Below are 123,097 nucleotides of genomic sequence, written 5' to 3'. Positions count from 1 at the left end.
TGATTTTATTATTTAATACGAGGGATAAAGGATAACTAATTTTAAAATTAATTTTATTCATGTTTACTTGGGATTAGTTATCTCAAAATTATAGTGTTATTTTCATCCCTAATTGAAGGCGGGATAACAATCCTAAGATAACTATTTAAGAGATAATTAATTTCGAGATATATTGTTCTCCAACCAAACAAGCTTTTTAGGATAAAATAATACTCTATCAAACTAAAAGTGTTTATAAGAAGCTTTGAAATTTACTTAACACATAGATAAGCTTAAAAATTATTAATAAGTCAATTTAATCAACTTATAAGCTCAAAACTCAATGAATTCTTTGACCAGAAACGACAAAACAACAACTATCATAAAAATGAATACCTAATAAATATTATTAATATTAATAAACTTTAAATAATATTAATTAATAATTTAAATTTCTACTCCACGAATAAATTATATACATTTATATGATCGTAAATCACCTTATTTTTTCCCCTCGAAAATCTAATGTAAGTGGAAGAGACAATCCACACATGCATAGAAACACGTGTACAGACATAGGAGAGCCATACATGAGTGTATAGAAACAAGTGTAGCATGAATTAGCAGGAAATATATATATATATATATATATATATTTATTTTTTTAAAAGATTTTTGTATTTCATAAAAAAAGGGGGGGTTCACCCATTATTTACAGTTCACTACTATTTTTATTTCTATTACATGCCAAGTACGTGGCTCCTTCATGTCCTCAGCACAAATGCCCAATCTAGTAGCACTGTATCTCATCTTCCTATCGTGTGTCTCTAGGTCTTCTTCCTTGTTCGTTTCCATTGTTTGTGAAAATGATGAAGAGGCCCAATTGATGATGGTTCCCTTCTGATTTGCTTCCGATTTGCCCAGCAAGTGTGTTTGTTGCCTTGTTTTTCATGTAAAAGATGTTCTTCTTCTTGTCGTCTCTGTTTCTCTTGTTTGTGAAGATGATGAAGAGGCCAAATTGATGATGGTTCCCTTCTAATTTTCTCCTGATCTAACTGTATTATGAGTTTTTTAGCCCTGCATGTGTGTTTTCTTCCTTGATTTTCATACGGTCCTTCTCCTTGACGAATTTCGTTTTTCTTTCTTTCAGTTGATTCTCTTTTATTGTGGTGTGAAGATGATGAAAGGACCAAATGATCTTTCTGATTCTCTTCTGTTGTAGTTTGTTTGTCGTCTAGAATCTGATTTGTTGTTGTTTAGGGGGATTTTTACCATGATGCTTGTGTTGTTTAGTCCTTTTGTGTAGCCCTGCAAAATGAACAAACAGTTATATAAGAAACCAACTTCATTTTTCTCCTCTTTTATTTGAAATTCTCTGTGTGTCCCTTTTTCTTTTTCCCCAACTCCTTCAGTGTTTCTTAATTCTTAAATAAGGGATTTGACTTTTATCACTGTTTAGGATTCTTCTCATGTGCACATCCAAATCCTTAAACAAGTAACACTGCATTGGTCCTTCATCTAAAGCATAATTGGCTAAAGCATCAGCCAATTTATTTGCTTCTCTTAGGGTATGCTTGAAAATGACATCTAAATTTCTCTTGTATTCCTCCACTTCTTCTATCCAGTCTGCTATATTCCATGGAGGTTTCCAATCTCCAGTTATAATTTTTTGGATAGTTTGGGAGTCTGTCTGAAAAATGATGTTGTTAAGCCCCTGCTGCTTACAGTATTTCAAGGCTTCCAGTAGAGCCACAATTTCTGCTTCTATATTGGTGGCATAACCAATTTCCTCGGCTTGAGCATATATTAAATTCCCTTGTGCATTTCTCACACAAAAACCATAGGCACTCCTCCCTGGGTTACCTCTAGAAGCTCCATCAGTGTTGCAAGCACACCAACCGTGTGGAGGGATATTCCATCTAACTTGCGTTACTTTCATTCTTGCTTTGCCTTCCTCCAGTAAATGCACCAAATTTTTCCACCCAGTAGGAATAGTTCTAATTGAGGGGTTTCTGTATAGAACTAGTCTTTGGATATAGATTAGGACTAGATAAATTATTGAGCTATTAACCTTCCTATGCCCATGTTTGATACCATTTCTTCTCTTCCACAATTCCCACAAAATAATTGATGGCACTGCAGCATATATCTGCTTCAATCTGCTAGTTACTGGTGCATTCCACCATTTCACAATTAATTGTTGTAGCTGTACTCCTTCCATGCTTATTCCTGCAGCCTTGCAAAAATAAGACCAAGTTCTTTTAGCAGTATCTGATGTTAGGAATAAATGGTGCATCGTCTCCTCTCTAGGATTTATACAACACCAACACTTAGACACCAAATTAAAGTTCATCTTTTTTAGGACATCATCAGAAGGAATTTTGTAATTCCAGCATCTCCACATAAAAAAAGAAATTTTAAAAGGCAGCCCCTTAATCCACATGAAACTGTATTTGCTCATTTGTGGTCCCCTTAACCTAATAAACTCCCAGGTTGATTTAATAGTAAAACCTCCACTTGTGTCTAGTATCCACCAAGGTCTATCACAATCTCTTTCTTCCCTGGGGGTGGTTATATTGTCAATGATGTGATCAACAATGTCTTCAGTGAGTACTTCCATCAGTTTTCTTCTATTCCATTCCCCTGTTCAGTCATTTCTTTGACATTTTGAATTCTTGTATCATAGGGTATTCCCTGGATTTACATAGTATAGAGCTCCCAATCCAGTCCAGTTATCAAATCAAAAAAGTGAATTCCCTTTCCTAGTTTGCCACCAAATTTGATGTTCTATTAGGTCCCTGGCTTCTAGCATTTTTTTCCAGGTCTGTGATCCCTGTTTCCATTGTACCACTATAGCATGATCCTTTCTACAATATTTGTTGGTCATATAATCACTCCACAAGGTAGATTTTGTCCTGAAGTTCCACCAAAGTTTACAAAACAGTGCCAATGAGACATCATGAAGTGATCTAAAACCTAGGCCTCCTTCTGTGGTTGGAATACATACCTTATTCCAAGCCACCCAATGTCTACTCTTCCCCCCAATAGTATTGCTCCAAAAAAACTGAGCAAACATCTTGTGTAGTTGTCTGATAATTCCAATAGGAGGGTTAATAGCTGATAATATATGTATTGACATGCTTTGCAACACATGTTTAATAAGAATTGCCCTTCCTCTAAAAGATAACATCTTTCCTTTCCATCCTTGAAGTCTATTCATGATTTTAAGGGTCAAAGTATTAAATAATTCCTTCTTTCTTCTACAGTGGTAGATAGGGCAGCCCAAATACATAAAAGGGAATTCTCTTCTATTGATACCAGTTACAATCTCAACTGTGATACTGATGTCACCTGATACTCTATTATGCATATAGACAGCACTCTTGTCCATGTTAATCTTTTGCCCAAAAGTCTGTTCATAGTTTCTCAAAATCTCCATTATTTTTTGCAAAGACACCACATCTGCTGAGGTAAAGATAATCATGTCATCTGCATATGCAAGATGATTGATTTTTGGACTCCGTTTAGGCATTCCAAAACCCTTAAACTGAGAATTTTGATGCAATGCATTTAAACTCCTTGATAGGACTTCTGCTCCTAGAATAAATAGGGCAGGGGAAAGAGGGTCCCCTTGCTTTACTCCTCTAGTAGATTTAAAGAATCCTTGTTGTTGGCCATTTATCAACACTGAGTACCAGTTATTGCTAACAATTCTATAGATCATGTCTATACTCTTTTCTGAAAATCCCATCTGTCGAAGTACTTTAGTTAAGAACATCCAAGATACCCTATCATAGGCTTTTGCCATATCCAACTTCATTATAACATTTGCATCTTTAGTTCTTAGCCTTATGTCAGAGACAATTTCTTGGGTCAGTAGGATATTCTCCACTATACTTCTGTTTTTAATAAAACCAGCTTGATTGAGAGATATATGATCAGTTATTTTGGGAACCAATCTCTCATGGATCAATCTAGAAAAGATTTTGTTCACAAAATTGCTCAAACTAATTGATCTCATATCAGAGAAAGTGTTAACCGTATCTTTCTTTGGTATTAAGATTAAGTTAGTATGGGTGACAAACCTGGGCAATTCTGCACCACAAAAGAAAGCTTTCATCATATTGGTGACATCCTCTTCAATGATTTCCCAGCAAGCTTGATAGAACACACTAGTAAATCCATCAGGTCCTCCTGTACTTTCACTATTTAATTGGAAGACCACTGCCTTAACCTCTTCTTTGGTAGGTTCTGCTTCAAAACACAGGTTGTCTTCCTCAGAGATCATTTTGGGTAAGTGGTTAAGGATTTTATAGTCTTTTGGATCTTCTTTCTTTATGAACTGATCAGTGTAAAAATTGATGGCTTCTGTAATTATTCCCTCTTCCTCTTCTATCCAGTTCCCATTTTCTCCTTGTATTCTTCTTATCTGCATTCTTTTCCTTCTCCCTTGTACATGTGCATGAAAGAATTTTATGTTTCTATCCCCATCATGAAACCACTGCATCCCAGCTTTCTGTTTCCAGAATTCTTCCTCTAGATGTAAGAATCTGTTTAAATCTGCTTGTACTTTGTGCAATTCCTGTCTGTTGGTAGGTGTTGGACTATTCTGAAAATGAGTTTCCTTCACTTTGATAATCTCTTCAAGGGTTTCAATTTCATGAAATATATTCCCAAAGGTTACTTTACTCCATTGTGACAAAGCTGCTTTCACCTTTTTTAGTTTATGATGAAAAAGTATGAAAGGGTTTGCCATAAACTCAGCTGTCCAATTTTGTCTAACTATCTCCATAAATCCTTTCTGTTTTACCCAAAAGTTTAAAAACTTGAAAGGTTTTTTGATGTTTCTATTGTCTCCTATGTAAGAAATTAACATAGGAGCATGATCTGAACCATTTCTAATCAAATGTTTGATATCAATACTAGAGTATTTTGTTTGTAGTAGTTGGTTACCCAAACATCTATCTAGTCTCTTGAATATACAGTCATCCTCATTTTGACCATTCCACCAAGTAAATTTGTTGCCACTAAACCCCAAATCTGCTACTCCACAATTCTGGATACATCCTCTAAAATCCATAATTTCATTAATGGTTACTGGTAGACCTCCAAGTTTCTCCTCTTCTGATGTTATTGTATTAAAATCACCCCCAATCATCCATGGAATGTTGATTGAGGTAGCTAAATCCTCCATAGAGTCCCATAACTCCATTCTTTCATTTTGAGTACATTTTGCATAAACCATTGTTACTAGTATCTCATCTTGACTTCCTCTGATCTTTAGCTTTATGGTTAAATATTGCTGATGATCCATTATTATGTGATAGTAAAAAATGTCTTCCACAAAAATCCAGATCTTACCTGATATATTGGCCATTGCATGTTCCATGCCTAGTCTTCTTCTATATTCTTCTATCTTGTCTGAGTCTTGAAATGGTTCCATTAAACCTATGAATCCAAAATGGTGTTTTTGATTAAGCTTTATCAACCTTGTAAAGGCTTCCATGGTATTGACTGACCTAATATTCCATATAAGAGCATTTATCATTATTTATTGAGTTTATTAATCTGTCTTCTTGTATGTACTCCATTCCCAGGTGGTACACTTGTTTCTCTTGATATTTTTTTTTCTTTCCTCCTTTTTGAAGATATTTTGGTGATATATCTCCTGCTCTTAAAGCTACTTCAAGATTGTGCTCTAAGGTATGTTCATCTAAGTCTCTGCTACTCCTTTCCATATTCATATTTGGTTTTGTTGATATTCCTTGTTTCTGCTGCTCCTTATTAAACTCTTGAAATTCCTTCCCCTGGTCTGTTTCTTCTACAATTCTTTGGCTGGCTTCCTCAGTTTCCATATTGTTTGTAATATTGATTCTTTGTTGCTGATTTTTCTTCTGTCTCTCTCCTTCCCACCAGTTATGAAATTTTTTGTTTTGATTTTCTTGTTCTATTTGATTTAGATCAGGGGTCTGAAATTTTACCATGTTTTCATGTGCCTCAGATGATTGCTCCCCTCTGCTTGTGGCTGTGGTCTTGCTGCTGTTCACACTGGACTGATTGGTACTTTTGTTGTTCTGTTTATTCTCCTTCTCTTGAAGATTTGATGTTGCATTTTCTGTTTGGAGAGTTCTTTTTGGTGTCTGTATTTGTGGTTCCCCAGGTAAGATATCCTCTACATTGTCATTTACTATTTGTTGATCAGTTGATGAATCTAAGTGATTGTTGTGGTTTTCATGACCATTTTTGATGCTGTCTTCTTGTGTTTGTTCTGTGTCATTAGTGATATTGTCTGTTTCCTTTGTTTGGTTTTTGTGGGTATAAAAACTCTTCTCAATCCATGTTCTAGTATCTTCTTGTGGTACTTGCTCTTTATTCATATTATCTTGGTTTTCTGGGATCTCTTCCAGTGCTGCAAATGAATTGGTATTTGTCATGGTTACCTCCTTAATTGGACTCATTTCCCCAATTATAATCCCTGATTTATCCTTTTTGTATTTGCTCCTTCTTTGCATCCATTCTTGTTTACCAGTAAAGTGCCCTCCTCTTTTTCCTTGAATGTCTTCTTTATTTTGTGTTGCTGTATCAATTCCTTGTGCATTTTCTTTTCGGAAATCTTCTTTAAACTGTTTTGCCAATTCTGGGTTAAGATTTCTACATTCCTTCTCCTCATGACCTTGAAGTTTACAGTGTTTGCAATATTTTGGTAGGTAATCATAGTTTATCCTTACCCATTTTGATTTTAGTATTCCTGATTCGTCCTCTTCCGCAATGTTAATCCTTTTTGGTAAAATTGCTAATAAGTCGACCTCAACTTTGATTTTTGCGCAGCTTGGTCTTGTCTTATTTGCTGTAGCCAGATCTACTGTTAGTGGTTTTCCAACTGCAGTTGCTATGGAGAAGACTGCCTCTTTAACAAAAAAATTTGGTGGTAGTTCAGGGAAGCTTATCCAAGCTACAGCCTTTGATGTCTCCTCCTTTGGGTTGAACCATGGATTCCATATAAAAGATCTCATTTGGCAATATCTATCATGCACCTTTAGGTAATATATAGGTGTCGACATCATTTTAACATAGTCTTCCAGAAAATTTAGTCGGATCAGAATATGTCTTTCATCAAGTAGTCCTATAATTGGTACTCCTTTAATTCCACATTGTATTGGAATTACCTTCCTTAGTTCTTTAATATCAATGTTGTCATATGAAAACTTACCAATTACTGCATACTGTAGTTTCTCCTTCTCTATCATCTGCTGAATCTCATTGGATTTCCAAGCAATAAATGGTTCCCCGTTGATGTATGAAATCTGCTTTGGTGGTATTTTGACACTATTTGTTTCTGAGCTTGTGGGTTTGAAAAGATTGGCATATGTTTGATTTTTATTGTTGTTCTTTGGCATTTTGGGATGTAGTATAGTAGGTTGTGTGATCAAAGTATTATTCTGCGTTACCAGAGGAGGTCGTCCTCCGATTGATTCGGCCATTCCGGCCAGTGACCGCCTGATTTTTGAAAGATCTCTAAGAGAGAAAAATTATGTGGCGGCTAGGGTTCCGACGAAGTTCCTTTTTTTGATATATATATATATATATATATATATATATATATATATATATATATATATATATATATCATCACCACTTTATATTTATTGAACTAGACAAATCATATACATATAATGTAATGCCCTTCATTCATCACTCTATATTTATTGGAACAGACAAAAGTCATATACATTTACTGAAATGTCCTTGGTCGTATTAAAGCATGTTCTGCTTCAGCCTCAACTCTCTCATATATATATAAAAAAAAAATTAAAAAAAAAGAAGTTGAGGGTGAAGAAGGCAAGTCTGCTTCAGCCTCAACTCTCTTTATATAATACAAGAGATTATTAAAATAAATAACTTGCTTTACACAAATCTTTCTTTAAAAAAAAACCCAGATCTCCTTGATCATGTGCAATTATTTTCCTAATAACTTAAAAACATATCTCAGATGACAAGTACTTAATTATTTTATTTAAAATATTCCATTTCTACCCAACCCCACATCCACATGTTCCTTATGTCAACCATCATAGTATATGCTTTTATGAAATGAATTAAATAATCAAAGCTATACATTTCGATCTATACGAACACAAATTAATTTTACTCTATCAACAACAAGAAGAAGAAACACAGAAATGGAAGGGGAGATTCACAATTTCATTGTTGTATGGACTATTGTCTTAGCAAGTTTATGTTATACTCACACCATAGCCAAGTTCTTTCCAAAAGGGAAATCAAGATTTGTGGTTATAATTCCAATAGTTTGTCTATTTTACATTCTTCCTCTTTATCTCACTTCCATTAATCTTTGTGGCACTACTTCTTTCTTCATTACAGGACTAGCCACTTTCAAGCTCATTCTGTTTTCTTTTGGTAAAGGCCCTTTGTCATCAACCCCGCCTCTAGCACTTTCAACATTCATTCCCTTGGCATGTTTGCCTATAAAGTTACAAAATTATTCAACTAGTGACAATGTTCATGAAACCAAAAAAAAGACCACAAATTCAATTTTCAATCTTGTTACCAAAATTGCATTTCTAGCCATTTTGATTAGGGTGTATAGCTATAAGGACTATTTGCATCCAAAAATCATTCTCTTCTTCTATTGCCTACACATTTACTTCATGTTAGAGATCATATTGAATATAGTTAGTGCCGCGGTTCGAGGGGTGAGTCGAGTCCAGCTCGAGTCACCCATGAACGATCCTCACCTAGCTAGCTCGCTCCAGGATTTCTGGAGCAAGAGGTGGAACCTTATGGTAACCAATATGCTTCGTTCGACTATCTACGACCCCGTTCGTTATATTGTTGGGGACTGGATTCCGAGGAAGTGGGCTCCAATTCCGGCTGTGCTCGCCACGTTTTTCGTCTCGGGGCTAATGCATGAGCTATTTTTCTACTACATTGGAAGATTAAAGCCTAGTGGTGAAGCCATGATGTTCTTTCTCATTCATGGAGTGGCTTTGAGTCTTGAAATTGTTATCAAGAAAATTTTAAATGGTAAATTTTTGGTTCCTAGGATTATTTCAGGTCCATTAGCACTTAGTTTTATAATTTTCACAAGTTTTTGGTTGTTTTTTCCTCCATTTTTGAGGGGTAATACAGAAATTAAAGTATGTACTGAATTTATTGCTTTCTTTAAATTTATTAGGTATGGTCAACTAATTAGTCCTACCAATATCACATGTCCACTTCTGTAAGAATATTTATTTGATGTGATATTTTGTTTGAATTAGTTTGAGTGCCATGTGATATTTCTTTTCTTACTACTTTTTAGGTTCTTTGGAAAAGACTAAAAAGTAGCTTAGCTTAATCCAAAATCCAATTAGGTTTAATAGAGGTTTTCACGACATTCAAAATATCGACAAATCTTAATAATAGTTCTAAGAGGATGATGTTGGATGTCTTCATTTTTATAACGAGCATGAAATTTTCTACCATTAAAACATCGTTTGTTAATCACAGCTTCTGTTGGGTTTAATTTAAATGAGCCAACTGGTGTTTGCCTTATTTTACATTCTTTCTATTTATTTATTTTTTGGTTTAAATTGTTAACAAATATTTTTCTTTTTCTTGATACACAAAATAATTAAACTAATTTGTTTGAATACTTTTTTTATAACAACTAAATGAGATCTAAACATCAAAGTCAATATACATATATAACAACCTCATTATAATAATAGCCATAGATAAATATTGCTACTATAACGTAGTTTAACTGTATAACTATTAATTTCATGTAAATATTCGGTGCGAGCATATATTTACATTCTATCAAAATTTACTTAACCCAATTTTTCACAAAACACTAGATTGCCTTGACCATGTGAAAATATAAAAATTAAAACTCTCCCTCCTCCCCCCACCAAAAAAAGATCTCATTGATCATGTGCAAATTAAATATCTTTCCTTAATTACTGAACATATCTTAGATGACAGCTACTTAATTATTTTATGTGACATATATATTCCACTTTTCACCAACCCCACTAACACATGTTCCCTAAGTCAACAATCATAAGGCATGATAATTCATATAATATGATTTTTTTTTTGTATTATATAGAAATAATAACGACATCTTTAAATTCCAACCATATTCCAAGAAGTAGAGGAAATTAACATAGAAATGGAAGGGGAGATCCACAATTTTATTGTTGTATGGGCTATTGTCTTAACAAGTTTATGTTACTCTCACACAATTTCCAAATTCATTCCAAAAGGCAAATCAAGATTTGTGGCTATAATTCCAATAGTTTGTCTATTTTTCATTCTTCATCTTTATCTCACCTCCATTATTCTTGGTGCCACTACTTTTTTCTTTATTGCAGGGCTAGCCACTTCTAAGCTCATTCTTTTTGCTTTTGGTAAAGGCCCTTTGTCATCAATCCCACCTCTACCACTTTCAACATTCATTCCCTTGGCTTGTTTGCCTATAGAGTTACAAAAATATTCAACTAGTGATAATGTTACAACCAAAAAAAAGACCACAAATTCAACTTTGAAACATGTTACCAAGATTGCACTTCTAGCCATTTTGGTTAGGGTGTATAGCTACAAGGACAATTTGCATCCAAAAATAATTCTCTTCCTCTATTGCCTACACATTTACATCACATTAGAGATCATATTGAATTTAGTTAGGGCCGTGGTAAGAAGGGTGAGTCGAGTCGACCTCAACCCACCCTTCGATGAGCCTTACATGGCTAGCTCGCTCCAGGATTTCTGGGGCAAGAGATGGAACCTTATGGTAACTAATATGCTCCGTCTGACTGTCTACGATCCTATCCGTTTGATTGTGGCGGACCGGATCCCGAGCATGTGGGCTCCAATTCCGGCCGTGCTCGCCACGTTTTTTGCCTCGGGGCTAGTGCATGAGCTGTTTTTCTACTACATTATTGGAAGATTGAAGCCCAGTGGTGAAGCCATGATGTTCTTTCTCATTCATGGAGTGGCTTTGAGTCTTGAAATTGTTATTAAGAAAATTTTCAATGGAAAATTTTTGGTTCCTAGGATTATTTCAGGTCCATTAGCACTTAGTTTTATAATTTTCACAAGTTTTTGGTTGTTTTTTCCTCCTTTATTAAGGGGTAATACAGAGCTTAAAGTATGTACCGAATTTATTGCTTTCTTTAAATTTATTAGGTATGGTCAATTAATTAGTCCTACCAATATCACATGTTAACTTTTGTAAGAATATTAATTCATGGTGGACTAAGGTTTGTATGTGTTATGCTAAAATTAATTTGAATGCCATGTGAAAGTTACTTTTTTTTTAATTCGTTAAAAGCAACGTTTCACTTAAATTATCGGGAGAAGAAATTACATATGCTTAAAGAATATTTTTAGATCTTTATTATGCTTGTGTCTTTCATTTGGCAGAAAAATGACACATTATATGACATTCATCAAACATTGACAATCTTTAATACAATAGTCTTAAATTAAGAAGATGGCATTGGATGTCATCATCCTTAATAAAAACCCTGAAATTTCTATCGTTAAAATGTTGTTTGTTAATCACAACGCGTTGTTAGTTTTAAATGAGTCTATTGGTGTTTTTTTTATTTTTTTATTATTATAAATTATAATCATGCGTACTCTTTTTATTTATTTTATTTAAATTGATTAACAAATATATTTCTTTTTCTTGGTATACAAAATTATTAGAGTAATTATTTTTTACATACTTTTGTTTATAACAGTTGAATGAAATCTAAACATTAAATTTCAAATGTCAGTATGTATATATATATATAACAACTTACTATAGTAGCCATAAAATTTTCAAACAACGATAACAAAATTGTATATATATTGATTTGAAATAAATATACGGTGCGAGTTGATATTTTTACCGTTATTATACTATCAAATTTACTTAACCCAACTCTTCACAAAACACTAGATTTCCTTGACCATGTGAAAAATATAAAAAAATCACTCTTTCCAAAAAGAAAGATCTCATTGATCATGTACAAATTAAATATCTTTCCTTAATTATAAACGTAAGATGACACAATTGCTTAATTATTATATGTGATTATATTCCACTTCTCCCCAACCCCACTTCCACCTGTTCCCTGAGTTAACAATCATATTGTATGATGATTTATATAATATGACTTCTTTTGTATTAGAAATAAAATAAAGACATCTTTAAATTCCATCCATCTTTCAAGAAGAAAGAGAGAAATGGAAGGGAAAATTCATAATTTCATTGTTGTATGGACTATCGTCTTAGCAAGTTTATATTACTCTCACACCATAGCCAAATTCATTTCCAATGGCAAATCAAGATTTGAGGCTATATTTCCAATAGTTTGTCTATCTTGCATTCTTCCTCTTTATATCACCTCCATTAATCTTGGTGGCACTACTTCTTTTTTCATTACATAGCTAGCCAATTTCAAACTCCTCTTTTTTGCTTATGGTAAAGGCCCTTTGTCATCAACCCCACCTATACCACTTTCAACATTCATTCCCTTGGCTTGTTTGCCTATAAAGCTTCAAAAAAATTCAACTAGTGATACCACAAAAAAGACCACAAAGTCAACTTTCAATCTTGTTACCAAGATTACACTTCTAGCCATTTTGATAAGGGTTTATAACTATAAAGACAATTTACATCCAAAATTCCTTCTCTTTTGTTATTGTCTCCACATTTACTTTTTCCTAGAAATCTTATTAACCATGGTTCGAGTTGAGAACCAAGTCGAGCTGGAGCAACCTTTTGATGAACCGTACAAGACTAGCTCGCTTCAGGATTTCTGAGTTAAGAAGTGGAACCTCATGGTGACTAATATACTCCGTCCGATCGTCTACGATCCCGTCTGATAGTTGGTGGCGGACCGGATCTCGAGGAAGTGGCCCCACTTCCGGCCTTGCTCTTAACATTTTTCGTCTCGGGCCTAATGCATGAGCTGATTTTCTACTACAATGGAAGATTAAAGCCTAATGGTGAAGTCGTGATGTTCTTCCTCATTCATGGAGTGGCTTTAAGTCTTGAAATTGTTATCAAGAAAATTTTCAATGGAAAATTTTTGGTTCCTAGGATTATTTCAGGTCCATTAGCACTTAGTTTTATAATTTTTCACAAGTTTTTGGTTATTTTTTCCACCTTTTTTGAGGGGTAATACAGATCTTAAAGCATGTACTGAATTTATTGCTTTCTTAGAATTTATTAGGTATGGCAAATTAATTAGTCCTACCAATATCACATGTCCACTTCTTTAAGAATACTTACTCATGGTGGGCTAAGGTTGTATGAGTTATGATAAAATTAGTTTGAATGTCATGTGAAATTTACTTTTTTTTGGTACTTCGGAAAAGATTAAAAAGGCTGCTTACAATCTTTCAAAAACAACTTCCCTTAAGTATATATGTAGAGCAATGAAACTTCATATTCTTGAGAGCATTTCCCGATATTGCTAGTGACTCCTCAATAGATTTAGTACATTCCTCTGCCTTTAATTGAAGATTCCGATTTTAAGTTTTGACAATGAAAAAAACCTATTAACTCCTCAATAGATTTATGACATTCCTCTACCTTTAATTGAAGATTCCGATTTTAAGTTTTGACAATGAAAAAAACCTATTAGAGAGCAGTTCCCCTTTAATTAGGTCATACACAGCGAATCTAAAGAAAAATTTACATAAATATATTATATTAACAAAATTTTTATCATTTATAGCAATAATAATTTAATATATTTATCATACTTATTAAGAAATAGATAATTTTTCCGAATCTAAATTAATCGGGCCAATAAATTTAGAATATCAAATAATTATACACAACAAAAAAGCTTTTTCTTGAAAAGAGAAAATTTCCAAATGAAAAGTTGTATAATTTGAGGTTGTTCTATTTCAATGTGAACAATTTATAACTAGTCTTACATGAATGGACAAGGGATATTGTCAGGACTAACTAGTTTACCATACCTAACAAATTCTAAAAAAGCAATAGATTCAGTACATGCTTTAACATCAGGCTTACCCCTCAATAATGGTGGAAAAAACAACCAAAAACTGGTCAAAATTATAAATCCTAATGCTAATGGACCAGAAATAAATCTAGGGACCAAAAATTTGCCATTTAACAATTTCTTCATAATAATTTCAAGACTCAAAGCCACACCATGGATAATAAAAAAACATGTGACTTCCCAACTAGGCTTCTCCCTTCCAATGTAGTAAAAAATCAGCTCATGCATTATTCCCGAGACGAAAAATGTGGCGAGCACCGCGGGAAGCGGGGCCCACTTCCTCTGAATTTGATCCACCATCAATGACCGGACAGGGTCGTAGACGGTAGGGCGAAGTATATTAGTTACCATGAGGTTCCATCTCTTGCCCCAGAAATCCTGAAGCGAGCTAGTCTTGTAAGGCTCATCAAAAGGCGGCTCAAGCTCGACTCGGCTCGCAACTCGAACCATAGTACTAACCATGGTTAATAAAATTTCCAGGAAAAAGTAAATGTGGAGGCAATAACAAAAGAGAAGGAATTTTGGATGTAAATTGTCTTTATAATTATACACCCTTATCAAAATGGCTAGAAGTGTAATCTTGGTAACAAGATTGAAAATTGGATTTGTGGTCTTTTTTGTGGTTTCAACATTATCACTAGTTGAATACTTTTGATATTTTATAGGCAAACAAGCCAAGGGAATGAACGTTGAAAGTGGTAGAGATGGAGTTGATGACAAAGGGCCTTTACCAAAGGCAAAAAGAAGAATCTTGAAATTGGCTAGCCATGCAATGAAGAAAGAAGTAGTGCCACCAAGATTAATGGAGGTAAGATAAAGAGGAAGAATGAAAAATAGACAAACAATTGGAAATATAGCCACAAATCTTGATTTGCCATTGGGAAAGAATTTGACAATTGTGTGAGAATAACATAAACTTATTAAGACAATAGCCCATACCACTATGAAGTTGTGGATCTCCCCTTCCATTTCTTCTTCTTCTTCTTGGAAAAAATGGCTTTAACTAAGAGATGATTTTAGTATCTTTCTGATAGAAAAAGAAGAAGTTGTAGTGATGACGGACCTAGGGGACATATGGGTGGTGGGTGGGAGTGGGGGTACACAATTAAATTGGTCTTCATCAGAGATATGTCCTTCACAAAATCAAGGAGATCTTGTATAATATAAAGAAGTCTATTCTATTAATAATAATAATTTAATATAATCCAATTATTAAAAATCCAATTATATATAAGTAATCTTCTATGGATTTAACTTTTATCACATCAACGGTCACTACACCAAATAAAGAATTTAATTAGCAGTGATAATATATATATGCGTATTTATAATTAACACTCTATATAAGTATTGTTAAAGACTCTAGTAACTTTAAATATAATACCAATATGAATTATGAGACAAAAATTGTTTCACCATTAAAGATATGGAAGTGATGATGAACCTAGGGGACATATGGAAGTGTAGTTAGAGTTGGGGGTTAGGGGCGGGAGTGGGGTACACGTAATTAAATTAGTATTTATCGAGATAGTCATGTCTCTTCTTTTTTTTCCACTTGGTGTCCCGAATCTGTTGAGCCCCGATTAAATTTAAATCTTACACTACAAGATATCTATTCAGATGTAGCGCTTTCAACAAAATATTTTCATACCTAAAACTCGAATTCGAAACATTAAAGGTGAAACAATTTCACGACTGTACCACAACTCATATTGATCAGAGATATGTCCTTCACATAATCAAGGAGATCTTGTATATTGTAAAGAAGTATATTCTTTTTATACTAATAATTTAATGTAATCAAATTATCTAAAAGCAATCACCTCAACGGTTACTACACCAATTACACCAAATAAAAAATTTAACGGTGATAATATATATGTATTTAAAATTATTACTCTATATAAATATCGTTAAAGACTTTAATAACTTTAAATACAATATAAATATTACTGCTAAAAGAAAAGTATATTACCACTAATATCTCTTTTATTATAATGAATATAATTTCTTTTACACTACTAATGTATTCCAACACATTGTAATAGCTATATATCCTTATTTCCAGGTTACTAATTTCAAAGTTTTATGAATGGTTACTACGACAATTATCATTTAAATAATTTGATAACATAATATTCTTTTATGCTATCAATGTTTAGAGGTAAAACTCATTTTTCTATATATTATAAGTGTAGATGAGTAAACTATAATGATTTATTATAACGAGCTAAACAAGTTAATCTATCTAAAAAAGTCAGTAACAATATTTTATTATAGCAGTCAAGTTTTTTTTTTAAAAAAATTAATTTCATATAATATTAAATTATATATTTTTTATAACAATGTTTTATTAAAAATATTCAAACAAACACACTATTGTGAAAGTAGCTTTACTTTTAACTTTCAACCTACTATGTTTTAAAACATTGAATTAAAAAATATTTTGATATATTTTACATATCTTTAATTTAAAATTATAAAATTAAATAATAATTTTCATAAATTTTTTTATTTTTAGTTTAAAATTGTAAAATTAAAAAAATAGTATATTTAAAAAATTTCATATCAAATTAAAATCAAAAAAATAATTTAAAACAAGAGTACTTTTTTTCTTGTCAGTACTTCCTCTATTTTATATTAACTGAATTTCTAGAGTTTTTTTCATTGTTTAAAATAATTAAATTGTTCAAAGTTAAAGAGAAAATTTTGAATCTTTTTTATTTTATCCTTTGCATTAATGAAGTTTGTAATTTTCTAGAAGCTAAACTACATTAATTATAAAGTTATACTACAATAAGAGATTATTTGTATTTATGATTTTATATTTAATTATATTTATGAAACTGATTAACTAAAAAAATAATAAAGAAAAATATGATTTAAACTTTATTTTAAAATACTTTTCTTAATACATATTCATTATCTTAAAAATTGAGTTAATATAAAATAAAAGAATAATTTCTAAACTTTTTTGTTGGGTCAAAATAGCAGCGTGTCATAAAAGCAATGTTAGTCAAATATGGGGTTCGCTGTCTTTCCTTGAAAATTGGTCCCCAAGTGTAACGTTCATCAATGCCTTTTAATTTATTTGTCCCGTTTTAATTTAATATAAAATTTAAATAAATAATTAAATTGAATTTTATAATTTTAAATTAAAAATATTTAAAAAATATTAAAATGTCATTTAATTTTGTAATATTTAACATATTGTGTGAAAAATTAAAATTAAAAAATAAATTAAATATTTTTTTTGAAACAAATTAAAAAAAAAAATAAAAAAAAATCAAAATAATATATATATATATATATTATATTATTCTTACACATTATATGTTTTTTTTTGTTTTCCATCTCAATACTTATATCATTGTCTACTAAAGTTATATTTGCATCGAAAAGCCTTATATTTAATTGATACAATGGTCCATACAACAATAAAATTGTGAATCTCCCCCTTCCATTTCTTTTTCTTGCAAGATGATTCCAATAAAAATTTAAGAACAACTTTGCTATTTATGATGGAGAATATTTTTGTTGTGTGGTGTTCTAGAAGACACGTGGAAGCCGGGTTGGAGAGAAGGTTTATCTCTAATCTGCATAGGGGTGTGGGCATTGTTTTGAGTGAAAGAGGAAAAAAAAGAATTTTTTAAAGCAATACGAATTTATTCTTAGATATCAAACTTAAAACTACTGACTCAAAAAGAAAATATATTTATCATTTCATTACTATCTTTGTAAGTTCACTTGCCTTATTTAATTAAAACTTGCTCCATTTTAATTTATTATTGTCCAATTGTTTGATACTGTTCCATTGTAATCTAAAATTTCGACTGTTTCCAAGAATTCGAAGTCAAATTTTAAACTTTCATTACATGCTCTCTACCAAAATAACTTTTCAAATATTAAGACCGGAACCATTAGTTTAAAACATCAAAATTAACTTTAAAAAGATTCAACATTTATTATATATATATTTAAAATAATTTTAATTAAATATAAATAATATAATTTTTAACCGAACCCTCTAAATCCAAATTGACTCCGCCTCTATTCAAAATTTGGGTTTTGCCAAAGTCTAGATTCGGCAGAGGGCAAGTTTAGATTCGAAAATCTGAAGAAGATAAGAAGAAGAGGAAGAAGAAACAACCCTAATGGGTTCAGTCTGAACTCTGAAGTTTGTCAAAATTGGCTAAATTTTAAATAATTTTTAAAACTCGAATATATAACAGGGGTGCTACGCACGACTATCTAGTGTCATTCCTTTCATTATCAAGTGTCCCAATTTAATAGTGAAAGCATGATTTTATTTTATTTTATTTGCAATAAATTGAACAATTATCCTTTCTATTTTATTTTCCAAGTCTTTAAAACTGGGATCTGATGTTATCGATAGAGCATGTACTTTTTAGATTCAAATGTTGACATTAAATTAACAAACATATGTTATATACATTATTTGATATATAGAAGATTATCTATAGTTGGATATTTTATTAATAATCTCATGATGACATGCTTGTTTGTGACGGGGTCATATAGATTATATAAAGGGTAATTAGTTGACTATTCTTTATCGAATGTATATAGAAAATTATATTGCTTATATAGGTTAAAATTATTTTTTATATAAATAATTTAAGTCTTGAACACCATTCGTCAAAATTTCTGGTGTCATCATTGATTGCTTTGATCTTGTGCAAACAGTCGGACCTCTTGGTAAATTTTTTTTTTAACTGACTTTTATGTTATGTTATATTATATATTTTCTGTAATAATATTTTGTTAAAGCAATAAAAAAATTCCGAACAAACGATGCCATTATAGAAAAATTTTATCGTATATATTTCCTAATTAATAATCATATGATGACTTGTCATATGTGACAACAAAATATTCCTGCCTCCTTAGGTCAACAATCATAACATATATTATTTTTTTCCAATTAGAAATAATGAAGGTATCTTTAAATTCCAACCATCTTCCAAGAAGCAGAAGAAATTAACAAAGAAATGGAAGGGGAAATTCACAATTTCATAGTGGTATGGGCTATTGTCTTAACAAGTTTATGTTATTGTCACACAATTGTCAAATTCTTTCCCAATGGCAAGTCAAGATTTGTGGCTATAATCCCAATTGTTTGTCTATTTTTCATTCTTCCTCTTTATCTTACCTCTATCAATCTTGGTGCCACTACTTCTTTTTTCATTGCATGGCTAGCCAATTTCAAGATTCTTCTTTTTGCTTTTGGTAAAGGCCCTTTGTCATCAACCCCACCTCTATCACTTTCAACATTCATTCCCTTGGCTTGTTTGCCTATAAAGTTTAAAACATCATCAACTAATACTACTCAAAAGAGTAAAAATTCAACTCTAAATCTTGTTACCAAGATTGCACTCCTAGCCATATTGATAAGAGTTTATTATAACTATAAAGCCCATTTGCATCCAAATATTGTTCTCTTTCTATATTGTTTCCACATTTATTTCTCCCTAGAAATAATCTTGACCATGGTTAGCACCATGATCCGAGTCGTAAGTCAAGTCGAGCTCGCGCCACCCTCTGATGAACCATACAAGACTAGCTCGCTTCAAGATTTTTGGGGTAAAAGGTGGAACCTCATGGTAACCAACATACTCCATCCGACCATTTATGTTCCAGTCCGGTCAATGATGGCGGACAAGATATCGAGGAAGTGGGCCCCACTTCCTGCCGTGCTCGCGACATTCGTCGTCTCGGGGCTAATGCATGAGCTGATTTTCTATAATTTTGGGAGACTAAAGCCTAGTGGAGAAGTCACATGTTTCTTTATCATTCATGGAGTGGCTTTGACAGTAGAAATTATGACCAAGAAATTGTTGAATGGCAAAGTTTTGGTTCCTAAAATTATCTCAGGGCCATTAACATTAGGATTTATAATTTTCACAAGTTTTTGGTTGTTTTTTCCACCTTTTTTGAGGGGTAAAGCAGAAGTTAAAGCATGTACTGAATTTATGGCTTTTTTAGAATTTGCTAAGTGTGGTAAGCTAGTTAGTCCTACCAATGTCACATGCCCACTACTATTAGACTACTACTAGTCTGTTTAATTGTTGGATTGTTAATACAAGTATTCTGATAAAAAGAATTCCAAAGATACTTTAGGAGTTGAAATCTTTTTATTTCATGACTCAACCATACACTATCTTTATATGAAAGTTTAGCACCGTGTACTTCATAGTACGTGCAAAAGAATGAGCTTATAAGGAGTGTCGGAGCAAGGATTTGCACTGAGAAAGTTTAAAATAAGATGAAATAAACATACGAAGAAGTAGAAGGGTTTTTTTTCGAACCACTAAACAGTGTCTTACACATAAAAAAAATAATTCTAACGATATATAAACGGTACAATTTTTTGTCCAATTTTTTTTTCCAAACCCTCTTGACCCTGCCTAGCTCCGTGGCCCAAATGCCACTACCAACCAGCTTAATAGAGCATTAACAAATGAACTGAAATCACATCCGTCGAATGCGTTTTACTTTGTTTTGTATTTTCCGAAAAAATTACACATTTTAGCAATTTTGTAGTACACCAAACACATTTTAAAATATAAAATCTTCTCTAACACATTCCCTTGGCTTGTTTTCCTATAAAGTTTCAAACATCATCAACTAAAACTACCAAAAGAGTACAAAATCAACTCTAAAATCTTGTTACCGATATTGCACTCCTAGAAATTTTGATAAAGAGTGTATAACTATCAAGACCATTTGCATCCCAAAAAATGATCTTTTTGTATTGTTTCCACATTTATTTCTCCCTAGAAATAATCTTGACCATGGTTAGCACCATGGTCTAAGTTGTAAGTCAAGTCGAGCTCGAGCCACCTGTTGATGCGAGCCTTACAAGATTAGCTCGCTTCATGATTTCTGGGGTAAAAGGTGAAACCATCTCATGGTAATCAGTCTACTCCATCCGACTTGTTTGAATCTTCGAAATTCAAAAGGTATCACATAAATGAGATCAAGTGGAGTATTATCTGATGTGAATTGTTATGTGTGTTGAGATTAATAAAAATCAATCAAATAATCCTTTAAGGGGGCGGGGGGGGGGGGTCATTTAATTTAAATACAAGTTATGCAGGATTGAATAGTTTAACGCGAAATTTATTAATAATACAGGAAATTATTTCACTTAATCAAAAACTCATGCTCTTTAAATATAAGAAAGTTACGTTTTACAACGTACTTTATGGTACATGTGTAAGAACCCATAGGGTGGAGAAATCATCTAGTACATAACCTATCCAACTCGTTCTCAATCCATTTTGGCCCGTCCAAATGTAATCCAGCACGCTCATTTGACACGCCTACTTGATGAATTATCTCGAAAATGTTGAATTCACAGCCCTTGTGACATCCTTAAAGAATGCACCAATTGCTTCATACTCTGCAAATGCTCTAACATCAGAATTACTCCGTAACAATTGTGGGAAAAATAGCCAGAAACCCGTGATCATAATGAATCCTACGGTCAAGATTGTCCCGATAATCCATGGCAGCTTAAACCTACCGTTAATCACCTTCTTAGCATAAATCTCAATGTTTAAACAGACCCCATGTAGCAAAAAGAACCAAGTGATCTCCCAAGTGGGCTTAGCCCGGCCCAAATAGTAAAATATCAGCTCATGCATTAGGCCCGAAACAATGAATGTAGCCATCACCGCGGGAATTGCTGCCCACTTTCGGCCCAAAATGTTTGCGGAGAGGCTTAGAACAGGCTTGTATACAGTGGGTCGGAGGATACGAGTGACAATAAGATTCCAACGCCGGCCCCAAAAATCTTGTAGTGAGGTTGATAAATATGGTTCATTGAACTGAGGTTCAAGTTGAAGCCCGAGAAGCCCGCGGGCCAAGCCCGAAACAATAGCAAGAATGATATCTAAGCTAAGGTAAATGTGGAAGCAATAGATGACCATAATGATATAGGGATGTATATGATCACTATATTCATAAACTCTAATAATTAAAGCGAAGAGAAGTGTCTTTATGCCATAATTTAGCCTTCGGCCTTTGTTGGACTTTGCAAAAGAGGGAATTGGACTTTCTTGAAAATGGCCATTTTGTGCAAAGTCCTTTCCTTTTTGCACACTAGAAACTTTTTCAGCTGATTTTGTAGATGGGGTGTCTTGAAAATGTGCATCTTGTAAAGGGTTGTTTTCAGTTTCATCCACTGAGCTTGTAAATGGGGTTTCTTGAAATTTGCCATTTTGTGCAAAATCCGTTCCACTTTGCACACTAGACACTTTTTCAGCTAATTTTTGAGATGCGGTTTCATAAAAATGTCCATTTTGAAAAGGGTTGTTTTCAATTTCATCAACTGAGCTTGGAAATGTAGTTTCTTGAAAATGGTCATTTTTTGCGAAATCCTTTTTTTCAGCTAAATTTATATAAAGATCAGATTTTTCTTGAGATTTTTGCTGAATCTTGATAGGAAGGCAAGCAAGAAATAGAAATTTAGTAATAGAAAGTGAAGAATCAGAAAGTGGACCTTGGTCAAAAGCAAGTAAAATAAGCTTAAAATTACAAAGCCAAGAAATAAAAAAACCAGTGTTACCACAAAGATGAACAGAATTAATTTTAAGAGGAACATAAAGGAAAAAAAATATCACAGGTAGAAAAGAAAAGAGCCTAACTGAACCTTTTGGAAGAATTTTGGATGATAAATAGCAATAGCAAAGTGTTGCATAAATTAATAACCATACCTTAATAAAACTTTCAATTTCTCCTTCTATCCAATATTTGATAACGTTCTTGATATTTCCCTCCATTTTACAACTTTGTATTATTTTTTCTTCCCTTTTATTGGTTCTGATTTGGGATGAACAAATGTGAAGAAGATAAAAAGATGGAGAACACAAAAAGTTGGACTATGAAGGAGACATATGACAAAATTCTGAATCTACTCCAACTTATTTTAATCACTAGTCCACAAAATTATACCGTATGTAGCCAATCGATTTTCGACACGTCATATAAAATTAAATAAACATCTTAATTACTATTATAATTAAGCGGAATTACCTTCATCGGAAGTAAAAAACAAATTAAACACTCTTGTGTATACTTATGAATTGAATAAAACAAAATAATATTTTCATAAAACTTTTGTAAATGACTACACGACAAAATCTCTCATTGAAAAGTTATAATAGTCAATAGGATAAAATAATTAATATCATATATATAAAATAGATGAATTAACCTAGATAACGGCCTATCAGGTAGCTTTCTTTTAGATAAAGTTTGAGTTTTTAAGCAGAAGAGATGTAAAAGTATGACTTACAAATGAAAATTTATTTTTGTAGTTATTGAGGGATTATTTTTCATAATGTACTAATGTATCCTCTGATGTTTCAACCAATTGAAACTTTTTCCCCTTAATTTTGTAATAAATCCTCAAGTCAACATTCAAATTTGGAATGCTTCTTTGAAAAGGTATTGTTTAAATCATTCAAATTAAACTAATATAAATAATTATCTGCACCAAACAAGAATTGTTAAAATGGAAATGTACAAGTTGATTAGTATTTTAAAATCTAGCATGATAAATACCCCTTCATTTTTATTGAAATTGTTGGGCTCAAAATAGAGGTGGTCATTCGGTTCTTCAATTCAGTTTTGCTAAAATTCTGTTCGGTTCTTTGATGTTCGATTTTAAAAAAGTGTGCATCATATTTCAAATCAAACTAAATCAATTCGGTTCAATTAGATTTATTTCGGTGTTTTTAACATGATTTTTTTGATGTAAAAAATTCTTTTGTTGATTTATTATTTTACAGTTTTCTTCTTGCATAATTTCTAAAAGAACCAACAGGGAAAAAAAGAAAGCGTTAAGCAAGAAATCAACATGGAAAAAAAGAAATCAAGAATTATCACCATAGCTGCAAAAAGAAATCAATACCTTAACTGCACTAGACTACTTATTAGTGACCGAAGAGCCACTATGTGTTATTAATTTTAGTACCAAGAATTACCAAGAAATCAACATGGGAAAAAAATAGAATTACGAATAAAATTTAAAATGTTTTGAGTCAAAAATATATAAGTAATATAATTTAAAATATTATTTCAAATTTATTTAATAAAACTTTGATTCTTCGGTGCACTATAGTTTCGTGACCCTTACACTGAACACCGAACGGAAGAATCGAAGTTTTCAAAAAAAGAATCGACACCAAATCGAAAAACCAAAGAACCAATACCCAAAAATCAAATTAGTTCGATTCGATTTGATTTATCAATTTCGATATTTATATCCATCCGTAATTCAAATTTTATTTACGAAATCATCAAAGTGACACCTCTCAACAAGAATTCAAATTCATGGGCACCAAAATAAATGGTGGGCGCTAACTTTTGATCCACAAATCTCACATGTCACTTCAAGTCAAAATTTGTGTATTACAAAATATAAAAGTCACCAAATTGCTTGATATTACAGCAAAGAATACTTTGTCAACGCCCGCCACCAATTCTTTTTTGGGGATTTTCAAAGGAATCTTCACGCGAAAAATAATTCAAATTTAATATTATTTTTTCTTATCTCTATATGTAAATTATACATTAATTATATATGATTATATAAATATATTACACATATAATATACATTTGCAGATTAAAACGACTATTTAGATTAATTTCTCATTCCTCTTTATCCTCTAATCAAAGAAAATTGTTGGACAAACGTTATGACTTTTGGTATTTCTTAATATCATAAATAAAAGGGCTTCTCAATTTTAGTTGGAGGTGGTCAACTATCAACTTCGAACTCTTCTTTTAGACCATTTTATTCTGCAACTCTTTTTTTTTCTTCAAATCTATGACGTACGCCTGATTCATACATAACATGTTGTGGTCTTTGACCCTTCTCCGCTATACAAGGCTTTTTATCTGCGACAAGGTTTAAACCTGTGAAGTGCATCTCTCTAACTCCTTTCTCTTGGTTTCCCCAAAAGTATTATGCCAAAAGACAGTGCAAACCTCGAAGGATAATGGTCCATCCTTCTGTGCTTCTCCACCTAAATATCAAACATTTTTATTTACAATAAGACTCGAACCCATGACGTGCGCATATACCACATATCATGTGCTACGCTAGCAAAGCCCTGGATGTGAAACTCTTAGGGGTCGTTTGGTACGTTGTAGGTAAAATTTGAAATTAACTTTATCTCATATTTGATTTAAGGTATTAACTAATCCTGAAATTGTTTTATCCTACCACTTGTACGAAAATGATGGGATTATTATCCCATATATATAGAAGGTGGGATAAGATATCCGCTTGAATATTCTTGCTTATCACGTCCCGCGTACCAACCGACCCCTTAGTCCACATTTTTTAAAGCATTGTCCCTCATCGCATGTATTTTTTAGATCTACCATATATTTACATGAGGCATAATCTCACCAAATGTAAAATACAAGAACTAGAAGGGCCTGGTTTAACTATACAAGTTTCAATCTTTTATAGGTTCTTCTTACCAAGAAAAATCATGAACAATCATGCCAATGCATGAATGTCAAGTTCAATTATGGAGAAAAATGAAGGTGGGAGAAGTGGTTGAGAAAGCCAAAAGAAACACTAACAAAGTAATTAAAGTCAAGGGAGAATGCACATTATCATTCTCAAAAAAAAGAAGGGGAGAATGCACATTATCATTCTCAAAAAAAAAAAAAGGGAAAAAAAAGGAAAATAATTTGATGAACAAAATATCTAGATTCTTGAAAAGATTTCTTCACAGTTTTACAACATTCAAAAATCACACTTATGCACATGAAACTTGATAGAGAGAGGCAAAAAAGAGAGCTTTTGATCATATAATCAATTGCAGCAGGTTGTTTGCTCTCTTTTCCCCTCTCCTTTTTCTCTTATGAAAAACTAGCAGGAAAAAATTTTAGAGATAATTACGAAGAACGAAAACAAGTATAGTATGGGGGCAACGATTCATGTCATGGCGTTGTCATTCATTTTCCCTGCCACTCTTTCTTGATTTCGAATGTATAGTTGATCTCCAAATAGCACTTGTTATCGTCATCAAGGAACTGCAAACAAGAAAAATGACTTAATTTGGTATGCTTAGAAACACCCTTTAGCTACGACTTATCTACTAGGACCAAATAAAAGAGCAACACTGTGCAGGAAGCATCCTGCATTCATGGAGGGTCTAGGAAGGGCGGCACCCCAAAAAAGTGTAATAGGCAGCCTAACCTAATGCAAGCATCATTGGGTGATTCTACGGCTCGAGTTGTGACATATATATATATAGGTCACACAGAGACAACTTTACCATTGCACTAAGGTTCCCCCCTTCGTCTTATCTACTAAGACCAAACAGATGTAAATATCAGCTATGGAGATTGCTTCAATGCAAATGTTGGGTATAAAACTCTAACCAATCTATTAGCTTGCTTCAGTTAGTATTATAATGTACTGGTCCTTCAATAGAAGACTTAAAACTAGTCGAAAAGAAAATCTAAAAGAAGAATGGAAGGAAACAAAAAGCGGTCCCGTTTAAAAGATAAAGGGACCATATGCAAATAACCGCAACCTCACTATCAGTCTATCAGATTGAAGACAATAAGATAAGCTTGCAGATTTCCCTTGTAACAATTCAGTTATTGGCATTTATAGGATATTAGTACTATTGTTGAATGGTAGACTAAGACTATGTTAAGAGACTTTAAGAGAGAGAAAAAATCACCTTTGTCCTTGCCGAGTAAGATCCTCTTGCGAAAATGCCAGAAGGGGTGGTGTCCTCTGGCATTTCGTGCGTATAAGGCTCCAGTTGAGGACTGAACGCCCCAATCATCTGTTTCGTGCTGTCAACTGAAATAACATTCGTGAAAAGGGAAAATGTTAACTTAAAACATCAAGAATAAACTACATAGGCCTAAAAATGACATTTTCATATAGAGGTGGAAATGTGAAGGGACGGCATTGTACCTTTGATACCGGTTTTCCAAACTGCGTTCGTGTATTTAAGACCTGTCACTATATTGTTGTTGACCTGGAATGTAAAATTTAGGCTGTATTTGCTCCCTTCTTTCAGGACAAACCATGGGCTCTTGGGATTTCCATCCTCGGGAATAGGGAGAACAATATCAGATCTACCAGGCGATTTAATTGCAAGGCTCAAGATCTTCACTTCCGGATCCAGGGATTCTACATTATTCAGCAGTCACGGAAAGTGTCAAGATTTATACCAGCACAGAAACAGAAATGCTTCTCGTATGTGTCTAAAGGCTTATTAAGATGTTACCAACCACAAAATCCTACTGAGAAGTTCCATAGTGTCAAAGAAAACAGAATAGACTACACTAATAGAGGAAATTCGAGTAAAGAAATTTTCGGAGTTCCTCACCATAACATATCTTGAAAATTAAAGTAACATGGAAGGAGCTGTTCACTCACCACCACAACACTGACCTCACCCTACCTCGTGGAGGTAGGGAGGTTATTTTCAAAAGACCCTCAACTCAAGTAATGAACATAAACAGAAGTAAAGAGGACATTGTACTCCTTCCGCCCCAAAATAATTGTGAAGTTTTGCTTCCCACTAGTCAGTTTGACTAACTTCATAGCTAAATTGAATTAAATTAATTCAATATTGTAAAATTAAAATTTAGATATTCGAAAAGTATTGTAAGTGGGACTGTGACTTTTGAGCTGAGGGTCTTTCGAAAACAGCTTCTCCATCTCCATGAGGTAGTGGTAAGGTCCGCGTACATCTTCTCCTCCCCAGACCTCACTTGTGGGATTTCACTGGGTATGTTGTTGTTGTTGTTGAAAAGTATTGTAAGTTGCAAGTTTTCTCATGTCAAAAAATTTCATCTTGAGATGTTGGTCAAAATTCATATAATTTGAATTTCTAGAACAAAAAGCGACAAGTATTTTGGTACGGAGGGAGTACATGCATATTACTGTTTCCTCAAAAAAGAAAGGGAAACATTGGAGCAACGATAAAGTGGTCTCCGTGTGACCTATTGGTAATGGGTTCGAATTGTCGAATAAGTCATAAGCTGTTTATATCACACCCCTAGGGATGCGATCCCCCCCCCCTTCCCACGGACTGCCACTTTTCATTCTTTCCTCAAAAACCAAAATCAGAAATTCAAGAAAGTTAAAGGAGCAAATCTTGAATCAAAACCAATATTTACCTCCAACAGCATTGATATCCACACTTCCAAGGAGCTGCTCCTTCCACCTTCTCAAACTCTCATCATCCTAAAAGCAAACATTGAATCAAATCAAATCAAAACAAACAACACATAATAAACATTAAAAAGGAATAAAGACAACATTTTTCTTTTCATCAAGAAAATTAAAAGGGAAGAATCAAAACAAACAGATCATTCAGAGAAACATTTAAGAAGGAACAAAGATGCAATTTTTTTTTATCTTTCAAGAAAACAAAAAAGGGAGGAAATCTTTTTCATCTAATGTCAGGTATCCACATTGGCCCCGACTAATCTAAATTCGCACCAAGAAGTCCCACGAGGGCCTAAAGCACCCCTAACTAAAATGACTCTAAAGATGCAATCTTTTTTATCTTTCAAGAAAACAAAAAGGGGGGAAATCTTTCTCATCTATGTCCGGTATCCGCATTAGGCCCCTACTAATCTAAATTCACACTAGGAAGTCCCACGGGAGCCTAAAGCGCTTCCTAACTAAAAAGACTCTAAAGATGCAATCTTTTTTATCTTTCAAGATAACAAAAAGGGGAAATTTTCTCATTCTATATTCGGTATTCACATTGAAGCCCAATTAAATCAAAATTCGCGCCATGGACTAAGGCCTCCCTAACTAAGACGTCTATGTAACCAACGTGGCTCAAACTCAAGAAATGTTAAAAAGGAGAAGAACACCACACACCTTATCCTTTTCAAATTGTTCTTTGAGGGTACATTGAGGACCCAACTCAATCTTGTTATTAGCTTCATCATCATCCTCTTCTTCTTGATCAGTAGTATAAATAGAACTTTCACTCATTTGTCTATTAACCCTATTCTCAACAGGTCCACCACCATTCTCAATCTCAGGGTCAGAATCAGCTACAATTCCCTTATTACCCTCTGAAATTGTTGCTGACCCTTTTTTACCTTCTACCTTATTATCATCAAAACCCATGTTCCTGCTGTTTTCAGCAACTCCAACAGCCAAGGACATTAACAAGAAAGCTAAGTGTTCTTGGCCAAACAAACACAAAAATGAATTTAAAAAAAAGGGCTTTTTACCAGTTTTGTTCTAACTTAAAGAACAGAACTAGAAACACCCAAAAAGAAAAAACAACAACATTGAAAAGAGGCTAAAAAGAATCTCCCTTTATAAAAAAACAAGAATTTTTTTGAATCATTGTTTTAAATTAAAAAAATGATTTTTTTTTAAATGGCCAAAAGGATTCCCAAGAAAAGAAATACCCTGAAAAAGTGTTGTTTACTACAATGGTAAGAAGAAAAAGACACCAAGAAAAAAAAGGAGAGAAATAAGGAGAAAGATTTGGTTTTTTTTGAGGTACAAAATGGAAATGGTCTTGTGGTGATCCAAATATTGTGAGAATTTAAATTGAAAAATATGATCAATAATATTTTTCTGTTTCATTTATTTGTCAGATTTTAACTTGACAAAATTTTTAAAAAAATAAAAATTACTTTTTATTTTATAATTTTAAACATGATTAAGGATTTGTCGGAAAAGGAATAAATCGTTTATCTTAAACAGACTAAAACATATTAGATAAATAAATTGAAAAGTATGAATAGTGATTATAGTGTTATATAATATATGATATAATAATAAGAGAAAAAGATGGTGAAGAGATCGTGAAGGTCACCTAGGAGACAGCTTAATATTGGGTGGAAGAGAGAGATTTTAACTATTTTTTGGACCTCTTCTTTCATTGGACAATTATTTCTTACTTGAGGACTACGTGCATCTCTTCTATTGCATAATGTTTTTCACTCATATCAATATTAAAATTTTGATTAATTTAAATTTATGTGACATAAAAGTTATTTGAAAGTGAAGTTAATTTGCATGTTACTGATTTGATCGAACTTAGTAGCTTTAAACTAAATTCGTAAAAAAAATTGACTTAGAATTGCAGTAACAGTAAATTATTGTCATCAGATTGAACAGTTTTAGTAAAATTTATGACCATGGCCATTATTTATTAATTTTCACGTGACTAAACATAAATGCTTCAGAGAATTTATTATTGACACTGACATATCCATAAAGGAGTTTTGAAGATTTTATCTAAAAACAACTTCTTCTTCTTATTATTATTATTGTTATTGTTGTTGTTGTTATTATTGTTGGTGCAGCATGACAATTGTATATACGTTTTTTGTGAGCAATTGAAAATGTGTATAAAAGCTTTTTCAATATTTGAGTAGAAAGTTCTAATAGGAACATTCAATCATTTGTTCAGGTACTCAATTAAAATAGGAAGCGATTCAAATATTTAAAATGAAATTTATCGATAAATTTAAGAGATTATTGATATATTCCACCTTTAATATTCGATAATATTAACTTATATACTTTGATGGATAATTCAGGTGAAATAATTTGTTGAGCAATTTATTTAACTATATTGTTGTTGCCCAAAAAAATCAATAATCTTGAGCTTGATATTGGATAAATATTGGAGAAAAGTATGATGAAATAATTAGTAGGGTAGATAATTTATTTTTTTAACTTACATCAATAATAATAATAATAATCTTGAGAATTAAGAAGATAAGGACAATGCATTATTATACGTGATTGAATTAATTAATGGGACCTTAGAATTTATTTCTATATGTGCTATCATGATTTTCTGGTATATTCTCATCAATTTATTTATAATTATTAATTAGAATGATTAGTTGAAGTCCTAGAGGAATATTAATTATGATTCATGATTTGTTAATCCTTTAGGAACGAATCACGCTAATATAATTAAAGAATATTGTGGAAACCTTTTTTTTTTCTATTTTACTTTTCTATTTCCTAGAAGAAATCTTGAAACATTTTTTTTCCATTCGATTTTTGATATTTGTATTGAACCGAGGTCTATCATCTTCTACACCTCACACAAAATAGGGGCAAAATTTATATACACTTGACTTCTTCAAATTTTACTTGTAAGATTATATTGATTATGGTGTTATTATTTAATATTTATTGAAATTTCGATTAATTTAAATTATGTCTCGTAAGACCCATTTAAAAGGGGATCATTCACTCCTAGGTCATTTTTTATACCAAAAACCTCGAACCCAACACTGCTAATTGAGGAGTCGCAGAGTTCTGTTTTGATTATAATTTCAAAATTTCTAATTAAGATGAAAAGATTTTATTCGTCTTGCTACGATTCTTGATAGTGAAAGTCTAGAAACTTTATTTTGCTTTTCATTATTACTAATGATGGTGAATTATGTTGTTGGTGGTCAAAGTACTTACTAGACATGACAAGTTTAAAATCATAATGTTGTCATTAATGATGACAATATTATTACAATGAACTAATTCAAATTATGGCTCTTCTTCATATCGCAAATACAAATAACGATAATTACGCCTTAATTCCAAATAAATTTTACCTTCATTTTCGCGTCATTATTTGAAGAGCACATTTATCTAAAGCCATCGTAGCTTCATCTCTTTAAGTGACGATGCGATGACTTTTAATAACATGAATTGGAAGGTCAACATATGAAAATATGACACAATTACTAGTAACTTAATGTATTACAAAATTTTTGTATATTTCCATTTCAAAATGTTAAGATCAAATCAACAAGAAGCTAATGAAACAATCTCCACCTAGTGCTCTTTCTATATTATGCCACAACCTAAAAGAGTGATGGTGAGTGGATTTCAGGTTCGATAGTCTCGAGAAGGTATTAGCCACCAATGACCATAATTTCGTAAAAGCACCATCGGGAGGCCTTTTCTCCCCACACTGAATGAAAAAGCAAGCTAACCAAAAGCACTAAAAATATCAGAACACAAGGAGAAGAAAAGTACTTGCTGGTGAACGAGTGATTAATCGCTTCCCCATTTTCTTGCTACGGTCTCTTTGGCAGAAACACGAGAAGGAACTTCTTCTGGAGATATGGTGCCAAAGCTGTCTTGGCTAGCAGGATATACCTTTCTCATAATCTGTGACGTTACAGAGGTAAACCCATTCCTTGCTCCACGTAGAGTGAACAGCAGAGGGTTGAATATCACAGCAAGTATCACATCTCCTTTTGTAACTATCAAGTACTGCAAATTTAAACACGATGTACTGATGAACAAGAGACGAGTAGAACTGCAGAGTAAAATTATTATTTGAAATGTTAAAGGTACAGAAGAAACTCCTACCCCTCTGTTTCATTTATGAAGATGTTTGACTGAGCACGGAGTTTCAGTAAAACGGAAAAACATTTGAAGTTTGTGGTCTCAGACATGCCATGATGTTTATGTAGTTATAAAATCATGCCATAAAGGATATAATTGAAATGTATCATTTTGTTTGGAAGAGACTATAAGAAGGAAAGAGTGTTAGGTAAAATAGGCTAGAGGGAGCACAAAGGAGCTTATGCAATTGCTCACCATGACAATAATACCCAAAATAGCAAGGGTTGCTTGTTGGGCTTCCTGCCAAAGATGACCATCGTCCGAGCCACCAAACCATCTACGCCAATTAAACCAACCGCCTCCACCTGAGTTGTCTCCTCCACCTGCTTCCTCCCTTCGTTTAATTTCTTTATCCCATTTCTCAAACTCACTTTTCTTTCCTCCCAAAGCACTTTCTAAAGCTTTTCTAGCTTCGTCCTGTTTATATGAAAGGGCACAACACGGATAGATAAATAGACCTGACAGAATTAGATGACGCATAAAATAGAAAAGGAAACTTCCATTTAATACGTTTCACGTAGAGTCACCTTAATTGAATTTTGCAAGCATGTGAAATTACTGCTAAATCTAGAAGCTTTGGCTTGTTCCCAAATATGGCCAAACTAGAATTCTATTTCCTCTGATTGCTAGAGACGTCAATTAGAAGAAAAATTCTGTGTAGCTCGTGTTTACACCAAGAAGATGCAAATTGGAATTACTAAGGTCATTATTTTCTGTTTGATAAGTCAAAAAGTTATTACCGAGGTACAGAATCCAAATGAGATAATGCCCGCGTCTGAAGGCACATGACCTAAAAATTGAGATGGGTACTTTCAGACTATAAGGTAAAGCATGGCTGAAGAAACCTCGTGAATATAATCATATGGAAAAGCACACAATCGAAGTTGCACACTCCTTATAAGGGGATTCACAAGCCCAGTGTCTGGTTCATTTCAAGTGAAATCTTCGGAGTGAAACTTAAGTACGCAAGTGTGCTAATGTGTAGCAATCTTCATGAAAGCTAAATCATATCGATCAAACAATTTGTCCTTCCCATTTATAGCACATTTATCAGAAAAAATTAGTGAAAATGAATTCTTAGTGGCATTTCTGAATGTTTTCATCTCTCTCTCTCGGAAGCCCCAAATCAAGCTAGAGAACTCCTACATTTTCTGGTTCTGGTGAACTAGATGAGGGACTGAGAATAGTGAGAATAACCGTCTCCAATCTTTCTCCTACTGTACAACTACCCATTCCAAAAACCACAAAAGCATACCTTTCTGAACCATTTCACAACCTATATGCGTGCTATATGGCCAGCAAAAATTTCGACACTTCCTCTGGCAATTATAGCTTAGCAAGTCTCACCCTTTCCTACACCAAAACCCGCCATCGCTGAATGGAAAAAAACGTATGAATAGCCACGGAGCAGATAGCTTAATATGGATCTAGCCACAATGTCTGCCCTCAGCCCCTCACTACTTCCACATAATTGTTTGTTCTAAAAGCTCCATCTTTTATTCAAATTTTATTTAATAAATTCATGTTTCCTGAACTATTGACACACGGAAAAAAAAGATTAAGGAATGTTCTAATTCCTCCTTTTTTTGATAAGAAAATAAACTTTTGTGGCTGCTAGGGGAGTGTTCTAAACTCCTCTTTACTAGTAGGACTAATAAGAATACTATATACAAAGGAGATCCAGTCCCAATATGCAGGAAATAGGGAAGGAATGGGAAACCAATTTTAGCCGGTAAAAAAAGCCAAAGAAACTAAAGAGGAACAATGGAATCAAAATCATAGAGCCAACATAGAAAGTGGTGGTAACTCTTCTTTGAGGATGATGGCAATAGCAGAAGCCATGCTAAAATGCCCGAGAACAGGCTCAGGAAAGACCAGAAGCATTTAGTTTTATTTTGCCTTTCTTTTATTTTTTATCCCTGACAAGAAGTGTGCTCTGGATGAGAGATACAAAGAGGGAGAAAGCAGACATTCATTGTCCTTTAATATATAAGGCACGAAATCAAGTGGAGACCTTGTTCCTCAAATTTTAATATTCATATACATTTAACTTGTTGTATACTCTTTTGGGTCAATCAAATCATTTAGGAGTTTCAGATTAGTATGCAATAGGAGAGAGACTCACTAGATAGGATGCAATACTCATGCCACTGAAACGTGCTAGAAGTTCTACCTACAGACTCCATGACACCATGGTATAAACTCAAGCAGAACATCATAATTTGGTTTTTTATGAATGTGGTGTCCGGGCCAGCTTTCGCGCACATCAACTAATTCCACGGGATACCTGTCACCTCCCACTAGTAACAGCTACCAGGTAACTCTGTCCACCAAGGGTAGGACCAATAGGAAGAATCACCTAGTATTTTTTTCCTCTGCTTGGGAAAACAACAAGAAATTGTTTACACACCCATACAATTCTCTTTCTAGCCAAAGCTCATACCAAGAACTAGTGAAAACAATTTGTTCAGTCACACAAGTGCAAACATTTTCTTCCTTATTCAGTTATTCCTTTGTTGGAGTTAGCAAAAACAATACCCAAGTTGATAACTTTATCACATCCTATACACAACCCACAAGTACAAACACTCTGATTAATCAGCAGGAATAATAACAAAATGCAAAACATAAAACCCCTTTACTAATTTAGTACCTTTTTTTTTCTTCACTAATACTATTTATTGTTCAGACATTTTCTTGATAACCCAAAAGACACCCACTTCATTTCTCTCCAAGGAATAGCGAAAAACCATCAAATTGGGTATTTTCGATTAAAACTTTGTACTACCTGTTTGCGATTATCAGAGAAGAGGCAAAAAAATCTGCCATTGCATTGGAGTTTGTGTTGTAAGGAACGGAAACTGCTTCCGGCGGTGGAGGAAGGAGCAGTTAGCAGTGCCGGCCGGGTCAAAGATGAGGTGGTGCGGTGGTGGTTGTGCGGTGGTGCTGGGGTTGAAACTCGTAGGCTCAGCACCTGTGCCATAGATTTTGGGTCTTTGCAAGCGACTTGTTGAATTGGGCAAATGGCCCGAATGAGTTGTCCTTTGTGTCACTTAAGTTAGGGGTAAACTCATTTTATGTTTTGCTCCGAAATAGAAGTGTACAGCAATATGAATAATTATACATTACGTATTTCTACTATATAAAAAAGACATGGGCTGAACGATCAAGGGCAGTTTAGTGATATTTTGCTAATGTGAGGGTAAATTTATATTAGCAATGCATAAGTTTTTCCTTTTTTGTTTTTCTGTAGTTTCTAGAATCCATTTCACTCTTCTCGGTATAGCTCTATTTTCTCTTTTCGTTCAATCCTAATCTTAGTTTTGCTCTCCTTCCTTTGCTTCTACATTTCACTTCAGCTTCTAATCTTCATTCATTTTTTGATGAGTTTAATATGTTTTCTTTCTGAGTTCTTTGTTTTTGTCACAGAAGAAGGATTGTATTTTTTGTAGTCTGGTAATTTTGACTTAGGATCTAAATTCCATAGATGCAAATTTGTGAGATGTTCTAATTTTTGTCACTATTTCCCTCCTTTAAATTCTGAAAGAACTAATATGAATATTTCTTATTCAGGATTTTAGAAATAACATGACAAATAAGCGGTGAAAGAATTTGAGTGTTATATTATGATGTTTGTGGTGTTAGTTCTTCAGCATCTGCACAGGAAGAGATACAAAGGGCCCATTGCTTCAAGGTATTGAATTTCTTTTTTTATTTTCTACTTCCTAAATTTGAATCTTCCAGTTTAGTTTATTATATTTGTAAGTTTAATTTGTTTGTAGTTGTAGAATTCGTTAAATGGTTCCAATTAAACACCTTTTGGGTTTTTTGTATTAGAAATTAGGTGTATCTAATCCCAAAAGATGGAGGAGTAGTTAGGTAGTTTTCTCTTCTTTCACCTCCTTAATTTTTTTCCTTAGATTTTCCCCTTTGCTCTATCTTTTTTGCTTTCTCATGCTAATTTTTTTCCCATTTATTATCGAATTCAAATATACAACAGTAGATAATTTTAGATTTGTTGTCCCGGATTTTTGGGTCTTTTCCTTTCTATTTCCAGTAGACAAATTGGATATTGTTCAATCGATGTCTCTCCATCGCCCTACGTGATTTAGTTCGTGAAAGCCACCCATTAGAAATGTATACTGAAAATTAGAAAGGTCAGCAAAACAACTGTGAACTCATGGTGCCACTTAGAATTTTGTTCTATTTATGTTCCCGTATCTTATTCGCAATTGATGGTTATATCTTCTCTCTTTTTCATATCCTAATAATATTTACACTCTTAAAATGAAATAACAAATAATCCGAAAATTGAAATCAATTATTATGCAACTGAACAACATCATGAATGCCTAAACCGACCTCTTAGTTTTCTTGGTTGAATGAGGGTGCTTGAAAAACACCATGTGCAATGATCTGTGAGTCATTATGAAAATTAGAGGTAATTTTTCTTGTTTTCTTTATTACGTGAGTTGTTTTAACATAAATGAGGATAACACAGTTTTGAGCACATTCTCTTATCTTCCTTTTCTTTTTGTTACATTTATGCACAACAGGTACATCATGATTGACCGGTGTTGGAGCTGGGGCAATTGCTAAATTCGAAGCAGGCGCCATTGCAGATATTCAATTTGACATTGTTGAATTTTCAGCAAGAATATAACGTTTGCAAACGACATTGTTTCAATTCAAATATGCTGATAAATACTCAATTTGACTCATGACAGGTACTAGACCTTCAAGGTTACTGTTCCCTGAAATGTTGAGGAAACGGAGAGTTCCTGGCTAGAACTTTCGTAGGGGGTATATCTGTTGTGCTTTTTTCGTTGCTTGTAATATTTTTCATAAGAAGGGAAAAGAATGATTTAAGTTTAACAATATATATAGTCCGTTGATCAAGAAAGCTGAGGACTTGGCTTTCTTAGAGAATGAAGATGGAGTGGCATCACTTGAAATGATTGGAAAAGATAGTTGTGGAGAAGTTTATAGAGCTGAGTTACTGGAAAGTAATAGAAAGATTATACAATCCCCAGTTGATGCTGCAGAGATCACTGAGGAAGACATCAAGGATTTGAACAAGAAAATGTGCCAAGTTAAATTAGAAATTCAAATTATAGGTCAAATCAGACACCGAAATTTGCTTCTATTACTAGCACATATGCCAAGGTCAGATTGCCATTAATTGGTCTATGAATATAAAAATGAAAGTTCACATGACAACCTCCGACAAGTCAAAGAAGGGACAAGGGAATTAGATTGGTTGGGCGACATCGAATTGCAGCAGGAATAACTGCTAGTCCTTAATTTTTTCATATAAACCATACTCAACGCATAATTCACAGAGATTTAAAGCCAACAAATATTCTTCTTGATAATGATATGTGTTGAAATGATCATAGAGGAAGGTTAATTCTCCATCTTTATTTTATATTTTTAATGCTAGTTTTTAGTTGTGAAATTAGGATCTAAGAAGATCAAGATGTCCACAACTTAAGCTAAATAAAGAGGAAATAAAGCACCCACAATTCTGTGAGAAAATAAAGAGAAAGAAGAGCATTCAAAGTAGATATTCTACCGTCGTAGTTTCATTATTATGAATCCTATTGTTATAAAATCCAGCAACCTCCTCTTTTTAAATATGATTTGAGAAAAGATCAATGATTAATTATCTTCTTATTTAAATTATATATTTATGATATTTAAATATAAATAAAAAATTATGCATATTCATATGTTGAAAAACAAAACAGTGTTAATCATTCAGTGTTCAGAACTAGAGATAAAATCTTAATCATTCTAATGTGCATTCAGATTAAGACGTTTTAATCTTAATGAAAGCAAATGAGACCTTAGTATAGCATTGGCTCCTATTTAAGCTTTCATGAGAATTTTCTTGTAACAAATTTATTAAAGGCATAATTCACAAATGGACACTCAAACTTAACTTCAATTGATAAATAAGTATTTCAATTACTTAAGTATGCATATTTAAACACTTCAATTCATTTTTATTGTGCCAGTTGAATATTCTAACCTACAAAATGATCATCTAATTAAACATCTATAAAATTTTATGTGCCACATTAGCGCTGGATATCCACGAGACAAGGTAAAAACGAGTTGGAAGGTTTAGTTGTCAGTTGAGATTAAGTTAAAACATTTAGATGTACACTGTTAAAATTAAAGTATTTACTTATCAGTTTAGATCGTGTTTGAATATCTATTTATATATTATGTTTTTATAAAAGGTAAATTGTAAGAAGAAACTATAGGATAGAATGAATTAAAAATGGTGCGTAGTTTTTTGTTTGTTGATTTCTCGTTTGATCTTTGATATTTATATTGAAATTTGAATTAATTCTGGCCTCACTAAAAGTTCATTTCGGAAAAAAAATATTTGTCAATTTTTTTCATATTAAGCTCGAATCCAAGACGTCGGAGAAAGGGTAAAGCTAATACTATCTGGTAAAACTAATACTATCTTATTTATGTATATGCAAAATCTTGTTTAGCATTCAAAGATTGTGAGCTTTCATCAAGTAGTTGACCAAACCCAATCTTAATCTGACGGCATGTAGCTGTGACACGGAAGCACTCATTATTTCCCAGAATAACCTCACTTTTCCATGTTATAATACCATGAACTCAAGGGTATTTAAGTAAACTTAACCAAAAAATAGTAAAAAAATTCAAAGTCTGTTGGGAAAAACAAGACAGTTCCAATTTTAGCCCAACCTCTTTTGGGCCCATCACTTTATCTTTATCCTCTCACATCCTTTGTGTTTTTTTCCTCCAAAAATCAAAGGTCCCCACTTTACATAATTACATTTATAACATTGCTTCTTCTTCATGCTATTAATTAACGTTCGTTTTATTTTAGGTGAAGGTGTTCGATTAAATGCTATAACAGTAACATATTGAATGTATTATAAATGAAGTTTAAAAATAATATATGTATATAAATTTTATTTTTATTTTATAAAAATAAAAAAATTATTTTTAATAAATTCTTGATTCAAATAAAATATGTCAAAAACTAAGTATATAAAAATAAACACCATAGTAAAGAAATCATGAAAAAAATAATGTGATAGACACTACGTTTAAATGATTTAGAAAGATTTTAATATGTATACTAATTTTATGTAATATATTAATTATCCTTTAAAGTAGTAAAATATGCGTAAATTGATTCGGACAAGAGATTATCCCTTAAAGCCAAAAAAAAGAAGGTAGTATATCATATAAAATGGGTCAGAAATGGGACCCATGGAGCATGGAAAAAGTAGTGAACAAACTTTTAAACTAAGTTAAGGGTATATTCGTCATTAAATTCTTATATTAGATAAGAGAGAGAGAGACAGCCATTACAGAGAGAGTGAGCTTGACGAGAGAGAAAGAAGAAGAACAGAGAGAGAGAGAGAGAGAGAGAGAGAGTTAACGCTGTTAAATTTGCCGTTACTATATGAAAGCAAAACTATGGTGTCAGACCAGGATATAGCTAGAGGTGTTGAGATTTTGCTCCGTCAATCAGACCCTAACGCCGTTACATCGTTAAACGGCGTCGTACAGCAGCTCGGAGCAAAACTTGGACAGGATCTTTCACATAAAGCGGAGTTCATCAGTGATCAGATCAGTCTTCTCCGATCACAGCCACCGCAGCTTATATCTCCTCCGTCGATGGTTAAAGACCATTTTGCCCTCTTGAACCACCCACAATTTGCTAACACACAAGCTCAACAGCAGTTTTATTCCCATTTTGTCCTTCAACAACAACATCATCACCAGCAGCAGCAGCAGCAACTCTACTTTCAGCACCATGTACCTCCACTGCTGTCTCCGCAGCAGCAGAACCAGCAGCACCGGCAACCACCGTCACTGCAGCATCAAGCTCCGCCGCCGGTGGTGGTGAGAACAGCTGCTGCTTCTGCTCCAGCTCAGCACGCGTCGTCAAATGTCGCTTCTGCCCCCAAGGAAAGGTATGGTGTATTTTGTAGTAGTATGATTTGGACGAGGATAAGTTTGTCCTTTTCTCTTTTCAATTTAAGATGAAAATTAGTTTTATTGAAAAATTAAATTAAATTAAGAATTTCTTTTGTATTTTGTTTTTTTGGTTATTCTAAAGTTGGTGCTGGTGGTTGGGCGAATATAGGTTGAGTAAAAAGGGGTAGTCCTTTTTTTAAAATAAAATAAACTTAATGGTATGCTCTTATTTCATTTGATTACGTTAATTAATCATTTTGTATGTTTACGTGTTCAAAGTTGGTAGCAATTTTGCACCAAAGTTGGCCTTGGACACCACGATTATCCCCCCAAAAAAGTTGTTGTTTTGATAAAAATGGATTAAAAATAAAGAGTAAATTCTATGTACTAATGGTTATCGACATAATCAGAAGCTATGGATGTTGTAAACGCACAAATGAAACACGAATGAGTATAGGTTTAGGGGATGTAATTTCTATCTAAACCTGGAAACCCGTATCTTTATATATGAAGTTACTTGTCCCTTTTTTCCTACGATTTCCGTTTGCAACCAACCAACCAAAGTACTCTATACTTCTTCACTACTCGTATATGATTGATAGAGTTAAGTTGTAGTGAGGGAATTTTTTTGTTTCAATCAATCAAGAATGCGGTCACATTTACCTTTCTTAAGTAGATAGTTGTAACCATTTTATATTGTTTTTCACCTTTTTCGTTTTCTAAAGTGAATTTGAACTTTGGGGAGTTACTTCTTTAATTTGAGTCTGAAATGTTCTTTTACTGAAGAATCAACCGTTTTGGGAAATTCTAAATTGGAAATGTCTTACATAGAACCTAATGATGCGGAGGAAAAACATTGCACGCTATATTGCAAGTGTCCTGTGCTTTTAGACCGATTTTGTTTCCTAATCGATGTCTGAAACTCGAAAATAAATGATAGTTGATTCAGTTAAGTAAACATCCCCTAGTTATAAGAGTTGAGCGAATCGTTTATGTGGTTTAACTATCCAAAGGCCACAGCTTCCTGTATTTGATCCGGTTTCTGTTTTGTCCAGTGCTACTTCTGGAACAAAAAGGAGAGGCGGACCAGGTGGTCTTAACAAAGTCTGTGGTGTTTCACCTGAACTTCAGGCCATTGTTGGTCAACCCGCAATGCCCAGGACAGAGGTATGATTGTCATATCAAAAGTTCCCGAGTTGTAGTTGTCTGTTGTTTATTACATAGATCATATATACATCTTTCTTTGCTTGATCAGATTGTGAAGCAGCTGTGGGTGTACATCAGGAAACACAACTTACAGGATCCTGGTAACAAGCGAAAGATTATCTGCAACGATGCTCTGCGAGCAGTCTTTGAAACAGATTGCACTGACATGTTCAAGATGAATAAGCTGCTGGCTAAACATATCACTGCCCTCGATCCTTCAAGTATGTCAAATAATAAATGATTCTTTCCTTTTGTAATATATACATAAGAAACGATGAAAAGGGAAAAATCGACAAATAACTACAGTTTGAAAGGTTTATAACTATTTCATTTAAGACGTTCTCCTCTCCAAACACTGCAGAACAAGCTGATCAAGCTAAAAGATTGAAGGTTGAAGGTGATTCCGTTGCTGCTAAGGTTGAAGAACCTGGCTCATCCACTGTTACGATATCTGATGCGCTCGCCAAATTTTTTGGAAGTGAAGAAAAGGAGATACTCCAACCAGATGCCTTGAAACGTATTTGGGAGTATATAAAGCTTAACCAACTTGAGGTAGATGTCTATAATCTACTTGTTTTGTTTTGGTTATACAGAGGGCATGCATTTGTTTTTTTCCTCCTCTTAGTTCCTTTCTCGTCTTCTACCTCACTACAAGTGTTTAATATCTCTTAACCAACATCATCACATATATCTGCATCTTGATCATGTATTTCTGCTTTTCTGCTTGCAGGATCCTGTGAATTCTATGGTGATCGTGTGTGATGCAAAGCTTCAGGAACTCCTACAATGTGAAAGTCTTTCTGCCACGGAACTACCCGAGATGCTGGCACGTCGTCATTTTGTCTAGCAATGACTATACGTCTACATAATTATGGTAGGTAAAAACCCGCGTTGTATCAACCCGTTCATATGCAGAAAGACTAGTTTACCATTTTGTCCAAGGGAGATTATGTCGAATCAAGAAATAATCCTAACAAGTAAATTAACTCTTGGACATCCCCAGAATTTCTTCTCGCTCAAATCTCAATATATGCGCTATGATAATAACGTGTTCTTAGTGACAACGACAAAATCATTGCACCTCAACTAATTTTCTAATATCTTATACAAGATTATCTTTGACTTGAATATATTCATGTGTTACTTTTCGATGCCCATAAGCATTTTTATTGGACTTCAAGCTGTGTTTTCTTGCAGGTATTTCAGGTCATAGCTGTCTAGTTGTTCAATGACTCACTAATGTTTCTGAAGATTTATCTTGGTTTTTAGGTAATTTTAGTTTGTTAACATAGTTAGAAATCTGGATTGATCTGCTCCCGGGCTTATGGCGGAAGGTTGTTTTTGTAATTATGCCATGGCCTTGATCTAGGTTCACTAGCCTCCTTTGTTCTTGTAAAATCCTGGCATTCTTAATATATGGATAGTAGGAACATTAACACGTTGGAAGTAAGATGTACATGTCAGGTCTACAATATACATTGGAGAGTATAGTTCTCTTTCGTCTTTGTTATAAAATTTCCAATTTCGTATTGCTCTTTTTGCCCGTGTTGAGGAAATGATCTCGTATGACTAGTTATATAATTCGAATAGAAGAAGATGACCAAAGGAGTGACATTTCAAATTCCTAGTTATGTCACTTTCTTACATATTGATTTTGAGTTGCTTATGTGAATAATAATCTTCATAGATGGCACCTAAAGTTGTTGCTTCTACTACTTTATAGTAATTGTCTTTTTGATAAAATTATATTGATCGAAGCAGCAATTTTTGCTGCCATCTATGAAGATTCATCACAGAAGAAGCAACTCAAATTCTACAAGTGGGATTTGAAAACTCAGAATCGCTACAACAACATATCTAGTATAATACCACACGTGGGGTCTAAAAATTTAGAATTGCTACAACATATTCAATGTAATCCCACAAGTGGGGTCTGGAAACTCAGATTGCTACAACTAACATATCCAGTATGATTCCACATGTGGAGTCTGAAAATTTAGAATCACTACAATAACATATACAGTTTAATCCCACAAGTGGAGTCTGAAAACTTAAAATCGCTACAAATCAATAAAGAAAATTACTATAATTTTGTTAGTGAATTACATGAAGTTCTTGATCAAATACAGCAGAGCTACAAATAGTAGAATCATAAACAAGATGTTCATAGCCTGTTTCTTCTTTCCCTTCAAAAGATCTGGGTTCATCTTTTGAATTGTTCTCAAAAGGAAGGATGTTATTTTCTGGTGAATTGAAAGAAAAATACAAGTAATATATATTAGTACTAGCTAAAATTGTAGACCATGTATCTATAATTTTCTTGTCATATATATTACTCCTAGTTTTTCGACATTTACACTTTTTAATTTTGACCGTACATTTGACATAGAATCTTTTAATTTTTTCAAAATAAATTTACATATTTAGAAATTATATATAAAAAAAGTACTAGAATTAACAAATAATCAATAATTCAAAATATTTGAAAAAATATATGAAAAGATTGTGATCAAAGAATAATTCGCTCGACTCTCGAACATCTCTGGAACTCACCAATCGAATTGGCTCAATCTGAAGGAGTGGCTCCATAAATATCTCCACATTCCTGTCATTCAAAAGGAAAATTGTCAGTTCGCCGCTGACAAATTCATTATTCATCGAATTTCATACTAATATATTTATTATTCATCGAGTTTTGTATCGTATCCCACTAACCTTATCATCATCTGGCCCTTGTAATAATGACAATAATAGAATCCAAAACCTTTTCCAATTGGAATATGAGTGTCACTGCATGCTGAAAAAGAAGTCAAATAAAGAATTCAAATTAGTCGGATCAGTAAATTTCGAATATATTTTAAAAGAATATAAGTATGGAATAATGGACTAACTTAGTTCCCAAGCAACCCCAACATGTGTTCCATCATGTATAGTGGGATGGACAATAAACTCAAAGTTATTAGCGCCAAATAGCTTTATCATTGAATTGAAGAAATCTATTACTTGCTGCAAAGAGAAAAATAAACAAAAAAATAGTAAGATTTTATAAGTAAATCACAAGAGATTCGTAAGCGGGCATAGAAGATCATTTCCTTAAAAATCATCTATTCTAAGATGTTTTTCTTTTCGCAACCTTTTAAAAGATTATAAACATATTTATCTTAAGTACCTTTCATCCCTCTCATGAACGTCTCACTTTATAACTAACACTCCACTTAAAAAATAAGAAGAAGTAATAACGACGTCTTGTTTTTTCTAAAACGTCTAATATTTTGAAACACCGTAAGTTTAGTTACATGACTAATATTTGAGATCGGAGAGAGGAATAAATAAAAGTTTAACATACCTCCTTGCCATAGAAAGTTTGTAAGGAGGATGCAACATTGCTAATGCATCTACATTCTTCCCCAATTATATCAGACAATTCATTAAGATTTTTCTTTTTAAGTGCATTATAAAGTTTTTGTACTGTTTCCACAGCTTTTTGGCCTTCTTCTGGATTATTTTCTGAATCATCTCTAGCATTACATTTCAAAGGGTATAATAGGTAATTTCTTTTGGATGAAACTTGGTTTAAAACATATTTTTGGTCATGAAGAAGTTGATTCTTTTTTGGATGGAGAGAAAATTGGGAATATTTTTCTTGGAAAATTATTGGGAATTTTTTATTAGAGATCAAGGTTGATGGGAAAGTTAGTGAACTCATTTCCAATAACATTGGATGTGTATGAATGTGAAATGATTTGGTTATATATTTATAAGAGGATTATGACACTTTTTCCATAAAATGAGTTCCACATATAAGAAGAGAATAAAGCATAACATGTTCATTAAGATTTCAGCCATTGCAAGATTGGAATATATGTGTATCATCGCCCAAGGAATAAATATAGCTATATAGAACAAGTAAAATATAAAGTTGAAAACTCACCTTTCCCAATGTTAATGAGGGTGGGAGAGCATCTGAAATCAGCGGCGGAGTCAGGAGTTTTACTAAGGAGAATCAAAATATAAAGAAGTAACAACTCAAGAAGTTTCAGCATATAGTATATATACATAAAAAGATACCTATTTATACAATGTAATTTTCTAGTAACAACTCGATTGACATCCCTTAGGCAAGGATGATTTCGCCATCATCTGAAACACGAAGTAATTAATTGATGACCGGAAAAGAAACAACATACCCCTGTAGTTCCACAAGTCGGGTTTTAAAAGGATGGTGTGTACACAACTAATTATTAACTAATTTGAATGAAACTTGACTTCTGAGTTCTTACGCCCCTTCGTAGTGGATCCATCTTGGACAACCTATTTATGACCAGTCAGTCTTCTAAGGAGGTTCGATGTTTACGAAGCCAAGAGCCACTCATCTGAGCCAGCGGATTCGAATTCTGCTATGCCGGTGCGCAAAGCAAGCACGCTGGTAGCTCTTAGGTTCTCTGTCAGTAGAGTGATTGCCAAAACCTAGGTATGTTTTCGATTTTTTCCCGATATTGTGAATTGAAGATAAAGAGATTGTTTCCGATAAATCCTCTACTGAATGCTTAGTCTTATGTGGAGATATATTATCGTTACATCCCAACCAAACACTATATAAGCTTATGTGCATTTTTATGTGGGTATATTAGCTCTTCTAAAACCCAAACCAAATGATTGGTTACTGTTTGCAAATTGTTTGGTGTTTATCCTTGACCAATTGGATGGATTTTACGTATCAAAAGGTGGAAGGGTTCAAACTGACGTTCTACTTTTGATTATGATTTAAAATTGGAAAACCTAACATACTCCATTACCATATATACTATTATTACTTATATTTTTAAAATGTTACGTATCTTCCCACTAATTAAGAGTTTTCTATCATATATTGAGGAAGATACATTTAGGTATATGTATTTTTGCTACTAGATACACTAAAATAGGGAGAGAGGCGGGTGAGATGGAGAGGGAGGCGAGCGGCATTCATTATGTATCCAGATACATGAGAATCACACTAGACATTTTATGTCGCTCCTAATTCTTTTCTTCTGCTATTCAGTGTTATTTTGAATTGAAAGTCACGTTTTTGTAATAGCTATGGATAATTTATTGTATATTTTGATCCTTTATTAGTAATAAAATCAATACTTATCGCAATTTTATATTTAAATACACACACAAAAACAAAATATAGATAAATTTTAATTACTACTTTAGAGTACGTGTTTAGCACATGTGTCTAACGTTAATCAATAAAATTATATACAAGACAAATAAAATAATTAAAAAATAATAATTGACATTAAAATAAATATTATATCTATACAAATTATAAGAATTTCATACATGAAGATTAAAAAGTTATTTTTAAAAATATGAACCTTTATCTTTAATATTTTTGGTTCTTTTATTTGTTTTGTTTACTACGTTATATTTTTATTACAACATTCCTCAAAAATCTATCTGAGTTATTAGATACTAGAAAATAAAATGTGGTCTTTTAATGCCAAATTTTCGGTCAAATTATGATGGCAAAATTCCTATTTTTCCTAATGTGATTTTATTTGGAAAAATTACTAGGAAAAATACTTTTTAATAAATAATTACTGATTTTAGCGATACTTTTTATTTATTACCATTTATAGCAATATATAGCAATATTATGATATATTTACTATGTATTAAAAGTGAATTATGCATGCATAATAAATGTATTATAAGTGTTTTAAAATATATTATACTTGTTTGGTAAGAAATTAACATAATGTATTATAAGTGTATTAAAGTATATGATAAATAAATTATCCATGAATAAAACTTGTATTATATGAGTTTTATAAATTATTCTCGCTAATATATATTAAAATTGTATTATAAGTGTTCAGTGAAAAAAATATTATTTCTATAAATGATAAATATTTTCTTAATGTAGTACATTTATGTAAATTTTCCATTTTATTTTGCTTTCTATCTTTTGTGATGCATCTTGTTTAAAATAGTTTACTCTTACCATGTATTTTGGACTTCTTAATTTTAAATATTATAAAGATAATTAAATAATAATTTGTGAAAAATAATAAATGCCAATTTTATATATTATATTTTTTTTTAATGAAAGACAAAAAGTTCAATCAATATTTCTAAGAATTATCATACTTTTAAAGTAGGCGGAATGACCTCAGAATCCCTGTACTTGACTCTGTTTTTCAGTTGAACCCTCCTACTTAGCAGTTTGCCAACTGAACTGTTAAACCCATTAGAACACAACATTTCAAATCTCTCTGACCATTGACCGACTTATGTGATGCTGAGTTGGATAAACGTGACAAAGCACGTGTTTTAAAGCGAGTACATACATAATTTTACATTAAAATTATTTTTAAAAATAATAATTGATTTTAATTTTTTTTTTTTAAAACCATCTTCTTCAAACACCCCACCCCCACTCCCACGGCCAACTTTCTTCTTCTTCAACTCAGCATCATCCGCATCGAATCCCCAAAATTCTTCTCCTCCAGCCCTTTTCTTCTTCGAATTCATCCATCATACCCATTCTCCTCCTCCTCTTCTTCTTCTTCCTCAACTCTTTTGCTACAAATCAACATTCCATCCCATTGCCCTTGTTGGCCACCCCCTTACCTCTCTCTAGTTTTTAAATTTCTAGATTTTAAAAATATTGGTATCATTGTTTGAAATGTTGTGTTCTAATGGGTTTAAGGGTTCAGTTGGCAAACTTATAAGTAGAAGGGTTCAATTTTTAGGGCTACCAAATTCCTCCCCAATTTTTATGGCTACCATTTTCGATGTCAAATTGGCCGCTTTCACTCATCTTTTTCTCAGTTTCTCTTCGATAGTGTAGGGGTTGCAAAATTGCTGAGATGATTTCTGCTATTCATAAATGCTAAACCCTAGTGAACTTTGTCCGTCTCAGAAGTTTGAGAGGAAGCAACAAGACTCGACATGCTTTCTCTCTTGCAACGGACGAAAGGTATCTTCTTTGGGGTTTTCTTTATCCACATATCTTTTCGATGAATTTATTTTATTTTCTTTCATTTATTTATTTATTTTTGTCGGGTTTTCATTTGTGTTAGAAATAATATTTAAATTTAATTGAATCTTTTAGAGTTGTATGTTGGTTGTTAGAATAGAGTGAGTGACTAGAAATGAAGGATGCTGAAAAGAATGGCAAGATGTTGAGAATATTGTGGTAGAGTCAAAAACTAAGATTTTCACTTAAAGTTTGAAACTTGAAGGGTCTGCTACTGATGACGAACAGTCTATCAAGTCACTATTTGTGCTTTTATGTCGTTCCTCAAAATATCGCTAATGTGCCACTCCTTTTACTCAATAATATATGCATTGTGGGTTTTAGAATTGCATAATATGGATCCTATATCTTAGAATAAAAATGTTCTTTTGTTAACTTCAACAATATAAAATTGTGGCTACTTGTTTCTGCTTGGTGTCTGTTTGTATTACTTGTTTCTGTCTACCCATTTTTCTAAGCAAGTTGACACAACATTTTAATATTTGAAAGTTATTAGATTCCATTTTATGCACATAGGAGACTTGATTTGGGGACTTGAGATTTGTTAGATTTAGAGGTTAAGATTTATCTAGCAAAGAGTCATTAAGAGTTAATTTTGCCTTTTGTCCCACTGTTTAGGAGAGCACGCATGCAGAACTTCTATTTTAGCATATTAAACTTGTATAGGACCAGTGTCTTCCATCTTAAGCTTCCAAGTGTTTGAAACAGTTGTATGTTTTCTTTCTAGGAAAATCATTTCTATTCATACTTTCTTTGAAAACAGACAATGATAATAATCAAATAGATAATCCATGTCGTGTTAGTTAAACTAAGTTTAATGACTATCTTCGGATAAGCTTTGAAGGATACTTGATACCTTCATCTCGGAGTAAATAAAATCCTTACCTAGAATCTCAAAGATTTTACGGACTAAAACAGAGTAGACATATCAACCAAGCTGGTGAAACTCCTTTTGGTTCTTGGACATAGCTGCAGTAGTATACTAGTAGCAAAACTCAAGTCAAGGTCATTCCTCCTATCTATTCCAATTCAAGTTTTTCCATGAAGTAGATGTTATAGGATGAGATCTCATTTGTTGCTGAAAGTTGACTCACACTATTACCTTGCATCAAGTGTCATGTTAGGATGAGATCTCATTTTTGCTGAAAGTTGATCACGATATTACCTTACAACAACAGTAAAATACCCAGTGAAATTCCACTAATTTATTATATTAACTTGACTTTTATTAATCTTTCTTGTACTCTTATTCTCCTATGAAGCTCGGAGTTTAGCAGATCAGAAAATAAGGGGTTTGCTGCTTCTTTGAATTTGTTGGAGGAATCAAAGAAGGTTATAGATTCAAATTTCAAAGGTGGAGCAATCTCACATGCAGATCTCATCCTATTTGTTGGTAAGAAATTTTAGATGCTAGTTTGTTATGTGTTAGGTTTCATACTTATGTTAAACAAGTTTTGGCTGGTTGATCTTCCAATATGCTAGTTTTAACAACTCTCATTCATTACACTTCTTCCTAGCTGCAACATTAATATGAATACACCTTGGAGTAGATTTACCAATAAATTCAGGCTCTTTCTTAATTTATTTATATATTGGGGGGAGATTGTTTGGTCAATTTACTTATATTGTAACCAATAATAAGCAGTCTCTTGAACGCAATAGTTACTGGAGTCTTTCTATCTTTGACTGTTATCTTCTATCTTACCTTTTCTTTGTTGCATTTCCTTTTTAAGTATACCATCATTTAACTCCCATTTTGTCAAAGGTAAACTTAGTTTCCAAAGCTAAAACTACACTGATAAGAATAACTATTCAATGTCATAAGCCTGAGACAGTTACTTCAGTTTTTTTTTAAAATGTCATAATCCCCTTAGTTAATTTAAGTGCCTTGTTGGAAAAAGCTTTCACTCAAATTTTCTTTTACTTTATGCAGCACAAAGTGCAGTCAAATCAACCTTTCTCGCTTCTGCAATTAGCAAATGTGGTGGTAATGTAGAGAAGGGACCTTTGTTGTAATCTGCATATGGTTCTAATGGACAGGTTAGCTTTCTTTGGATGTATTTAATTTTACTGATTAGTGGAAAAACACGTATCTTTGAACTCCATGGATTTTTCTTTTTATTGCTTAATGTCATGAAGATTTCATTCTTAAAAGATAAAACAAGATAACAAGAGATGTTGTGAGAGAAGGAGAGAGAAAGAGACCATGAACTCAGGTAGAGGAGAGGCAAACAAAAGAGTGCTCAATTAATTTATGTTTTTTTTTACATCTGAATATTGTGTAGTCCAATATAATATTTATTCTTTATGATTTTTAGAGTTACAACATGAAGGCTAGTTTTCTATCATGACATGTGAAACTTCACTTATACCAATCATTTAGTACCTAACCAGGTTATTCGATTAAGTAGTTACTTTAGGTTATTTATCTCCAAAAAATAAATTTGTCCTTAAAATAGTAGTTATTTAGGAAAGCATTTATATATTTGGGAAAACTAGAATACAACCAAGCTGGTGAAACTAGTTTTTAATTTGCTCCATTATTCTTGTGGTCTCCCTTTTTTTCTATTAGCATTAGATTATAAGAATGATCTTGTGTTATTCTTCATAACAGGGACAATGTTTTAAAACAATCACAAATAACGTCGAACAAAGAGGAGTTTGATGATTATATGTTTTTTTTCCGGTCATATGTAAATGCATAAATGTACAATAACACATTGTGTTGTAGGATCATGTCTTTAATTGACTTTTTAGTAGCAGAATTATGATATTTCAATTTAAGAATTTTTTTTGGTGCTTTCTGTAATAATATTGGATGTTTTTAATATTGATAGAAATATACCTATATATTTATTTTAGAAAATTCATAATGCAAATTCTATTAGCATTCATTATTTTTTTTTGGTTGAAAAATTAAGTTATAGTGGCGACATTTGGTTGCCATTAAAAGTAACTCGCTATTTTGCTGCTAAAGAAATAATGGTTTTGTAGCAGGTGAAGTCGCCACTAAAAGTCGATCTGTAGTGGCAACCCTATTGAAATGGAACTTATCCACTAGAATATTTATTTAGTTTTTGTGGCGACAGAAGTCGTTACAAATGTGTGTTTTTAGTGGCGATTATCAATAGTCGTCACAAATAACATTTTGTTATGGAAGTACTAGCTACGGTACAAAGTCACCACTGAAAATCTTTAGTGGTGATTTTCTAGGAGAGTGGCAGTGAGATGAGAGGCGAGCGAGATTTGTTATGTATTTCGGTCCAGATACATGTTAATCCACCTAGATACAATGTATCTAGAACAAATTAAACATAATTTTGACCCATGTATCCCGAGATACATATATCTGGACATATCAAAACGTATTATGGACACACCAAAATATGATAAGATACGTAATATTGCAAACTAGAGTGTATTTACTAATTTACTCCTAAACTAGTGAGATTTTTGTAAGTTTCCCTTTAAAATTACCAGTCGATATACTTCAATTTGTAGCACTGCTAGGGTCAAGGCAAATGTATACCAATTGATTTACTAATGACAAGGGTATATATGATTCAAAAAATAATTATGATAATATAATTTATTTCTATCAAAACCAACGTAGAGTTCTATTGATTGCAATTTTCATGTGATCTTTTGGACATTTTCCAAACATATCAACACATAATTTTTGGTACCAATCAGTAATCAAAAGCTATGATGGTTAAAACATTCAATGTGAGGAATGACATCTCCTTGGATATACGTTGTTGGATTTGCATTAATGTTATTTAGTTCTGTGTCCATTTTTGTAACAAATACATAATGTATCATTTCACATGTAGGCACCAAAATAAGTTTCAATTTGGAACAAAGTCATGTGAAGAAAATAAGGCTATCTACACAAAGTCGCAAATAGCTGGTTGGATTAACTGTTCAATTTTCCTAGTCAATATACGTAGACTATACTGAATGGACACAACTATATTTACTTTGAGGATAACATGCATTGCATATCTTCCAGCTACTTTTACTTTAAGCAGTTGAGTGAACGGATATTTAGGTTAATTTTTCAATAAAATGCAGATTTGATATCATGTATGTGGATAAGTTAAACTAATTGACTATTGATATATGATGAGAAGGTCTTGTCTATAAATCATGTTTTTTCTATAGTTGTTTAAAGAAAATTCTGAAATAGTTAAATGGTATGTCTATAGTTATTCACTACACCAAAAAAGGTTTTTAGCTGCAATAAATTTACCTTTTATATAAGACTTACATATGGGCCTTAAATGGACCAACCCTCATACCTTATTAGTTAAGGATGTTGACATTTTTAGCCAGTAAAATTTTGTTTACCCATTTAGCCTTTATAATTTGTAGTCGTTATCAGTTATAACAAGTTATAATCAGTACATACATTGATTTTACGTAGATTATACGGTGATTATATGTTTCTAAAAAAGATCTCCACGTCAAACATTTGAACCCATATTAAATGTACATCAATTTGCAATAAAACTTACGTGTTTTGGTTAAATAAGAAAGCTAAGATGTAATGGTATCTATCTTGAAAGCAACTTTATAAAAGAGGGAGGCCCCTACTATTCTCAATAATGTATTTTTGGATAGGTAACATTAAAATCATATAGTATTTCTAATTCACTAAAAAAGAGGAAATTTCTATGGATGTTCCATCAATATTGCTTTAGAGATTTCGATTTCATGCAGGCGAATTATATGATGGATTTTTGTTGGCGCACCTTTGCGAGATCACAATCCTTTGTCCTGATTATCATATCGCGTGTGTCACTCAGGACATAAGAAGCATGATTACTTGATGTCATCCTCGCCTTCTCCCGGCTTATCATCGATAAAATCCGTCCATTAATAGAATTCGATGATTAAGACTTAAGAGATTCCCATATAGTCCATTAACTTTTTTCTTTTTTGACTCCTAAGTCTGTCAAATAATTACTGTGGTCCTTTTGAAAAATCTAATCATATTGCTTAAACAAGGCCAAGAAAGAAGATTCACCTATCATCATATTTTTTAAAAAAAATTATAATTAAAAGTAGATAAAAATTTCTCTAAAGTTGTCGACAGACATTCAAGTCATTGAATTGATGAAATAATTGCAAATCTATATAACAGACCAACTTTTAAGGAAGAAACCTAGGATTTTATCTTTTTTTTCTTTTTACGATGTTTTGATTGCCAAAAGTTGTCTGTTTTGTTGAGTTTAACAAATTATTTAGAGTAAGTGAAGTTTGTCTCCTATATATAACTTGTAGCTATTGTAGATCTAGAATTCAAATCATGAAATCGTCAATAATATTTGTAGTAAGGTAAATTATCTACGTTACATATCCCCTTGCGGTACGACCTTTTCTTGCACCATATGTGAATGCGATATGATTTTTGCATTGGATTGACCTTTTTATTAATTAGATTGACCTACAAGTCCAATATAGGAGGAGCTAGGGGCGAGGTAAACTTTTATTTTTTTTATATTTATATAATAGATATTGAATTCATACTTTTTTATATTTTAAATTTTCTTAGTGAAAATTCTTACTCCACACCTAATCTATAACAAATAATTTTTCATATCAAGTTAATATGATAACTTTAAAAGTTACGCCAAAAATATAAGTTTTCATAGCAAGTTATGTGATTAAAAGTTACAACAAAAATATATATAACTTAAGATCTTTTATGTGAAAATTATCAAATTGAACATTGGAAACTAGACAGACTTTCTAACATGGTCCATATGTTTTTACAATTTTTTTGCTAAAGAGAAAAAAAAAAAGAATTCCAACATGAATCATTAAATTTTAAAGGTGCTTGTCGATTACTGTCCACAATTCTAGGAAAAAGAGCAGTCCTTATTATTAGTATGTTTTTCCAAAAAAATAAATAAATATAACAATCTTGGATTTGCTTCCATGTATTTTTTTAGGTCATCATCATTTGCAAAAAAATTTGTAGAGTGAAATGATTTCAATTCATAGACTTATATATATAACTTGAATATATTATTACAAAAATAATTGAGCTGGTGCATTAGATGATATCTCATAAAGAAGATTAGAGATCAATTATTCGTACTAACACTTTCTCAGTCGAGCTCATCACATCACCAGATTTGTCTAATGCAATTTACATTTTTTATGTGATTTTTAAAATTTGCGATCATAATACTTGTATAATTATAATATTTATTTTTTAAATTTATAGTATTAAATATTTCATAGTATATGCGTGATTACAATATATATATGTACTTTATGTAGTTTGAAAATCAAACATGCACCTTATGAAAAAAGGTAGTGTTGAAAATAAGATATATAATCTCTCTCCAATGTATGTAGTTTTTATCTAAAAATATGGATATTCTTCAAAACGATAGTAATTTGATTTTTAAATTAGGGAGTTCATGATTTAAAGTAATATAAATAGATATATTGTATGTTTTTCTTCTTGCTTGCTTGCTTTTGTAACCCAAGATCTTAGTGATTAGTCAGTCTGGGTCCAACTAATCTTGCACTTTATGATTTACGTTGTCCGTACTCTAACACAAGATACGTATTTGATCCCAAAAAATAGTATATTTTTGAAGAATTAGATACAGATATAGTAATATTTTTAGTGAATTCAAATAACATAAAATTTATAATGAAAGATTAGAAGCCGACAAAGTTGATGCTTAGTGATATGATTAAACAAAACAAAATCTAATTACGATCATAATTACGATTCCTCAAGTTAAAAAATGAGGTCGAGTCATTTTAAATAAATATAGTACAAAATCAGTTTAATTAAATTATTCTATTATAGTATTAATTTCTATCAGCTTATGTGAGTTAGTAATTGTTTTTTAATTTGGTGTTCGACATTATTATATTATTAAGACTCAACTAAATTTAAATTCGCGCTGAGAAATTTTTAATTAAAAATAAAATATTTTTTTAATAAAAATAACTTTATATCTAATAGGGTCGAATCCAAAATTTCTCATTATTCATGTATTTTGGAGGAAGAAGTTGTAAATGAGGAAATCACCAATATTGAAAAAGATATAAATGATGTGTCAATTTTATTTTAAAAATAAAAAATAAAAAGCAAGAAAGAAGAAGAACACGTCACGTAAGTTGTGGCAGAAAAACAAAAGAAACAAAGAGGGGAAAAAAATGAGCTTGATAGGGTCTGAAAATCTTGGAGATATTCTTAAAATATTTTTCACTAATGTACTACTTTGGTAAACGTAAAAAATCTTTATTTTATTTTTAAAATTTGTATTCAATCAAACATTATTGATAAATTGGAATGTATATAACTCACTTTTATTTTAGTCAGTGTTAAAAAAAATAACATATTTTTATACTTAATAACTATTTAACTTTAAAATATCAATTTTATCCTTAATGAAATAATTTTCTAGCACACAAATATTTATCACTTTTTTTAGATCATAAATTTTAATTTTTTCCTTAAATTTCATGTTAAGTCAAATTGATTCATATAAAATTGGACGAAGGAAGTAGTACATTTCCAGTACAATTTAATTAGTATATATGTGGACAAAAAGTCATGTGAGTATGTTCTTTTCAGTAATAGTAACATGTTAATAGAGTATAAAATCAAAATACTTTTTCTTATAGTGGGGTCACAAATAGGAATCAAAAATATTCCAAGGAAATTAGCCAAACACGAGAGCCATCACACTTCATATCCAATCTTTAAATAATTCACTAGACATATACCACTTAGTTTGCCAAAATAAAATTCCCCACAATATATATAGGATAGATAAAAGTAAATAAAGTATAACTATTAGTTATACAACTCCAAGATCATAATAGAGACAATATTTAATTATGGTCCTAATTATTCATTTGATGGACTAAATAGATACTAATAGATTCATATCACATCATATAGTTTGTGATATAGTTAGAATATGTATTGTCTATTCTGGTCCTATAGTAATTACACTAATTTTCCCTTGGCTAGATACTATTAAGCTCAAAAGTGTTTATCATATAAATTTGTGTTATGTTTGTTTACAATAAATTTTAAATAAATAAAAAATAAATCAATCATAAATAAAAGCTGAAAGCTGAAGAAATAAGAATATTATTAATAAAATAATATGGGTACAATTATGTTCCTTCCTGATTACTCTCTCTCTGATCTCTTAAGATTTCTTTGTAATTCGAGGACGTTAGTCTTGTATTTCTCGAACTAAAATGATATGAACCTCATTAAGATTTATTTGATCTTCATGATCTTTGTGAATATTTCATGAATTTGCAGAATATTCGAGATGCCACTTTAAGAGAATATATTATCCTTTATATAGTCATGAGTTACAATTTTTGGAATAAAGTAGCTTCCAAAAATACTAATTGAAATCAAACTCATTTCGTAGAGTCCTACAGAATTTTAATGTTTACAATATCTTATAAAATTCTTCATTTTATTCTTTTATTTCGATCCAAAATTCACCAATTTGAAAGGTATATTCTGATGACACGACTCTTTTCTTGTTTTTTCCCTCTAATGCTATAGTCCAAAATTTCGTGTTTATTGACTGTTTAGGATCTTAATAATAATAATAAAATTATACTTGTATTTTTTATATTGATAGAAATGTACTTTCTTTGTTTGATGAAGTTTTATATATTAATAAAAAAAATTCTACCTTGATACATTCTATATATACTAAAATTTAATGTGCATTGCATATTCTCTTGGTACTTGTATCAATCTCAATAATAGTAGCAACAAATAATAAATAGTACTATCTGCCTTTTATATTCTGAAAATATGTCAGCATGTTTAGTATCATTCAAATAAAAATATTAATTTTAAAATTTATATTCATTTGAACATAATACGATGTTATATTCCAATTTATGGTGAAACATTTTTACTAATACTTTTCAATCAAATTGTTGGGATAGGATCCATCAGCCCTTTATCTCAGAATTTTTTTGTGAGTCCGATCGAAAATAGGATAAAAATGAAAAAAGTCCCTCTTCCTCAAAGGGATTCTTGAGCGGAATTCTTTTTCAAAGAACTGGCGATATTGACATAATAAAGTAAATAATTAAATATATATCTTTCCTAACAATTCCAATATCTAGGTGAGAGAAAGAACATGCGGACGTCGTGGCGGATCAAGAGTTTTATTAAGAGGTTTTAAAATATAAAAAATTAAACACATAAAGAAGCTAAAAATGGTTCTCTCTCTCTCTCTATATATATATATAAACAATATCATTTTTGGTCGAAGGTGATTCAAATGAATTCCTTCAGCCCTCCGCTGCCGCTCCCTCTTTGTAAGATCGTTCAAGCATCATTCATCTCTTCGGAGATTATTCATTTTCTCAATATCTTTCTTTTTTACAACATACACACACATATATATATGGATTTTGATATTCGATTAAAAGATGAAGAGTCTTGACGTAACATGTAAAATTATTATCAAATGATCAAGAGGTCACACACATTGAACTGTAAAAATACCCTCTTACAAAAACATAAGATAATATTTTATATAATAAACATTTTTAATCAAATATTTTTCTAACACCGTGCATAATAACTAACTAAAGTTTAGTACATCGGACTGTTTTCTATAAACAACATCCAGTTGTGGCAGAGTTAAGAGTGGACAAATGACATAAATCCAGCGTGGCAAAATCAGAGAAAGTCATGCACGTAGGGCCCAACTAGCACGAGTAGTACTACCTGGAAAGCATCTAAAGAGGCTTAGGTATGGGCCCACTACTCCCAAATAAACATATAATATGGGGCCCATTTAGAAAAAGCCCAAAAGTATGTAGACTGATTTGGATCTAAAAGGAGATGCCACGTCAGAGAATGGGGCCCATTTAAGCGTTAATGATCGTAAATTGTGATTGCGGGGCCCAATTTGGCACCGGCCTTCACTATTATTTTGGACTTTATATTCATAGCCATTTGTCCATAAATCAATAATAATAATAATAATAATCCAACTTGGCTTATTCTTTTTCAAATTCCTAAACATTCTCATCTTGACTACTATTGTTGAAAAAACATTTTACTATATCTAGTGAAATTTTGATGTGATTTACACCATTTTTAATGTTAATGAAAGGTGTGTCAATTGTCATGCCAACAATAAATAATAAAAAGATATATAACTCTATAAATTATTTCATGTTTTAATAGAATCTGGGAAGGATCACATTTCAAGAGGGTGTGATGTAGATAGTCTATTAAGAGTATGTATCAGTTAGTAATCACGATTCGAATCTGTAATCAAAAGATCCGAAGATAACTTTATCGTTAATTGCTCCAAAGTCAACAACAAAAAATAATAGTAGTATCTCAAGTTAAAGTTATTTAATATTCTGTTTATTTTAAATTATTTGATGTAATTCGTAGTTTAAGAAATATTTGAAGAGTTAAGAAACTTTTGGTCTTAAACATGACATAATATTTGTTTGGTTATAAGACTTTTGAAACACATGATCTTAAAAATGTCAGAATACTTACGTAGCAATAAAAATTATAATTAAGAATAAAATATAAAGTTTAGCGTTAAATTATTTTTAGATTGTAACATATTTTGCAACTTTCGCATTTACAAAACAACTTATGGGTAAAATTCTCCAGATAAGATTTAAAATGAACTACTAAAATATATACCATACCACATTGGTAAATGCACATACTTAAAGAAAATATACTTCTACTAATCAATACATTTATACAATAATTTGCGGAATCCAATACATACATTAAAAATTCAGATGAAGGGTTGATTCATTAGTTACATGGATTAGCAACTTGATTCATTCCATTGGTAAGAACTGTGGTGGACTAATAAATAATTCTTTTTGTTGTTTAAGTAGGAGTCTCAGATTCGAATTTTGAATATGAAAACGTTTTTATTTGAGAATACTTTAATCAATATAAAATTTTCTCTGTGAATCTACTTTCAATCGAACCCTACTGAACACTCTGGATAGGAAATTAAAAAAAATAAAATTGATTCCCTTAATCCAAGAGATTTTGTTGTGAAGAAACTAGAATTAAGAAAAAGTAATTAAAATATAATTTAAAAATTAGAAGAACATGAAAGCATGATGGTCTTAGTCACCTACATGCCCTACTGCACAAAACACAGTAAGAAAAAAGATATAATAGCTGTTATAGGAAATGGTCTCCACCACCATGTGGCTTTGCTATTTCCCAATCAAAACAACTGCTTTTAGACAAACCTAATAAATGAATTAATTAATAACATTATTAAAAGAAAAAAACGCTATTAGGTGAGTGGAAGGTCTATCGAAAACACAAATTTCTAGCTATCTTTTAAGATAGGAATAAAATTACATACACACTATTCTTTCCACTTATGATATTACACTAAATATTTTATTGTTATTGTATTATAATACAGAAAGCCCCTAATCTTGAAAATCAATAAGGAAATAAGAAAGAAAAAGATAGTGCTAAATATTAATTTGCTTAGAAAATACTATCGATGTGAACTCATTCATATTGTTGGTCCTAAATTCAAATAAATAGATTAATAAGTAAATGAATTTGTAATATCACCAAAGAAAAAACTCTTTATTTTCAAAATAAATATGGAACGAAAAAGGAAAAGAATGTGTTAAGAGTATTTTTTTCTTATAAGATATAGTTAATGTGAACTTATTCATATTATCGATCTACTGTTCGAATAGACAAACTAATAAATAATTAAATTTATAATGTTATAAAAGAAGATACTCCTCATCTTGAAAATCAAAAAAGGAAAGAAAAAGGGAAAAAATGCGTTGGAGTATTATTTTTCTTAAATAAGATAATGTTATCAAAGAAAAAATTCCTCATCTTGAAAATCAAGGGAAAAGAAGAAAAAAGAAATAATTTAATTGAATATTAACAAGATGTGCGCTGTGTGATAATTAAAATTCTAACTTTCCTAATCATAAGCCTTAGATTCGAACAGTTTGAAATAGAAGATTTCCCAATAAGAAATGCTTTACGTATAAATGACATTCCTTATCCATTTTTCGACCATATCTTTAAAAAATAATAATTATCTTGGAGTTTCAAATTTAAGTTTAGCTTGTTGAATTTGAAACTTTATAACAGTAACTGGAAAATAATTATTTGTGAATTTTACCTATGCTTTATCCTACTTGATGAACTTACTAAATCAGAATCTAGACTAACCGAACATGTAAATTCTGAATACCGAATGATTAAGCAGTAAGGGAAAATAGAAAATATTTTGTTAGAATAATTTTTTCTTTCTTATTATTATAAGCATAAATTAAAGTAAAAGTAAATACATTTACAACTAGATATCCAAATCTTTTGCACACCCTTAATTGTCAGTGATGTGAGGTGTCAATTTGTATATCCCTCAAGATTCTTTTTCTTCCATTAATTATTATAAAATTAATACACTCCATTTTACTTCTCTATATAAAGCTCTCTCATTTGATCATTTTTTCCATCACCAATTACAATTACAAATACTTTGCCCCTTCCATTTCTTCATTTATTTTCCTCTTTCCCATCTTCTTATTTTCAACTTTATTCCAATGGCCAGTGTTGAGGTACTTTTATAATAATGTTTTTTCTTCCTTCTAGATTTCTATATGAAAAAAATTTAAACTGATCAAGATTTTGATCAGAGCTTTGTTATGATTATATTTAATATCAAGATTTAACCTTAAAGCTCGCTCGGATTTTTAAAAAATGTCATAAGTGAGTGCGGATCCTTCAGAAGTAGTGTATTTCTGGATGGTCTGACACGATTGCTATAGTATATGTTTGATATTATTTTTCTCTTTAAACTAAAAGGCAACATTTTTTGAATCTTTTAATTTTATTAAACTTGTGATCTTTAAACAGATGATCAATCTGAAAAATAGTTGATCAACAATCAAAAATATTTTCCAAAATCTTTCTCACTTAATTGAAATTACGTTATTATTCTTTTTGTGAAGGTTGAATCTACACCAGTAGCAGCAGTAGAGACTGCTCCAGCTGAGGTTGAGGTTACCCCAGCTCCAGCTCCAGCTCCAGAGGCAACCAAGGTAGCATTTAAATTGTCTGATCGTCTCATCTAAATGTTTACACGATTAAAAGGATCGCAAAAATTGTACTTTTAATTACTTAATCATATTTTCAAACACTCATATGCTGTGTTGCTTGGATGGATCATCCGAAAGCAGTATACTTATGGAGGATCTGATACGATTGTTATAGTATTTCAGAGCAACATAGTTCACGTGTTGGTCTGATTCTTATTGTTGGTCCTAACACGTGAAAATTCTTTTTTTTATAATAGTAGTGGTGCGATTTGAACTCAGGATATCGTATTGAATTGCATGATGTCTTATTTAAAAGTTTAAATTATTATTAAGAGTATGTTTTAATTAACTTAATTATGTCTTTTCAACAGGTGGAGGAACCAGTTCCAGTTGTAGAAAAGGAAGCCGAGGTCGAATCAACACCAGCACCAGCACCAGCAGAAGAGGCTGCTCCTGCTGTGGAGGAAGCAGCCCCTGTAGCTGAAGAGCCTGTGGTTGCAGGATCTGCAGCCACAAAATCGGAAGAGCCAGTGGAGGCTGCAGCGGAACCTGTTGCAGCCGCAATTGAGAAATTTGAGGCTGCAGCGGAACCTGTTGCAGCCGCAACTGAGAAATTTGTGGCTGCAGAAGAACCTGCAGCCGTAGCTGAAGAATCTGTGGCTGCCGCATCCGTTGAGGAGGCTGCAGCTGCAGCACCCGTAGCTGAACCAGAAGCAGCCCCTGTTGCGGAACCGGAAGCAGAGAAAACAGAGGAAGCTGCTCCTGTATCTGAGGAACCAGAGAAAGCAGTTCCAGTGGAGAAATCTGAAGAGTAAATTCTACTGAGGAATTTTATTTGATGAATGATGGGGTCTTTATTGAAAGTTGGTTGTGTTTATTTTGTTTCTTAGTTGAGTATTTTATTTACTACTATTACTATATTTTTATATAATATGGTTACAATGAAGGCATATGTTAGTATTAACATATGGTCTAGGTGGTCGGGTGGGATATTTTACATAGTTATTTTAAGCTATGTTTGTTGTCTTGTCCAGGGTTCAGTTTGTCATGGTTTGATTAAAGATGATATGAGATTTGATCTCTAGTTTATGATAATAATAAGAGAAAATAGCCTAAAACCCCCTATCTATACTCGAAATCCCACACTCTAACTACACAAGTGTCCAATCACCCCCGAACTAATACACGAGTGTCCTATCACCTCCTAAACTATTTAAAATTATAATTAATTTCACCCTAAATACTTATGTGGCAAGTGAGTGTATTTCACTCTTTTTGAGAGTGAACATGAATACCAAAATTAAATATTACTAAAACTTTATTTTAATAATCTCTCTTCTCTTTATTTTTCCTTTTCTTTTACCTCTTTAATTAAATATGAATAGTCCCCCCCTCCCAAACCCACCCCACGTTTCATCTTCTTCTTCTTTCACATTCGATGCTTAGCTGGTCTTTTCGGATGATCAGCCACACTGGGACTGAGACACGGCCCGGACTCCCACGGGGGGCAGCAGTGGGGAATCTTGGACAATTATCATTTTTCAATTAAAGTTCTAAAACAAAATACAAATCAAGATCCAAAAGTAATATAATTAGATGAGCAAGTATCATTAATTTTACTAATGGGGTTCACTACTATAAAAAGGTAGGATAAAAGATAAAATATAATTATTAAATAATATGTAAAGATAAAATGTGAAGAAATTATTAAATTAACAACGCCATCACACTAAATCGATCGTTACAAGAAAATAGAAGTTTTCGTTGTTGTCTAACGATAGATTTAAATGATAAGATACAATAAAGTTTAAGTTACAATCAAAATAAACATTGTATTTAAACTAGCAGTACATTACAACGGGTAACAACCATTCAAACAAGGTGTAATTATAAATTTAGAACCATTAACTTTAAAGAACTAGAATCTCAAATCCATAAACTCTAAATCTTGACTACGCCTCTGCCTCTAGTCACGAGGTACCAAAGCTGGAACCAATGTGGTCTTGGGTGATCATCCTGAGTCAATCTTCCATGTCCGTCATAGATTGATAAACTGGAATGCATAGTTGGTAGAAGCAAGTATGTGAAGATGGCAAGTGATCATCAGGCTCTGAGTTTTTGTAGATGAACAGTCTTGAATCAAGACTACCAAAGCCCTCTAAAGGCAGAGACTTAATTGAAGTCCAGAAGAAAAGGAGAGTTTTTCTCTGCCCAACAGACATACTCTCGACTATCTGCATGCAAAGAAAGAAAACAAACATTGTTGGATCCTCGAAAAACAAGAAAAAGAGAGAGAGAATGATAGAACGTCTTGGACAATAGACTCGCTTGTCAAGCATGAGTAAAATAAATTCCCTTTGTTATGTTCATGTCTAGAAAAGTTCTATTGCTTTTTCACGAGGTTATTCACATCGATGTAATGAAAGTGAAGGATCCACAAAATGACAGAACATCCCTAATAATCAATGTATTTACCAAGCAGGGACTCGTGAAATTATGCTTCAATTGCGTCCTTTTTGTTATATGTTCCTAGTATTTAGGAAAAATATGTGTACCAGTAGAGAACAGGCAGTAGTTTGATTTTCTAAATGAAGTTTAATGACAATTTTACGGGGTTATCAACATATTTCAACCAAAAAAAGAAAGATGTTTCCTTACAAGTAGACAAGAATAACGTACCTTCCAAAACCAGGATATTTGACGATCACTTTCTTCGTAGCCATTGTAATCCGTATGTGCTTTCCAATCTTCCACAGAAACATCACTTCTACCACCAAGCATTGATTTGAAATCTTCAAGACTAAGACACCGGAAAAAGGACTGGAACCTTGACGTAGTTATTACATCTGAAAAGCCTTTTGAAAAATACGCGATCTGCTCTGCTATTGATGTTACAAAGCGATGTTGGATAAGCAGATTAACATAGGTCTCCCTGTTCTTACTGTCCACAACGATATCTTTCCCGTTGGGACAGAGCTCTATTTCTTTCCTCGAACCCAACGACTCAACTTCATGAACAAACGTCAAGCCTAACACATCTTGATCCACTGTCTCTGCATCCATACTCAGTATCTCCTTGCAGCTACTGTACAAGAACGGATCCACATCCCTAATGTCTTCCAATAATATGTCCTTTCCAGCCAATTGCAAGAAAAATACATGATCAAACACAACTCCGATTTGTACATTATACGTTAAGGCCAATGCAATCATCCTAACAGAGAAGCGGAAATACTCAAGATGTAACGAATTCACTTCAGATGCTGCAGCAAGCACAAATTGTAGATGAGAATTATTTCTAAATAAAAGGGAAAAGGGTTAAATATATCTCTCACTCAACATTGTGAGTTAGAGCGGATACCTTTGTTGAAAAAACAATCCCTCTTCTACTCAGTCATAAAATGGTTTTGGGCCGGGTATGAATAAAAGAGGAATTAGGTGTATTTTAGTTGGGTCGGGTCCAGAGGGGTAAAATAAAATGTGTGAAGAAATTTCTTAAGGACACCTGAGACAGCGAAGTTTATTTATGAATCATTTGTTAGACGACAAGGGTAGATATACACCACTTGTCAGATAGCGAGTGTGTGTAGAAGCACCACTTGTTAGACAACAAATGTAGTGTTTGGTATGAAGGAAAATATTTTCCATCCATAAAATATTTCCTTGGAAAACAAGTTGATTTCTAACTTATTTTCTCATTTTTGGTTAGTGAGTGAAAAATATTTCCTAATATTTGGTTGGTGAATGAAAAACATTTTGAGAAAATATCTTTTATGTTTGGTTAGAGAGTAGAAAAAATCTGTTAGGAAAATAGTTTCTGATGCGGAAATCAATCCCGATAACTGCTCAAGGACCCGACCCCGACAACCAACCTAAGACCTAACCCTGACTCTCGATCTGAGACTCAATATTCGAATTGGAACCTGACTCCGATTGCAACTCTTGACCTCGACATATGAACCGAAACACGATACTAAACGACTGATCTGAGAACACCCCGACTCTTGAATTGGGACTTGACGTTCAAATCGGGATTTGACCCCAACACCATACCTAGGATCTGACCCTGACACTTAACCCCGACGACCAATACAAAACCCGAGCTCGACTCCCGACCTGAGACTCGACTTTCGAATTGGGACCCAAATGCGACACCGACCCCAACACCTATATCTACACACGACCTCAACGACCGAGTGAGATCCAACCGCGACACTCGACACGGAACCTAATACCCGAATCGAGACCCAACATTTGAACTAGGACAAGACTTTTGAAGTGGGATCTAGCCCTGAAACTCAACTCGAGACAATCCTGACTCCTGACTCCTAACCGAGGACCCGACTTCCAAATTGATACTTGACCTGGACTCTCGACTAGGGACCTGACTTCCAAATCGGGACTTGACCTCAAACATGTTACCCTGACGACTGATCTAGGACTCAGCCTTGAGATCCGACTTCTTAATCAGGACCCTACCCCGACCTAACCCAGAACCCAACTTCCAATAGGGATCCGACCCTGACACCCAATGTGAGACCCGACTCTAACTCCGGACCCAGGACCTGGTTTCTGAATCGTGATCCAATCCCGATACTCGGCCCTAACGACTGATTTGGGACTCGAATCCTAAACTTAAACTGGGACCCAACCTTGAATCTCGACTTGAACCCCACTCTGAAATCCGTCTCAGAATACCACCCCGAGATCTGACTAGAGACCCGACCTCGACACCCATCACAAGATTTGACCTAAAATCCTTACCTAAGACTTGACACTTAAATCGAGATTCAATCCCTAGTTAGCATCGAGAATCGATACTCGAGACTTGAGTTATAGTGGAAAGCTGAGGAGTGAGGCTGAAAGAGAATTTGAATTTTTTTTTCTTATTTTCTAGAGGTAAGTCATTTTTTTAAAAATTTGAGAAAAATAAGTTGATTTGGAAAATATTTTCTAGAAAACTAGCAATAATGCGTAAATGAAATGAAAGGTTACCTTGATTTGGGAAAATCCTTCCATTATCGTCTGGGCAAGCAACAAATAGAGCGTTGTTACGGTGAATATCTCTTGGAATACTAGTAGAAATCACGCCCTCAACACACCAGGCCCAGTAGCTTGTTCCTCTTTGAATTCCACAAACAAATTGCCAGGCAGATATTCGAGCTTGGCAATGTACTCGAACGAGTCTACCAACAATTTGGACCTGTCAATAAGCATGTAGTCCTGATCCTCCTCGCCGTTTTCAACTTCTGGAAGCATCATCATTGCCAATTGCCTCCGTACATCAAAGTTCGTTACCTCTTTGTTGTCAAAATGCCACGCATAATATTCTGATTCATCTGCAAACAAAGCGATTAGAAAGCACAACGAATCTTTCTCTTGTCATCATCTGCCAAAAATCATTCTCCGTATCGATATACAGTTTGGATATATTATGCAAGTCCTTCAGAATATCAAGATATAAAGACTACCAATTAGGTACAACTCCGACGTCTTCTCTTTTCTCTTTCGAACCCAATAATCTTAAAGACAACCCCATTTTTCCAAGCAAAGCATAGAAAATACTAAAAATCTCTCTATAATACTTTGCTTCACTGGTGTCATTGTCCATCAACAGTACTTGCAATCATAAGACATTCCACACTGGAAGCATAAATGCAGTAAAATCACGTACACAGATAAACGATAGCCCCCAATATCCAGTTGTTCCCTTAGTCGAGTCTAAGACATGGTATAACTCAGCTGCTATCAAAATAACAAATGGGTAACATCGTTCAAGGATACCAATTTTTTCGTGTCATCCTTGCACCTCGCGATCCCTGTGGATTCTATCATAGCCCCTAAACTACTCCGACAGAAATAATACAAGTCATCATCAGTCCCCACATCTTCACCCAAATCTTACAAATTTTTAACACTATAAAAGCATATATTGGTGTAAGGAACTCACTCTTAAGTGAATTGACGAATTCACGAATGCATTCAGAAGCAATCATCCAATAATCCCGAGTCATATAAAACATTATCAAAGCTTTTGTAACAGATGAGGAAAGAAACAACTCGAGATGCTCAGAGGATCGATCAAAGCCATTTGGAGTTGTACTCAAGAAATCGTTAAGCACACTTTTTATATGATACGATACTGAGAGGGACAGAATCAAGTTATGTTTGCTTTTGCAGAACTCCAAAGTTGTGAAGACAAGTCATTCAACTGATCGATCATCGGCTCGCCTTGTGCAAAGATATCTCTCTTTTCTTAGACTCCATAAGGAGAGAATAGTCCACTTGGGTGGAAGGGGAGGCCTGTGGTGATGATCACCCCGGGTATATGCTAGCGCCCTTGGCAGGCACTCCAGAACCCGTCAATGCTCATGAAAACCTGGGTTGTTAAAAAAGACAGCTTCGGGCGCCTTTGTTTTTTTTTTTTTGCGTCTGGGCTGGTGCAGAATGAATCTATAGATTTTCTATAGGATAAATTATAGAAAAAAAATACTTATTCCTTTCCCCTATAGAGAAATCTTTCTTCGGATTCTGCAATACATCAAAACCTCACTGGGAAGAGGTTGAGAAGCGAGTGAGTTAACGGCGGCATTGTGTTACCATTTGTTGTGACCGAAGCTTTGATGAATCATTCGAGAACGAATTTAGCGAGACTAATCTAATCTTATTCAACCTTAGATGGAAGTCAAGTAGTCCGTGATTGACTAGCCGACGCTTCTGCCTTTTCGCTTTCCAAAGGAATCAAGAATAAAGAGCCGAAAAAGGCAACAAAAGAGAGAAAGGAAGAAATCAAAAAGGAGAAAAAGAAGAATGGATGAGGATCGAGACGGGATGAAGAATAGATCCGAGAAAGAGACTTTCATTTCCAGTCTCCTATTTCTTTTTTTAATTGAATTTTGGATTTTCTAAAACTCGGCCAAAGTAATTATCAAAAAATAGTCATTCGGTGTATATTCATATATATATTTGGTGTATATTTTATGTATAGAGTGTATCATAATATATAACTTATGTATAAATAATCTATATTGTATAATCAGTATATACTTTTTATGACTTTTGACAAGCTATATTATATAGTCACCGTATATTTTCTATAATTTTGGTTATTTTTTATGTAAATAAAATAAAGTTATATTTGTTATAAACTAATTATTTTATGGTATATATTTGAAATTGTCCAAAAAAAATAATCCTTAAGATGCAAAATTTTACTTTGTGGGTTTATTTTGGTTGAAGTGGGCCGTTAAGAGATTCATGGTATGGATTGTTGCAATGGAACTATTTGGGCTTGTCAATTGGACAACTTTAGTGGGCCGTTAACCATACAACTCTAATGGTCTGGGCTAAAATTTAGTAAAATTTAAATGGATAATTACAGATGATCATTGGATCATTTTAATTACTAAAAAATGACCACTCTGTGTATATTCATGTATATTTGGTGGTATTTCATGTATAGAATGCATTATAATGTATATTCACTTATAGATTATGTATAAATAATCTATATTATATAGTCAGTAAATACTTTTTATAATTTTTGGCAAGCTATATTGTATAGTCATTGTATACTTCATATGTTTTTGACTATTTTTTATGTAAATAAAATATGACTATATTTGTTATAAATTAATTAGTTTATTATATATATATATTTGCAATTGTCTCAAATTTAAATGGTGTGTTTTGAATTTTCTAAGGAAAATTACACAAAATAGACCTAATTGTGAAACTATTTACCTAAATTGGACCCAACCCAAACTATTTACCCTTAGTATACTCATGACCCAAACTATTTACCCAATTACCCTACTTTCTCCTTTTAATTTCGCGCATGACGTCATACTGATGTCAGCATCACCTTTATGAAATAATTCTCTGTGATACTCCATCGGTATATTGATATCATATTTGTATCATATAGGATTGAGCTTAATTCTCTGTGATACTCTATCGGTATCATATAAAATTGAGTTTTTTTTTTTAAGAAAAAAAATAAAACAATTAAGAAAAAAAATATTAAAATTATAATTTTATTTATTAAACTCTAAATTAGTAGAAAATATATTTTTTGTGATACTCCATCGGTATATTTATACTATATCGATATCATATAGGACTGAGTTTATTCCTTTGTGATACTCCGTCGGTATATTGATATCCTATCGGTATTATATACTTACGTCAGCGTGCGAATTCTCTGTGATACTCTATCGGTATCATATAAAATTGAGTTCTTTTTTTTAAGAAAAAAAAATAAAACAATTAAGAAAAAAATTATTAAAATTATAATTTTATTTATTAAACTCTAAATTAGTAGAAAATATATTTTTTGTGATACTCCATCGGTATATTTATACTATATCGATATCATATAGGACTGAGTTTATTCTTTTGTGATACTCCGTCGGTATATTGATATCCTATCGGTATTATATACTTACGTCAGCGTGCGAATTTTAAAATAAATTTATGTCATTTTAAAATAAAAATGGGATAGGAAAGTAATGAACATTTAAGGACAAATACTTTCCATTTTTGGAATATAAATGTTATTTTCCCAATTTTCTATTGAGTGAAGCTGCAATCAAATTGACATACAAAAGAAAATAAGTATGAAAAATTGCTATACTAAAAGAATATTTATGTAATTTATACAAATGCTACAAGAGGTGAAAGTGGGGTTAGGCTCCGCTCTGCTTTGGATATCATGAAGGATAGGGTAATCTAATTTGAAACCAAAACAACGCAGAGGGTGGTAGGGATCGGGGATGCGGGGATTAGAAGGTGGGGTGAAGATGAGATGTGATGAAGAGTAAAGAGGACATAATAAATATGAAATGTCATATGTAGAATTTGTTTTCTCTGCTTTCATTATGAAAGTCATTTTTCTCAATTTAAAGAAACTTATTTTTTAAAACAAAAAAATCAAAATTTTGACTAACAAAATAATTGCTTTCATCCGTACAGAACACATCCATAATTCATGAAATTAAAGTTTGACTTGCTTCATATACTATGTCACGTGTGTATATCTTTTTTGTATTTTATTTGAACTTTATATTTTTGTGTTTGAAAACTAGTTATACCATACAAAGGTATTAACAAAGCATCCAATTTAAATAATTAAAAGTTTGAACTATTCAGAATATAAAAATTCTGAGTCCGTCACTGATTAATGCAATGTTGTCATGAAAGGTCATTTTGGAGGCAAAATTCATGATATTAAAAGGAAGTGGTAAATAGAAAACGGAACTTTGCATAATTGACCCTTTCTCCAAAACGTTTTTTGAGGTTATGAGTCATTTGAAAATTTTGAAGTTATTTGTGATCATACTTAAGATAAGGTCAATTTAACCTATCTGACCTTAATGGTGCATCAATGGATGAGATTGGAATTTTTGTTTTATACGTTCAGGGTACTATGTTCACGAGAAAAGGAAAAATCAAATTGAAAATAGAATTAAATTGAAGGAAAAAGGATGATACTTTTGATTGGTTTGATTTTGATTTTTAATTTGAAATATCAATAAAATTTAACTTGATGTTGGTATTAGGCATAAAATAATCGAAATAGCATATCAAATCGACTATATTAATATCTATCTAAAACTACAATTGCATATTTATATGTATGTTTTTATATAAATTTTAAGGTACGTATTAGTCTTTTGCACTCTTATTTCATATATAGGAGTTTATCTTTACAAAAAATCCAAATTTAATCTTTAATCTGTTTCAAGAATTATTTCATGTTTAAAATAACTTGTCTTTGAATCTTTTAATTTTTATCATTGTTTGATTCAATTATCGTCAAGATATCTTGATATATCATAACTAGATTTTAATTTTTTTGCACAAAAATAAATTTATTGTAAATTATTTTTACGCTCCTTGATAATGGTTAAATTTTTTATCACGATTCGAATCCGGGTGTAATGGCACTCAAGTCAAAAATAAATAAATAATCTCAAAATCCCCCAAGACTAGTTGTCACATTTACAAGCCACTAATGCATTATTGAAGTACGAAAGAAAATACAGTCACAATGTCTTTTCGCTAGAATAAGACTAAAACATAATGAAAGAGTAAGAGGTATCCGCTATATAGATGTAACAACTACCTCAACACTCGAAATGATAGCCTCGGGTGTGGTAGAAAACAGTAGGAGATCAAGCAGGTCCGGGCTCACAACCTACACAAGTGTAGAAGCAAGGGGTGAGTACCAAACAACACGGTACTCAGCAAGTGGATAACTAAAACTAAGCAAAGCTCAATAGATACAAGTACTCCAGTCATTCCAACCGAACCTCCTTAACTACAACCTGCATAAAACCAGCCCAACTCTACACTCTACACAATAATAATAATAATAATAATACAGTCCACAAATACTCATCAGTAGTTTCATCAAGTGAATCATATCAAGTCAAGTTCAACATATACAAAGCAGTAAGTGGTAAACACGAATTCACAAATATCAACCAAATGCGATGCAATGCAGTGAGATGATACATGTATGTCTTATCGGTACACATCCGTTGAATTACAGTCCAGAACTCATGGGGGACATTTCTGTCCATGTTACCTGCCACGAAGCGTGTGGTCCGTCCCCTTAATATACACATCCTGCCACGGAGCGTGTGACCCGACCCTTTTATTTCAAATACCTGTCACAGAGCGTGTGGCCCGATCCATTTGTTTCATATCATTTTCAGTCTCAACACAATATATCAGAACCAATGCAATCAATTCATTTTCATATGATTCACGATAATAACATGACAACAACAATAATTTTTCCTATCTTACATCAATATAGTCATTTCACATGTCCAAAATAAATCCATAATCACAACATATCGTCATTAGATCACCATTTTATACGTCTCATCTCCATTTTAAAGGCGAATCATACATTCTATAACCCAGTCCAATTCTCATTACTCCTCAGTACACATAACACGAAAATACAAGCATCTACAAGCTTAAACTGAGGTTTAGAAATTCACTTGCCTTAATTACTCAAGCAATCACTCCAGGACTTGAGCCTTCCCTTTTCATTGGGTCTCCAAATAAGTAAAATCTAATCAAATAAATAACCACAATAAGATTTCGAAACTAACAACACACATATTATTATATGTCTAGCTTAGATCCCAAAACTCACCCAAATTCTATAGTCAAGTCCTAAATACCAAATCTAGGGTTAGGTCTCAATTTTGTTTTTCCAAATATCATAAATCTAGTGAAATTTATATAAGATAATACACCTAATATTTAATTATCTATCTCATTATATCAAAACTTGAATAATATATAATAGCCAACAAATTAAAAACAACCCACCTAATTAACTAAACCGATGATGACACTTGCAAAAGCAATTTGGAAAACCTAACCGACTTGCCATTATTATACAATTATTTTTCCATCATCATCAAACAATTATCCAATCAATATCTCATTATTAGTTCTTACTCACATTGACTGTACTATGAAATCCTTAGCAGCAGTAGTTAATAACAATTACACAATGTTTATCACTATTGCCAATGTTGGAATTATCATTACTCCCAATTTATAACCTAAAATATGTTTCTCAATTTCCTAGAAAAGAAAGACTACAACAACCGGTCCTCTTAACTTCACTATTTCACATTCTATCCTAGGAATTACCGCCTAAGACCAAAAATATAAAAACTTAGGGATAATCCTCACCTGCACTTTGTCTCGTCAGCTCCCACGTCTCCACAAGGTAAGTCGCTGCTCTACATTTCTAATTTAATTATGTACTAAAAGTGATAAATTCTACTAACTTATTTTAATATATTTGGGCTAAATAGTATAGTATATTAAATAAACTAACACTTTAGCCCACCAATTACATTAATTATTTAAACTCACCCATCAATTAATTAATTGAAGTTATCGAATAATCCAAAATTACTAATTTAAATATACAAAAGGGATCTTTTATGAAAGAAGGAGGACTCGTACTCAAAATGACCTAACGGGGTCATTTCATTTTTCGACGATGCATAAAATCTTTTTTTTTAGGAAGCAATATATATAACTTGATTACATATATAATTTCTTGTTTTTTCTTTTCTCAAATAGTAACTGAATCAATAAGTTCGTGCTTGAAAGTATATTGTTATATATAATAATTAATTAAAAATTGAATAAATAAAAAAATGACTAAATGAAGTGACGAGAAGTCGACTTAATCAATTTGATTAAATTTTAATATTTAAAAGACTGACTAAATTAATTTAATTATCTTATTTAAAAAAAAACGATTCACGTTGTACACTTGTCCTGTATAGCTATATTTTGGAAGTCTTATTAATTGGTCCACAATTTTTCTCTCAAATGTAAATAGACCCCACAACATTGTATGATGCATGGTTTCAATTACTTGATGATCCATCTTCACATATCAAAAACTACGATGTCATTTTCAAGAACATCTAATATCTATGTGATTATTATTATTGCACCAAACCAATGTTGATATTCAAACTAATGGCGTCCACGACTAGAAAAAGAATCTTTCCAAAACTAATTTTCAAGTTATTATATAAGTGACTTTTTCATGAAAAATATTTGTCTAGAAAATAACTTATATTATATAAATAAAAAATATCTACTTAAGTGATAGTTATATTTTGTTTGAACTGAACCAATATTATTATTAAACAATTGTAACGTCCATGACAGACAGCAGGGACCATGCATGAAAGGGGTTCAAAGAAAATGGTCGATAAACTTCTAGGTTGACAAACTTATTTTGTTTTTAAAAAAGAAATATCTAACACCTTATAAATGATCCCAAATTAGAATGAGAAATGAAAATAAAGAGCTTTATATGATAAATCACAAATTCACATTATATGCACATTTTTGAACTTGATAGCAATATAATCCGGAGAATAAATATGTGAAGTATATTGAATCAAAGCGGACGATAATGATAATAATAGGCAACCATTGATTGGGATTAATATTCTTTTTAATGGGCTTATTTAGCCATATACGAGGGTCAATACCATCAGATAAACATAAAGGTATATTATATGTTGAAGCAATTTCCATGAGATAATTTATACATCAACCAATTCTACATAAAGAACACAAACACAACAAATAAAAACAAGATGAATTTAAAAAATTTATTAAAGAAGTTGAGTTCCGCAGGTGAAATAATACAACAACAATATATATAGTTAGTGTAATTTTACAATGATGGAATCTAAAAACGGTGGAATATACACATGCAATCTTACCTTACTATGTGAAAATTGAGAAACTATTTTTGATATATCCTCGATTTAAGTAAAAAAATAATTAAAAAAAATACACAATAGAAATAAGACTAACATAAATAAATATGATAATAAATTCAAAATTACTAATGATAACTCTAATGAGTCGGATGGATAACATTGTATGACTCACAACTAGCCGTCGTGTCATTTCTTTAAAAATTAAAATAGTTAGGACCAATTATATGCCTTGTTAATATTCATTTCATCAGCAGTAGCAAAAATTAACCAATGAAAATATGATCTATCTAATTATTTTAATTAAATTTAAATAAGTTAATGATTCATTCATTTATTAATGCAGCTTATTTTAGTTCCCACAAATTTAGCTCAACTCATCTATTAACACCCTACAATAATAATAAGAATAATTGTGAAAATGACCTTCCACTTGGCCTTTGGTTTTGTGGATATCCATTTATAAATGAGAAGTGGCCACTTGTAAAAATCTTCTTTGAGTTATATCTATGGAGACATACTTCTATTTTTTGACAATATTTTTTGTTTTTTCTAAGCAGGATTTGAATTAGCTACAAATTATTTAACCTTAATCATGCTCTTAATTAGTAGTGGATCATTTATATATACCAAATACCATTATGTTAAAAATTTAGAAAATATTTTTCTTCTTCAACTTGCTTTTCTGCGTCTCTTACGATGATTTGCTTGCTAACGTAAATGAGCAGAGGAAGGCGTATAAATTTCTCTTCATTCTATTGTGCTCAGCGAAAGAACTACCTAAGCATCTTCCACCTGAGATCCTATTTTTCCTAACTCCATGTAGCACCACTATCCAATGAAGAAAATCCTCGATCATACCATTAGTAGCATTTAATTATGATAAATTGTGAAGATTCTTGTATAGCTTGTGGATAAAAGACAACCATTTGTTAAATGTCCAACTTAATTATTCCAACATGCCACGTCATGTATTCACCTATGACGTGGCACATTAAAATCCTCCCATGTTGTTGTGGGTCCCAAATGCTACCCCTCAATATAGTAAGTATGGACTAAGAAATTGCTTGAAAGAGAATACAATAGAAAAAGTTTAAAGAAGGAAAGTTCCTAAATTCGACAAAATAATCAAAATCTTCATCTTAGGTGTCAAATGTAACTTAACTACGTGTCAACAAACGCTCAATGTAATTAAAACAAATCTTTGAATTTTCTTACACTATAATTTACGATATATATCCATTCTATGGTAGATCGCCAAATTTAACTACAAAATTTGCTTAATTAGAATGAGTCATGCATGGTACAACCGTAAAATTATCTATAATACGTCAAGTTAAATTCGAATTGTGTAATTAATAACAAATATTTACGCGCTATATTATAAAATGAGACAAATATAAAATTTAAGTATATATAGTAAAACCTCTATAAATGTATATGTTTGGGATTATTAATATTCTTTTATTTTGATATTTTTAAAAATAATTATAGCGACTGAATCAAATACGCATCTCAATTAATTCCATGTAACACCTGGTATACAACTACCATACATTTTTTTTGTTCCAACATGAAAAGACAACACATTTGCAACTATATATACATAGTAGTACTACATTAACATTTTCATCTTATAATAAACTTCTCTCAAAACAAAACAATACCTTATAATTTTCTCTTCTCTCTCAATTTTTTTTTTCTATTTTCCAAAATGAATGGAGATGAGACCAATAATTATGACCAAAAAACACCACTCCTTCCAATTCATAGATCACAAAGCATGAATTCATTTATTCAATCAATTTTCACACTCAAGAATTTATTCACAATTTTAGGACCTTTACTATGTATATTTATTTGTTTATTTGTGAAAATGGAAAATGCTCCTTCCACAAGTTCAAATATGTTAGGAGTTCTTGTCTGGATTTTTACGTGGTGGTTATCGGAGGCGGTGCCGATGCCGGTAACTTCCATGTCACCGTTATTCCTCTTCCCGTTGTTCGGAATTTCGTCGTCGGACGCCGTTGCTCAATCGTACATGGATGATGTTATTGCACTTGTACTTGGAAGCTTTATACTTGCACTTGCTGTTGAACATTATAATATCCATAGAAGATTGGCCTTAAACGTGAGTAATTCTAATTTCTCATTATTTATTTTTTATTTATAATTTGGACTCAGAAAATATAATATTACTTCTTTTAACAGTAGAGAGTTTAAGTTATATACGTCGTCGTCGTTGTAAATTCGTCTTAGAATAAGGAGAAGAAACGTGTAAAACTTTTCTATATCTGTTTAAATAATTATGATTTATTTTAAATCATAATTTATAAAAAACAAATTATTCCTTAAAATCCATGTCCAATTTTTGCTTCAATTTGAAGATGATGAACTAGAACTTCTTGTTTTTGAATAATAATTATAATTATGAAGTTTCAAATATCGTTGGAACTTTATGATAAAGGATGTTCGTTAGGGTGGTTGATCATCTTTTCAATCACATCAAAAGATCAGTGAGAATACTATTCATTCTTTTGATCGAAGAGGTTTGTCGAGGTGGCGGGAGTCGGGCAGGGGGGCTGAAACTTTATAATATAATAGAGCTATATTATATCTTAGGTGTCCACAATAATTTACCTATATGATTGGAAAAAAAATAATCATAAAGCTATCTTACGTGTCCACAATATATACTTTTTTCTAGTACGTAGTTGAATTATTATTGTTAAGACAAAATTTAACGTGCAATGGGCCATATGCATTATGCAGATAACACTATTATTCTGTGGGGACCCACTGAACCCACCACTCCTCCTCCTCGGGATCTGTGCTACCACGTTCTTCGTCAGTATGTGGCTGCATAATTGTGCAGCCACAGTGATGATGATGCCGGTGGCTACTGGAATCTTGCAGCGACTGCCTTCTGGCAATAGTTTTAGTGGCCATCGGGATCAAGATAATAATAATTCCAACGACCTAATCACCAAATTTTGCAAAGCGGTTGTTTTAGGGGTGATATACTCCGCGGCGATTGGTGGAATGAGTACGTTGACCGGTACAGGTGTCAACTTGATATTGATTGGAATGTGGAAGAGTTATTTTCCTCAAGAAAATACTATAAGTTTCAGCACTTGGTCATCTTTTGCTTTCCCTTTGGCTTTGGTGATATTTTTGGCATTATGGGTTATTCTTTGTCTATTGTATTGTAGAAAAGGATCAAGTAGATCACTTTCTGCTTATTTGGACAAAACTCATTTGAAGAGGGAGCTTGATTTGTTAGGTATTATCACTTCTACTAAATTTTTATTCTAAACATATTCAACAAGCTGATTAATTTCTGACACATTCTATCGAAAATTCATTTTTGTGTGAATTTTTAAAAATTACTTCTCTATTAACGTTTCTTAATCTTAATCCAAATATGTGACGTCTCAGCATGAAGTTTTAAAAAGGAACAATTTTAAAATCCGTAGTGTTAAATAATATGCCGATGTTATAATACTGGTGTGGTCATAAGACTTTCGAGAGGTGGTTAAATTATGTATTAGAAACCATTCAAGAAAGTAGAATTAATGATTTAAAACAAAAAATAGAGAAAAATAGAATTGATGTTTAGATGTCTTTCTCCATTATCTTTATCTTATATTCCATTATTTTTGTGGTCAATTTTTAGAGTGTCTTTGATTTAAATGTAATCAACAAGTGGTCCAATTAAATTGAATTTTTGTGGCTACTATAATGTATTCTCTTTGACCACACATGTATAGCCATAATAGATGTTTGATGAATATCAAATTGGTCTTTTTTTTATGCAATTATTTTAGACAACTTCTAATGGTTTTGGTCCCACTTTTGTGCAATGTAGGTCCCATGACTTTTGCTGAAAAGATGATCTTGACAGTGTTTTCGGTGAGTAAACTGTCTTAAATTATAAAAAGAGACATTAATATTTATATTAGGATAAATTACCGAACGTCACACATTTTGAAATGCCACCCTTATGTTCAAAATTTTCCTTTATTATATTATAATGACTTGTGTTTAAATATTTAATTAAATTGATTTTATTTATTAATTGATACAGATTTTAATAGTGTTGTGGATGACAAGAAGTATTACTGAAGATATTCCGGGATGGGGATCCCTCTTCGGTGGACTAGCTGGTGATGGAACTGTTAGTGTAAGCACTAGTGACTTAACTTTATATGAATTTTAAGAAAGTAAAAAATAATAATTAAGTATTGTGGTCTTAAATTAAAGACATTTAGAATTAATGTATCAGAATGTTCTTTATGAATCTTATGATGTTAAACATGTCGTTTGAGTGTGACGGTCTTTTTGATGGATGATGTTTGATTTTAATTTTCAATCATTTAGGTGATGATGGCAACCTTATTATTCATAATTCCTAACAAGAAGCAACCAGGGGAGAAATTAATGGATTGGAACAAATGCAAGAAATTGCCATGGAACATAATTCTTCTATTAGGGGCAGGTTTTGCAATAGCTGATGGGTTTAGGTCAAGTGGTCTAGCTGATGTACTCTCAAGAGCCCTAAATTTCTTGGAAAACGCGCCTTACTTAGCCATCGCGCCAGTTGTATGTTTAATAAGTGGGACCCTGACCGAGTTCATCACGTCTAACAATGCCACCACAACAATTATCGTCCCATTGCTCATTGAGATCGCGAAGACTATGCACATTCATCCCCTCCTACTCATGATCCCGGGGGCTATTGGTGCACAGTTTGCTTTCTTGCTTCCCACCTCGACCCCCTCAAATGTTGTAGGGTTTACTACTGGGCATATTGAGATTACAGACATGATCAAAACTGGACTTCCATTGAAAGTTGCTGGGATTGTTGCTCTATCCTTCTTGATGCCTACTCTTGGTAAAGTTTCTTTCATATTTCTTAGTTTTCATTTTGATTCGTTCAGCTCATATAACCACACAAAAATGTTTCAAACTTTTTTTTTCCTTTTTTCTTAAACTATTTATCGAATTAAATTATGTCACATAAAGTGAAACACAAGGAGCATTAAATATGCTAGGTTTTTTCCTTGTGTATATATTTTTTTCAAAGTATATATTGTAGGGACGTAGTCAACATCAGCTAAAGAGTAAGATTAAAGTTATTTTAAAGTGAAAAAAATTATTAGGTATATGTTTGTTACTTTAATAAACAAAACTTAGATTTTGTGAGTTTATCATTGTAGTGGATAAAGTGTAGTGATCATATGTGAAAATTGACCTATTATCTTTTTTTTTTTTGTTACAGGATCTATTGTATTTGGAACAGATAAATCAGTGACTAATGTATCAAAAAATTATTTGCATTTGTGTGGCTAGTTTAATTCCATTAAAGATGGGAATATAGAGGGATACATAAGGCCAGTAAAGTTAGAAAGTTATATGCATCGACAATGTAAAATATTTGCACAATCATCTTGATGTTGTGATGTTTTTGCAATTGGTGATTTTCTTTTCCTATTATCTATTTCAATATTTTCTTTTTATTGTTGAGTTGTATCTATTGTATAGGCTTTTCAATTTATGTTCTAAGGAATGAAATATGAAATGTAATTTCGTATTTAAGTTTTGTAATTGAGATATTTAATTGTTGTTATTTGAGCTTATGACATTATGATTGGAATAATTACCTTTAAGTTACTGGTCATATTTTCATGGGACTAAGCTATTAAAATAGGTCGGTCTATAATTTGAAATGATCTTAACATGACCAAAAATAGTCATTTATTTGCATAGATTTATAACCAAAAGAAAGAAAATTAATTACCTTCATTTCTTAAATTCTAGTTAAATATATATTTAAAAAGTAATTGTCCACGTGTCAATTCTGAAGCAGCATTCATCAAGCCTCAAGCTCTAACTCTTATTAGCCTCAATTGTAAATGTACTTGAAAAAAATTCAATCCAATCCTATTTAAATAACGGGTTGAGTTGAGTTGACTTCACATCACAAATTTTCAACCCAATCTTTTATTAGCAAACATATATTAGTTAATTAATATACATAGCTATAATTTAAGTTAATTTTCACTCACGACAAACCTTTCCCAATAATTAATATACATAGCAATAGTTATCCAGAATTTATATAATTAAACTCCCAATTATATAAATTCAGATTTTGCATATGCTTACCCTACCATTTATATAATTATAATATTGATACATTTGATTTGTACAAGTTTTGAAAAATTCTTAAAATGTATAAATATAAAATTTGTATATACTTATCCTGTTTGTATATCCCCGGCACCAAAAAAATCTGTAGGCTAACACACACGAAAAACTGGCAGAATCGCCAAATTCCGTTGCGTCGCCAATAAAATACTCCTAAACCCCTCTAAAGCACCGCCGGGGCTACTGGAGTCGTTCCCTAGGTCGTTACGGATGCTACAATGGAAGAATCCAAGAACATTCGACCCGAACCCCCGGCACCTAAAAAATATGTGGGCTAAAACACACAAAAAACTGACAAAATCGCCTAATTCCTGTTGCGTTGCTAATAAAATGCTCCTAAACCTCTCTAAAGCACCGCCGGGCCTACTGGAGTCGTTTCCCAAGTCGTTACGGACGCTACTATGGAAGATTCCAAGAAAATTCAATACGGACCCGCGACACCTAAAAAATCTGTGGGCTAACACACATGAAAAATTGACAAAATTGCCTAATTCATGTTGCGTCGCTAATAAAACGCTCCTAAACTTCTCTAAAGTACCGCTGGGGCTACTAGAGTCGTTCCCCGGGTCATTACGGACGCTACTATGGAAGAATCCAAGAAAATTCGATCAGGACCCCCGGCACCTAAAAAATATGTGGACTAAAACACACGAAAAACTGGCAAAATCGCCTAATTGCTGTTGCGCCGCCAATAAAATGCTCCTAAATCCCTCTAAAGCATCGCTTGTGATACTGGAGTCGTTTCCCAGGTCGTTAATGATGCTACTATTGAAGAATCCAAGAAAATTCAACCTGGACACCCAGAACCTAAAAAATCTATGAGGTAACACACACGAAAAACTGTCAAAAACGCCTAATTCTCATTGCGTCGATAATAAAATGCTTCCAAACCCCTCTAAAGCGCCGCCGAGGATACTGGAGTCATTTCCAGGTCGTTACAGATACTATTATGGAAGAATCCAAGTAAATTCATTCCAAACCCCTGGCATCTAAAAATTCTGTGGGCTAACACACACGAAAAACTGACAAAATCGCCTAATTCCTGTTGAGCCGCCAAATAAATGCTCCTAAACCTCTCTAAAGCACCGCTGGGGCTACTAGAGTTGTTCCCCAGGTCATTACGGATGCTACTATGGAAAAATCCAAGAAAATTCGACCCGGACCCCCGGCACCTAAACTCATCTAAAGTGACGCCGGGGCTACTGGAGTTGTTCACCAGGTCTTTACGGACGCTACTATGAAATAATCAAAGATAATTCGACTAGGACCCCCGGTACCTTAAAATCCGTGGGCTAACACACATGAAAACTGCCAAAATTGCCTAATTCCTATTGCACCGCCAATAAAATGCTTTTAAACCCCTCTAAAGTGTCACCGGGGATACTGGATTCGTTTCTCAGGTCGTTAAGGACGCTACTATAGAAGAATCTAAGAAAATTCAACCCGAACCCCCGACACCCAAAAAATCTGTGGGCTGACATACACGAAAAACTTGAAAAATCGCCTAATTCCTGTTGTATCGCTAAGACAATATTCCTAAACCTCTCTAAAGCACTGTCGGGGCTACTAGAGTCATTCCCTAGGTCTTTAAGGACATTACAATTGAAGAATCCAATAAAATTCGATCGGGACCCCTGGCACCTTAAAAATTTGTGGGCTAACACAGACGAAATACTGGCAAAATTGCCTAATTCCCATTGCGTCGCTAATAAAATGCTTCTAAACCCGTCTAAAGTGCCGCCATGGCTACTGGAGTTGTTCTCCAGGTCTTTACGAATGCTACTATAGAAAAATCCAAGATTATTCGACCCGGACCCCCGACACCTAAAAATTCCATGGGTTAACACACACAAAAAACTAGCAAAATCACCTAATTCCTTTTGCTCGGCCAATAAAATGCTCCTAAACACCTTTAAAACGCCGTCGCGGATACTGGAGTCGTTTCCCAAGTCGTTACGGACGCTACTATGGAAGATTCCAAGAAAATTCAATACGGACCCGCGACACCTAAAAAATCTGTGGGCTAACACACATGAAAAATTGGCAAAATTGCCTAATTCATGTTGCGTCGCTAATAAAACGCTCCTAAACTTTTCTAAAGCACCACTGGGGCTACTAGAGTCGTTGTCCAGGTCGTTACTAACGCTACTATGGAAGAATCGAAGAAAATTTTGATCGGGACCCCCAACACCTAAAAAATCTATGGGCTAACACACATAAAAAATTGGCAAAATCGCCTAATTCCCGTTGTGTCGCTAATAAAATACTTCTAAACCCGTCTAAAGTGCCGCCGGAGATATTGGAGTCGTTTCTCAGGTCATTAAGGACGCTACTATGGAAGAATCCAATAAAATTCAACCCGAACTCCCGACACCCAAAAAATCTATGGGCTGACACACACGAAAAACTGGCAAAATCGCATAATTCCTATTGCGTCGCTAATAAAATAATCATAAACCTCTCTAAAGCACCACTGGGTCTACTGGAGTCATTCCCCAGGTCGTTAAGGACACTACTATTGAAGAATCTAATAAAATTCGACCGGGACCCCAGGCATCTTAAAAATTCGTGGGCTAACACATACGAAATACTGGCAAAATCTCCTAATTCACGTTGCGTCGCTAATAAAATGCTTCTAAACTCATCTAAAGTGACGCCGGGGCTACTGGAGTTGTTCACCAGGTCTTTACGGACGCTACTATGAAATAATCAAAGATAATTCGACTAGGACCCCCGGTACCTTAAAATCCATGGGCTAACTCACACGAAAAACCGGTAAAATCGCCTAATTCCTGTTGCACAGCTAATAAAATGCTCCTAAACACCTCTAAAGCACCGCTGGGGATACTAGAGTCATTCTCTAGGTCATTAAGGATGCTACTATGGAATAATTCAAGAAAATTCAACTCGAACCCCCGACACTTAAAAATTCTGTGGGCTAACACACACAAAAAACTGGCAAAATTGCCTAATTCCTGTTGCATCTCTAATAAAAAGCTCCTAAACTTCTCTAAAGCACAGCTGGGGCTATTGGAGTCGTTTCTCAGATCGTTACTAATGCTACTATGGAAGAATCCAAGAAAATTCAGTCGAGATCCCCGTCACCTAAAAAATTTGTGGGCTAACACACACGAAAAACTAGCAAAATTACCTAATTCTCGTTGTGTCGCTAATAAAATGCTTCTAAACCCGTCTAAAGCACCGCCGAGGCTACTGGAGTCATTCCCCAAGTCGTTACGAACGCTAATGTGGAAAAATTTAAGAAAATTTGACCCAGACCCCCGACACCTAAAAATTCCATGGGTTAACACACACGAAAAACTGACAAAATTACATAATTCCTATTGCATCGCCAATAAAATGCTCATAAACCCCTCTAAAGTGCCGTTGGGGATACTAGAGTCATTCTCTAGGTTGTTACAGATGCTACTATGGAAGAATCCAAATAAATTCATCCCGAACCCCTGGCACCTAAAAATTATGTGGGCTACCACACACGAAAAACTAGCAAAATCGCCTACTTCCTTTTGCGTCGGTAATAAAATGCTCCTAAACCTTTCTAAAGCCCCGCCGGGCCTTCTAGAGTCATTTTCCAGGTTGTTACGGATGCTACTATGGAACTGGACACCCGTCACCTAAAACATTCGTGGGCTAACACATACAAAAAACTGGAAAAATTGCTTAATTCCTATTCCGCCGCTAATAAAATGCTCTTAAACCCTCTAAAGCGCCACCGGAGCTGCTGGAGTTATTCCCATGTCGTTACGGATGCTATTAGGAAAGAATCCAAGAAAATTCGACCCGGACCCCGTCACCTAAAAAATCCGTGGACTAACACACACGAAAAATTGGCAGAATCGCCTAATTCTTACTACGTCGCTAATAATATGCTCCTAAACCTCTCTAATGCACCGCCGGGGTTACTAGAGTCGTTCCCCAGGTCGTTATGAACACTAATATGGAAGAATCCAAAAAAATTCAACCCGGACCCCCGACACCTAAAAAATCCGTGTGCTAACACATAAAAAACTAGAAAAATCACTTAATTCCTGTTGCACCGCCAATAAAATAATCCTAAACCCCACTAAAGCGCCGCCGGGGCTACTGGAGTCATTCCCAGGTCATTAAAGACGCTACAATTTAAGAATCAAGAAAATTCTACCCAGACCCCCGGCACCTAAAAAATCCGTGGGCTAACACACACGAAAAACTGGAAAAATTTCCTAATTCCTATTGCGCCGCCAATAAAATACTCTGAAACCCCTTTAAAGCACTGCCGGGGACCCTGGAGTCATTTCCTAGGTCGTTACTGATGCTACTATGGAAGAATCCAAGAAAATTCGACCCAGACCATCGGCCCCTAAAAAATCTTTGGGCTAACACATACGAAAAATTGGCAAAATTGCCTAATTCCTATTGCATCACTAATAAAATGCTCCTAAACTTCTCTAAAGCATCGCTGGGGCTACTGGAGTTCCCCAAGTCGTTAGTGATGAAACTATAGAAAAATCCAAAAAAATTCGACTGGGACCCCCGACACCTAAAAAATTCAAGGGATAACACACACAAAAAACTGGCAAAATTACCTAATTCCCGTTGCATCGATAATAAAATGCTTCTAAATCCGTCTAAGGCATCACCGGAGCTACTGGAGTCATTCTACAGGTCGTTAGGGACGCTACTATGGAAGAATCCAAGTAAATTCATCCCAAACCCCTGTCAACTAAAAATTCTGTGGGCTAACACACACGAAAAACTAGCAAAATTACCTAATTCCTGTTGCACCACCAATAAAATGCTTCTAAACTCCTCTAAACCGCTGTCGGGGATACTGGAGTCATTTCTCAGGTCGTTAAGGATGCTACTATGGAAGAATCGAAAAAAATTCAACCCAAACTCCCGACACCTAAAAAATTTGTGGGCTAACACACACGAAAAACTAGCAAAATTGCCTAATTCCTATCGCGTCGCTAATAAAATTCTCCTAAACCCCTCTAAAGTGCCACCGGAGATACTGAAGTCATTCCACAGGTAGTTAAGGACGCTACTATGGAAAAATCTAAGAAAATTCAACCCGTACCCCCGGCACCTAAAAACTTTGTGGGCTGACATACATGAAAAACTGGCAAAATCGCCTAATTCCTGTTGCGTCGCTACTAAAATGATCCTAAACCTCTCTATAGCACCACCGGGGCTACTGGAGTTATTACCCAGGACGTTACGTATGCTACTATAGAAGAATTTAAGAAAATTCGACCGTGACCCCAGCACCTAAAAAATCTATAGGCTAACACACAAAAAATAGGCAAACCTGCCTAATTACCGTTGCGTCGCTAATAAAATACTTCTAAACCCGTCTAAAGAATCATTGGGGCTACTAGAGTCGTTTCGCAGGTCGTTACAGACGATACTATGAAAGAATCCAAAAAAATTCGACCTGGACCCCTGGTACCTAAAATATCCGTGAGCTAACACAGATGAAAAATTGACAAAAATGCCTAATTCCCATTGCGTCGCTAATAAAATACTTCTTAATCCCTCTAAAGCGCCACCGGGGATACATGAGTCATTTTATAGGTCGTTACAGACGCTACTATGGAAGAATCCAAGTAAATTCATCCCAACCCCCCAGCTCCTAAAAATTTTGTGGGCTAACAAACACGAAAAACTGACAAAATTTTCTAATTCCTGTTGCATCGCTAATAAAATGCTCCTAAACCTCTATAAAGCACCACTGGGGCTACTAGAGTTGTTCCCCAGATAATTACGGATTCTACTATGGAAGAATCCAAGAAAAATCAACTCGGACCCCCGACACCTAAAATATTCGTGGCTAACACACACGAAAAACTGACAAAATCGCCTAATTCCTATTGCGCCTCCAATAAAATGTTTCTAAACCTCTCTAAAGCATCACTGAGGATGCTGGATTCGTTCCTCAGGTCATTAAGTACGCTATGGAAGAATCCAAGAAAATTCAACCTGGACCCCCGACACCTAAAAAATCTATGACTGAAACACACGAAAAACAGGCAAAATTGCCAAATTTATGTTGCGTCGCTAATAAAATGCTCCTAAACCTCTCTAAAGCATCGCCAGGGCTATTGAGTCATTCCCCAAGTCGTTAACGATGCTACAACTAAAGAATCCAATAAAATTCGATTAGGGCCCCAGAACCTTAAAAATCTGTGGGCTAACACAGACGAAATACTAGCAAAATTGCCTAATTCCCGATGCGTTGCTGATAAAATGCTTCAAAATTTGTCCAAAGTGCCACAAGGCTATTGGAGTTGTTCGTGAGTTCTTTGCGGATGCTACTATGAAAGAATCCACGATAATTCGACCCAGACCCCAACACCTAGAAATTCCATGGGCCAACCGGCAAAATTGTCTAATTCCTGCTGCGCCGCCGATAAAAAGCTCCTTAAACCCCTAAACACCACAGGAGATACTAGAGTCGTTCCCCAGGTCATTAAGGATGCTACTATTGAAGAATCCAAGAAAATTCAACCCGAACCCCCTGTACCTAAAAAATCCATGGGCTAACATAGACGAAAAACTAGCAAAATCGCCTAATTCCTTTTGCACCATCAATAAAATGCTCCTAAACCCCTCTAAAGCACCACCAGAGATACTGGAGTCATTCCCCGGGTCATTACGGATGCTAATATGGAAGAATTCAAGAAAATTCGACCCGTATCCCCGGCACCTAAAAAATCTTTGGGCTAACACATATGAAAAACTGGCAAAATTGCCTAATTCCTGTTGCGTCGCTAATAAAATGCTCCTAAACTTCCCCAAAGCACCGTCGGGGCTACTTGAGTCATTCCCCAGGTCATTACAGATGCTACTTTGAAAGAATCAAAGAAAATTCAACTTGTACCCCGGTACCTAAAAATTCCATGGGCTAACACAAATGAAAAACAGGCAAAATCGCCTAATTCCTGTTGCGCCGCCAATAAAATGCTCCTAAACCTCTCTAAAGCGCCACCGGGGATACTAGAGTTGTTCCCCAGGTCGTTAAGGACACTACTATGGAAGAATCTAAGAAACTTCAACTCGGACATCCGACACCTAAAAAATCAATGAGCTAACACACAAGAAAAAATGGTAAAAACGCCTAATTCCTGTTGCGTCGATCATAAAATACTTCTAAACCTCTCTAAAGCGCCGCCAAGGATACTAAAGTTATTCTATAGGTCGTTAAAGATGCTACTATAGAAGAATCCAAGAAAATTCGACTAGGACCACCAGCACCTAAAAAATCTGTGGGCTAACATACACGAAAAATTGGCAAAATTGCCTAATTCCTGTTGCGTTGCTAATAAAATGCTACTAAACATCTCTAAAGCGCCTACGGGGCTACTGGAGTCATTCCCCAGGTCGTTAAGGATGCTACTATTGAAGAATCCAAGAAAATTTGACCCGGACACCTGGCACCTAAAAAGTCTGTGGGCTAACATACACGAAAAACTGGCAAAATCGCCTAATTCCTGTTGCGTTGCTAATAAAATACTTCTAAACCTCTCTAAAGCACCGCCGGGCCTACTGGAGTCGTTCCCCAGGATGTTACGGATGCTACTATGGAAGATTCCAAGAAAATTCGATCCTAACCCCCGGCACCTAAAATATCTGTGGGCTAACACACACGAAAAACTGGCAGAATCGCCTAATTCCTATTGCGCCGCCAATAAAATGCTCCTAAACATCTCTAAATCACCACTGGAGATACTAGAGTTGTTCCCTAGGTCATTATGGATGCTACTGTTGAAGAATCAAAGAAAATTCGACCCAGCCTCCGGCACCCAAAAAATCAATGGGTTAACACACACGAAAACTAGCAAAATTGCCTAATTCCTATTGCGCTGCCAATAAAATGCTTCTAAACCCCTCTAAACCGCCATCAGGGATACTGAAGTCATTCCTCATGTCCTTAAGGACGCTACAATGGAAGAATCCAAGACAATTCAACACAGACCCCCGACACCTAAAATATTTGTGGGCTAACACACACAATAAACTGGCAAAATCGCCTAATTCCTGTTGTGTAGCTAATAAAATGCTCCTAAACCCCTCTAAAGCACCGCCGGGGCTACTGGAGTCGTTCCCCAGGTCGTTAAGGATGCTACTATTGAAGAATCCAAGAAAATTTGACTCGGACCCCCGACACCTAAAAAATCTGTGGGCTAACATACACGAAAAACTGGTAAAATCACCTAATTCCTGTTGTGTTGCTAATCAAATGATCCTAAACCTCTCTAAAGCACCACCGGGCCTATTGAAGTCGTTTCCTAGGTCGTTACAGACGCTACTAAGGAAGATTGCAAGAAAATTCGATCGGGACCCTTGGCACCTAAAAAATATGTGGGCTAACACACACGAAAAACTAGCAAAATTGCCTAATTCCTGTTGCGCCGCTAATAAAATGCTCCTAAACATCACTGAAGCGCCATCGAAGCTTCTGGAGTCGTTTCCCAGGTCGTTAAGGACGTTACTATTGAAGAATCTAAGAAAATTTAACTCGGACCCCGGTACCTAAAAAATCCGTGGGCTAACACACACGAAAAACTGGAAAAATTGACTAATTTCTGTTGCGCCGCTAATAAAATGCTCCTAAACCCCTCTAAAGCACCGTCGGGGCTACTGGAGTCATTACCCAGGTCATTAAGGACACTAGTATGGAAGAATCTAATAAAATATGATCGGGACCCCAGGCACATTAAAAATCCATGTGCTAACATAGATGAAAAACTGGCAAAATCGCATAATTCCCATTGCATCACTAATAAAATGCTTCTAAACCCGTCTAAAGTGCTGTCGGGGCTACTAGAATCATTCTCTAGGTCGTTATGAATGCTACAATGGAATAATCTAAGAACATTCGACCTGGAACCCTGGTACCTAAAAAATCTGTGGGCTAACACAAATGAAAAATTAGAAAAATTGCCTAATTTCTGTTGCGCCGCCAATAAAATGCTCCTAAAACTCTCTAAGGCGCCGCTGGAGATACTAGAGTCGTTACCTAGATTGTTAAAGATGCTACTATGGAAATGTCCAAGAAAATTCATCTCAGACCCCCGGTATCTAAAAAATTTGTGAGCTAACACATACGAAAAACTGGCAAAATCATCTAATTCCTGTTGCGCCGCCAATAAAATGCTCCTAAACTTATCTAAAGTGCCGCCGGGGATACTGGAGTCATTCCCCAGGTCGTTAAAGATGCTAATATAGAATAATCCAAGAAAATTTGATTGGGACCACCGGCACCTAAAAGATTTGTGGGCTAACGTACATGAAAAATTGGCAAAATTGCTTAATTCTTGTTGCATCGCTAATAAAACGCTCTTAAACATCTCTAAAGCGGTGCCGGGGATACTAGAGTCGTTCTCCAGGTCGTTAAGGACGCTATTATTAAAGAATCTAAGAAAATTCAACCCAGACCCCCGAAACCTAAAAAATCCATGGACTAACACACACGAAAATTCGAAAAATTGCCTAATTCCTGTTGCGCCGCCAATAAAATGCTCCTAAACTCCTCTAAAGCACCGCCGGGGTTACTGCAGTGGTTCCCCAGGTTGTTATGGATGCTATTATGGAAGAATCCAAAAAAAATCCAGTTGGACCCCCAACACCTAAAAAATTCATGGGCTAACACACACGAAAAACTATAAAATCGCCTAATTCCTGTTGCTCGCTAATAATATGTTCCTAGACCCCTCTAAAGCACCACTGGGGAAACTAGAGTCGTTTCTAGGTCATTACGGATGCTATAATGGAAGAATCTAAGAAAATTCGACTCGAAGCCCCGGCACCTAAAAAATCCATGTGCTAACACACATGAAAAATTAGAAAAATCATCTAATTCCTATTGCGCCGCCAATAAAAGGCTCCTAAACCTCTCTAAAGTACCGCTGGGGCTTCTGGAGTTGCTCCCTAGGTCGTTAAGGATGTTATTATTGATGAATCTAATAAATTTCAACTGGGACCCCCGACACCTTAAAAATTTGTGGGATAACACAGATAAAAAACTGGCCAAATTGCCTAATTCCCGTTGCATCGCTAATAAAATACTTCTAAACTCATCTAAAGTGCCATGGAGCTACTGGATTGTTCCCAGGTCTTTACGGAAGTTACTATGGAAGAATCTAATAAAAGTCAACCTGGACCCTCGGCACCTAAAAAATTTGTGGGCTAACACACATGAAAAACTGGTAAAATTATCTAATTCATGTTGCGTAGCTAATAAAATGCTGCTAAACTTCTCTAAAGCACCACTGGGCTACTAGAGTCATTTCCCCAAGTCGTTACTAACACTACTATGGAAGAATCCAAAAAAATTCGATCGAGACCCCCGACACCTAAAAATCCATGGGCAAACATACACGAAAAACTAGCAAAATCGCCTAATTCCCGTTGTGTCGCTAATAAAATTCTTCTAAACACTTCTAAAGTTCCTCAGGGGCTACTGGATCATTCCTCAGGTCGTTATGGATGATACTATGAAAGAATCTAAGAAAATTCGATCCGGACCCCGGCAACAAAAAATTCCATGGGCTAATACACATGAAAAACTGGCAAAATCACCTAATTCCTGTAGCGTCGTCAAAAGAATGCTCCTAAACCCCTCTAAAGCACCGCCGGAGATACTAGAGTCATTCCCCAAGTTCTTAATAACTCTACTATGAAAGAATCCAAGAAAATTCATCTCGAAACGCCGGCACCTAAAAAATCTGTGAGCTCACATACACGAAAAATAGGCAAAATCACCTAATTCCTATTGCGCTGCCAATAAATACTCCTAAACTCTCTAAAGCATCACTGGGGATACTGAAATCATTCCACAGGTCGTTAAGGATGCTACTATTGAAGAATTCAAGAAAATTAAACCTGGACCCCCGGCACCTAAAAAATCTGTGGGCTAACACACGAAAAACTGGCAAAATCACCTAATTCCTGTTGTGTCGCTAATAAAATGCTCCTAAACCCCTGTAAAGCATCGCCGGACCTACTGGAGTCATTTCCCAGGTCGTTAAGGACGCTACTATTGAAGAATCTAAGAAAATTCGACCCGGACTCCCGGCACCTAAAATATCTGTGGGCTAACATACACGAAAAACTGGCTAAAATGCCTAATTCCTGTTGCGCCGCTAATAAAATGCTCCTTAACATCACTAAAGCGTCGTCGGAGCTTCTGGAGTCGTTTTCCAGGTCGTTAAGGACGTTACTATGGAAGAATCTACGAAAATTTAACTCATACCCCCGGCACCTGAAAAATTCGTGGGCTAACACACATGAAAAACTGGCAAAATCACCTAATTCCTGTTGCGTCGCTAATAAAATGCTCCAAAACTTCTCTAAAGCACCGTCGGGGTTACTGGAGTCATTTCCTAGGTCGTTATTGATGCTACTATCAAAGAATCCAAGAAAATACGACCCGAAGCCTAGGCACCTAAAAAATCTGTGGGGTAACACACACAAAAACTGGTAAAATCGACTAATTCCTATTATGTCGCCAATAAAATACTCCTAAACCCTTCTAAAGCACCGCCGAGGCTACTGGAGTCGTTTCTTAGTCATTACGGATGCTACTATGGAAGAATCCAAGAAAATTCGACCCATACTCCCAGCACCTAAAAAATCTATGGGCTAACACATACGAAAAACTGGCAAAATCGCCTAACTTCTATTTCATTGTCAATAAAATGCTCCTAGACCCCTCTAAAGTGCCTCCGGGGTTACTAGAGTCATTCCCCAGGTTATTACGGATGCTACTATGGAAGAATCCAAGAAAATACGACCTGGACCCTCGACACCTAAAAAATCTATGGGTTAACACGCACGAAAAACTGGTAAAATCGCCTAATTCCTATTGCGTTGCCAATAAAATGTTCCTAAACCCTTCTAAACTACTGCCGTGACTACTGAAGTCGTTCTCTAGGTCGTTATGGATGATACTATGGAAGTTTCAAAGAAAATTCGACCTGGACCCCTGGAACCTAAAAAATCTGTGGGCTAACACATACAAAAAATTGGCAAAAATGCTTAATTCCTATTGCGTTGCCAATAAAATGCTCCTAAACCCCTCTAAAGACCTCCGGGGCTACTGGAGTCATTTCCTAGGTCGTTACGGATGCTACTATAGAAGAATCCAAGAAAATTCAACCTGGACCCGAGCCCCAAAAAAATCCGTGGGCAAACATACACGAAAAAGTGGCAAAGTTGCCTAATTCCTATTGCATCGCCAATAAAATGCTTCTAAATCCCTCTAAAGCACCGCCAGGGCTACTGAGGTCATTTCCTAGGTCGTTACGGACGCTACTATGGAAGAATCTAAGAAAATTTTGACCCAGACCCCCGACACCTAAAAAATCCGTAGGTTAACACACATGATAAACTGGCAAAATCACCTAATTCCTGTTGTGTCGCTAATAAAATGCTCCTAAACCTCTCTAAAGTACCGCCGGGGCTATTGGAGTCATTCCCCAGTTCGTTAAGGATGCTACTATTGAAGATTCTAAGAAAAGTTGACCCGAACCCTTGACACCTAATAAATCTGTGGGCTAACATACACGAAAAACTGGTAAAATCGCCTAATTTCTGTTGTGTTGCTAATAAAATACTCCTAAACCTCTCTAAAGCACCGCCAGGCCTATTGAAGTCGTTTCCTAGGTCGTTACGGACGCTACTAAGGAAGATTGCAAGAAAATTCGATGGGGACCCCTGGCACCTAAAAAATCTGTGGGCTAACACACACGAAAAACTAGCAAAATTGCCAAATTCCTGTTGCACTGCTAATAAAATGCTCCTAAACATCACTAAAGCGCCATCGAAGCTTCTAGAGTCGTTTCCCAGGTCGTTAAGGACGTTACTATGGAAGAATCTAAGAAAATTTAACTCGGACCCCGGTACCTAAAAAATCCGTGGGCTAACACACACGAAAAACTGGAAAAATTGATTAATTTCTGTTGCGCCGCTAATAAAATGCTCCTAAACCCCTCTAAAGCACCGTCGGGGCTACTAGAGTCATTACCCAGGTCATTAAGGACACTAGTATGGAAGAATCTAATAAAATACGATCGGGACCCCAGGCACATTAAAAATCCATGTGCTAACATAGATGAAAAACTGGCAAAATCGCATAATTCCCATTGCATCACTAATAAAATGCTTCTAAACCCGTCTAAAGTGCTGTCGGGGCTACTAGAATCATTCCCTAGGTCGTTATGAATGCTACAATGGAATAATCTAAGAACATTCGACCCGGAACCCTGGTACCTAAAAAATTTGTGGGCTAACACAAATGAAAAATTAGAAAAATTGCCTAATTTCTGTTGCGCCGCCAATAAAATGCTCCTAAAACTCTCTAAGGCGCCGCTGGAGATACTAGAGTCGTTCCCTAGATTGTTAAAGATGCTACTATGGAAATGTCCAAGAAAATTCATCTCAGACCCCCGGTATCTAAAAAATTTGTGAGCTAACACATACAAAAAACTGGCAAAATCATCTAATTCCTGTTGCGCCGCCAATAAAATGCTCCTAAACTTATCTAAAGTGCCGCCGGGGATACTGGAGTCATTCCCCAGGTCGTTAAAGATGCTAATATAGAATAATCCAAGAAAATTTGATTGGGACCACCGGCACCTAAAAGATTTGTGGGCTAACGTACATGAAAAATTAGCAAAATTGCTTAATTCTTGTTGCATCGCTAATAAAATGCTCTTAAACATCTCTAAAGCGATGCCGGGGATACTAGAGTCGTTCTCCAGGTCGTTAAGGACGCTATTATTAAAGAATCTAAGAAAATTCAACCCAGACCCCCGAAACCTAAAAAATCCGTGGACTAACACACACGAAAATTCGAAAAATTGCCTAATTCCTGTTGTGCCGCCAATAAAATGCTCCTAAACTCCTCTAAAGCACCGCCGGGGTTACTGCAGTGGTTCCCCAGGTTGTTATGGATGCTATTATGGAAGAATCCAAAAAAAATCTAGTTGGACCCCCAACACCTAAAAAATTCATGGGCTAACACACACGAAAAACTGTAAAATCGCCTAATTCCTGTTGCTCGCTAATAATATGTTCCTAGACCCCTCTAAAGCACCACTGGGGAAACTAGAGTCGTTTCTAGGTCATTACGGATGCTATAATGGAAGAATCTAAGAAAATTCGACTCGAAGCCCCGGCACCTAAAAAATCCATGTGCTAACACACATGAAAAATTAGAAAAATCATCTAATTCCTATTGCGCCGCCAATAAAAGGCTCCTAAACCTCTCTAAAGTACCGCTGGGGCTTCTGGAGTTGCTCCCTAGGTCGTTAAGGATGTTATTATTGATGAATCTAATAAATTTCAACTGGGACCTCCGACACCTTAAAAATTTGTGGGATAACACAGATAAAAAACTGGCCAAATTGCCTAATTCCCGTTGCATCGCTAATAAAATGCTTCTAAACTCATCTAAAGTGCCATGGAGCTACTGGATTGTTCCCAGGTCTTTACGGAAGTTACTATGGAAGAATCTAATAAAAGTCAACCCAGACCCTCGGCACCTAAAAAATTTATGGGCTAACACACATGAAAAACTGGTAAAATTATCTAATTCATGTTGCGTAGCTAATAAAATGCTGCTAAACTTCTCTAAAGCACCACTGGGCTACTAGAGTCATTTCCCCAAGTCGTTACTAACACTACTATGGAAGAATCCAAAAAAATTCGATCGAGACCCCCGACACCTAAAAATCCATGGGCAAACATACACGAAAAACTAGCAAAATCGCCTAATTCCCGTTGTGTCGCTAATAAAATTCTTCTAAACACTTCTAAAGTTCCTCAGGGGCTACTGGATCATTCCTCAGGTCGTTATGGATGATACTATGAAAGAATCTAAGAAAATTCGATCCGGACCCCGGCAACAAAAAATTCCATGGGCTAATACACATGAAAAACTGGCAAAATCACCTAATTCCTGTAGCGTCGTCAAAAGAATGCTCCTAAACCCCTCTAAAGCACCGCCGGAGATACTAGAGTCATTCCCCAAGTTCTTAATAACTCTACTATGAAAGAATCCAAGAAAATTCATCTCGAACCGCCGGCACCTAAAAAATCTGTGAGCTCACATACACGAAAAATAGGCAAAATCACCTAATTCCTATTGCGCTGCCAATAAATACTCCTAAACTCTCTAAAGCATCACTGGGGATACTGAAATCATTCCACAGGTCGTTAAGGATGCTACTATTGAAGAATTCAAGAAAATTAAACCCGGACCCCCGGCACCTAAAATATCTGTGGGCTAACACACGAAAAACTGACAAAATCACCTAATTCCTGTTGTGTCGCTAATAAAATGCTCCTAAACCCCTGTAAAGCACCGCCGGACCTACTGGAGTCATTTCCCAGGTCGTTAAGGACGCTACTATTGAAGAATCTAAGAAAATTCGACCCGGACTTCCGGCACCTAAAATATCTGTGGGCTAACATACACGAAAAACTGGCTAAAACGCCTAATTCTTGTTGCGCCGCTAATAAAATGCTCCTTAACTTCACTAAAGCGCCGTCGGAGCTTCTGGAGTCGTTTCCGAGGTCGTTAAGGACGTTACTATGGAAGAATCTAAGAAAATTTAACTCATACCCCCGGCACCTAAACAATTCGTGGGCTAACACACACGAAAAACTGGCAAAATCGCCTAATTCCTATTGTGTCGCTAATAAAATGCTCCTAAACTTCTCTAAAGCACCGCCGGGGTTAGTAGAGTCATTCCCCAGGTCGTTACAGACGCTACTATGAAACAATCTAAGAAAATTCAACTCAGACCCCGGCACCTAAAAATTCCATGAGCTAACACACGAAAAACTGGTAAAAGTGCTTAATTCCTGTTGCGTCGATAATAAAATGATTCTAAACCGCTCTAAATCACCGCCGAGGATACTGGAGTCATTCTCCAGGTCATTAAAGATGCTACTATGGAAGAATCCATGAAAATTCAACTAGGACCACCGACACCTAAAAAATCTGTGGGCTAACATACACGAAAAATTGGCAAAATTACCTAATTTCTGTTGCGTCGCTAATAAAATGCTCCTAAACATCTCTAAAGTGCCGCTGGAGCTACTGGAGTCATTCCTCAGGTTCTTAAGGACGCTACTATTGAAGAACCCAAGAAAATTTGACCTAGACACCTAGCACTTAAAAAATCTAAGGGCTATAACACACGAAAAACTGATAAAAATTCCTAATTCCTGTTGCGTCGCTAATAAAATACTTCTAAACGCTGTAAAGAGCTGCCGGGCCTACTAGAGTTGTTCTCCAAGTCTTTATGGACGCTACAATGGAAGAATCCAAGATAATTCAACCCGGATCCCAGGCACCTAAAAAAATTGTGGGCTAACATACATGAAAGATTGACAAAATTGCTTAATTCTTGTTGCGTCGCTAATAAAATGCTCCTAAACATCTCAAAAGCGCCACTGGGGCTACTGAAGTCGTTTACCAGGTCGTTAAGGATGATACTATTGAAGAATCCAAGAAATTTTGACCCGGACACCCGGCACCTAAAAAATCTATGGGCTAACATACACGAAAAAAAAGCAAAATTGCTTAATTCCTATTGCGTTGCTAATAAAATACTTCTAAACCTCTCTAAAGCACCACCGGACCTACTAGAGTCGTTCACCAGGACGTTACAGACGCTACTATGGAAGATCCCAAGAAAATTCGATCCTAGGTCATTATGGATGCTACAATGGAAGAATCTAAGAAAATCAACTTGGACCTCTGGCACCTAAAAAATCTGTGGGCTAACACACACAAAAAACTAGCAAAATCGCCTAATTCCTATTGCAGCGCCAATAAAATGCTCATAAACCCCTCTAAAGCATCGCTGGGGCTACTAGAGTCGTTCCCTAGGTCGTTACGGATGCTACGATGGAAGAATGCAAGAGAATTCAACCCGGACGTTCAGCACCTAAAACATCTGTGGGCTAACACACACAAAAAATTGGCAAAATTGTCTAATTCCTATTGCGTTGCCAATAAAATGCTCCTAAACCCCTGTAAAGCACCGCCGGAGCTACTGAAGTCGTTCCCTAAGTCGTTACAGATGCCACTATGGAAAATCCAAGAAAATTCGACCCAGACCCCCGGCACCTAAAAAATCTGTAGGTTAACACATACGAAAAATTAGCAAAATCGCCTAATTACTATTGTGTCGCCAATGAATTGCTCCTAAACCCCTCTAAAGCGCCGCCGGGGCTACTAGAGTCAATCCTTAGGTCATTACGGATGCTAAAATGGAAGAATCTAAGAAAATTCAACTCGGACCCCGACACCTAAAAAAACTGTGGGCTAACACACACAAAAAACTGGCAAAATCGCCTAATTTCTATTGCGTCGCCAATAAAATACTCCTAAACCCTTCTAAAGTGCCACCGGGGCTACTAGAGTCATTCCCTAGGTCGTTACAGATGCTACTATGGAAGAATCCAAGAAAATACGACCCGAAGCCTCGGCATCTAAAATATTTGTGGGCTAACACACATGAAAAACTGGTAAAATCGACTAATTCCTATTATGTCGCCAATAAAATACTCCTAAATCCTTCTAAAGCACCGCCGAGGCTACTGGAGTCGTTCCCTAGTCGTTATAGATGCTACTATGGAAGAATCCAAGAAAATTCGACCCGGACCCCCGACATCTAAAAAATCTGTGGGCTAACACACACGAAAAACTGGCAAAATCGTCTAACTCCTATTTCATTGCCAATAAAATGCTCCTAGACCCCTCTAAAGTGCCTCCGGGGTTACTAGAGTCATTCCCCAGGTCTTTATGGATTCTACTATGGAAGAATCCAAGAAAATACGACCCAGACCCTCGACGACTAAAAAATCTGTGGGTTAACACGCACGAAAAATTGGTAAAATCACAAAATTCCTATTGCGCCGCCAATAAAATGCTCCTAAACCCCTCTATAGCGCCGCTGGTGCTACCGGAGTCGTTCCCCAGGTCGTTACGGACCATATTATGGAAGAATCCAAGAAAATTAGATACGGCCCCCCATCACTTAAAAAATCCATGGGCTAACACACACAAAAAACTGGCAAAATCGCCTAATTCCTATTGCATCTCAAATAAAATGCTCCTAAATCCCTCTAAAGCACCGCCGAGGCTACTGGAGTCATTCCCCAGGTCGTTACGGATGCTACTATGTAAGAAATCAAGAAAATTCAACCCACACCCCCTGGCTAACTCACACAAAAAACTTGCAAAATCGCCTAAGTCCTATTGCATCGCCAATAAAATGCTCCTGAACCCCTCTAAAATGCCACCGGGGCTACTGGAGTCGTTCTCTAGGTCGTTACAGACGCTACTATAGAAGAATCAAAGAAACTTTGACCCGAACCCCCAGCACCTAAACAATCTGTGGGTTAACACACAAGAAAAATTGACAAAATCGCCTAATTTCTATTGTGTCGCTAATAAAATGCTCCTAAAACCCTCTATAGCGCCGCCGGGGCTACTGGAGTCGTTCCCCAGGACGTTACGGATGCTATTATGGAAGAATCCAAGAAAATTTGACCTGGAACCCCGGCACCTAAAAAATCCGTGGGCTAACACACACGAAAAACTGGCAAAATCGCCTAATTCCTATTGTGTCGCTAATAAAATTCTCCTAAACCCCTCTATAGCGCCGCCGGGGCTACTAGAGTCGTTCGCCAGGTCGTTAATGACGCTACTATAGAAGAATCCAAGAAAATTCGACTCGGACCCCCGACACCTAAAAAATCCATAGGCTAAAACATACGAAAAACTAGCAAAATCGCCTAATTCCTGTTGTGTCGCCAATAAAATGCTCCAGAACCCCTCTAAAGAGACGCCAGGGCTACTCAGGTCGTTCCCCAGGTCGTTACGGACGCTACAATGGAATAATCAAGGAAAATTCGACCCGCACCCCCAACACCTAAAAAATCCGTGGACTAACACACACGAAAAACTGGCAAAATCGCCTAATTCCTATTGCGTCGCCAATAAAATGCTCCTAAACCCCTCTATAGCACTGCCGGAGCTAATGGAGTCGTTCCCCAGATCGTTACGGACGCTACTATGGAAGAATCTAAAAAAATTTGACCCGAACCCCCAGCACCTAAAAAATCTGTGGGTTAACACACACGAAAAATTGACAAAATCGCCTAATTCCTATTGTGTTGCCAATAAAATGCTCCTAAACCCCTTTATAGCGCTGCCGGGGCAGTAGAGTTGTTCCCCAGGTCATTACGGACGCTATTATGGAAAAATCCAAGAAAATTCGACCCGGACCCCCAGCACCTAAAAAATCCATGGGCTAACACACACGAAAATCTGGCAAAATCGCCTAATTCCTATTGCATCTCCAATAAAATGCTCCTAAACCCCTCTATTGCACCACCGGGGCTACTGGACTCGTTCCCAGGTCGTTACAGACGCTACTATGGAAGAAATCAAGAAAAATTAACCCGAACCCCCAGTACATAAAAATTCTGTGGGCTAACACACACGAAAAACTGGCAAAATTACCTAATTCCTATTGCATCTCCAATAAAATGCTCCTAAACCCATCTATTGCACCACCGGGGCTACTGGAGTCATTCCCCAGGTCTTCACGGACGCTACTATGGAAGAAATCAAGAAAATTTGACTCGTACCCCCGGCACCTAAAATATCTGTGGGCTAACTCAAACGAAAAAGTGGCAAAATTGCCTAATTCCTATTGCGCCGCCAATAAAATGCTCCTAAACACCTCTATAGCATCGCTGGGGCTACTGGAGTCGTTCCCCAGGTCGTTACGGACGCTATTATGGAAGAATCCAAGAAAATTAGACACGCCCCCCCATCACTTAAAAAATCCCTGGGCTAACACACAAAAAAAAACTTGCAAAATCGCCTAATTCCTATTGCATCTCAAATAAAATGCTCCTAAATCCCTCTAAAGCGCCGCTGAGGCTACTAAAGTCATTCCCCAGGTAGTTACGGATGCTACTATGTAAGAAATCAAGAAAATTCAACCCGCACCCCCGGCACCTAAAAAATCTGTGGGTTAACACACACAAAAAACTTGCAAAATTGCCCAAGTCCTATTGCATCGCTAATAAAATGCTCCTGAACCCCTCTAAAGCGCAGCCGGGGCTACTGGAGTCATTCCCCTGGTTGTTACAGACGCTACTATAGAAGAATCCAAGAAACTTTGACCCGAACCCCCAACACCTAAAAAATCTGTGGGTTAACACACAAGAAATATTGACAAAATCGCCTAATTCCTATTGTGTCGCCAATAAAATGCTCCAGAACCCCTCTAAAGAACCGCCAGGGTTACTCGAGTCGTTCGCCAGGTCGTTACGGATACTACAATGGAAGAATCAAGGAAAATTCGACCCGCACCCCCAACACCTAAAAAATCCGTGGACTAACACACACGAAAAACTGGCAAAATCGCCTAATTCCTATTGCGTCGCCAATAAAATACTCCTAAACCCCTCTATAGCACTGCCAGAGCTACTGGAGTCATTACCCAGGTCGTTACAGATGCTACTATGGAAGAATCTAAAAAATTTTGACCCGAACCCCCAGCACCTAAAAAATCTGTGGGTTAACACACACGAAAAATTGACAAAATCGCCTAATTCCTACTGTGTTGCCAATAAAATGCTCCTAAACCCCTCTATAGCGCCGCCGGGGCAGTAGAGTCGTTCCCCAGGTCGTTACGGACGCTATTATGGAAGAATCCAAGAAAATTCGACCCGGAACCCCAGCAAATAAAAAATCCGTGGGCTAACACACACGAAAATCTGTCAAAATTGCCTAATTCCTATTGCATCTCAAATAAAATGCTCCTAAACCCCTCTATTGCACCACCGGGGCTACTGGAGTCATTCCCCAGGTCTTTACAGACGCTACTATTTAAGAAATCAAGAAAACTTGACCCTAACCCCCGGTACATAAAATTTCTGTGGGCTAACACACACGAAAAACTGGCAAAATTACCTAATTCCTATTGCATCTCTAATAAAATGCTCCTAAACCCCTCTATTGCACCATCGGGGCTACTGGATTCGTTCCCCAGGTCTTCACGGACGCTACTATGGAAGAAATCAAGAAAATTCGACACAGACCCCTGGCACGTAAAAAATCTATGGGCTAACACACACGAAAAATTGGTAAAATCACCAAATTCCTATTGCGCCGCCAATAAAATGCTCCTAAACCCCTCTATAGCGCCGCTGGTGCTACCGGAGTCGTTCCCCAGGTCGTTACGGACCATATTATGGAAGAATCCAAGAAAATTAGAGACGGCCCCCCATCACTTAAAGAATCCATGGGCTAACACACACAAAAAACTGGCAAAATCGCCTAATTCCTATTGCATCTCAAATAAAATTCTCCTAAATCCCTCTAAAGCACCGCCGAGGCTACTGGAGTCATTCCCCAAGTCTTTACGGATGCTACTATGTAAGAAATCAAGAAAATTCAACCCGCACCCCCGGCACCTAAAAAATCCGCTGGCTAACTCACACAAAAAACTTGCAAAATCGCCTAAGTCCTATTGCATCGCCAATAAAATGCTCCTGAACCCCTCTAAAGTGCCACCGGGGCTACTGGAGTCGTTCTCCAGGTCGTTACAGACGCTACTATAGAAGAATCAAAGAAACTTTGACCCGAACCCCCAGCACCTAAACAATCTGTGGGTTAACACACAAGAAAAATTGACAAAATCGCCTAATTCCTATTGTGTCGCTAATTAAATGCTCCTAAAACCCTCTATAGCGCCGTCGGGGTTACTGGAGTCGTTCCCCAGATCGTTACGGATGATACTATGGAAGAAATCAAGAAAATTCGACCCGCACCCCCGGCACCTAAAATATCCGTGGGCTAACACACATGAAAAACTTGCAAAATCGCCTAATTCTATTGCGTCGCAAATAAAATGCTTCATAACCCCTCTAAAGCGCCGCCGGGGCTACTGGAGTCATTCCCCAGGTCGTTACAGACGCTACTATATAACAATACAAGAAAATTTGACCAAACCCCCAGCACCTAAAAAATCTGTGGGTTAACACACACGAAAAATTGGCAAAATCGCATAATTCCTATTGCGTTGCCAATACAATACTCCTAAACCCCTCTATAGCGCCGTCGGGGCTACAGGAGTCATTACCCAGGTCGTTACGGAAGCTACTATGGAAGAATCCAAGAATTTTCGACCCAGACCCTCGGCACGTAAAAAACCTGTGGGCTAACACACATGAAAAACAAGCAAAATCGCCAAATTCTTGTTGCGTCGCTAATAAAATTCTCCTAAACCCCTCTAAAGCACCACCGGGGCTACTGTAGTCGTTCTCCAGGTTGTTACGGATGCTACAATTGAAGAATCCAAGAAAATTTGACCCGGACCCCCGTCACCAAAAAAATCCGTGGGCTAACACACACGAAAAACTGGCAAAATCGCTTAATTCCTATTGCATCTCAAATAAAATTATCCTAAACCCCTCTAAAGTGCCGCCGGGGTTACTGGAGTCATTCCCCAGGTCGTTACGTACGCTACTATGGATGAATACAAGAAAATTCGACCCGCACCCTCGGCACCTAAAAAATCTGTGGGCTAACACACACGAAAAACTTATAAAATCGCCTAATTCCTATTGCGTCGCAAATAAAATGCTTCATAACTCCTCTAAAGCGCCACCGGGGCTACTAGAGTCATTCCCCAGGTCGCTACGGACGCTACTTTGTAACAATCCAAGAAAATTTGATCCAAACCCCCGGCGCCTAAAAAATCCATGGGTTAACACACACGAAAAACTGGCAAAATCGCCTAATTCTTATTGCATCGCCAATAAAATGCTCCTAAACCTCTCTATAGCGCCGCCGGGGCTACTGGAGTCGTTACCCAGGTCGTTACGGAAGCTACTATGGAAGAATCCAAGAAAATTCGACCCGGACCATCGGCACCTAAAAAATCTGTGGGCTAACATACATGAAAAACAGGCAAAATCGCCTAATTCCTATTGCATCGCTAATAAAATTCTCCTAAACCCCTCTAAAGCGCAACCGGGGCTACTGTAGTCATTCTCCAGGTTCTTACGGATGCTACAATGGAGGAATCCAAGAAAATTTGACCCGGACCCCCGGCACCAAAAAAATCTGTGGGCTAACACACACGAAAAACTAGCAAAATCGCCTAATTTCTTTTGCGTCGCCAATAAAATGCTCCTAAACCCCTCTAAAGTGCCGTCGGGGCTAATGGAGTCGTTCACCAGGTCGTTACAGACGTTACTATGGAAGAATACAAGAAAATTTGATTCAGACCCCCGGCACCTAAAAAATCCGTTGGCTAACACACACGAAAAACTCGCAAAATTGCCTAATTCCTATTGCGTCGCCAATAAAATGCTCCTAAACCCCTCTATAGCGCCATCGGGGCTACTGGAGTCGTTCCCCAGATTGTTACGGATGCTACTATGGAAGAATGCAAGAAAATTTGACCTGAACCCCCGGCACCTAAAGAATTCGTGGGTTAACACACACGAAAAACTAGCAAAATCGCCTAATTCCTATTGCATCGCTAATAAAATGTTCCTAAATCCCTCTATAGCGCCACCGGGGCTACTGGAGTCGTTCCCTAGGTCGTTACAGACGCTACTATAGAAGAATCAAAGAAAATTTGACCCATACCCCCGGCACCTAAAATATCCGCGGGCTAACAAACACGAAAAACTGGCAAAATCGCCTAATTCCTATTGCGTCACCAATAAAATGCTCCTAAACCACTCTAAAGCGCCGCCGGGGCTACTGGAGTCATTCCCCAGGTCGTTATGGATGCTACTATGAAAGAATTTAAGAAATTTCGATCCGAACCCCCGGCACCTAAAAATTCTGTGGGCTAACACACTCAAAAAATTGGCAAAATCGCCTAATTCCTATTGCGTCGCCAATAAAATGCTTCATAACCCCTCTAAAGCGCCGCCGGGGCTACTGTAGTCGTTCCCCAGGTCGTAACGGACACTACTATGGAAGAATCAAGGAAAATTCGACCCGCACCCCCAACACCAAAAAAATCCGTGGACTAACACACACGAAAAACTGGCAAAATCGCCGAATTCCTATTGCGTCGCCAATAAAATGTTCCTAAACCCCTCTAAAGAGCCGCCAGGGCTACTGGAGTCGTTCCCCAGGTTGTTACGGATGCTACTATGGAAGAATCCAAGAAAATTTGACCCGGACACCCGGTACCTAAAAAATCTTTGGGCTAACACACACGAAAAACTGGCAAAATCGCCTAATTACTATTGCATCGCCAATAAAATGCTCCTAAACCCCTCTAAAGCACTGCCGGGGCTACTGGAGTCATTCCCCAGATCGTTACGGACGCTACTATGTAAGAATCCAAGAAAATTTGACCCGAACCCCTGGCACCTAAAAATCTGTAGGCTAACACACATGAAAAACTGGCAAGATCGCCTAATTTTTATTGCGTCGCCAATAAAATGCTCCTAAACCCCTCTAAAGTGCCGCCGGGGCTACTGAAGTCGTTCCCGAGGTTGTTACGCACGCAACTATGGAAGAATCCAAGAAAATTCGATCCGAACCCCCGGCACCTAAAAAATCTGTGGGCTAACACATACGAAAAACTGGCAAAATCGCCTAATTCCTATTGCGTCGCCAATAAAATACTTCATAACCCCTATAAAGCGCCGCCGTGGCTACTGGAGTCATTCCCTAGGTCGTAACAGACGCTACTATGGAAGAATCAAGGAAAATTCGACCCGCACCACCAACACCTAAAAAATCCGTGGCTACTGGAGTCGTTCTTATTGCGTCACCAATAAAATGCTCCTAAACTCCTCTAAAGAGCCGCCATGGCTACTGGAGTCGTTCCCAGGTTGTTACGGATGCTACTATGGAAAAAATCAAGAAAATTCAAACTGCACCCCCGACACCTAAAAAATCCGTTGGCTAACACACACAAAAAACTTGCAAAATCGCCTAATTCCTATTGCGCCGACAATAAAATGCTCCTGAACCCCTCTAAAGTGCCGCCGGGGCTACAAGAGTCATTCCCCAGGTCGTTACGGATGCTACTATTGAAGAATCTAAGAAAATTTGACCCAAACCCCCGGCACCTAAAAAATCTGTGGGTTAACACACACGAAAAACTGACAAAATCGCTTAATTCCTATTGTGTTGCCAATAAAATGCTCCTAAATCCCTATATAGCGCCGTCGGGGCTACTAGAGTCGTTCCCCAGGTCGTTACAGACGCTATTATGGAAGAATCCAAGAATATTCGACCCGGACCCCAGCACCTAAAAAATCCGTTGTCTAATACACCCGAAAAACTGGCAAAATCACCTCATTTCTATTGCATCGCCAATAAAATGTTCCTAAACCCCTCTATAGCACCTCCGGGGCTACTGGAGTCGTTTCCCAGGTCGTTACGGACGCTACTATAGAATAATCCAAAAAATTTTGACCAGGACCCCCGGCATCTAAAATATCTGTGGGCTAACACACACGAAAAAGTGGCAAAATTGCTTAATTCCTATTACGCCACCGAGACTACTGGAGTCGTTTCCCAGGTTGTTACGGATGCAACTATGGAAGTATCTAAGCAAATTTGACCCAAATCCCCGGCACGTAAAAAATCTCTAGCCTAACTCATACAAAAAACTTGCAAAATCGCCTAATTCCTATTGCCTCTTAAATAAAATGCTCCTAAACCCCTCTATAGCACCGTCGGGGCTACTGGAGTCATTCCCTAGGTCGTTACGGATGCTACTATGGAAGAAATCAAGAAAATTCGACCCGCACCCCTGGCACGTAAAAAATCTGTGGGCTAACACACACGAAAAACTAGCAAAATCTCCTAATTCCTATTGCCTTTCTAATAAAATGCTCCTAAACCCCTCTATAGCACCGCCGGGGCTACTGGAGTCGTTCCCCAGGTTGTTACGGATGCTACTATGGAAGAATACAAGAAAATTTGACTCGGACCCCCGGCACCTAAAAAATTCGTGGGCTAACACACACGAAAAACTGGCAAAATCTCCTAATTCCTATTGCGTTACCAATAAAATGCTCCTAAACCCCTCTATAGCCTCACCGGCGCTACTGGAGTCGTTCCCCAGGTCGTTACGGACGCTATTATGGAAGAATCCAAGAAAATTCGACCCGGACCCCAGCACCTAAAAAATCCGTGAGCTAACACACACGAAAAACTGGCAAAATCGCCTCATTTCTATTGCATCGCCAATAAAATATTCCTAAACCCCTCTATAGCACCTCCGGGGTTACTGGAGTCGTTCCCCAGGCCGTTACGGACGCTACTATAGAATAATCCAAAAAATTTTGACCAGGACCCCCGACACCTAAAATATCTGTGGGCTAACACACACGAAAAAGTGGCAAAATTGCTTAATTCCTATTGCGCCGCCAATAAAATGCTCCTAAACCCCTCTAAAGCGCTGCCGGGACTACTGGAGTCGTTTTCCAAGTTGTTACGGATGCAACTATGGAAGTATCTAAGAAAATTTGACCCAAATCTCCGGCACGTAAAAAATCTCTAGGCTAACACACACAAAAAACTTCCAAAATCTCCTAATTCCTATTGCATCGCCAATAAAATGCTCCTAAACCCCTGTAAAGCACCGCCGGGGCTACTGGAGTCATTCCCCAGATCGTTACGGATGCTACTATGGAAGAAATCTAGAAAATTCGACCCGCACCCCTGGCACATAAAAAAATTGTGGGCTAACACACACGAAAAACTGGAAAATCGCCGAATTCCTATTGCGTCGCCAAAACAATGCTCCTAAACCCCTCTAAAGAGCCGCCAGGACTACTGGAATTGTTCCCCAGGTCGTTACGGATGCTACTATAGAAGAATTCAAGAAAATTCGACCCGAACCCCCGGCACTTAAAAAATCCGTGCGCTAACACACACGAAAAAGTAGCAAAATCGCCTAATTCCTATTGCGTCGCCAATAAAATGCTCCAGAACCCCTCTAAAGATCCGCCAGGGCAACTGGAGTCGTTCCCCAGTTCATTACGGACGCTACTATGGAAGAATCCAAGAAAATTCGACCCGCATCCCAACACCTAAAAAATATGTGGACTAACACACAAAAAACTGGCAGAATTGCCTAATTCCTATTGCATCGCCAATAAAATGCTCCTAAACCCCTCTATAGCACCTCCAAGGCTACTAGAGTCATTCCCCAGGACGTTACGGACGCTACTATAGAATAATTCAAAAAATTTTGACCCGGATCCCCGGCACCTAAAATATCTGTGGGCTAACACACACGAAAAAGTGGCAAAATTGCTTAATTCCTATTGCGCCGCCAATAAAATGCTCCTAAACTCCTCTAAAGAGCCGCCAGGACTACTGGACTCGTTTCTCAGGTTTTTACGGACGCTACTATGGAAGAATCCAAGAAAATGTGACCAAAATCCCCGATACGTAAAAAATCCCTGGGCTAACACACACGAAAAACTTGCAAAATCGCCTAATTCCTATTGCGTCTCAAATAAAATGCTCCTAAACCCCTCTAAAGCGCTGCCGGGGCTACTGGAGTCATTCCCCAGGTCATTATGGATGCTATTATGGAAGAAATCAAGAAAATTCAATCCGCACCCCTGGCACTTAAAAATTTCGTGGGCTAACACACACAAAAAACTTGCAAAATTGCCTAAATCCTATTGTGTCGCCAATAAAATGCTTCTGAACCCCTCTAAAATGCCGTCGGGGCTACTGGAGTCGTTCCCCAGGTCGTTACGGTTGCTACTATTAAAGAATTCAAGAAAATTTGAACCGGACCCCCTTCACCTAAAAAATCTGTGGGCTAACACACAAGAAATACTGGCAAAATCGCCTAATTCCTGTTTCGTCGCCAATAAAATGCTCCTAAACCCCTCTATAGAACCGTTGGGGCTACTAGAGTCGTTCCCCAGGTCATTACGGATGCTACTATGGAATAATCCAAGAAAATTCGAACCGGACCTCCGGCACCTTAAAAATCCGTGGGCTAACCCACACGAAAAACTGGCAAAATCGCTTAATTTCTATTGCGTCGGAAATAAAATGCTCCTAAACCCCTCTAAAGCGCCACTGGGGCTACTGGAGTCGTTCCCCAGGTCGTAACAGACGCTACTATGGAATAAATAAAGAAAATTTGACGCGGAACCCCGGTATCTAAAAATTCTGTTGGCTAACACACACGAAAAACTGGCAAAATTGCATAATTCCTATTTCGTCGCCAATAAAATGCTCCTAAACCCCTCTATTGCACCGCCGGGGCTACTGGAGTCGTTCTCCAGGTTGTTACGGACGCTAATATGGAAGAAATCAAGAAAAATCGTCCCGCACCCCTGGCACCTAAAAATTCTATGGGCTAACACACATGAAAAACTGGCAAAATCACCTAATTCCTATTGCATCGCCAATAAAATGCTCCTAAACCCCTCTATAGCACCTCTGGGGCTACTGGAGTCTTTTCCAGGTCGTTAAGGACGCTACTATAGAAGAATTCAAGAAAATTTGATATGGACCCCTGGCACGTAAAAAATCTGTGGGCTTACACACACGAAAAACTGGCAAAATTGCCTAATACCTATTGCATCGCCAATAAAATGCTCTTGAACCCCTCTAAGGCGCCGTCGGGGCAATTGGAGTCGTTCCCTAGGTCTTTACGGAAGCTACTATGGAAGAATCCAAGAAAATTTGACCCGAATCCCCGGCACCTAAAAAATCTGTGGGTTAACACACACGAAAAACTGGCAAAATCGCCTAATTCCTATTGCATCGCCAATAAAATACTCTTAAACCCCTCTATAGCGCAACCGAGGCTACTGGAGTCTTTCCCAAGTCGTTACGGATGCTACTATGGAAGAATCCAAGAAATTTCGACACGGACCCCTGGCACGTAAAAAATATGTGGGCTAACAGCACGAAAGATTAGCAAAATTGCCTAATACTTGTTGCGTCTCTAATAAAATGATCTTAAACTCCTCTAAAGCACCGCCGGGGCAACTGGATTTGTTCTCCAGGTCGTTACGGACGCTACTATGGAATAATCCAAGAAAATTCGACCCGGACCCCGGCACCTAAAATATCCATGGGCTAACACACACGAAAAAGTGGAAAAATTGCTTAATTCCTATTGCGCCGCCAATAAAATACTCCTAAGCCCCTCTATAGCGCCGCCGGGGCTACTGGAGTCGTTCCCCAGGTCTTTACGGATGCTACAATGGAAGAATATAAGAAATTTAGACACGACTCCGCGGCACGTAAAAAATAATGGGCTAACTCACACGAAAAACTGTCAAAATCGCCTAATTCCTAGTGCGTCTCAAATAAAATGCTCCTAAACCCCTCTAAAGCGCCGCCGAGGCTACTGGAGTCTTTCCCCAGGTCGGTATGGACGCTACTATGGAAGAAATCAAGAAAATTCGACCCGCACCCCTGGCACCTAAAAATTCCGTCGGCTAACACACACGAAAAACTTGCAAAATTGCCTAATTCCAATTACGTCGCCAATAAAATGCTCCTGACCCCTCTATAGCACTTCCGGGGCTAATGCAGTCATTCCCCAGGTTGTTACGGATGCTACTATAGAAGAATCCAAAAATATTTGACCTAGACCACTGGCACCTAAAATATCCGTGGTCTAACAAACACGAAAAAGTGGCAAAATTGCCTAATTCCTATTGCGTCGTCAGTAAAATGCTCCTAAACCCCTCTATAGCACCGCCGGAGCTACTAGAGTCATTCCCTAGGTCGTTACGGATGCTACTATGGATGAATCCAAGAAAATTCCACCCAGACCCCCTGTACCTAAAAATTCTGTGGGCTAACACACAAGAAAAATTGACAAAATCGCCTAATACCTATTGCGTTGCCAATAAAATGCTCCTAAACCATTCTATAGTGCCATCCGGGCTACTGGAGTCATTCCCTAGGTCATTACGGACACTACTATAGAAGAATCAAACAAAACTCGACAAGGACCCCTGGCACGTAAAAAATCCTTGGGCTAACACACACGAAAAAACTGGCAAAATCGCCTAATTCCTATTGCGTCTCTAATAAAATGCTCCTAAACCCCTTTATAGTGCTGCCGGGGCTACTAGATGTGTTCCCCAGGTCGTTATGGATGCTACTATGGAAGAATCCAAGAAAATTCGACCCAGAACCCGGCACCAAAAAAATACGTGGGCTAATACACACGAAAAACTGGCAAAATCGCCTAATTCCTATTGCGTCTCCAATAAAATGCTCCTAAACCCCTCTAAAGCGCCGCCGGGGCTACTGGAGTCATTCCCCAGGTCATTACGGACGCTACTATTGAATAATCCAAGAAAGTTTGACCCGGACCCCCGGCACCTAAAATATCTGTGGGCTAACACACACGAAAAACAGGCAAAATCGCCTAATTCCTACTGCGTCGCCAATAAAATGCTCCTAAACCCCTCTATAGCACCGCCGGAAATACTGAAGTCATTCCCCAGGTCGTTACGGACGCGACTATGCAAGAATCCAAGAAAATTTGACCCGGACCCCCAGCACCTAAAAAATCCGTGGGTTATCGTGCACGAAAAACTGGCAAAATCGCCTAATGCCTATTGTGTCGCCAATAAAATGCTCCTAAACCCCTCTATAGCACTTCCAGGGCTACTGGAGTCGTTCCCCAGGTTGATACGGACGTTACTATAGAAGAATCCAAAAAAATTTGACCCGTACCCTGGCACCTAAAATATTTGTGGGCTAACAAACACCAAAAAGTGGCAAAATTATTTAATTCCTATTACGCCGCCAATAAAATGCTCCTAAACCCCTCTAAAGCGCCGCCGGGGCTACTGGAGTCGATTCCCAGGTCGTTACGGATGCTACTATGGAATAATCCAAGAAAATTTGACCCGGACCCCCGCCACCTAAAATATCCGTGGGCTAACACACACGAACAAGTGGCAAAATTGTCTAATTCGTATTGTGTCGTCAATAAAATGCTCCTAAACCCCTCTAAAGCGCTACCGAGGCTACTGGAGTCGTTCCCCAGGTCGTTACGGACGCTACAATAGAAGACTCCAAGAAAATTTGACCTGCACCTCCGACACCTAAAAAATCCGTGGATTAGCACACATGAAAAACTTGCAAAATCGCTTAATTCCTATCGCGTCGCCAATAAAATGCTCCTGAACCCCTCTAAAGAGCTGCCAGGGCTACTGGAGTCGTTCCCCTAGTCGTTACGGACGCTACTATGGAAGAATCCAAGGAAATTGGACCCGGACCCTCAGCACCCAAAAAATTCATGGGCTAACACACATGAAAAACTGGCAAAATTGCCTAATTCCTATTGTGTCGCCAATAAAATGCTCCTAAACCCCTCTATAATGCCGTCGGGGCTACTGGAGTCGTTCCCTAGGTCATTACGGACGCTACTATGGAAGAATCAAAGAAAATTCGACACGGACCCCTGGCACGTAAAAAATCCTTGGGCTAAGACACACGAAAAAACTGGCAAAATCGCCAAATTCCTATTGCGTCTCTAATAAAATGCTCCTAAACCCCTCTATAGTGCCGCCAGGGCTACTGGATGTGTTCCCCAGGTCGTTACGGATGCTACTATGGAAGAATCCAAGAAAATTTGACCTAGACCCCGGCACCTAAAAAATACGTGGGCTAACACACACGAAAAACTGGCAAAATCGCCTAATTCCTATTGCGTCTCCAATAAAATGCTCCTAAACCCCTCTAAAGCGCCGTAGGGGCTACTGGAGTCATTCCCCAGGTCGTTACGGACTCTACTATTGAATAATCCAAGAAATTTTGACCCGGACCCCCGACACCTAAAAAATCAGTGGGCTAACACACACGAAAAACTGGCAAAATCGCCTAATTCCTATTGCGTCGCCAATAAAATGCTCCTAAACCCCTCTAAAGCATCGACGGAAATACTGGAGTCATTTCCCAAGTCGTTATGGATGATACTATGCAAGAATCCAAGAAAATTCGACCCGGACACCCAGCACCTAAAAAATGCGCGGGCTATCGCACACGAAAAACTAGCAAAATCGCCTAATGCCTATTGCTTCGCCAATAAAATGCTCCCAAACCCCTCTATAGCACTTCTGGGGCTACTGGACTCGTTCCCCAGTTGTTACGGATGCTACTTTAGAAGAATCCAAAAAATATTGACCCGAACCACTGGTACCTAAAATATTCGTGGGCTAACAAACACGAAAAAGTGGCAAAATTGCTTAATTCCTATTGCACCGCCAATAAAATGCTCCTAAACCCCTCTAAAGCGCCGCCGGGGCTACTGGAGTCATTTCTCAGGTCGTTACGGACGCTACTATGGAATAATCCAAGAAAATTTGACCCGGACCCCCGCCATCTAAAATATCCGTGGGCTAACACACACAAACAAGTGGCAAAATTGTCTAATTCCTATTGTGTCGTCAATAAAATGCTCCTAAACCACTCTAAAGCGCCACCGGCTACTCGAGTCGTTTCCCAGGTCGTTACGGACGCTACAATAAAAGAATCCAAGAAAATTCGACCCGCACCCTCGACACCTAAAAAATCCGTGGACTAACACATACGAAAAACTTGCAAAATCGCTTAATTCCTATCGCGTCGCCAATAAAATGCTCCTGAACCCCTCTAAAGAGCCGCCAGGGCTACTGGAGTCGTTCCCCTAGTCGTTACGGACACTACTATGGAAGAATCCAAGAAAATTCGAACCGGACCCCCGCCACCTAAAAAATCCGTGGGCTAACACACACGAAAAACTGGCAAAATCGCCTAATTCCTACTGCGTCGCCAATAAAATGCTCCTAAGCCCCTCTAAAGCGCCGCCGGGGCTACTGTAGTCGTTCCCAAGGTCGTTACGGATGCTACTATGGAAAAATCCAAGAAAGTTTGACCTGGACCTCCGGCACCTAAAATATCTGTGGGCTAACACACACGAAAAACTGGCAAAATCCCTTAATTTCTATTGCGTTGCCAATAAAATGCTCCTAAAACCCTCTATAGCATCTCCGGAGCTACTAGAGTCATTCCCCAGGTCGTTACGGATGCTACTATGGAAGAATCCAAACAAATTTGACCCGGACCCCCGGCACCTAAATAATCTATGGGTTAACACACACAAAAAAGTGGCAAAATCACCTAATGCCTATTGCGTCGCCAATAAAATGCTCCTAAACCCCTCTATAGCACTTCCGGGGCTACTGGAGTCATTCTCAGGTTGTTACGGGCGCTACTATAGAAGAATCCAAAAATATTTGACCCGGACCACTGGCACCTAAAATATTCGTGGGCTAACAAACACGAAAAAATGACAAAATTGCTAAATTCCTATTGCGCCGCCAATAAAATGCTCTTAAAAACTTCTAAAGCACCACCGGGTCTACTGGATCGTTTCCCAGGTCGTTACGGACGCTACTATGGAAAAATACAAGAAAATTTGACCCAGACCCCCGCCACCTAAAATATCTGTGGGCTAACACACACGAACAAGTGGAAAAATTGTCTAATTCCTATTGCATCATCAATAAAATGCTCTTAAACCCCTCTAAAGCGCCATCGGGGCTACTGGAGTCATTCCCAGGTCGTTACAGACGCTACAATGGAAGATTCCAAGAAAATTTGACCCGCACCCCCGATACCTAAAAAATCTGTGGACTAACACACACGAAAAACTGGCAAAAATTGCCTAATTCCTATTGCGTCGCCAATAAAATTCTCCTAAACCCTCTATAGCGCCGCCGGAGCTACTGGATATATTCCCTAGGTCGTTACGAACGCTACTATGGATGAATCCAAGAAAATTCCACCCAGACCCCATGCACCTAAAAATTCTGTTGGCTAACACACACAAAAAACTAGCAAAATTGCCTAATTCCTATTGCGTCGCCAATAAAACGCTCCTAAACCCCTCTATTGCACTGCCAGGGCTACTAGAGTTGTTCCCCACGTCGCTACGGACGCTACTATGGAAGAAATCAAGAAATTTTGACACGGACCCCCGGCATCTAAAAATTCTATGGGCTAACACACACAAAAAACTGGCAAAATCGCCTAATTCCTATTGCGTCGCCAATAAAATGCTCCTAAACCCCTCTATAGCACCGCTGGGGCTACTGGAGTCTTTCCCAGGTCGTTACGGATGCTACTATGGAAGAATCCAAGAAAATCTGATACGGACCCCTGGCACGTAAAAAATCTATGGGCTAACACACACGAAAAACTGGTAAAATTGCCTAATACCTATTGCGTCGCCAATAAAATGCTCCTGAACCCCTCTAAAGTGCTGCCGGGGCTACTGGAGTCGTTCTCTAGGTCGTTACGGACGCTACTATGGAAGAATCCAAGAAAATTTGACCCGAACCCCCGGCACCTAAAATATTCGTGGGTTAACACACACGAAAAATGGCAAAATCACCTAATTCCTATTGCATCGCTAATAAAATGCTCTTAAACCTCTCTATAGAGCCTCCGGGGCTACTGGAGTCTTTCTCCAATCGTTACGGACTCTACTATGGAAGAATTCAACAAAATTCAACACAGATCCCCTGCACCTAAAAAATCTGTGGGCTAACACACACGAAAAACTAGCAAAATCGCCTAATTCCTATTGCGTCGCCAATACAATACTCCTAAACCCCTCTATAGCGCCGCCGGGTCTACTGGAGTCGTTCCCCGGGTCGTTACGGATGCTACTATGTAAGAATCCAAGAAAATTTGACCCGCACCCCCAACACCTAAAAAATCCATGGACTAAACACACGAAAAATTGGCAAAATCACCTAATTCATATTGCATCGCCAATAAAATGCTCCTAAATCCCTCTAAAGAGCCGCCAGGGCCACTGGAGTCATTCCCCAGGTCGTTACGGACGCTACTAAGGAAGAAATCAAGAAAATTCAACCCGCACCCCTGGCACCTAAAAATTCTATGGGCTAACACATACAAAAAACATGCAAAATCGCCTAATTCCTATTGCATCGCCAATAAAATGCTCTTGAAACCCTCTAAAGCGTCATCGGGGCTACTGGAGTCGTTCTCCTAGTCGTTACGGACGCTACTATGGACGAATCCAAGAAAATTCAACCCGATCCCCCGGCACCTAAAAGATTTGTGGGCTAACACACACAAAAAATTGGCAAAATCGCCTAATTCATATTGTGTCGCAAATAAAATGCTCCTAAACCCATATAAAGCATCGTCGGGGCTACTGGAGTCGTTCCCCTAGTCGTTACGGATGCTACAATGGAAGAATCTAAGAAAATTCGACCCGGACCCCCAGCACCTAAAAAATGCGTGGGCTAACACACACAAAACATTGGCAAAATCACCTAATTCCTATTGCGTCGCAAATAAAATGCTCCTAAACCCTCTATAGCACCGCCGGGGCTATTGAAGTCAATCCCCAGGTCGTTACGGATGCTACTATGGAATAATCCAAGAAAATTCGACCCGGACCCCCGGCACCTAAAATATCCGTGGGCTAACACATACGAAAAACTTGCAAAATCGCCTAATTCCTATTGCGTCGCCAATAAAATACTCCTGAACCCCTCTAAAGCGCCCCCGGGGCTACTGTAGTCGTTCCCAAGGTCGTTATGGACTCTAATATGGAAGGATCCAAGAAAAATTCAACCCGGACCCCCGGCACCTAAAAATTCCGTGGGCTAACACACACGAAAAACTTGCAAAATTGCCTAATTCCTATTGCGTCGCCAATAAAATGCTCCTGAACCCCTCTAAAGCGCCACTGGGGCTACTGGAGTCGTTTCCAAGGTCGTTATGGATGCTACTATGGAAGGATCCAAGAAAATGTGACCCAAACCACCGGCACCTAAAAAATCCGTGGGTTAACACACACAAAAAACTGGCAAAATTGCCTAATTACTATTGCGTCGCCAATAAAATGCTCTAAACCCCTCTATAGCGCCGTCGGGGCCACTAGAGTCGTTCCCCAGGTCATTACGGACGCTACTATAGAAGAATCCCAGAATATTCGACCCGCACCCCCGGCACCTAAAAAATTTGAGGGCTAACACACACGAAAAACCAGCAAAATCACCTAATTCCTATTGCGTCGCCAATAAAATGCTCCTAAACCCCTCTATAGCACTGCCGAGGCTACTGGAGTCGTTCCCCAGGTTGTTACGGACACTACAATGGAAGAATCCAAGAAAATTCGACACGGACCCCTAGCACGTTAAAAATCTGTGGGCTAACACACATGAAAAACTGGCAAAATTGCCTAATTCCTATTGCGTCTCTAATAAAATGATCTTAAACCCCTCTAAAGAACCGTCAGGGCTACTGGAGTCGTTCTCCAGGTCGTTACGGATGCTACTATGGAAGAATCCAAAAAAATTCGACCCGGACACCCATCACCTAAAATATCCGTGGGCTAACATACATGAAAAAGTGGTAAAATTGCCTAATACCTATTGCGCCGCCAATAAAATGCTACTAAACCCCTCTATAGCGCAACCGGGGCTACTGGAGTCGTTTCCCAGATCATTACGGATTCTACTATCAAAGAATCCAAGAAAATTCAACCCGAACCCTCGGCATCTAAAAAATCCTTACGCTAATACACACGAAAAACTGACAAAATTGCCTAATTCCTATTGCGTCTCCAATAAAATGCTCCTTAACCCCTCTGAAGCACCGCCGGGGCTACTGGAGTCATTTCCAGGTCGTTACGGACATTACTATTAAAGAATCCGAGAAAATTTGACCCGGACCTCCGGCACCTAAAAAATCGGTGGGCTAACACACACGAAAAACTGGCAAAATCGCCTAATTCCTATTGTGTCGCTAATAAAATGCTCCTAAACCTCTCTATAGCGACGCCGGGGCTACTAAAGTCATTCCCCAGGTCCTTACGGACGCTACTATGGAAGAATGGAAGAAAATACGACCCAGACCCCCGGCACCTAAAATTTCTGTGGGCTAACACACACGAAAAATTGGCAAAATTACCTAATTCCTATTGCGTCCTCAATAAAATTCTCCAAAACCCCTCTATAGCACTGCCGGGGCTACTGGAGTCGTTCCCTAGTCATTACGGACGCTACTATGGAAGAATCCAAGAAAATTCGATACGGACCCCTGGCACGTAAAAACTCTGTGGGCTAACACACACGAAAAACTAGAAAAATTGCCTAATTCCTATTGCGTCTCTAATAAAATGATCCTAAACACTCTAAAGAACCGTCTGGGCTACTAGAGTCGTTCCCCAAGTCATTACGGATGCTACTATGGAAGAATCCAAGAAAATTCGACATAGACCCCCGGCACCTAAAATATTTGTGGGCTAACACACAAAAAAGTGGCAAAATTGTTTAATTCCTATTGCAACGCCAATAAAATGCTCCTAAACCCCTCTATAAAGCAGCCGGGACTACTGGAGTCGTTCCCCAGGTCGTTACGGATGCCACAATGGAAGAATCCAAGAACTTTCAACATGGCCCCCTGTTACGTAAAAAATCCGTGGGCTAACACACGAAAAACTGGCAAAATCGCCTAATTCCTATTGCGTCTCAAATAAAATGCTCCTAAACCCCTCTAAAGTGCCATCGGGGCTATTAGAGTCGTTCCCTAGGTCGTTACGGATGCTACTATGGAAGAATCCAAGAATAGTTGACCCGAAACCTCGACACCTAAAAAACCGTGGGCTAACACACATGAAAAACTGGCAAAATCTCCTAATTCCTATTGTGTCGCCAATAAAATGCTCCTAAACCCCTCTATAGCACCGCTATGGCTACTGGAGTCGTTCCCCAGATCATTATGGATGCTACTATCGAAGAATCCAAGAAAATTCGACCCGGATCCCTAGCACCTAAAATATTTGTGGGCTAACAAACACGAAAATGTGGCAAAATTGCCTAATTCCTATTGCGTCGCCAATAACATGCTCCTAAACCCCTATATAGCGTCGCCGGGGCTACTGGAGTCGTTCTCCAGGTCGTTACGGACGCTACTATGGAAGAATCTAAGAAAGTTCGACCCGGACCCCCGCCACCTAAAAAATCCGTGGGCTAACACACACGAAAAACTGGCAAAATCGCCTAATTCCTACTGCGTCGCTAATAAAATGCTCCTAAGCCCCTCTAAAGCATCGTCGGGGCTACTTTAGTCGTTCCCAGGTCGTTACTGACGCTACTATGGAAAAATCCAAGAAAGGTTTACGTGGGCCCCTGACACCTAAAAAATCTGTGGGTTAACACACACGAAAAACTAGCAAAATCCCCTAATTCATATTGCGTCGCCAATAAAATACTCCTAAACCCCTCTATAGCACCTACGGGGCTACTGGAGTCCTTCCCCAGGTCGTTACGGACGCTACTATGGAGGAATCCAAGAAAATTTGACCCGGACCCCCGGCACCTAAAATATCCGTGGGCTAACACATACCAAAAACTGGCAAAATCGCCTAATTCCTACTACGTCACCAATAAAATGCTCCTATGCCTCTCTAAAACGCCGCCGAAGCTATTATAGTCGTTCCCCAGGTCGTTACGGACGCTACTATTGAAAAATCCAAGAAATTTTAACCCGGACCCCCGACACCTAAAAAATCTATGGGCTAACACAGACGAAAAACTGGCAAAATCCCCTAATTCCTATTGCGTCGCCAATAAAATGCTCCTAAACCCCTCTATTGCACCGCCGGGGCTATTAGAGTCGTTCCCCAAGTCGTTACGGACCCTACTATGGAAAAAATTAAGAAACATCGACCTAGACCCCCAACACCTAAAAATTCGTGGGTTAACACACACGAAAAACTAGCAAAATATCCGTCGGGGCTACTGGAGACGTTCCCCAGGTCGTTACGGATGCTACTATAGAAGAATCCAAGAAAATTTGACCCGTACCCCCGGCACCTAGAATATCCGTGGGCTAACACACACGAAAAAGTGGCAAAATTGCTTAATTTCTATTGCGCCACCAATAAAATGCTCCTAAACCACTCTAAAGCACCGTCGGGTCTACTAGAGTCGTTCCCCTAGTTGTTACGGATGCTACTATGGAAAATTCCAAGAAAATATGACTCGGACCCCCGACGCCTAAAAAATCTGTGGGCTAACACAAACGAAAAACTGGCAAAATCCCCTAATTCCAATTGCGTCGCCAATAAAATGCTCTTAAACCCCTCTATAGCACCTCCGGGGCTACTAGAGTCATTCCCCAGGTCGTTATGGACGCTACTATGGAAGAATCCAAGAAAATTTGACCCGGGCCCCCGGCACCTAAAATATCCGTAGGCTAACACACACGAAAAAAGTGGCAAAATTAATTAATTCCTATTACGCCGCCAATAAAATGCTCCTAAACCCCTCTAAAGCACCGTCGAGGCTACTGGAGTCGTTCCCCAGGTCGTTACGGTTGCTACTATTAAAGAATTCAAGAAAATTTGAACCGGACCCCCTTCACCTAAAAAATCTGTGGGCTAACACACAAGAAATACTGGCAAAATCGCCTAATTCCTGTTTCGTCGCCAATAAAATGCTCCTAAACCCCTCTATAGAACCGTTGGGGCTACTAGAGTCGTTCCCCAGGTCGTTACAGATGCTACTATGGAGGAATACAAGAAAATTCGACTCGAACCCCCGACACCTAAAAAATCCGTGGGCTTACACACACGAAAAATTGGCAAAATCGCCTAATTCTATTGCGTCGCAAATAAAATGATCCAAAACCCCTCTAAAACACCGCCGGAGCTACTGGAGTCGTTCTCCAGGTCGTAACGGACGCTACTATGGAAGAAATCAAGAAATATCGACCCGGACCCCCGGTACCTAAAAATTCTGCGGGCTAACACACACGAAAAACTGGCAAAATTGCTTAATTCCTATTGCGTCGCCAATAAAATGCTCCTAAACCCCTCTATTGCACCTCCGGGGCTACTAGAGTCGTTCCCCAAGTTGTTACAGACCCGACTATAGAAGAAATCAAGAAATATCGACCTAGACCCCTAGCACATAAAAATTCGTGGGTTAGAACATATGAAAAACTAGCAAAATCGCCTAATTCCTATTGCGTCGCCAATAAAATGCTCCTGAACCCCTCTAAAGCACCGCCGGGGCTACTGGAGTCATTCCCTAGGTCGTTATGGATGCTAAAATGGAAGAATCCAAGAAAATGTGACCCGAACCCCCGGCACCTAAAATATCCGATGGTTATAACACACGAAAAACTGGCAAAATCGCCTAATTCCTATTGCGTCGCTAATAAAATGCTCCTAAACCCCTCTATAGCACCGCCGGGGCTACTGCAGTCGTTCCCCAGGTCGTTACGGATGCTACTATGGAAGAATCCAAGAAAATTCGACCCGAACCCCCGGCACCTAAAAAATCTATGGGCTAATACACAAGAAACACTGGCAAAATTGCCTAATTCCTACTACATCGCCAATAAAATGCTCCTAAACCCCTCTAAAGTGCCGCCGGGGCTACTATAGTCGTTCCCTAGGTCGTTACGGACGCTACTAAGGAAAAATCCAAGAAAATATGACCCGGACCTCCTTCACCTAAATAATCTGTGGGCTAACATACAAGAAATACTGACAAAATTGCTTAATTCCTATTGCGTCGCTAATAACATGCTCCTAAACCCCTCTATAGCGCCGCCGGGGCTACTGGAGTCGTTCCCCAGGTCGTTACGGACACTAATATTGAAAAATACAAGAAAATTCGACTCGGACCCCCGGCACCTAAAATATTCGTGGGCTAACACACACGAAAAACTGGCAAAATCGCCTAATTCCTATTGCGTCGCAAATAAAATGATCCTAAACCCCTTTAAAGCACCGCTGGGGCTACTGGAGTCGTTCTCCAGGTCGTAACGGACGCTACTATGGAAGAATCCAAGAAAATTCGAACCGGACCCCCGGCACCTAAAAAATCCGTGGGCTAACACACACGAAAAACTGGCAAAATCGCTTAATTCCTACTGTGTCGCCAATAAAATGCTCCTAAGCCCCTCTAAAGCACCGCCGGGGCTACTGTAGTCGTTCCCCAGGTCGTTACGGATGCTAATATGGAAAAATCCAAGAAATTTTGACCCGGACCTCCGGCATCTAAAAAATCTGTAGGCTAACACACACGAAAAACTGGCAAAATCCCTTAATTCCAGTTGCGTTGCCAATAAAATGCTCCTAAATCCCTCTATAGCACCTCTGGAGCTACTGGAGTCATTCCCAGGTCGTTATGGACGCTACTATAGAAATATCCAAGAAAGTTTGACCCGGACCCCCAACGCCTAAAAATTCTCTAGGCTAACACACACGAAAAACTGGCAAAATCCCCTAATTCCTATTGCGTCGCCAATAAAATGCTCCTAAACCCCTATATAGCGTCGCCGGGGCTACTGGAGTCGTTCTCCAGGTCGTTACGGACGCTACTATGGAAGAATCCAAGAAATTTCGACCCGGACCTCCGCCACCTAAAAAATCCGTGGGCTAACACACACGAAAAACTGGCAAAATCGCCTAATTTCTACTGCGTCGCTAATAAAATGCTCCTAAGCCCCTCTAAAGCGTCGTCAGGGCTACTGTAGTCGTTCCCAGGTCGTTACGGATGCTACTATGGAAGAATTCAAGAAAATTTGACTCGGACCCCTTTTACCTAAAAAATCTGTGGGCTAACACACAAGAAATACTGGCAAAATCGCCTAATTCTATTGCGTCGCCAATAAAATGCTCCTAAACCCCTCTATAGCACCGTCGGGGCTACTAGATTCGTTCCCCAGGTCGTTACAGACGCTACTAT

The 123,097-nt window shown here is 36.2% G+C and overlaps 11 protein-coding genes, 2 long non-coding RNA genes and 2 pseudogenes across 13 annotated transcripts; 9 read left to right on the top strand and 6 right to left on the bottom strand.

The window, feature by feature from the left end:
* Window positions 1-8,112: 8,112 nt before the first annotated feature.
* LOC129885792 (acyl-CoA--sterol O-acyltransferase 1-like) lies at window positions 8,113-9,224 on the top strand. The gene has a single exon (XM_055960215.1). The coding sequence runs from the start codon at window positions 8,160-8,162 to the stop codon at window positions 9,222-9,224; it is 1,065 nt and encodes a 354-aa protein (XP_055816190.1). The 5' UTR covers window positions 8,113-8,159.
* Window positions 9,225-10,122: 898 nt separating this feature from the next.
* Window positions 10,123-11,294, top strand: LOC129885785 (acyl-CoA--sterol O-acyltransferase 1-like). The gene has a single exon (XM_055960204.1). It carries the CDS (start codon window positions 10,157-10,159, stop codon window positions 11,210-11,212), a length of 1,056 nt encoding a protein of 351 aa, XP_055816179.1. The 5' UTR covers window positions 10,123-10,156; the 3' UTR covers window positions 11,213-11,294.
* An 898-nt stretch (window positions 11,295-12,192) lies between these two features.
* On the top strand, window positions 12,193-13,362 carry LOC129885776 (acyl-CoA--sterol O-acyltransferase 1-like; annotated as a pseudogene).
* A 517-nt stretch (window positions 13,363-13,879) lies between these two features.
* LOC129885769 (acyl-CoA--sterol O-acyltransferase 1-like) lies at window positions 13,880-15,138 on the bottom strand. Its single transcript, XM_055960180.1, has one exon. It carries the CDS (start codon window positions 14,982-14,984, stop codon window positions 13,923-13,925), a length of 1,062 nt encoding a protein of 353 aa, XP_055816155.1. The 5' UTR covers window positions 14,985-15,138; the 3' UTR covers window positions 13,880-13,922.
* A 3,889-nt stretch (window positions 15,139-19,027) lies between these two features.
* Window positions 19,028-20,122, top strand: LOC129885760 (acyl-CoA--sterol O-acyltransferase 1-like). Its single transcript, XM_055960168.1, has one exon. The coding sequence runs from the start codon at window positions 19,028-19,030 to the stop codon at window positions 20,090-20,092; it is 1,065 nt and encodes a 354-aa protein (XP_055816143.1). The 3' UTR covers window positions 20,093-20,122.
* Window positions 20,123-21,137: 1,015 nt separating this feature from the next.
* LOC129884901 (acyl-CoA--sterol O-acyltransferase 1-like) lies at window positions 21,138-22,822 on the bottom strand. Its single transcript, XM_055959175.1, has one exon. It carries the CDS (start codon window positions 22,820-22,822, stop codon window positions 21,374-21,376), a length of 1,449 nt encoding a protein of 482 aa, XP_055815150.1. The 3' UTR covers window positions 21,138-21,373.
* A 2,929-nt stretch (window positions 22,823-25,751) lies between these two features.
* On the bottom strand, window positions 25,752-29,410 carry LOC129896051 (rho GDP-dissociation inhibitor 1-like). Its single transcript, XM_055971869.1, has 5 exons — window positions 28,928-29,410; window positions 28,213-28,279; window positions 26,999-27,217; window positions 26,757-26,881; window positions 25,752-26,097 (listed from the first exon to the last, which is right to left on the bottom strand). The coding sequence occupies exons 1-5, from the start codon at window positions 29,219-29,221 to the stop codon at window positions 26,020-26,022; spliced, it is 783 nt and encodes a 260-aa protein (XP_055827844.1). The 5' UTR covers window positions 29,222-29,410; the 3' UTR covers window positions 25,752-26,019.
* A 2,345-nt stretch (window positions 29,411-31,755) lies between these two features.
* LOC129896040 (uncharacterized) lies at window positions 31,756-35,557 on the bottom strand. The gene is made up of 3 exons (XM_055971861.1): window positions 35,235-35,557; window positions 32,642-32,863; window positions 31,756-32,311 (listed from the first exon to the last, which is right to left on the bottom strand). Exons 1-3 carry the CDS (start codon window positions 35,427-35,429, stop codon window positions 32,090-32,092), a joined length of 639 nt encoding a protein of 212 aa, XP_055827836.1. The 5' UTR covers window positions 35,430-35,557; the 3' UTR covers window positions 31,756-32,089.
* A 161-nt stretch (window positions 35,558-35,718) lies between these two features.
* LOC129885752 (uncharacterized) lies at window positions 35,719-37,861 on the top strand. The gene is made up of 2 exons (XR_008766121.1): window positions 35,719-36,140; window positions 37,003-37,861. It is a non-coding gene; the product is annotated as an uncharacterized LOC129885752 (long non-coding RNA).
* A 1,938-nt stretch (window positions 37,862-39,799) lies between these two features.
* Window positions 39,800-43,164, top strand: LOC129896031 (uncharacterized). The gene is made up of 6 exons (XM_055971849.1): window positions 39,800-40,425; window positions 41,485-41,596; window positions 41,685-41,856; window positions 41,997-42,187; window positions 42,366-42,509; window positions 42,833-43,164. The coding sequence occupies exons 1-5, from the start codon at window positions 39,926-39,928 to the stop codon at window positions 42,480-42,482; spliced, it is 1,092 nt and encodes a 363-aa protein (XP_055827824.1). The 5' UTR covers window positions 39,800-39,925; the 3' UTR covers window positions 42,483-42,509; window positions 42,833-43,164.
* Window positions 43,165-43,485: 321 nt separating this feature from the next.
* LOC129885744 (uncharacterized) lies at window positions 43,486-45,355 on the bottom strand. Its single transcript, XM_055960154.1, has 5 exons — window positions 44,982-45,355; window positions 44,527-44,641; window positions 44,351-44,432; window positions 44,189-44,240; window positions 43,486-43,878 (listed from the first exon to the last, which is right to left on the bottom strand). Exons 1-5 carry the CDS (start codon window positions 45,351-45,353, stop codon window positions 43,738-43,740), a joined length of 762 nt encoding a protein of 253 aa, XP_055816129.1. The 5' UTR covers window positions 45,354-45,355; the 3' UTR covers window positions 43,486-43,737.
* A 2,726-nt stretch (window positions 45,356-48,081) lies between these two features.
* LOC129885740 (uncharacterized) lies at window positions 48,082-51,452 on the top strand. The gene is made up of 4 exons (XR_008766112.1): window positions 48,082-48,605; window positions 49,928-50,058; window positions 50,599-50,705; window positions 51,280-51,452. It is a non-coding gene; the product is annotated as an uncharacterized LOC129885740 (long non-coding RNA).
* Window positions 51,453-61,143: 9,691 nt separating this feature from the next.
* LOC129896021 (induced stolen tip protein TUB8-like) lies at window positions 61,144-62,883 on the top strand. Its single transcript, XM_055971841.1, has 3 exons — window positions 61,144-61,295; window positions 61,689-61,778; window positions 62,147-62,883. The coding sequence occupies exons 1-3, from the start codon at window positions 61,281-61,283 to the stop codon at window positions 62,588-62,590; spliced, it is 549 nt and encodes a 182-aa protein (XP_055827816.1). The 5' UTR covers window positions 61,144-61,280; the 3' UTR covers window positions 62,591-62,883.
* Window positions 62,884-63,538: 655 nt separating this feature from the next.
* Window positions 63,539-68,367, bottom strand: LOC129884891 (E3 ubiquitin-protein ligase UPL5-like; annotated as a pseudogene).
* Window positions 68,368-76,696: 8,329 nt separating this feature from the next.
* Window positions 76,697-80,706, top strand: LOC129896012 (tonoplast dicarboxylate transporter). The gene is made up of 6 exons (XM_055971831.1): window positions 76,697-77,195; window positions 77,837-78,347; window positions 78,933-78,976; window positions 79,152-79,247; window positions 79,445-79,958; window positions 80,346-80,706. The coding sequence occupies exons 1-6, from the start codon at window positions 76,779-76,781 to the stop codon at window positions 80,414-80,416; spliced, it is 1,653 nt and encodes a 550-aa protein (XP_055827806.1). The 5' UTR covers window positions 76,697-76,778; the 3' UTR covers window positions 80,417-80,706.
* Window positions 80,707-123,097: the final 42,391 nt, after the last annotated feature.

This window comes from Solanum dulcamara, chromosome 1 (genome assembly GCF_947179165.1).
Source record: "Solanum dulcamara chromosome 1, daSolDulc1.2, whole genome shotgun sequence".
Classification (NCBI taxonomy): domain Eukaryota; kingdom Viridiplantae; phylum Streptophyta; class Magnoliopsida; order Solanales; family Solanaceae; genus Solanum; species Solanum dulcamara.
This window is presented reverse-complemented; position numbering and strand designations above follow the sequence as displayed.

Excerpts from the sequence above, each read along its gene's own strand:
- LOC129885769 (XM_055960180.1), bottom strand. The coding sequence starts at position 14,984 with ATGGAAGGGGAGATCCACAACTTCATAGTGGTATGGGCTATTGTCTTA.
- LOC129896031 (XM_055971849.1), top strand. The coding sequence starts at position 39,926 with ATGGTGTCAGACCAGGATATAGCTAGAGGTGTTGAGATTTTGCTCCGT. Across the intron at positions 40,426-41,484 it reads GCTTCTGCCCCCAAGGAAAG|TGCTACTTCTGGAACAAAAA; the intron begins GTATGGTGTATT and ends TGTTTTGTCCAG. Across the intron at positions 41,597-41,684 it reads CCGCAATGCCCAGGACAGAG|ATTGTGAAGCAGCTGTGGGT; the intron begins GTATGATTGTCA and ends TTGCTTGATCAG.
- LOC129896040 (XM_055971861.1), bottom strand. The coding sequence starts at position 35,429 with ATGGCACAGGTGCTGAGCCTACGAGTTTCAACCCCAGCACCACCGCAC. Across the intron at positions 32,864-35,234 it reads TCTCTGATAATCGCAAACAG|GACGAAGCTAGAAAAGCTTT; the intron begins GTAGTACAAAGT and ends TCATATAAACAG. Across the intron at positions 32,312-32,641 it reads TTTTGGGTATTATTGTCATG|TACTTGATAGTTACAAAAGG; the intron begins GTGAGCAATTGC and ends TTAAATTTGCAG.
- LOC129896021 (XM_055971841.1), top strand. Across the intron at positions 61,779-62,146 it reads CAGCTCCAGAGGCAACCAAG|GTGGAGGAACCAGTTCCAGT; the intron begins GTAGCATTTAAA and ends TCTTTTCAACAG.
- LOC129896051 (XM_055971869.1), bottom strand. The coding sequence starts at position 29,221 with ATGTCCTTGGCTGTTGGAGTTGCTGAAAACAGCAGGAACATGGGTTTT. Across the intron at positions 27,218-28,212 it reads GGATATCAATGCTGTTGGAG|AATCCCTGGATCCGGAAGTG; the intron begins GTAAATATTGGT and ends TGAATAATGTAG. Across the intron at positions 26,098-26,756 it reads CTTACTCGGCAAGGACAAAG|TTCCTTGATGACGATAACAA; the intron begins GTGATTTTTTCT and ends TCTTGTTTGCAG.
- LOC129896012 (XM_055971831.1), top strand. The coding sequence starts at position 76,779 with ATGAATGGAGATGAGACCAATAATTATGACCAAAAAACACCACTCCTT. Across the intron at positions 78,348-78,932 it reads GAGGGAGCTTGATTTGTTAG|GTCCCATGACTTTTGCTGAA; the intron begins GTATTATCACTT and ends TGTGCAATGTAG. Across the intron at positions 79,248-79,444 it reads CTGGTGATGGAACTGTTAGT|GTGATGATGGCAACCTTATT; the intron begins GTAAGCACTAGT and ends TCAATCATTTAG.
- LOC129885760 (XM_055960168.1), top strand. The coding sequence starts at position 19,028 with ATGGAAGGGGAAATTCACAATTTCATAGTGGTATGGGCTATTGTCTTA.
- LOC129885785 (XM_055960204.1), top strand. The coding sequence starts at position 10,157 with ATGGAAGGGGAGATCCACAATTTTATTGTTGTATGGGCTATTGTCTTA.
- LOC129884901 (XM_055959175.1), bottom strand. The coding sequence starts at position 22,822 with ATGGAGGGAAATATCAAGAACGTTATCAAATATTGGATAGAAGGAGAA.
- LOC129885744 (XM_055960154.1), bottom strand. The coding sequence starts at position 45,353 with ATGTTATTGGAAATGAGTTCACTAACTTTCCCATCAACCTTGATCTCT. Across the intron at positions 44,433-44,526 it reads TGGGGTTGCTTGGGAACTAA|CATGCAGTGACACTCATATT; the intron begins GTTAGTCCATTA and ends CTTCTTTTTCAG. Across the intron at positions 44,241-44,350 it reads AAGGGCCAGATGATGATAAG|GAATGTGGAGATATTTATGG; the intron begins GTTAGTGGGATA and ends TTTGAATGACAG.
- LOC129885792 (XM_055960215.1), top strand. The coding sequence starts at position 8,160 with ATGGAAGGGGAGATTCACAATTTCATTGTTGTATGGACTATTGTCTTA.